Source organism: Lutjanus erythropterus, chromosome 15, assembly GCF_056507025.1.
Source record: "Lutjanus erythropterus isolate fLutEry1 chromosome 15, fLutEry1.hap2, whole genome shotgun sequence".
Classification (NCBI taxonomy): domain Eukaryota; kingdom Metazoa; phylum Chordata; class Actinopteri; order Lutjaniformes; family Lutjanidae; genus Lutjanus; species Lutjanus erythropterus.
In genome coordinates, this window is record NC_139331.1 from 35,246,931 (window position 1) to 35,391,109 (window position 144,179).

General features: G+C 39.4%; 2 protein-coding genes across 2 annotated transcripts; one reads left to right on the forward strand and one right to left on the reverse strand.

The window, feature by feature from the left end:
• Positions 1-29,302: 29,302 nt before the first annotated feature.
• Positions 29,303-100,828, reverse strand: mei4 (meiosis-specific, MEI4 homolog (S. cerevisiae)). Its single transcript, XM_084738178.1, has 5 exons — positions 100,662-100,828; positions 99,290-99,538; positions 93,174-93,694; positions 72,040-72,171; positions 29,303-29,572 (listed from the first exon to the last, which is right to left on the reverse strand). Exons 1-5 carry the CDS (start codon positions 100,687-100,689, stop codon positions 29,321-29,323), a joined length of 1,182 nt encoding a protein of 393 aa, XP_084594304.1. The 5' UTR covers positions 100,690-100,828; the 3' UTR covers positions 29,303-29,320.
• Positions 100,829-109,989: 9,161 nt separating this feature from the next.
• On the forward strand, positions 109,990-111,706 carry LOC146314838 (5-hydroxytryptamine receptor 1B-like). The gene has a single exon (XM_084737315.1). The coding sequence runs from the start codon at positions 110,305-110,307 to the stop codon at positions 111,457-111,459; it is 1,155 nt and encodes a 384-aa protein (XP_084593441.1). The 5' UTR covers positions 109,990-110,304; the 3' UTR covers positions 111,460-111,706.
• The last annotated feature ends 32,473 nt before the right edge of the window (positions 111,707-144,179 follow it).

Genomic DNA, 144,179 nt, shown 5'->3' on the forward strand with positions numbered 1-144,179 from the left:
GTTTAAAATAACTTTATGTAAGAATAGGCCACATCTCAAATTCATAATATGAACAAATGGTAAGCTAGTTAGCTCAGTTAGCTGAGAAACTAGCAATCCCATTGGCTGACTCTTCTCAGACTGGGACCTCAACTTGGAGCATCAGAGGAGTGTTGGCGTTCACACCACTACCACACGAGCTGGGAGGAGGAGGTTTGCAGGCCAGGGGAAGGGAGAGACCAAGCAGGAAATGATTGCGGGGATCAATACCACAATGGGCACCAGCATTGGAGCTGGGCAAACAGGCAATGGAACCAGCAACCACACAGCCAGAAAGGGACTGAGCACAGCCTCAGACACGGACAAGAGGCCAGTTTGACAAACGCTGCAAGAAAACCACCTTGGTGACTGACTAAAGGGTGGATTTTAACACACGTTGTGTTGAAATTGACACATTCTTAACAAGAGTGCAGAGTAACTGCTAACTGTAGCTGCCATTGGCATGTTAGCTCAGGTAGCCATGCAGCTAGCATTCCAGAGTACCAGGGGAGAGTTTAGAGTTTCAGACTGCCACGAGGAGGAGGTTTTCAGGCCTGGGATGGGTCGGACCAAACAGTAAATGCTGGTGGGGATCAATGTCAGAATGGGCACCAGAACTGTAGCTGGGAAAGCAGGCAACAGAAGCAGCAGCCTCACAGAGAAAACAAGCCAAAAAGGGACTGACCACAGCCTCAGAGACAGACAAGAGGCCAGTTTGACAAATGCTGCATGAAAACAACATTTGTGTTGTTGGCCTGAGAGCAAATTTTAACACAGGTTGTGTTGATATTGACACATTCATAGCAAGAGTGCAGAGTAACTGCTAACTGTAGCTGCCATTAACAAGTTAGCTCAGGTATCCATGCAGCTAGCATTCCAGACTACCAGGGGAGAGTTTAGAGCTTTGTTAAGGAAAATACAATATAAACGCTAAAGCATATTTGTTAATATTTTGGAGGTTTTTGCTACAGTTTTTTGATGAACATTTGAAGAGTCAGAACTGTTCTTTGTTTTTCTTGTAATACAGAAGTCAGTTATATTAAATCATTAATTTTTGCTAACAACACCAGAGCCTTTCTTACCATCAGGTGTTCAAAAACCAATTATAGTATTGGCTGAAAAAAATCTATATCGTGCAGCACTTAAATAAATAAAAGAAATTTTGAATACATGAAGGCCTGTGCTCGTCTGCTGTCCCCCGATTACTGATGGTACAGAAAACTGGTACGAGGCAGAAGCTAACTGTGCAAAAACTGGTCATTTTAAAGCGGAGTTGAGTTGAGCAGAGATCGTGTACAACATCTCTTGGTCTTCACTCGTGAAAGTACAATTATCACTTGAGTCACTTGAGGCCAAACGCTTCAGCTCCATTTTAAAATGTCAAAAGACAAAAACAAGCCAAACTGTAGCAGCTGCATTTGAAATCTGTGAGGCGGGACGTCTGCAAACACTAACCATGTGATGATAGAGATCGCCTATTGTCTCTAAAATTACAGATTCATCTCACAATTGTTATCTGACAAACCACTGATGTCGTCTTGTTAAAGAAAATCGGAGCTGCAGAAAATCGTGGAGCATAAATTTCCAACCAGTACATTAAGTTTGGACAAGGTGGTTGGTCTTAGTCAAAGAAGGATTGAAGGACAGTTGTAAGTTTCTATTAAGAGTAATAACATTGGTTCATTGTTGTTTCTGCATGTTTCCCTTCACCTGCACTGAATGTTTAAATTGTCCTCCACCTGTGGGATACAAAACTTGACCACTGGGTCCTTTAAACTTAATGAAAAGACCAATTATAAACTCAACGTTCATGTCAAAAACATTCCTCTGTGCTGATAACGGGCCATTTTGCAGATGTGCACCTCTGCTTCTCTGATTTTCTGCTTCACTTCCTGCCTTTCATCTTTTGTTGCTCGGGCTCTTTCTTTTTTCTTTTGGAGGCGAAGGTACGAATGAGTTCTCTATCCCTCATTAGTCATGTTATACACATGAAACAGCCCTGCCATAATGAGCTGCTGAATGAATGAAGACCAGCACCTCGCAGCCAAGAGAGCGCACATTATGATTCAGAGGAAGAGGAGATCCCAGGCCTCAGCAGACGTGGAACAATTGCAACGATCCGTCATGGTTTTACTGTGGCTCTGGAGCTCTGGAGATTGGTGCTGTCGGAGGAAATCTGCAGCTAATAATTTACTAATAATAAGTCTCCTGGTGTGAGATGAGAACAGAGATACTTCAGTCTGCTCTCTGTCAGAGAGATTCATTTGAAAGTGCAATAAGTAAGATTTGTACGACCAAGAGACGTGAGATGGACCATAAATATGGTTAGATCATTTAATGAGAATGTGGACATTTAACCCTTTCAAACAAAAGTTTCTTTGCTCTGATTTTCACTGTATTTTTTTAGAGAATTATGGCATAATCACTACATTAACAACACATTACAACACATGACACACAATAAATTTGGACTGCATTTCACTTTTTTTTTTAAATAGTCGATTAATTGGTTGATTGTTTTCTCAATTAATAGTTGTTAATAGCGTTTGCCAAAGCCTAAGATGACGTCCTCAAATGGCTTGTTTTATTCCCAACCCAAAGATAATAAGTTTACTGTCACAGAGGAGTAAAGAAACCAGAAAATATTCACATTTAAGGAGCTGAAATCAAAGAATTTGGACTTTTTCTCTTAAAACCGATTACCAAAATTGTTGCCAATTAACTTAATGATTAATTTATTATTCAATTAATCCTTTCAAGCTCTGCAGTAAATAGCCATGTTTTCACATTAGAAAGTGATGAGAGATAAGCTAACTCGGCTTAGACCTGAGACATCGAGACGGAGTTTTATCCATTCACCACACGTGTGCTCTTGTGTTCACGTCTTTGAGAGACAACAGAAAAGACGCCACCATCCAGATTCATGAAACGCTCTTTTCAGGGTCTCCTGCACACCTTCAACATGGAGAGACATGGAAGGTTTGACAGCCCTAGTTATGGTTGCTAAGCTATGATTGGACAGCTACTGTTTGGAGGTAATCACAGAACTGCTTACCACAATGTTCCAAAAAAACGTGCAGCTGTTTACTGCGTACTAAAGTGCGATTGTGATTCTTCAACAGAAGAACCGGACTGATTGACACCGATATGGACTATCCAAGGAGTTACATGGTACATCAATCAATTTCAATTAAAAACTGACTTTGAGCAAGTAGATTTCTGACCCACTTACTTGACCGGGCAAGAGGAAAAACCATGAACGCTGAACCCTGCACTCTTACCTAAGAAGACAATCTAACATTAGACTTACAGACATTATCTAAAGGGGTCACAAGCCAAAACACTTGAACCTGAGGGTTAAACTCCTCCACAACTTACCCGCCAGCTCAGATTATAAACTACTAAATACAAAACGTCCCCATCTGGTGCTGCACCCTTGTTTATAACCTTTTTGGTGATTTACCTGCTGCTGCCAACACACACCAACTCTAAACACGGCGGAGCAGCTTCGGCAGACCGCTTCAGTGAATGATGTTCACCGCTTCAGTCGTGACCAACTCCGGGCACTGAGGGAGCGCTGCTACGGCGACCACTTTTCACTGGATTTGTTGGAGGACTGCAGGAGAGTCTGATTGCTGTGAGGCACATGATGAATTTCCAAAAGGACAAATAAATATATCGATCTAAAAAAGACTTGAGTAGGAGTAAAACACTGTACTTCAAGTCTTACTGGTGCTAACAGAGTCAAACACAGGTGATAAGTTATATAAACTGTATTCACAAAGAAAAGCAGTTTGTTGTCTTTGGTTACAGGCTCTTAACACTTCAGCCAAAAAAAATGGCGTGTGATCAGTCAGTAATGTGTGTATTATAAGCCTGGCCTGCGTGGTTTCATCCTGATGAACTGCTGCTCTAACAAAAAAAAAAAAAAAAAAAAAAACACAGTTGGATTTAAAGTTGCCATGGTTTTAAAAGTGAACAAAACCAAAAACTAAATTGAGAAGTGCTGCTGTCACAACTTGACATGTGCATCAAACACAGATCACAGAGACAGAGCTGGTCCAGAGGTTAGAGGAGTGGGCTGGTGATTGACGCAACATTTTCTCCCTTTTTAGATAGGAAACCAATAAGGTTTATAATTGGTTCATAATTAGATAGTTACCTGATTATTAAAAGTCCAAACCCAAGGCTGTCTAGATGAAGGCAGCAGGGGTTGACACAATGATCAAAAACCTTCAAATTGGCGTCGGAGGAAAACTTTAGTCTGCGGCGGCACGTTGAGTTGAAGTGTGGAGGCGGTGGGCGAGATCCTGAATCAATAGAGCCAAACATAGAGACCTCTGTCAGGCTTAAAAATATCAAAACTGTAATCAGTGTACGTGCTTTCTTCCCTCCTGATGAGATACAGACGGGAAGGATTTTTTAGATGCAGCCCACATGTGCAAGCAGAGGTTGTGCAACGACAGAAGTGGTCGCCGTTTCGGTGCCGAAAGTAGACTGAATGAGATTTATGTTGGCAGATATTATTCAGCTGGTGTTTGGTTATGCAATGTTTTCTCGTAAGCAAAGCTGAAACATGTACCTGTATAAGTAATTAAGATCTGTCTTCATAAAAACAACTGATTTTAAAACAAAGATGATTACAGTAGATTTTTCCCAATTCTCCAGACTGGGTGATAAACTATGTAAAGTCTGTATCTACCTTGCCTTTAATTTATGACTTGTCTGTTAATTAGAGTTGTCTGTTTGGGTTCAGACCTACTTTAAATTCAGTGTTCCTCTCAAAAACACATTCACGTGTACCTTCAAGGTCTGAGAAATATGTTCATCTTCACCAGATGCATGACCCTGCATTGTTTACATCCATGTTTTTGTCTTTTTTCTTCCACATTTCTGGAGCATCACCACCGACTGTTGCTCTATTAAATATCATGAAACCACCTGCAGGAATGTGCACTGTGCCGCCCACTTGCACCGGCACAAACATGCACCGTACGTCCTCGTAGGCATGTGAAGATACAAAACTAAACAGAGACCCACCCAGAGGGACCACCAGAGGTCAGAGACACCAGACAGTACCATGTGTCACATACAGTATATTATATAATAACAAAAGTGAACATGGAAATTACATGGTGTCTTGGGATGACTTTTAAAACTAGAAAGGCTCTCTGAGAACGCAGACCTCCACCGTGGTCTTCTTTATGGTCTGCAAATGATGCTAGCTCACAATAACCTTTAAATAGGCTTATTTTGGTTCAATCGATTTAGAAAAAAACATTAAGGATCATTTATTGTTTATTTCTTACAATCCTGCTGTAATTGTTTCTACAGTGATGTTTACGGTGGTTGTTCAGTTTTGTCTTATGTTTACTTAGTACTTTAAAGCTACTATGCAGAACTTAAATACTGTGTTGATTTTGGAGCCCCCTGTGGGCAACAGTGGTAGTGTTCCCAACATAATAACCACAAAATACATCAAAAATAAAATTATATAGATAGAAATCTCCTGCTTCTTTTTAACCAGCTAACATGCCAATTGCTGTAACTTTTGTCTATCTTTTACCACAGGTTTATACAATTTAAAACTAATATTTGTAGGGATTGAAATCCACTGTTTTGTTGATGTGAAGTGCTGGAAAAAGTCTTCTGAGCAAATTTTGTTGAGCAAAAAGTCTCCTCTTGCTGATTATCTTTGTCTCATTTCACCATGAGCTGTTATAAATTGAATAAAATGAATACATTGTTTAAGGGGTGTAGGAGGTAAAACAAGCAGTATTGTATGAAAAACACAATGGGTATAAACAATAATAAAATATAAAATATAAACAAAAAAGTCAGAATTCAATAAGTTTCATTTTCAGTAATATTTCAAGCTATGTGAAATCTAGAGCTCTTTCTTTGGGCTTGAACTTTGTGTGGAAAATGATGCTTTAAATTTTGTATGTGTCGATAAATTATTATTTTTTTTAAAGCTATTTAAACTCTAAAATTCCACTCCTTGGCAACGGCAGCTTGTCAATGTTTGCTGGAAAAACAAGCAGGCTTGATTGCGTCCTCAGTCCAGTCAACACCTTCAATAGTGTGCAACCATAGATATCGCCTGTTGCTCTGAAACGGTCGTGATCCTTTTGGAATCCTTTACAACTTAAGACTCTGACGTATCGTATACGCAACAGCCAGACATTTTGGTGATTTTGGTGCTGGTAAAACATTTATTTCAACATTTGTAACTTGATATATTGTCTGGATGACTCTGGGAGCCTCCAGGTCTCAGCAGAGTCCTCAACCACCACCAGCGTCTGGACTGCATGGGGGAATTTATCTCTGCTGCTGCGCCGGGCAGACACCCCTCGACTACAAATCTCCCTGTAGACTCCAAGCGCCAAAGACTTTCTTTCAAGACTTTATTATCAGACATCATCTGTCATAATAAACATCATCTTTGTTTCATTTACTCGTCTCTCCTGATTGAAATACATATTAATGCAAGGTGTAAATGCTGCATGATCAGAATGGGATCACATCTGCCTGACCATATTTTAATAGCAGGTGTAAATGGGGTGAAAGAGACCAGACCAGTTTTACTTCCTGTGAAGCTAAAAAACAAACACAGAAGGTGAGTTGGCTGCTCAATCTCCCCTTTAAAAGCCTGTTAAGTCAGATTTTTACCACCATTACAACATGAGCATCATGATCAATGATTTGAGGGAAAGGAGCCGATACCCCCTCACCTCTGACAGGGTTTGACACTCATAAATCAAGTCATGTTTGCATGCATACGGAAATAAATTGGGTTGAGAGAACAAACCTGAGACGATTTGTTTGTTTCAGACAAACGCTGACACGCGGGAGGTGTTGACCAATTCTCAGAGAAGACTTGTTGTACAAAAGTCTCAATTAGCTGACAGCTTGTAAGCTGAGAAATGTCAAAGTATGATGGATTCAGTAATGAGCCCAAAGACCTGAAGTGAGAGGACAGATTTATCATAATTGAGGAGGTGATTTCCACAATGTTCCAGAAACTATCTGGAGGTTGGCTGAGGATTTTTATTTATGTCTTTGTGAGAGCTTTGGCAGCTGCTTGTGTTACTACAGGCTGTTGGAGGAACAAACTGATGGAGCAGAACTGCTGAAAGAAGATGCAGCTGGAAACAGTAGAATTTACCTCAGGCTGCAATAGAGACTTTATTCATTTCAGTCCAACCCAAAATCAAAAATACATATTTTTGAAACTACTTTAGAATCCTGCATAAAACTGCTCACACCAAAGTCTGTAGATTATCTTGAGTAACCGGGTCACGACTTTTTGAAAGAGATGCTGGGTTTGAATTTTTGAAATATATTTTTTCCGTGTTTTCAGCACCACAAGCCAAGTGCCATTTAGTCTGATTATATTGGAGAGAAGACAGACATCTCTACAGCTGATATCTCCAAAACTCTGCAGCTCACACCAGAACCATCTAGACGGATAAACAGCACTACAGGCCAGAGGAAAAAATATGCATTTTTGATACTGGGGTGCATCACTCTTTTTAGAGTCGGACAGAAGTTCAGCTTTATCAGACGTTGTTGGCTGTGCAAAGAAAACGGGGAGGCGAGAATCGATCAACTTCTCCTGAAAATCTACTGGACATTCGGATGAATTTCTGACATATCAGAAATATCAGCTGACAGTTGAAGCTGAGCCACATGTCGACTCCCAGAAGTCAGAGGTTTTTTCCTCAGTGCATCAGTTTGAAGTTGCAAACAGAACTTCTGAAAGTGCCGTGGACACGATACATCATGTAGATGGGAAATGTGGACAGTGAAACGTAGCTTAACCCATCATCATACAGTCCATGTCTTCCTCGCCACCTGCGAGTCCACATGCGCCACTGCAGATGATCAAAGCGGCACATTTCTGCCCTGTTAGCATTACTGATAGCAAGAAAACTTGTACCAGGATCTAAGCTTTCAAACACTTATGCTTTAACAATTTCCAACAGTCTGAACAGTCCACAGGGGTCACAGGGCCATTTTATTTTCTATTTTACACACACAGTGTGAGCGCCCAGGTCATGGAAAACAACAACAACATTTCTAAAATCAGTAGTCAACCAGTAATTTACATTGATGGACCTTGAGGCTCGGTAAGTCCTCGAGGGCTTAGGGATGTCCCACTGCCAAATCATGAAGTGCACCAGTGCTGTCTTACAGACATCTTGAGCCCTTTACGAACACTTTCTGTAAGTTTGCATCTCTGCAGATTTGCCTGAAGGAATAACCTGCAGCAGTTCATAGTGCTGTGAGGTTAAATCTGAGGTTACCAGGGGAAGTCTGGAAGCATGAAAACTTTTTTAAAAAGGTAAACAAACATGGCAGGAGCAACTACAAGAAAATAAGAAGTTTACTTGTAAGTGTATGATGCTGTTTTAACAAATACAATAGTTCAATTAGATAATTACAATGACCTCTTGTCCCATTTCTATTATACCAAGTTCATGAAGGCTCAGGACTTTAGGATGGACATCAGATCAGGCTCAATATATAAAATCCAGACTAAATGCATGAAATATCACTGAGTCGATCATCTGTTGAAACTTCTGATCTTCATCACCCTGAAAGTGTCAGGAGTCAGTGACTCAGTGTGACGCCTGCAGTGACTTTCATGGTTCCTGTCAGAGAAGTGATTAACGGCCGCACGTATCCGTCATTCATGTTTTCACCTCTGTCGTCTTTAACGCTACGATGAGTTTTACTGATACTGTGATGATGGTTTTATTACCTTAAAGTTGCAATGATGTTCTCATCTGCTGCTCCTGAACGGAACAACAAACTGTGATTTACTGCCAGCTGCTCGGTCGCTTCACCGGAGCAGGTAGGGGGACGGACATGTCACCCCTAAGGACATATTCAAGTAAAAGTACTAATATTTTATGATAATAAGTACTCAAATACTGCACAAGTAAAAGTAAAATAATCACCTGAGAGTAAGAGTAAGTATCTACTGAAAAACTACTTCTGCTGCTGATTTGTTCCCACATTTCTACCACCTCAGCTTCCTCAGGTACAGAGCTGAATATATTTCTGTATCTATAGTCATTTTTCTGTTAGATATTTGATGAATTATATATCAGGTGTCCAGTCAAAGGAGGACAAGAAAAGCATCTTTGTGTGGACAAACACGAGTGGTCAAATCAACCTGTACTGCAGGCCCACTTCACATGTTACAGCAGCCTGTAAGACCGAGTCCAACTAGTGAAACACACTTAGATTTAACAAAATATCTGTTTTGTAGTAAAAGGTTCACATTCTTTCTTTTAACAACCCACCAGAGGAGGCTTATACACTCTCATCTTTACCAGAAGAATAATAATTATTCATAATCACAGAGCTGCGAGGTCACACAGGTGAGTGTTTGAATGAGGACAAAAATATCTTTTTAGATAGAATATGTAAATAAAGGAAGATGTAGTTTTACAGGCTTTTGAATAAATTGTGATTTTAGTTAACGTGTGCTAAATCTCATTTTGACAATCTCAGATCTGTGAAATATTTCTTATGCAAATAAAACAAATAAGGTCAAGACTTATTTCAGCTAATCAGCAGCTCCTCTCTGCCTCGGCTTCAGTATTTCAGATTTATTAATCTGGATCAGAATGATCCAAACATAGGATCACATTGACTTCAAATATCAACTGGTAATTCTCATTTATGCTTCCAAGCCCCAACAACTCTGACAGCAATGTCATCATGCACAAACTGATGCCAGGTCATGTGGGAAGAGCTTGGAAAAATAGCATTTTGACGCTAAAGCATTTGTACTTTAACCAAAATTTTAATGATCAGATTTGAATAGATGGTATAACAATATGACGGTACTGAGAAGCTACAGACTGATATAAAAACTTCAAAATAAACCTGCCCTTTAAAGTGTTTCATTTGACACCTTTTCTAACTTTAAGGATGCACACACAGTGTGGAGTTTTACTGCACGTCCACTGACAGCGAAACAACTTTTCTCCTGCAGACCACACTTTATTTATCTTTTTTATGTTCTTGGCTTCCTCGCCTTCATCAGAGTGGTGCCTGTTATTATGGTGCAATTCACTGCAAGTCTGAAGTCGATAGTTCAGAGTCGGTATTCCTGACTTCCAGTCTAGGTGCGTCCAAGTGCTTCTGCTCAGGAGGACACAGACGCCTGAAGCAAACTGATGTTTGTGTGGCAAAGTCTTTGAACTTCACAAGCATCTACAGCGGCTGATCAGAACACTTAAAATGAGGCAGGAGGAGGAGGAGGAGGAGGATGAGGAGGAGGCTGGTATCAGACTTCTAACAAGCACAAATCAACTGAATGAAAACAGAAACTACAAAGTTCTTACAACATTTCACAACATTAACACTACACACAGTAAAAACTGATGAAACAATCATTAAGCCAAATTCCTGTGACGTCAGGGGAAAACCTGTGCTGTATGGATCTTGCCCAACTTGGAATTCTGACTTTCAGATTTTTTTTTCTGCATTCAGAGGACGGGTAGTATGGATCTCAGCATTCAGCCACTGCTAGTCAAAGATGTCCATCAACATCAAAGTGCTTTGGAAATGCGAGGGCGAGAGCCTCATCTATCACTGAAAGATAAATTTCCTGGCCGTCCAGAAAGCTTCTTTATTTCTGTTATTTTCTGCCTCACTCTTGCTTGAGCACCATAGTTAGACTGTAAGAGGAAAAGAAAATATATGAACCATTATAAACTTAAACGAAATACCTAAAGGTTCAATGAAGCCTGGGCGACACAGCTGCAACACCTGTCACGATAATAAAGTTTCATATCGGTCAGTATCAATAATAATTGATCATGTAGGCTGCAACTGCTGATAATTTTCATTGTTGATTAATTAGTCAATTATTTTCTTGACTCATCAATTAACTGTTGTACCTTTTACAATGTCAGAAAGTCGTGCGTCCAAAGTCCAAGATGACGTCCTCAGATGTCTTGTTTTGTCCACAACGCAAACATATTCAGTTTACTGTCAGAGACGAGTAAAGAACCCAGAAAATATTCACATTTAAGAAGCTCTAATTTGTACTTTTTTCTTAAAATGTATTAATCAATAATTAATTTAATGATCGATTAATTGTTGCAGCTCTAGTGTTCTCCAAGAGGTGGAAGTGGCCAAATATCCTAATATTGTGACAATATTGCAGGGATAACTTTGACAAAATATTAACCCAAAGAGATTTTTTGATAAACAATCGTTACTAAAGTGGATATAATGACAGAGAGGGTAAAGACAGATAACAGAACAACCTGACAATCTGATAAGTTCAGAAAATGCAGCCTTCAAAACCAGGAAAAGACAACACTTGCACCGTATCACGATACGGCGTATCACAAAGTCCATCATGTCTCATATCACGATACGATACAATATTGATTTAATGCCCTGCCCTTAGTTCAATGTAAAAATGTAAGATGAATGAAAGGTTAAAAATTAAGCATTTAAAACACACAGAAATGGTCTGAAAGCTTCGTCTGTTGTCCTCAGTTCTTTAAATCTGACAAACAAAGAATAATAGAATAAAGATATGTTTTTGTCCCTTGTATTTCCAAACTAAACAAATGAGCTCTGGCGCAGCTGCCCACCTCATTTAGTGATTTCATGACCTCTGACCTCCACCCCCCAGGAGGAACAGTTGGTGTCACACAGCTCTCACACACACTCTCCCAAGCAGCTGTTTTCCTTCTCAAAGTCTAATTTATGTATCTGTGAACATTGTTGTTGCTCCGTCAGCCTCCAGGGTCACTGCCGACAATGTCAAGGAATACTAATAGCATGCAAATCCTTTTAATTATACATTGTTTATTCCTCTTTCCCTCCAGCTACAGTTTGATTGCAGAGTCCGTGTCCTCCTTTAGTTTGTCTGAGGAGCAGCCTGAGAGGTGCAGCACCGTGGAGCCGCGGTCAGGCCGGAGAGGACCGCCGCTCACACCGAGTTGAAACCGGCTTCATGTGACTTTGAGTTCAGCGCTGCAGGTGGTTTATGTGGAACAGATGTTATGAAAAAACAAAGCAGGTTAACAAAAGCTTTCCTAGGCCTGGGCGATATTATTGTTATATTGGTCAGTAACTGTAATTATTGGTCATGTAGTTTTTGACTGATGACATCACTGGATGATTTAGATAAAAATCAAATATCACAGTATTGGGGCATCCTCAATCTGCATCACAACCTCCGAGCTGCAGCCCACACGCTAAAAACGACAAATTAGCGCCTGGGACACTAACGGTACAAACGTAAACAAGCTAACAGCTGTTAGTTTTTTCTTTTGCAGTGATGTAGTCATTTTACAGCCAGAGCTCACCTCCCGACGGGCAAAAGTTCCACCAAAACAAGTTCCCCCTCGACACTATTTCACAGCAGCACCAGCCCTGCATCCCGGACACAGCGCCATCCAAAATTGTTTCTGATTGGTTTAAGAAAATGCAAACAAGGCAGGTTTTTTTCCCCCATATAGCAGAATGTGTATATGTGGAGCCAGACATTTCTCCAGGGCTGAGTGCTGTAGAGAGACGTCTGGCTATGCAAGACTATTACAGAAATGACTATTTGTGCCTTGACAAAATATAAACACTTAGGTTGCAAACCTTTTTTCTTTTTCCCCCTCACTTTAAACTGAAGTTCCCTTATTCAACAAATATCTCAGCCAGACAAAAACAATGTCAACTTAGGTGCAATTACTGACATTTCTAGACTTCTGATTAATTATAGTCACATTTTAATTGGTTACACTCTTCACAGCCGATATATCGATACGTATTGCCCAGCACTACCCAAACCACAATCTTTTACTGCAACCATCATTTGAAATGTTTCCCTGAATGCTTTATTCGCTAAATCCAACCAGTCACTGCACATTTATTATCGATAATTTGACGGCAGAATGAGAATGACGGAGGATAAGAAGTCAGTTTGGACGTCGTGTTCAGAGTCACAAAAACAAAAAGATTTAAAGGTTAAACTAGAAAATATTAGAATTAGAAAATGTACGAGGAAACAGGAACACAGTTGACCACTCTGGCTCTGTTACCACAAAAGCGACAGAAGATTAATCACAGAGAAATGAGCAGCCATGGATCTACAGAGAACCATCAAATGAGAGGAAGGGACCAAAACAACACCACAGATATCACAATCTTTAGAAAGGCTGCTGCTTAGTACTGCAGCAAGAAAGAAGAAAATTATAAGAAATAAACTGAAAGAAATAAGAGCTCAGTATTTCTGAGGAATTAACATCAACCCCGTGGACACTGTGGACGAGGTGTCTCACTGAGTCTTGACCTGAGCGACCGACTGTCCAGCAGTGTGTTGGGACTGTGTTTGTCCATGTGATGCTCAGAGGAGATAAGAAGCCCGCTCAGCAGATCTCCTCTGTGAAAATAAAGGTTAAAAAAGCAGCCGGAGACAAAAACGGCGCAGGCATCGTCTGTCTGCTGACTCAGACTATCTGTGTTACTGCTGACCTGTGTCCCTGCAGGGGGACAGACCGTCTCACAGACGTCACCTGGAGACAGGAGTTAACATGCCAGAACTCCCAGTCAGAGTCTACCAGCAGCCTTCATCCAACGTGTCTTTTTAACACGTGTGTGTGGAAGTGTTAAGGTTATGTATAGAGGATTTTAATTCTGAATAAAACTATCCTCCATACTGTGTGTCTGCATACTGAGGAACACTGTCTGTACTGAGAGAAAAACACTGTAAATCTCATTAATGCTGCCATGCAAACTCTCGTTAATTCTGACTTTAAACTGCCATTATTGCTGTAAACTGAATAAACTTTTTACCTGCAGCATGTTCCTCAAATTACTTTTCATGTTAAAACTGCAGTTTACAGCTCAGCTTTAATTTTATTTTAATTAACTTAATTTTAATTATATTAACCAGCCCTTTAAGATTTAATGCTCCCATTTAACCACTTAAAAATAAAATTGCTAAGAAAGCATGCTTAAAACAAAGGATCACATGATAATAAACACAATTTTATGATAAACTGTCCAGGATTGCTTTTTTAAAATAGGTGCTTTTTATAATAAATATGAGGATCTGATGTTTTTCTCTCTTTTATATTATTCTAAAGTGAATAATTTGGGATTCTGGTCTGTTGGTGAGACACAACGAGCATTTTGGAGACGCCACCTTCTGCTCTGGGACAACTGTACTGAACCTGATATCCTGGATTGACTAGATTGGATACATTCTGGTCAACAAAGGATGTTTTATAAAGCTGATTTGTGAAATTGTGAGTAGTAATAATGTGGTCATTTTTGTTGTTTGGTTTGCTTGTGCTTGAGCTGTAGAGTCCGGCGTGTAGGAATTAATCAAAGATGCATTCTCAACATTATTCTGTATATAAAAATATAGCAATTTCTTGCAGCTTTGGCTCGTTTTTGCCATTTCCATCCTAAGTAGCATCTGTTGAGCAGCGACGAAGAGCCACAAAAACCTCATGACTGTGATCTGAATGCTAACAGTGCTGCGACTGACAGAGCAACAGCGGCAACACTCTCCACGAGACAGGAGCGAGCTGCAAGTCACTAAATATTAATCTTCTGTTTGTGCCTACTGAGCAGAAAACTTCGACAAGCTCACATGTTAACATCATTTACAAGGAAAAACAAACAAGCTCCTGGTGTTGAGTCATTCTGCAGTGCAGCTACACATAATTTAAAACTGCGAGACAGATTCAGTCTGGCAGGGATTTCCTCATTTATTAGTAATCCAAATAGAGTGATTAGCTGAGCTCTACAGAAGGTCTCTGCTTCACAATTATTTTGTTTCACTTCTCAGAAAACTGAAGGCGCTGGAGGATCTTGATGTGCACACGACTAGAAAATTGAGCTCCACAGAATCAGTTTTAGCAATTATTGCCAATCAAACATAAACCTACACAAAAGTGTTAAAAATATCAGCTCAGCGTGTAGAGACTCATTTATTTTACCAGCAGGCTGCAGGATGACTGGAATAATAATAATGTACATTTGATATTAATATAAAGCAGATATCAGGTGAAACCCTTGAAGAGGCAGACTGATTTTGCCACTGGTCCTGTAAGTTATAAGTTTGTGAAATAAAATTATGGATTTGATTTGTTGTCACGGACCAAATATTAATGAGAAAATCAAAGTTTGTTTTGTGGTGTTTAGTGAATTTTACAGCTTCAATGGGCTGATAGTTTTGTCACTTTACTTTCTTTCACTTCCTGTAATGTTTGCCTAAACTATCAGACACATAATCTAGAACAGAGATTCAATCTGTTATGATTTTTGGAAAGTTTGGTGGCAGCAAACTCAACGGGGTGTGTGATTGATCTGTTCATTTTCTAACACTTATGAGGAGCAGCAGGTTAAGCAAGGTGGTCCCTCTCCTCTCCTCCTCATCTTCTGTTCCCAAGCAAGATAAGTAGGGTTGGATGATTGGAAGAATATCTCTCTTATTGATAAAGGGCTGACATATATTTGTCATTTTATTGTGCTAATGTAATGGTGTGCAGAGTGACAGTCGCTGCTCCACAATGCACTCTCATTAGGCAAGTGAGTTGCTATTTACTAGCCTGACATCACGTTTTTCTTGCCCTGGTCAAGAGGACGACCCTCATTGTTGAGCCCTATGAGTGTGAACAGACAAATGTCTGTGTGTGATTAGTTGACTATACAATCGCCATCCTCGCTAGATGGCAACTAACTGTTGCCTCTAAGGTGTCAGCCGCCACTAGTTGAGGCTGCAGCCCCATCAGGCAGCAGCCCCTCTCACCCGGTGCACATGTTCCGATGGTCCAACTAACCAGAGACGTCATCAGCAAAGTCAGGCAGATGACAGCTCGTAAAACCAGCGTGGTTTTGCAGTGTTTTAATCTAGAAAATGGAAATAACGTTGACTGTAGGCTCTGTCAGAATAAACTGGTATATAATCACTCAGCTGGAGCGACATGTGACCACATTCAGCACAGACGAGCAGAGCAGCTGCTGCTAGCACTGCTAACATTAGCCACACTGTGTGTCAGCCAACGCCAGCTCCTTTTTGATCTAAAAAGTTGAAGTATTTAGTGAGTTGTTGTCATGTTTTGTAGATTATTGTGTAATGTTTGTATTACTGTTAAGAAAGCGTATTTTTTCGGACAGTGTTTAACATTATCAATTACTAAACTGCGCTTAATTTTAACTGTTTTCTGAATGATTTCTTACTGTTAGACTAGTTGACTAATCTAAATTAAAATTCATGTTTAGTTACCTTAAGCTTCTTTTACCCGTCAGGTAAAGTCAGGTAGAAAATGTATATACTCAGCCTAATTTTGACCACAAATTGGTGAGTAGCCCCACACCAATTTTAGAATTACGCCAGATTTCATGTCAAATACTCAAATGTATGGATTCTGTTTCAATATCTCTTTTTTTATCACTTTAAATTGAATATTCTGACATATGGACTACTTATCGGGCAAAAAAAATTAATTTAAGATGTCATCTTTGTTCACATCTGTAGAAATTAAGTCTAAATATGTTCAACATCAGCTCAGAAACTGACCCAACAAACACACTGAAACACATTTCTGCAACAGCTCAATACAACAAGAAGGAAAAGAGCTGATGACTGGGTCACTAACTTTAATGAGACCACTTAAATGACATTTGACAGAAATAAAAATCGCTCTTGCATATTTTAAGGCTCTGTGACTGTTTGACACACGATTGTTCAAAATGTCACAAGGACTCCTTGAACTACGTTTTAAATTCTGCTCTGTTTATGAGCTGTGTGTGGTCAGATGACTGCGGCTGAGGCCTGATGACTATATTTAGTGGGATTTAGACATTCAAACACAAGAATAGCTCATCAACATGCATCAGCCCTCCGCAAAATGTTGTGATGACAGTTCTGAGCAGATAATTAGCAATTTGTTATGCTGCAATGGAAACAGAGAGGAGGGAAGTTAATTAAAAAAGGCTGTAATGTTTATTTACTGTGCCAATGCACTAATACACTGGTACCCAACCTCAAGATCCTGGCCCCCTTGGGGTCGTCAAAGCTTTATAATAGCTAATAGTGGACTAAACCATTTGTCGTTGAGGGGAGACTTAGTTGACCATGTTTTCATTGGTAAAGCCAGAGAGACCAATGGAGGCCAGTTTGATAACCAGAAAACAGATCTGTGAAGGTTCTCAGTCACCCAGGTCACAGTACTCGCTAAGGATTATCGTAGGTGACTGGACTCGCTGGCCATTACAAAGAATCCAGGTCTGAGGCACCTCTGCGTTGGTTTGACTTTTCAGACTCAGAAGCTCCGTCTACTATTTAAAATACAGTCTAGGACTCACATATCAGGCAGCTAATTATATTCTTACTCACATCCAAGCGTGAATTTTCTGCAATAAACTCCAGAGATATTAAGGACTAATTTGAACTTTATACTTTACAAACGAGAGCAAGCAATAACACTGACCTTAAAGTTTGAGCATGCACATTTGCATATCATAGAAGAGTGGACTACCAGCCTCGGTGGAGGTCTGTGCGCTCTGAGTGCCCTTCTAGTCATCTTGTATTTCGAGCACTGTTACAGGTGAATGCAAACCAAGTGGAGAATGAGACCTGCATTAATGAGACGAGAGAGGCTGCTGCCTGACACACCTGACTGAGGATGAAAACATTTACATTTATTCATTTGTCAGATGCTTTTGTCCAACATCTCATACAAATGAGGGACATCTGAGCCACCAGATCAAGGAGACTCCATCGCTGGGTGACTGTTAGACCGTCACCTGTGGAAAATTGAAGAGATTGTTGAATGACGCCGTACAATTTTCCAACATAGTAAAGGGTTGGTGGAGAGGGGTTCAGGTTAGAGATGATAACAATTCATCGATGATCAATTAAGATCTTATTCATCAAGAACTTCTTCATCAAGGATTTGTCAAGGGTACTTTGGGCCATTATATAAAACAGTTCTCAGTAGAACCCCCTGGGTGTGTTCTAGATAAAACCCTTAGAATATAAAAAGGTTCTCGGTGGAACCTCTTCAGCGAGTTTTAGATTCTAGAGTACCCTTGGAATATTAAATGGTTTTTGGTAGAACCTCCTGGGTGTGTTCTGGATAAAACCCTTGGACTATAAAAAGATTCTTGGTATAATCCCCTAGGTGGATTCTTGTCAGCAGCCTTAGAGAGGTTCTGGATAGAACCTCCAAATAGGGTTCCAGGCAGAACCATTGCACCATAAAAGTGTTCTCTAAAGAACCTCTCAGGTTTTAGGTGATACTTTTCCAAAAACCCTAAATGGTTCTAGTCAGCAGCTTTATTTTTAAGGGTCTCAGAGAACATGCAATACCTTGGTGTGGAAATAAACCTTTGATTGAAATGCATTTTGTTTTGTTTGGTATATTAAATTTTTTTAAGATTTTGTCAGTATGATCAATCGATTAATTGATAGTTAATTTTACCAATGATCGATTAAGGAAAGATCTCACAATTTGCAGCCCTAGTTCATATGTTGTTCGATGGTCCGACACGTCAAAAGTCATCAGATATTTGATGTGAAAAAATATAAATGTCTTAAATGAATGCACCAATAAAACTGAAGGTGGGGAGGAGCTAAAAGTTCTTTGGTCGTCATTTGCAGCAATGGAACGGTTCATTTTGTTCATTCATATTTTAAACAGTTTTTTCACAGAGAATAATAAAGCAGCAAGGATTCTCTGTAGAACATATTTTGACAGATATTGATTGATTGCTGTGATGGTCAAGAAATTTCATCACATTCTATTTTCTACAATAACTGAACCCCAGCCTGCTGTAATTTAGTCAACAAGTCACTGAATTCACAGCTCGTGCTGCTCTCTGTTTGGTTGCCCGTCCTGTCAGGTGAAAAGCGACCAATAAAGAAAACATATAAAGACAATCTTTTCCCAGTGACTGTGTGGAGGCATGCATGCTCAGCTGGACTCCTGACGAAGACAATCAGAGAAAATCTGAAGAGACCACAGCTTCCATCACAGCCGAGTTTAGCTTACGATTTGTTGAATATTTTAGAGGCCTGCACGGCGAGAGGGAAGTAATGAAAATTTCACTCTCGAGTGAATTAAGAGGAGTCTGACAGAAGTTAGATCAAACCAACCAGTAACACGAGAAAATGAGAGTCCTCACCGTTCACTTCCCTCCCACGGCTTATTAAGGAATTCCCACGGGGGTCGACACGCAAAGCAAAGGCCAAAATCTGCCCCGGATAAATTGAAACAGAACTTTAGCATTACCTGACATGCCATCAAATCATGGTCATTCTGGGTTGAGGTGATTTATTGACACATCTGGAGCTGCTGAAAGTCATTTTGCATCAGAAGAAATTATTTTATATTTTTCAACCATGCACAAATTAATAATAATGTACAGTCATCAAATTATGAAAGTTTAGTTAGATCTTCTTTGCATTTGAAAATGAACAATTAGACATGCAGTCAAATATATTGTATTTTTGAAACTGAGTTAAAACAACCCTACAATGATATGAGGAAAAACATTTACAATTATGGTAACACTTTATATTAAGGTGCCTGTAATAAGCATTAGTTAATAGGTAATAAGTCCCTTATAAGCTGATAACTAGCAAAATTAACATGTTAAGACTATATAAGTATTAATAATAGCATAATTAACATAATTATTTTAAGATTATGAGACATTTACAAGCACTTCTAAGAACGGTAACAATCTTTTAAGTTTTGTTATAATTGTGTTACAAACACATTTATTGAGTTTAACTAACTTACCTATTATGTCTTCACTTTATTATGATTTCTACATACTTTACTATGCATTTATTATCAGTTCACTATGAACTTATTAAAAGCTAACTACACTATTGGGGGGTGCCGTATCTTATGCACTTATTAACAGTTTGCATGATTCTATCATCATTAAATGCATAATAAAGAATTAATTAACTTCAATGGTGTTGTGAGCCAGTATCAGATAAATAAACAGACAGGGTGTGGACAGACATGTGTCTTCTCCCATTCACCTCTTAATTAGCAGTTGAAAAAAGGAAATAATTCACAGTAAATTGCAACATACACTACCTGGCCAAATTTTTTTTTTTTTTAAAGTCCATACTAATATTTCGTTGGACCGCCTTTAGCTTTGATTACAGCACTCATTCACCATGATGTTGTTTTGACCCATCAATTAACTGTATAATTTAGATACGTTGGTTGTAGATCTAGTTTTTTCATTTGATTCCTCTGCTTTTTCCAAAAATGACAGAAGTGGAGCTCAGGTCTGTTCATCTGGTTATAAATTAGGTTCAGCTGCATGGTAGAATCAAAACATTGATGGAAATTTCACTTGCAAGTCTCACTTGAAAACGTCCGGATTGGTGATGAGGTGACTGTGGGGAGGAAGCTTTTTAACAAACATGAAGCTCTGCCTCTGCAGTGGGACCGGCATTCAAAATGTTCATTCCCTGCTGGTCGTGTTATTGACAATGTGCATCCATTACTGCTCGTGTTCATGACAAATGAAAGTCATTAATGAGTAGTACAGAGCACCTGGTACCGATGGTCACAATCAGCCTCTGGAAAGCCCGAACTGAAGAGGCGGCCAACGGGACGCCCGAGAGGACAGACGCTGGCTGTCAAATTAGTCAGAATTAAAGATAAAATCATCCGTTTACCAGACTGTCTAACCAGGCAGAATGGATTCACACATAAATATGAGTCAGTGGCACCAAAGCTTTAGTCAGTCAACCTGTGCTCTCTTGCCTGTTTTGGCACCAACATTTCCAACTGGACAAAAAAACCCACACATCAGGTTTTTGTCTTTGGGAAAGGGTACACTCATTATTCAAATGAATGGGTCAAATGAATATGCAGTATTCACGGGTATTTATCAGCTACCTCTTCGAATGGCAGTGATGGAAACATGACACATTTTTGCCACTTTTTTCAGTGGAAGCAATGCAGGCTGGACGCCTCCATCGGTAACTGCTGCCAAGCTTGACTTGGTTTGGCTTGTGAGGCAAGCACGGTGGAGTTTACACCCTCCTGACAGTGTGTGTTTGACTGATGACGCACTTGTCATGAGTGGAGCGGCTTTAGTAAATAAATAAACATCCTCACAATATCAGCCCCTTCATATCAGCTGAAAGCGAAGATGAAACAGTAAAATAAAGCACCTGAAAGTACAAACAGCGACGCAGAACAAAAACTAAACTTCAAACCACAGAGATTCAGTTAGAAGGTACAAAAGTAAACTAAGTTAAAAGTCACTTTCAAAAAACTGTAGAGTGTAGTATATATATATATATATATATATATATATATATATATATATATATATATATATATATATACACACACATATACATTTACACATCCTAATTTTGATTTAAAAACAGTGTAGGTCACATAATGATGAACGAGAGAAATCAGAAACGTGTGCTGTGTCTCCAATTTTCATCCTGACACCACTCTGATATCGCTCAGCAGAGTGTACTGAAAGAAACTCTCATTTTCTATATTGAGATTGATAGATGCTGTCTCGTCCTCCTCTGTGAATCTCCACTGATACACTGAGAAATCATGCGTCAACCGAACGTGGCTGAAGTGAAAATAATGCTGTCATCTCCCAGTGATGCAAAAACTTGTAAAATTAAGATGAATGAGCAGAAGTCGTCCCTAATTTACAGCTTGCTAAACCAGATTACATTCATCAGGCTGAGTGCGTGCTCACTGAGCGACCGAGCGGATGAGACGGGCCAGTGATTGGCTGCTTGTACTCAAACTATATGACAGCAGCTTATTTGGAGAAGAACAAACAGAAGGAACAAGAAAGTAACTGGAAGAACACCAACAGCTCTATAGTGAGTTGGTTTTAACATCAAAATCTACTGGTCCTCCTGGGACAGAAAAAAGATTTATTTCCAACTATTTCAAACACTGCAGGAAAAAAACTGAAATAACAATCAAACAACAGATGTCTCCAGCTGTTAATCTAAAGCACCATGTCTCCAATTTGTTCTTGGCACCTACAATCTTTACAGATAGCACATAACTGTGTCACATGGGGTCTAGGGTTGAGGTGTGATTGCATTTAATTTAATTCAAATCCAGTAGAGAATCTGCTTATTGAATCAGAGTCCCGTTCGAATTGCTAATCGAATCTTTAACTGGGTTTAAACATTTGCATGCAACTCCGCAAGATGTGCGTTTAGCTTTTTGTTGGCTCTGAAGGTGTGTATACGTTTGAGCAGCAGCCCAACAAATGTTCACAACCTGCAGCTACAACCTGAGCAGAAGAAGAGAAATTATTCAATATATCACTTTAAAGGAATTAATTAAAGGCGCTCTATGTAAAACACTTAAAGTGTTCAAAAAATCTAAAATTATCAACAGAATGTGAAGAAGTAACATTTATGATGTTATGTCACAAACATCTATATCCAGGGCACAAATATAAGGATTGCCTGATTACCTGGGGTAAGTAAAATACCATGTTGGGCTAATCTAGCATGGAAGTAGCTAGGGAGAGAGCCATCTTGCTTCTTTCTCATCTCTGTTTAGAGTTCCACATGTGCAGTACTGGTCAGACACTCTAAAGGTAAAAAAAAAAAAAAGTTTATAAGCTGAAGCACAATCGAGCATCTCAATTATCCTGGAAACAGGAGCTTAGTTGGGTGGTGTTAGAGGATGTGGGCGAAACCTTTGGGGTCTTTTTCAAAGGCACGGCAAGTTTTAGAGTTCTGCAACAAGAGTCAACAGCATCTCGCTTGCATTGCAGCTGCAAGGGCTGCCGATAACCTGTCCTCCAGGGCCTTGTGATGCTCGTACAAAACTACTCAATGTGCAAACTTAGTGAGGGTGCAGTTGAGAGAGACTGCATGTGTGACAGTGAATATGAAGTTAGTGATGTTATAGCTGTGCAAGTAGCAGTGCAGTGTGAGCACAGTTTAGGATGTTTGTCAGTATAAAATAAATGTTAAATAAATGCTACAACTGTTCAAGACCACGCCATGTTCCTGTGTCTTGCCGCATGCCGCCTGTTGATTAAAGTGAAGTAGGTTAGCTCTGCAGTTGGGAGATAACTTAGGCCCAGAATCACACTCTGTATTATACATAAGGTGGCCTGACCTTTAAGGTGGACCAGCTATTAGACATGTACCGATCAGAATGCTCTTCTGGTATTGATAAACTGTTGATAAACTATCATGTAAAAGTTGAACTAAATTTTGAGCAACATGCTGTAAAAAAAGATGTCACAAGTAACACAGATGAGCTGCATGTTCATGTGAACAGCAGCTGGAACAGGAGTGAGACCTGTCAAAATGCTGCTAGAAGTTCTGTGTGTCAAACAGTTTAAATAAAAAGAACCATAACTGATAAAATCATAAAAGGACAGTATTTGTTTCACAGGCTGATGTTTTTTGGACAGTTACTTTAAGCAAAGTGCATTCACATAAATATATTTTAACAACTTAGTTGTTTATTAAAGAGAAAAAGACAGTATTGTATCTGTATCAGCAGAGACTCCAGGTTGGGGTTTCTGTGTTGGACATGAATCAGTGGTACTGATCTCTACCAGCTATTCTCATTTTAGTGACAAGCTGCTCCTCTGTATTTTCACCCTCCCTCCAAAGAACAGACACTTGTCTGTCAAAATTAACCACTTTTCTTGCAAAAACAATTGAAGTTGTTAGATGACGATGAGAAAGTCGAGCTGGGTGTCACCGTTTCTGTGTTCTCTAGGATTCAACTCACTTTAGGATTTCATACAGAAAAAGCCCAAGATATCATTCTACAATATAACGTCTGTCTATCTTTTGTCCAAACAGAGATTGTTTCCATGAATGCTCACATTAAGTTTTTCCCAGACCAGTTATGAATATCTTTTGGAGACGGTCTAATTTGGTGTGCTAATTGCTCTCTGGTAATAAAATCATTAGCGGCTGTTATACTTGATTTCTGAAACAGCTGTCAACTAAAGGCCAGTGATCTCAAACATCAGACGCTAAGCATCTGGAGGAGCATCAAAGTTCAATTAGTCTGCAAATCAATCAAGGTCAAAAAGCCTCAAAAAGTCAGCTTTATCAGCTCAAACGGCCAAAAAAAACACCCACTGCTTATAGATAAAAAGGGAACTCTTCATATCTCCTTTTCAACTTTAAACCTTCTTTGAATTCAAAATACACGGACGGGTTTAATCCTCTCCTCTTGCTCAAAGGATTGTGACAAATATTTCTTTAAATCAATTCTCCCAAGAGTTCAGAATACAAATCTCTTTCCATCTTTTTTCAGTGAATATATCATATCAGCTTCAATGTAGTCCATTTTGTTGTCTTACTTTTATACTCTTTTGTTAAATATGGCAGACAAATGATCCACCAGGCAGCATTTACTCCAGTAAAAGCTCTCCTGCTAAACTCTTTTTATGTCTGCTATAAAAACACACAAGAGGGCGAAGCACATACTGAATTTATTAAACAATCTTTTTCTATTCCTGTATTACATCAAAAAGATCCAACTTTAAAATGGACCGCGTTGACCTTAACAAAACTGGACAACTTTCAGGCCCAGCCATCAAAAAATTTCTCTGATCTACAACAGCAGCGAGCGAACATATGGAAAATTAATTTTCATATCAATCAAGGTCGTGCAGATTTAAGGAGTCAGAGAGCTCATAAATCATCCGCTCCTGATGGGAGAGTGTGGATATGCCTTAGTGAAGCATTATTTACACAATCTGCTCACGCTGTCTGCAGCTCTGCACACTAAGTCACTTTACAGCCTCACTGATTTATGTCCTCTTACCTTATTTCAAGCTTTTTAATATGGATACAGTATTTCATGGTTGAGCAGTTCGATGCACTGCTGGTCACTCATTTGATCTCTTCTAAAACTGCTTACTGCTGAATAAATGTGCATACAGTGGAGTGCATTTTATTCAGATTTCTCGGTGTTTTGGTTTTATTTGTTAACTTCCAAATACCATTAAATGATAACAAATCTCAAGAAAAGACCAAAACCAACCACGTGTCTGTGGCTCTCAGCCCCAATCCCACCGATTCTTTCAGAGGACGTAAATCTTCACTTCATATATTTTTAGTTTCATTTTCAGCTGTGACAAACAGTTCTATGGGTCGCTGTGTTGGTCGGTTCCTCAGTCGACAGAAATATCTCATAGTTTTCGCTGTTCAAAGAAATTCAAGAATGAGTGGTTGTGGAGCCAGACCCAGCTCCAGCGCTACAGAGAGGTCTGGCTATGTGAGACTAACGATTGGCTGTTCACGTGTCACTCATAGATCACTTCATTATCAAGGGATGTGACTGGCTGGTTATCCATTTAATGCATGTATGTGAAACTCTGAACCACTTTATCAAATAATCACACTTTATTTTACAGTATACGAATAAGACGCAACAAGCAGTATTTTGTACCTAATTAGACCAAAACTAGAAATAATAGGGGTTTTTGTTTTTGACACTAAACACAACAAGCTGAGGTCTTATCAGACCTTAGCTGGATCTTATCAGAGTACTGATACACAGCCTTAGTGTTCCTGCTGCCCCGTCTTCCTGTGCATTGTGGGGTAAATGCACACATGCACTCAGCTCAGGGAGTGCTTGGTTTGTTACATCAGACCTCCCCTGCTACTGCAGACACAAAGGAATGTTGTAACAGAAAAATGAGATTACACAGACGCATGAATCCAGATCATGATCTTAATACTATTGAGTGTGCCGCCCTCAGTGGCTCAGAGGAGAAAACTTTGGATACACACACAACACTTGTTAGTTGGATTTTGGTCCTTACATTATATTTATTGACGGTATAAAAAAAATCATGTCTTTCAGCAGCAGCCTCTCTTTATTGGCAGGCATTGTTTTTCAAATAAAACTACAGGTGTTTTCATTTTCACAGTGTTAATCTGCTCCCCTGATGAAACATCTTACACACATGTACTGAGCCTCTCTCTGGGGTTCTCTGCTGATGACGAAACCCTCCATGTCTGCGCCTGTCAGTCCCCCACATGATGAGACAGATCCACTTCGCCACTGAGGCGCATTAAGCATCAGTGCACGTACTATGAGCAGTCCATTTTTATTTTTTAAAGCGCGGCCTATCCCTGCTTTGCTCTCAACAGGATATGAAAGATGAGGAGATCACAGACGGAGACGGGCACAAACCCAAAGCAGACACAATAGCAGCGATGGCTATCAGCACAGCCGGGGCCCGTGAGCCTTCGGTAATTCGTGACGTACCAGGAAACTTATTTAGCTGCGCTCATGCCTGGGCCATTATTGCAGACACCAAATAAGCAGCAGGGAGGAGGACATCGCTGCAGACAGAGGCACTCGGGTTCTTGAGGAGAGGGTGAAGAACAGACCAGGGAATGATGAAAAGCTAATGAGCTCCGAGCATCAAGAAACAGAAGCAGACACAGAGTCCATTAGCAGAGGGCTGCTGCAGTTTCAACACTAGAACAAACCAGGACATCGTCTCCACTGGAGATGGAAGGAAAATGTCCACTTCACTTTCTTTATATCCTTTTTTTTGTCCCCTCTTCTTGTTTTATTTAGTCCCTCAAACGGTGTCCTCTAGAGCTGCAACTAACAATTATTTTCAGTCGATTATTTTTTCGATTAATCGATTAGTTGTCATGTCTTGTTTTGTCCACAACCCAAAGATATTCAGTTTACTGTCATGTAGGAGTAAAAAAACATGAACATATTCACATTTAAGAGGCTGGAGCAGCATGCTGGTTTTAACACAGTGTAGATATTATAAATTTTAATTTGGCATTACTGTTAACAACAAGTATGATGTGTAGGTATAATAAGCTTCAGTGTGTAGAAAGTCTGAATGTTGTATTATTTGGTTGTGTGTTTTCAACTGCACTGCTTTGTTGGGATTATGATTATTATCTGTTGTTTCTATTTATTATTGCGTTGTTTTTCTATTTATTTTTAGAAATTACTTACAGATCAGAACAAATTTTAAAAGATTTAGTTTTCACTTTACTGACTCAACTAAAAGGACAATAGGTGTAGAAAAACACATACTGTGTTTTAAATGAATCAAAACTGTTTCATCACCTCATCTCCAAAGTTTTAACACTTTCCCCCAACCGTTAACAAGCTGGACGTGATCCAGATGCTTTTAGTCACACTTCTGTAGTATTTTAAGACCTGCACTGAAGCCCTGCAGGAAACACAAAACAGACCTCATCAGAACAAGAAGAACAGGAAAAACCTCAGTTCCTCACAGAAATAAAATAAGTCTTTGTAAGCACTCCTCATGGATCCATTACAGAAACTATCAGTACTTAACAAGAATTGTTGGTCATTTTGTGGCTTTCAGTGACAGTTTCAGCACCATTACTTAATTAACAACACCACTTCAAAGTCAAATAACACCACAGGGATCATATTTTTGGGATGTTTCGTCAGTTGTGAAACGATTTTGCAATGCAAACTAACATTAAACATAACAAACCATTTGTCATTACTCAATTACATCCACATTTAATGGTGGAATGAATATCTGGATTTATTTTTTAACACTCAGTTGTGCGGTTATGCATTTCATCCCACTTAGCAGAAAGAACTAATTAAAACCGAATAGGCCTGAAGTACAAACACCCCGATAATGTTTTCCTCCTGACATGGTAGCTACTGGAAACATGCATTAATATGAATTCCACTAAGGCTGTAAAAAGATTAAAAACCTCATTAAATATGTTTTGTGCTGCCTTGTTATTTACAGAGTACCTCTATGTCGACAATCATTTCTTGAGAGCAAACAACCTCAGTGTCCAACTTTTAACAGAATGCAGTTTGTGTTACTTTTCCAACCTGAAATGATCAACTTACAGCAGAGAACTCGTCACTTGTCATTTTAAATTTACAATGTTATGCACAGCTTCTGCTCCTGCTGCCTGCTTGACTCTGTTGTTTATGGGGAGGGAGGGGAGCAACTCACATAATAAACAGGATTACAACCTATTTCATATACAGTCTATTAGGGCTGCACTGATCGACTGGCCAGAGTCTGGAACCAGTCGGTTTTCAGTGTGACCGGCTCTAACAGGTGACCGGCAGGTCAGCATCACCGGTCAAATTCAGACACAGGTTCTGCACAGTATGCACGCAGTGACACAGACAGTAACATCACACCCACCACAGCGCTGATCACAGCCAAACACACGCTTGCATGAAGTCAGTGTTAGCGATAGATTCCAAGAACCAGATAAAGAGAAGGCAGGTCATCTATGAGGAGACACAGCAGCTGACAGTGTCGCTGAACAACAGTAAACTTTCAGCTCTTCAGGCTAATGTTAGCTAGCAGCAGACTGCTGTTCACAGACCAACAGTTAAAATCTCACTTCCTGTTCTGGCTGAAGCATAAGAAACCTGCTTCTGTTTTTCTCTCTGCAAAGTTTCACCACATCAAACTGTTGCAACGCGTCAGTCTCTGTTTCTGTTCCACATGAGATCATGTGAAATCGTGTCCTGAGAAATCTCACAAGATCATGTTCCTTCTGATATAATAATACAGTGCCTGGCTGTGACGTAGAAACTTCTGTGTAAAATGGTATTTGATAAATAATTAATAATCAGTGTGTTATCATGAACAGCTGCAAAAATGTTTGTGAATGTTGTCAAAAAATTGAAATCGGCAGGTCAGACCCTTAAAAAATCGGAATCGGACAAGAAAATTGGAATTGGTGCATCTCGACAGTCTATTCCTCTAACTCACTATTTGGACTGCAGTACTCATTTTTGCGTGCACTATGGCTACATACTGCTCCTTTAATTTTAAAAAGGCTCAGTCATTTCCTGTTGTTTTCATAAAACAAAAAGGAGGAAATAGTGTTTTAATTTAGGACTATTTGTGTGGGACTGAGCTAAAAAAAAACTACATTGTGTGTGTGTTCATGGTATTGAAGGAACATGTCAGTCAGTGCAACAGTGTGTCTCATTGATGTGTTTTTAATCGTTTTTAGACAACAACAGATACACAATATTTGTTAGTTGATACAGTCAGTGTTGGTTTTGGTCTTTAGAATTAAAAATAAAGTAAGAGCAGTCTTATTGTTTAACTCACTTTGAAGAATATAGTCTTTTGTCAGTAGGATGTAGTCTGTGTATTAATTTTTATAACACCCAACCACAGCACATGGCTCTGTAGATGCTGGTCTGTTGTTCTAAGCAACTTTGGTCATACTGAGAAGTGGAAATCAAACCTCTGACCGTATCCTGCCCTTTGCTTCTGGAGTGTCTTATCTGTCCGAGGAGGTGAGAAGGCCACCTATCTTCCACATGTAGATGGAAAACAAGGGAAACTCATTTGACAACAGAAAGACGCGCTGTTCCAAGTGACCCAGGAAGCCCGTCTGCTCCGACCCCACCTCCACCTCCACCCTGCACGGTACCTTTGACTTCCGCAGGAGCTCCTCCACGATCCAGAACAGGTGGAACGAGTTTTGATACTCGTCCATGGGAAACTTGTCAAGCGCTGAGTTCTCCTGCCCCTGGAAAGGAACATCAGTGTTAGGATTGTGTAGTCCATCGATAACCAACTTAAACACACAACACTGTTACATGATGCAGTTCATTGTTGAATGATGACAAGCAGGGAAGGTCAAACTGTGCACTTTTGACAATCAGTTGGGATGGATTAAAGATTTGATGTCTCTCCAACCTCCAAAAGTCTTTTAAACTATAAAGCAAGTCACAGTTGATATAAAATAAAGCATTATTGATCAAGCTCAGATATCCCATGAAGGAAACTGATTCAGACACAGCTCTCACTGTGGGTTTAGAAAGACTGAACGGCTTGCCTTGTACCAATGACCTTGGCACTACATGTTACCCTGGAGGAAAGTCGCAGTTGTTTAAGGCATGATGGCAATAAAACAGACAATCATTGAGTGGCTTCTTTGCTAAAGTGAGAGTTTGTTTGGTTGCACTGTAAACAGATACATCGGCTGCAGTGTCCTGACCTCTTTTGCTTCTCAACCATCTCACGTTTTATATCCACTCCACTGACATCTTCCCACTGCATCCATCCATCCAACTTCTTCCACCTATCTACCGTCCCTCTCCCCAACAATGTCTTCCAGCACCACCTAGTGGGTCCCAAGGCATTCTGGGATACTCTACTCACTCTGGCTGCACCTTGAGATCCTGTCCATGAAGATCTCAAGCAGGACGGGAGACAAGGGGCAACCTTAGCGGAGTCCACTGAAAATGTGCCAGGATGCAACTCATTGTCCTCTGACAGATGTGGGCAAGGTTGTCCTGGACTCTTCTTTCTCCACGGAGGAGATGTCAGTTGAGTTCAGGAATCGATCAAAGTGTTCCTTCCTCTGCCTGACTTCAGGATCGAGGTCAGAAGCTGTCGACCTTCATGACGTATCTGCAGGTTTACCCGAAGTGCCTTGGGACCAAAGATAAGTCCTTTTTCATGCCCTCCTCAAACTCCTCACAAACCTTAAGTTTTATTTCTGCAACAAACGTTGAGGACCTTACTGCCTGCTTATAGTTTAAACCCCTGTCATACGTATTTCAAAGGCATTTACAGGCTATTTTTAAATTCAAATTAATTTCTGAACAAATCATTAAGTGATATTATTTGGAAGCCTCATGGGCTGAAGACGTTGGGTACTAATTAAGTCCAGGCTAGACTTTTGACATATTTTGACAAATTAAACAACAAAAACATTAGAAATTGGTATAAATGAATTATTGACAATTCAAATGAGAGCTTGCACTTTAATTTTAACTAAAAAAAAATAATTAAAAACTTAAATTGGGGCAGCATATATTAAAAATGTCTGAAAAGCAGATTCAGTGGTGGCTCCCTCAATAGGCACTTTGACCCTCTTGTTGAAGTTTCTTGTTCGAGTGGCTGACAACAGCATAACCCAGACAAGGCGTCGTCACTGTCTGTGACAGAATATAACTTTTTTCTAATGTCATTATTTTCTACATGTGAGCACAGGATCTCCTGGGCAGATTTCTGGCACAAGAACTTGAAAGGTGAAACCCTTTACATCTACTTTCATTTACAACGTAGTCCCCTGGAATAACCAAACCTAAAAGGAGGGAGACCTCATCTTGACAGCTTCTTTCATCTTCCGTGTTGACTAACGGTATCTTGGCTTACTGCCATTAGCCTACAGCCTCCTGGCCACATCTCTGAGCAGCAGCAGCCTCCACAATGGCAGCTTTTAACTCTAAAATGTTGGATTTGTCAAAACTTCCTACCACATCCTGGGGTTCAATCAACACAGATACCTTCACTACTTGTGGATATAATGCTGCCAAGATGTGGACAGAAGAAGTCCTTTAAATTACATGAATTCCTAGTTATTTCTTATTTCTTTGCCAAAGCAGAAAAAAGTGAAGACGCATCATTACTCAAACAAACCAACACAGAGTAATCCGTCAATGCTGATAGATTAATAGATGACGCTGTGACATCCTGAAAATACTTGAACACACTATTTAACAACAGATGACAGCACAGAAATATGAGGCACAAGGTGTGATTGTTTTCAGAACACACACCAAGTCAAGTTCAAGGCATACAATACACAAAACACTGCAAACCAAATGTTAATTATTCAAACAAACAGAAGCTGCTGGATTCCTTCCAGGCTATAATCTCAGAGTGCCTTTGTAAAAGTGTGTGTGTGTGTGTGTGTGTGTGTGTGTGTGTGCTGGGTTTTTAGCGTTTGAAAGTTTCTGTGTGTGTACACCTTTGTGTGTGTGAGAGATGCCACAGAGAAAAACAACCGCCAGATGGCTGTCAGGTATTCCTCCAGGCTTAAGCTTTCAGAGAGCTGACAAAATGTGACAACAACACCCTTTAACCCCTTACAAACACACACACACAAACACACCAATTAGACCCCATCAGGATCGGGTCACTCAGCACTTTGCTCCAGAGAGATAAAACACCATTTTTCTTGATATCTCACAATAATTTTTTTTCTATTTCGCCTGCTGTTAGATAACAGGTTATTTAAGACAGAACTCTCCTGCTGACACAACAATGATTAAAGACTAGAAAATGTTCAAAATCAATATATCATTTTACTCGCTCTTTGCACAAAATTAGTGCAGTGATTCCCAAACTGAAGGATGCGGAGTCACTGCAAGGGGGGCGCTGAAGACCAGGAAAGACAAAGAATGAAACAAAGTTGAATGAATATGACCTATGTAGGGGAAATAAACAAGTTGAGTTTGCTAATTGACTGAATGTAGTCAATATGGTGCTTTTCATCTACTAGAACACCTAAAGAAGGGTGACAGCTACACAGTCAATATTTACCGTTGCTTTATCTCTACAGTAACAATTGGAAATTCAGTTATGCTTGGTGGTGATGGCTCCGCTCTTAGGATGCAATGCTAAGCATGCAGCATGCAAAGCCAAAATAGGGAGTGCAATGCAACCAATTTGCAGCCGTTGACATCTCAGAATTAACTGATTTAATCAAAATGAAATTTCATGAGACTGAAACACACTGGTATCATCTGCAAATAAGATGACAAATACAGGTTTAGGGAAACAAAGGCTAAAATCATTTATATACACCTGGAGAAAGAAGTGTGGGGGTTGGATTACAGAGCAGTGGACAGTGAGACGATCAAGAATGCTCACAGCATCTTTCAGCAGTCAGATCAGCTGAACGCACTGCTGCAGACCACCCCAGGAGAGGAGGAGAGCAGCTGAGACTAAAGGCTGCTCCTGGCTTATATTCAAATATTTTATCAAGAGTGGAGTCCAGTGTGCACACTTCATGAGTAGATTTTCAAATACTGGGATTAAATATATAATACAAATGTAATATTTCCTAAAGATAATCAGTAAAAATATACAAAATTAATATAGATACCATTTTCTTTAAGGACTGCTCCTGGCTAATGTCCACTCAGGAAAATGAAACAGACAGAAGGGGACGGACGGACAGACAGCTGACAGGATGCAGCAGGTAAGACTCTGATAGGACAAGGGAGGAAGACTGTGTTTACATCGATGCTGCTTCATGCACAAACAGAATTAAAAACCTTTTTCACAGGACATCGGTTTGGTTTAGGTGAGCAGTGGCAGCTGCAGTATGCATGGAGGAGAACTCATCCGTAATTATAAATGTTCTGCATTAATATCAATATAATCCAAGTCTCAAAATTAACAAACTGTGATGGAAAACAGAAAAGGGAAATAGACGCAGAGATCAGACTCTCAGTGTGCTGCTTGCAGGATGCACATTTTTACTTTTCTGACTGTAATTTTCAGATCACAGATGACAAAAAATATATTTTTTTACTTCCAGTAAGAGCTGTGTGGCAACTGGGCAGATATTCCCAATATTTATATGTGTATGTCTGCACAGCTGATGGTACTGAAAAGCAGAAAGCTTGCTATAAGATAAACTGTCTGCTGCGTCATCCATCTTTGAATATTAGTTTATTGATTGAAAGACCCGCTCTGTAGGACCTCATAAATTTGAGTCATACTGACATACTGTATATTCAGTCATTGAAAAGTGACTTAGATCCTCTTCTCTGTTGGGCCTATTTTAAAAACATTTAAAACCAACAAAACGGACCAAAACATAAAATGAAGTGAAACTGAAAATATGGTTTGATACATTTGATAATATCAGCTGATATATTGGGAGAAATGACTCAACAGCAATGAACAGATAAACTGTGTGCGTCTCGGACTGATGGACAACCAGTAGAAAATTCAGACATTATCAAAACCTCTCTATCTTGTGATTTTTGAAAACATGCAGAATGATAGTGAACAGAAAACCCTCCATTCTCAATCAAGGACACACATAATTTTAACAGCTGTGCAGGACAAACACTGAGGCAAAAAAAAGAGAAATATGAGGAGGCACAGAACCTCCTCAGACACTGTGCTTCAAAATACAGCCTGACCACAGGAAATGAGAAAGTCCCACAAAACGCTCTCAACACCTTTTACCACAGCCCCAGAAATGAGGAGCTCATTTTAACCTGAAATTGTCTGGTTCGACTCTGACGCGACAAACTACACAGCTAATTATTCTGATTTGTTTTGTATGAAGCAATATCTGGTGCAATGATGCAGAAAGCCAGAGGGACAATTATTTACTTTTATATGTGATCTTTGTGGCTGCAAACCATCACCTCTCCAAACAGCGCTGTGCCATCACTTTCATTTGACACTAACGTGCAACAGCATTCAGCAGAGGTGGTTTATTCCAGTTAGACTGGTAAGAAGGAGCCCGAAATATTCTCACTTTCATCTCCAGCCTGTCACACACTCACATGGCCAGAGAATTTATGAATCCATGAGAGTGAGAGTCGATGGAGCAAAAATCAATAACTGGAATGAAAATCTAGTGGGAGCTGTGATGGAGCATCTGTGAAGAACATAGACCAACAGAACAAGCGCTCGTCCAGCCGAGGGAGGGAGCTGACAGGAACGCTCCCCCGAGATAAAAAAGCTCAACACAACAGCGGAGCTGCTGGAACCCGCTTTAGAGATCCTCGTCACATTACATGAGGTCTCACTGCCTGAACATGGAGCACAAAACCAAGCTCAGAGAACAGATGAACACAACTGTACATCTATTGATTCAGCAGCCCTCTGATACACTATCAACACTGTGACACAATGGCTGTTTACTGCATTGCACTTTTATGGGATTGTAAGTAATAAAAGTGACTAAATCACAATCTGATAAACGAAAATGTCCATCGGAGATTTAATTTTATACCAAGATGAAACAAAGAAATTAATAAAACAAGGATTGTGACTGATGACGCCATTTCTTTTGGCACAGGAATCAACACAAAAACATTCATTGTGAAATCTTTCTGTGCACATTTCACTCTCACTCTGTATTTTTTGATAAAAGACAAGTCAAGACTGATGAAGGAACAGCGCTTTCAAATATGACGAGTGAACAGCTACCAACCAGTGGGTCAAAAATGCTTCCAATTTAAAAAATAAATAAACTAATACAATGAAATCTCATTATTTTGATTAGTTCCTCTAAGGCTGAATGATTCTTATTTTGCAATTGTGACATGATTTGTGATATTAGAAGTAATTATAATTGTTACATAATTTTTCTTATTGAGACTGAAAAGTTTTTTTTGACACATTCTGTCTTTAATAAATATTGCGATTTTGATAAAATTAATTTAAGATTAATTGTGCAGCCCTAAGTCTCTCGATTAATCGATTAAGAGTTGTTTGTCTATTAAATGTCAGAAAATGGTGAGAAATGTTGATCAGTGTTTCTCAAAGTCCAAGAAAACGTCCTCAAACGTCTTTCAATACACCAATATGGTAAAGTCTGCACAAAAGTACTGGTGTTAAAAAGTCTTTACTTTTTTGTTGAAATTTTCAACAGAGGTTGCAGCCAATAATAAGAGTCGGCACAAACCACATATCTGACAAAACATCCAGTCAAACAACAAAGTGAAAAGACATCCATTTCTTCCACACAGAATAAATAAAATTGCAGTTTCTTTATCAGATTTGCTTCTTTTAGCAAATCTGATAAAGAAACTGCAATTTTATTTATTCTGTGCGGAAGAAATTTATTTATCTGGTCTGATGGCAAAAATATACCGTCACATTCCTGTCTGCACGTCCAACAAAAACAATTTGAAATCAATGGTTAAAAAATGGAGTTCAGATGAGCTTTTGATAAGTAGTGTAATACCTACTGTGTCTGTCTATTCTGTTTCCATGCCATTGGAAATCAATGTTGCTTGTATGAAGGAAAAAAGAAACAATGCAGATTGACAGACTCATCAAGAGAGCGGAGCAAAAATCAAAAGGTCTCAGACTGCTTCTTGATAAAAAAAAAAAGATGTTACAGGTGCCACATTTTATTGAATTGTCTCTCTATCAGTGGATGGTCGTGTTTCCCACAGAGGGTCAGACATTAAAATCACCTCAGGAGAAATCCCTCTTTAACAATCCACCAGGATGTTTGATGAGGAAAGCATCCAGCCTGACTAAATCTAAATAAATCACCATGTGGGTCAAACTGCACAACCGGCCATGTTTGGAGCAAAGTGAGAAATAATTATGCTGAGTAGACAAAGCAGATACAAAACAGAAACAGCAGTTTTCACAAACGTTCATTCAGCACAAGAAATATAATGACTAAGAGTACATTTTTTGGAGAAAAACATCAAGTTTCTTGCAACATCAAACAAATAGATATGGAATGAAAATGGGATAAAGTCTGGGATACAACTACTTTTCCAGAGAGGTGACACATGTCTAAACTGGTAAATAAAAAAACAAAAACAGCTGGACAGTGGCGTATCATGATGTGTAAAATATACACATTTTTTCTACTGTTTTTAATTTAGACAAAGATAAGCCAGACTTCTCAATTGTTACATATATTTTTAAGCACAAGACGCTGCACAAGAACTTTATCCAAATAAAATGATCTTTTAAACTTTCTCTAGTTGAGAGAACCCAAAAAAAAGACTACAGTAATCCACAGGCAGGCAGCCGAGGTGTTGGAAGTACATCAAGACTCACAACCACACAACAAAACACACACAAAACAGTTCACTGGACTTGAGAAGCTGTGTTTGTACTGCATGCTAACATGCTCATCATGAAAATGTTAACATCCTGATGTTTAGTATGTTGAAGGTTTACCATGTCCAACAATTTTATTTAGGCTGTTACAAATGCAAACGTCTGTCTATGTAATCTGTGTGAATTAAATATGTTTATAATTAATTGTAACTTGAGCAGCAACTGTAAACTGTTTATGACAGCAAAGTCGCTATATAAACTCAATATCTCACTGGAATCAAATCTAAAATTTGAATTTAAAAAAGTCTGATGCATGACACTTCTTTCCTGCGTTTAAAGAAAAAACATAATCCTGCCATCAAAAAAGCTGAGTGAAGTTTATAAAGATTGAAGAAGAGAGACATCAGTCAGTACCTTCATCCTGTCCTCTGATGCTCAGGTGATTCACTGCAGTAAGTTTTAAATAATTAAACAAACTAAACTTAAAGCTAAGTTTGACAACATACAGACAGCTTATGTTTTGGCTTGTTTCAATTCTCTGCCATACACTTCGCTCCGTGTGTGTGTGTGTGTGTGTGTGTGTGTGTGTGTGTGTGTGTGAGTGCGGGCTGTGCTGCCACCGCATGATAACACTCTCTTTGGGGGGTGTTTTCATTTTCATCCCTGGCTTCCCACTTGTGATGAAAAAGAGGAGCAGAAGAAATCCAAGGCACGTTGGTTTCCAATGATCGATTTATCTGCGTGTCTCTTTGGAAGGCATGAAACGGACGAGGAAATAGTGCAATTTGACTGAGGAAAAAAACTTTGTCAATCTCTGTGTAACGGAAGATCGCAGACACATTCTAATCCTTCACAATCTGATATTGTCATGTCACACACCCCTAATCAAGATTATCTTGATTTTCAGCATCAAAACCAGGGCTGAACGATTTTCAAAAAATATCTAATTCCAATTATTTTTGACTGATATTGCAATTTCAATAGAATTTGAGACATCAGAAGTAAAGATGAATTGTTAAAATGAATTCTGTGTGATTTTTTTTTTTTTTTTTTTTTTTTTGCATGAATCTGTACCAAATGAAGATTTTTTTTTTAAGTCTGCAGAATCTGATTTGTAGGACAGGACATCTCTGCCTCACCACAGTCATTCATTTAAAAGTTTTTTGGCGCACACTTTGCCTTTAGCAAAAAGAAAGCCATACTGGGATTTTCATAAAATTTCGATTAACTGTGTAGCCTTTATGAAAACTAACCTGATCTGCACATTGGGAGTTTTTAAATTCCCCAAATCAACATTTGATCTGGGTAGGATTGGATTATCAAATCCAAAGTTTGTACGATCAGGATCACAATGTCCTGGTTTTGAAATATCCAATTTGAGATTAAATCCTACTGGGAAAATTCTGATCAAGATTAAAAGTTTTGAAATTCAGGTCCCTGATGATTATAAACTAATGAAAATGTACTGATGAATATTATGTTCTATTTCTCCTTCCTCCTAAAAGTTACACCTTTAATATGTAAATTTATTTGTAGAGTTTAACTTTCAATGAAAACCTGTCTGCAGTGTCATTGCTGAGTGGGATGCATGTATGAAAGCTTTTATATTCTGGCAGTAATGGTGGCCAAAGAACAACAGATCTGAACATGAGGAACAGAAGATAAACAGAACACAATGAAATGGACAGACAGATCTGGAGATGAGAACATTAGAAGAAGTGATAGATGGCCCATCTGGATGTATCCCTACCAGACTCCTGTTCTAAGCGAGAGGATGAAAACAGCAGGACAGACTGATTGAGCTGTCTGTTGGCTCGTTAGCGCTCCTCGGGGATCAGACGGGCCGCAGGCTGACACCGACAGGATTTGCTGCTGCCTTTTAATAATTCTGATAAACTACCCTCTCCCTCCACGCCAGTTACAGGACAGCTCCTCACTTCCTGGCCAAACCGCAAAGTCAAAATGAACTCTATCCTCCTCGCAGTGATTGACGTGAGCTCGGGATGTGAGGGTTCAGGTGAGGCTGAAGGTGGACGGGAATGTTATCGACTTTCCAGGTGAGCGGGACGGTGAGTTCTGACATTGAAGCTTATATCAACAGGATACTGTCGGTGAATATCTGCAGGAGGTTACACCTGTAACACAGAGGCTCGCGCCCTTCAACTGTGACCTCAAAAGGTGATAATTAGCTACCCCGAGAATCAGTTCGTTAGAAACAAACACAATAATCTCTGTTTGTGAGGTGTAACATGATCACAGCTGCTGTTTTAAGCACCCAGTTTGGATTTTAAGTTTTTAGTTTTTTGCCATTTTACAAACATGACCTTGACTGTTATTGTTGCATGCCTCGTATACTTCAGCCCAAATATGACAATAAATTAATCCTTTACAACTGTCAAAACAAGAAAAAAGAGAGTGACTGTTGAACTAACACAACTCCATCCCTCCATCCATCTTCAACCGCTTCAACCAGGTCGTGACTGGCTTCATTAACCAGCTCTGACTGGGGGGATATAATCCCTCCACTCAGTCCTCGATCTGTCCTGTGACCTCCTCCCAGCTGGACACGCCTGGAACACCTCCTTAGGGAGGCAACCTGGTGGCATCCTTGCACCTCAGCTGGCTCCTTCCTACGCAAAGGAGCAGTGGCTCTACTCTGAGCCCCTCATGGGTGACTGAGCTTCTCATCCGATCCCTAAAGGAGATGCCAGCCGCCCTCCTGAGAAAACCCATTTCAGCCACTTGCATCCGCGATCTCATGTTTTCCATCGTGACCCACCCGTCAAGACCACAGGTGAGAGTAGGAACGAAGATCGACTGGTAGATCAAGAGCTTTGCCTTTTGGCTCAGCTCTCTTTTCGTCACAATGACCATAATACCGCTCCTGCTGCTCCAATTCTCCAGTCCATCTCACGCTCCATTTTCCCATTACTTGAGAACAAAACCCGGGGATACTTAAAGCTCCTCTCACTCAGCACGTATGCCGCGATGGCCCACCCAGAGCTGCTGCTGCTAGCACTGCTAACGTTAGCCTCACTGTGTAGGCTCCAGATAAAGGATGTCGTTTACCCCCCTAGACTCTGTGATCCTTTTCAGTCTGAAAAGTTGAAGCATTTAATGAGTTGTTGTCATGTTTTGTAGGTTGATGTGCAGTGTTGGTATTGCACAGCGCAGAGTGTCTCACAGTTCAGCAGCATTTAAAATACGATTTGGTGACTGTAGACTGTGATTAATGGCTTCAAATGACTCTTAATACACACAGAATTCTTTTGGATGAGGTTTAACATAATCATTTTATAAATTGTGCTCAATTTTACCTGCTTTCTGTTTTTCCCCCACCATTAGACTAGTCGACTAGTCTAAATTAAAATTTGCATTTAGCCGTCCTTTGTTTAGTTGTTGAGTCGGGGGTTATAACCATTTTCTCAACAATAAGTGAGGTCAGATTGTGAAAGTTTTCTCCATCTCTACACAGTCCTCCAGATTTAACTGTCATTACTCTCATTACTGTGGATTTAAGGCAGAAATGAGATGTGATGCAACAGTTTCGAGACAGTGTAGAAATAATAAGCAGCTGAACATTTTATAGTTTGGGGGCTCCTTGTAGAAAAAAAACTGTCTCACAAAGAATACCTGCATGAGAACCCTGTTAATGACCACTGGTGGGATTTGGAAATGTGAAAGGGCTTTTTTTTTTTGCACTGAGGAAGACGAGGACCTGGACTGTGGTGAGGAGACTACTGTGGGATCTGTATGCAGCGAGGGAGCCTGAAGCACCATGACCCAGATAACATCAGCTGCACTGAGATTATAAAGCTGTGCCCTGAATGGGATTTAATCGTCCATTTGATTGGACCCACAGCTCGTTACTGTTCTGACTGGGTCACAGGCAGCAGGCGGGAGGACGACAGACGGACAGGACTGAAAGTTTCTCGAGTGGAGGAAAATACAAAGAATGAAGACAGATTAGAAGACAAGTGTTTGACAAAATACTCCAAGAAGAGGATTTTAGCTTCAACTAACTAAATCACTGTTGAAAACAAGGCTGCAATTAACAAGGATTTTCATTTTGTTATTCTGCAGACTATTTTATGTTTCCTGTGTTTTGCTGAAGATTTTGTGACGTATGTTTGCCTGTCATCTGTCTGAGGGCTGCAACTAACAATTATTTTTATTATCGATTAATCCGTTGATCACTTTCTCCCTTAATAAATTAGTTGTTTGGTCCACACATCGGTGAAAAATATTGATCAGTGTTTCCCAAATACCAGGATGACATCCACAAACGTCTTGTTTTATCCACAACCCAAGGACATCCAATTGTTTGGCATTTTTCAGCACTTTCTGACATTTTATAGACCAGTCAGTGTTTCCTAAAGCCCAAGGTGACGTCCTCAAATGTCTTGTTTGGCTCACAGCCTGAAGATATTCAGTTTACTGGCATAAGAGGGTAAAGAAACCAAAAAATAATCATGTTTAAGACGCTGAAATCAGAGATCCTTGACTTTTTTCCTTTAAAAAATGACTCGAAATGACAATGACAATAGTTGCCAATTAATTTAATGATCAATTGATCAATATAAAGCAAACACCTTTCTTTATAATTGCAATGTAAGACCAAAACTGACTGGATCAAATGTATCAAATCAAATATATATTTTCTATTCTTGAAGGCTCCTTCAAGAGGAGCACCTGTAATGTCTGCAATTTCCCCATGGGGATCAATAAAGTATTTCTGATTCTGATTTCTGATTCTGAAAAGGTCCTAAATCAACTCTACCAACAAACTGTCTGTGACTATATTTTTATATTAGGGATGCATAAAAATCAAACTTTTATAAAAATTGTACTATGGCTTTAGGAAATTTTCAAATCGCAAGAGGTGCAATAAGGCAAAATGTATCAAAAAACTTTTAAATAAATGAATGTCGTCTACAAATCTGCAGACTCTACAGACTTTAAAAAAACATCTTCATCTGGTACAGATTCTTGCAAAAAAAAAAAGTCCACAATGTTGTCATTTTAACATGTTTTTCAATTCAAATTTCCAAATCATATTCCAATTGCAAAATCAGTCAAAATAATCACATTTACATATTTTTTCAAAATCGTCAAGCCCTACTTTATAGTGTTGCTGAACTCTGATTAGTGCTTGGAAATAAATGACATCACCTGTCACCTGTGTGCTTGGTGGGGGGTCCGATCTTTGCGTAATTGTCACATAGTGCCCAGTGAATATTGAGTAGTATTTTGGTTTGAAATTCTCATCCCTACTTCAAACCAGCAAGAAAAGAAAGGACAAAAACACAAACACAACAGTTAAAAGAAAAGTGTTCCATCAGTCATAAAAAGAAACTGACTGACAAAATCTCTTTTGAGGGTCTTTACATTTATCGATAATCTCATCAGCAGCCAGTGTGTGCTGTTAAGTTTTGTGTTTTTGTCATGATCTGTCGGCCTGTTCCCCTTCACATAACAAACACATTTTGGACATTTTTCTCTGTTTATGGACTGGGTACAGATGATTTGACCTCTTCGGCTCTCTGAGCTGCTTTGTGCAGCTGTGAAAAAAGTCTCATATCAAAGTGCTAATTGCCAGAACTCTTTTACAGCTGATAAATGCTGCTAATTAGCTTTCAACCTTCTGTGACTCACCGCTTTACCGCCGTTTGTAATTCTGATGAAGTCACTCTAGAGTGAAAGTCAATAGGTTACTTTTTTCAAAGGACTGTTGCTTTATTTTATCTATATTATATATCTGATTTGAAGAGGAAAAGGCCGAACAGAAATGGAGGGTGACAAATTGTCAGGGGAATAAGATGGGTATAGAAAATATATAGAACATGAGAGACTTCAAGGTAAATGGAAGGAAGATGGTTGTGAAAGAAAAGAGCAAAAGAGCCTCATAGAGAGGGAGAGAAAAGAAAAAAATCTGACAGTAAGAGATTGATAAAATAAAAAAGAGAGAAAGAACAGAGAGACAAACGGAGAGTGGAGAGAGCGACGGAGAAGCTGACAAAGAGTAATAATGAAGCTGTGCTCGGCTGGGAGTGTGAAGGGCAGTAATTTACTGATCAAGGACAGAGATTGATTTGTCACCAGAGTGGAAAAGAAAGCCCACAGCGTGAGTGAGAAGCTTCAGCCTTCCCTCTACAGCCGCTCTGTCAGCTGGTCGACACCGTGTTACCGTGTGAACGCACCGAGGCTCAGCCCGTACTGACCCCGAACACAACTCCACTCAGAGGCTGCCCACAACAACTGGCAGCTCCAGTTTGATGTCCCAACACGGCCACTTCTCCAGTCTAAGTCAACAGGGACACTCCTATCTTCTAGTAGTTTTAATTCTCTGTTGCTTATTATTGCTGTTGCATTTTCAGAAATGCTTTGCTTTGGTGCAGAAACCAGTTTGAAAGCTGTGATTGTTTCTCGAGCCAATAATGAAGATCACCATGAACTATTTCAAGGTTAATCTGTGAAATGTAAATATATGAAGCAAATAAATGATTGACATAAGTGATTTAACTACTCACTGAAAGGCGTCGCTACATCTGTGTCTCACAGGAAGGCCGGGTCCTGCCTAACCGAGCACAGGAATCAGATTTTATGATCCACATATTTGATTTGGCATACTGTAGGATTTTTACCCTGGATGTCCTTCCTGACAGAAGCCACCTCATTTATCTGGGCTCTGGCCCAGCAAGTATGAATTCATGGTCCGTCCTCAGTGGCCCGACTCAGGGTTCAGTGTCTTGAAGGAACCTGCGATCAGTACACGACCTGCTCTTCCTCCTGAGCCACACGAGGAAAGACTGTTGGCTCAACAATAAGGTTTACCCACCTGTCCTGGGTGTGTAAAATGCCACGTCAGGCAAGTAGTAAAAAAGAATGAAAAGAATGAAAAGAATGAAAATGGCAGAAAATGTTTTCAGCCTCTCAAATAGGGAGATTTCCTTATTTTTTTTTTTGGACGAATAGGACACGCCTTGTGCTTCTTCTTTGTTTTATATAAATATAATTATGGAAAATTCCTGATTTTATTATAATATCAGTCTCTGCGCCCTTTTGTTATTTTTCTCTCCAGTTTCTTGTCCGCCCTCAAGTTGCTAAACAAAAAGTGAAATTGTGTTTTTTTTTATATACAGGTGTCTTCTTCCAGCCGGCCTCAGCTTGTACAAGAAGATTCTACAAGACTGTTTCCCTGCAAAACTCCAGCATTTTTGGGTGAACTACCCCCCCCCCCCCCCCTCCTCCAGCACCATACTTGTATTGATGACAGAGAGAGTTTGGCCCTGTGGCCTCCTCATACAGGCCTGTTACACACAGCAGTGGTACCACTCTCCTGGTGTGGATCTCCTTTGAAGTGCAGCGTACAGATAATTCCTGGTGGTCCTTCACTGAAGTGAGTACAGCCACAGTGTGCTGCAGGCTCACATTCAACATGACCACACACACACCACCTTCTCCACCCGTTAGCCCTGAGCAGACAACAACTCCCAGGAATTGATTTTTTCCTCTTTTTTTTCCTTGCCTCTGTCTTGTAGACATGTCCTCTCTCAGTGTTTTATTTTTTTCCCCTGGGCGTCTCTTTGAAGGCGGTCCGCTGACAATCCACTGATTCGACCGACAGAAAATCGATCCAATCTCATCCAAGTCGGCGTTCTCTGAGCTCATATCTTGACATCTTGACTGCCCGAGGTGGTGGAGGAACACAGGTCTGTCTGCTTCACACACACACGCTGCAGGAAAAGTAGTGCATCTCCGTGTTTTCTGCAAGTTTATCTCAGCCTCAGCAACCCATGAAAGGTACAACAGGTCAGCTGATTATTTTCCTCTTTGTGAAATGGTTTTATGAAGCGGTGATGGTTTCAGAGACAAGGTCAGTTCTGTCACTGCTGATATGACAGAAGAGTTTCCCCAAAGACCAAACCACAATATTTAGTGTTCCAGCATCTGGAGAGAGCAGAAAGTTGACAAAAGAGCTTCAACTCTGACCCGACAACTCATAGTCCGTCTCCTCTGTTCTGTCCCCAAGCTATCATTGGTTCTCCTGCCCCCACCCGCCTCCAGGGGCCAGTTTCACAAAGACGTTCTGACTATGGCTGTGATCAAACCAGGTGGGTGTCCAGAATACCATCAGTGGGAATCCACAGCAAATAATCAAAGTTTTGGCCGGGGCATGTCAACATTCAACAAGCAGTTCTGCACCTCTGCTCTGTTCTTGGGTATTTATATTCTTATTTGTTATTAGGGCTGCAACCAAGGGTTACTTTCATTGTTGATTAATTGGTTGATTATTTTCATGATTAATCAATTTATAGTTGTTTGCCAAGGTGACGTCCTCAATGTCTTGTTTTGTGCAGTCAGAGGATGAAAAAAAACAGAAAATATTCACATTTAAGAGGCTGAAATCTTTGACTTTTCTTAACAAATTACTCAAACCAATGAATAGATTATTAAAGTAATTGTGGATTAACTTAATGACTGATGAATCGTTACAGCTCTATTTGATATTGAACAAACTTTCCAAAAGATTTAGCGTGTTGTATGCATGTTTGTAAGTAGGGCTGTAACGATTATTTTCATAGTCGATTAATTGATCAAACCTTTTCTCGGTTAATCGATTGATAGATGTTTGGTCTATAAAATGTCAGAAAATGATGGAAAAATGTCAATCAGAGTTTCCCAAAGCCTAAAATGATTACAGCAAATGTCTCGTTTTGTCCACAACCCAAAGATATTCAGTTTACTGTCAGAGAGGAGTAAAGCACCCAGAAAAGAGCTGAAATCAGAGATTTTCTCACTCTTTTCTTTTCAAAATATTCAAAACAATTAATAGATTATCAAAATAGTTGGCAATTAATTTAATAATTGATTAATCATTGCAGCTCTGTTTGTCCTTGAATTAAAAGTTCCAAAAGGTTTAGTGTGCTTTGTAAGTAGGGCTGCAACTAATGATTATTTTCAGAATTTTTCATACAAATTGGGTCAACTGTTTTTTGTTGCAGAAATCTCATGTGCTACACAGTTGACTTTTATTACATGTACAAAATTGTTCTTTTTCCAGTTCTGCTTTGTTACACCTGTTCTGAGCTGAGAGCAGCTCTTCTTTTCTGCTCCGTATTATTATTGATATAAAGTATATAAAATGCACCAGATAGTTTTCTTTGGAATTAAGACTGAACATTATATACCATCATCTATCAGCCATGCTATTGTTACCTGGAATAACAACAGACAGAAAAGATATTTTCTTTATAAACAGGAAAAAGAAATAATATGAAATTACAGGCAGTGCTGACACAGAAATGGAGGGAGATTCAAAGATTCCCAACATTATCGTCTACATGTGCAGCTTAAACTCATTTGTTTTACAGATAAAATCAGATTTAGGAAATACTTGATTACAGATTCAGGTAGTGACTGTTCATTCACCTGAATGAATGCAGATGGTGTTTAAAACCTATTTTGTATGTCTGCAGTGTGTTTGTGCATTTATGCATGACTTGAAGCATGTGAGTTTTGACAGCAGATCCACAGAGGCTCCAGGTTTGCGTTCATAAAGGGACTTTGATCAAACAGTCTCGTTTTCCGTCCCAGTTAGGCCGTTAATGAGAGCCGCGCGCTTTGAGGATAGAGGACGGCTTTGATCCTCAGCTAATTGTCTATCAGTTTCTCTGCATTTTCCCTTAATCTGATCGTTCTTCAAATCCGTCACACGTGTGGCAGCGGCGGACGGGGACGGAGCCGAGCTCACCTCACAGAGAGCTGGTCACCCATCGAGAATACATCTGTCATCAAGCAAGAAACCTGGTCTCATTGCTCATCTACGAACTCAAAACTACTGATTTTTAAAAGCCAATGTAGCCATGTCATGAATGCCAAACATGTCAAGAAAACCACCTTGGTACTGTATTCCCTGACGTAAAACTGGCCTCTATCCGTCAGGTGAAAATAAAAAGCGAAAAATAAATGTGGCATTTGGAAATAACAAGTCTGACTAACCAGATGCACACTGCAGGTATAAGTCCTGCCACTGGTCGCTGGCTCCAAGCGGCATTGCATCATCTGCGTCCCCGGGAAACAACAAAATACCTCCGAGCTGCAACCTACACGCTGAAAACGGCAAATTAGCATTTGGGACGCTAATGGTACAAATGTAAACAAGCTAACAGCTGTTACCAGTGATGCAGTCATTTTAATACCAAAGCTCACCTCCAGACTTGCAAATGTTCCGCCAAACCAAGTTCCTCCTCAACACTATTTTGCAGCAGCGCCGTCGCTGCATCCAGGGCTTTGTGACATTTGTGATGGGTTTAAAGAAATGCGAACATTTGCATGTGTGTAGTCAGACATTTCTCTAGTCTATGAAATAAGCAGTAGTCCTTTTATTTAGAGCTACAACAAAGAACTTTCATATTTTGTTGATCTTGGAAGACCCTGTGGACAAAAACTGTAGCATTTCTACTGTAAAACCACAAAATATTATGTCAAAATTAAAAATATCAGAATAACTAAACATTCTCCTCCTGCTTCTTCTTAACTATTACTCTGGATCTCTGGCTCTAAAATGTAATGTAAATTCAAGGACAAACCCACCCAGAGGCAGCCATTAAGAATAACTTAAAAGAAAGCCAATCATGTAGGAGTTTGTTGTGTTAACTTAAGTAGGTAATACAGAGGCATCAGTAATTAATTGAGACTGTTACATAACCAGTTAAAATTTCCTTGTAGTAGCTTTAAATAAATACAAAGTTATTTATTTATTGAACCATGTTGAAGTGGTGTGAAGATGAGTCAAACTCAAGTCACAAATTTGATGACTTTAGACTTGACTAAATCAAAAAAGACTTGCATCTTGACTTGGGCTTTAACACAAAGTTAAGTGTGAATCCATAAAAATCAATTTGTTTCCCTTCATTTGCTGAATCAACTCACATTAACATGATTCATTCTCAGCAGGTCAACACTTAATTCATCAGATCCACCTTGTTTGAACCTATCAGACAGAACCATGAAGAACTAACGTTACATTACTGACCTCCAGCTGGAAAAAATGTGACCAAATATCATTTTGGTTGCATAGAAAAAGTACAAGGTGGTCGACAGAAAATGAACTGCAGTATGAAAATTGATAGCAGACTGAAAATTAGAGACAGAAGCAAAAACTTTCCTTAATATTTGAAGTTGAAGAAGCACAAAGAACGGGAAGATGAGGCTCTGTTGTTAAAATGGCATTACATTTGGTGAAGAGCAAATCATGACTTGTTTAGGACTCAAAACTCAAAGTTTAGGACTTGGGACTTGGTTTTTCTGACTTGCATATCTTGAGTGAAAATACTTGAGGTGTTAGTTACTTTAAGATTTAACTCAATAACACTGATATGTAATAAAAGTAAGTAAGAATAAACAAAAAGTAAGCCAAACACATTTAATTCTCCTTTGCTGATATGATGTGTATTTAAAGTTGTTAAAGTACACCAGTGGACTGTGGGAATAAACTGAGAGAGAGTCTCTGTCTCTGCACAGTCATAGTTTGGATTCTAGTGCAGCTTTCTGCCAAAATTAATTTTGTTCTGGGCCAAACTCCTGCTCTTTAAATGTACTTGGCAATGATGCAGATTGGTCTAAATATTGGCTCAATTAATTCCACATTTTCTCCAGCAATGACGGCCAAAGTTTAGCCACTTTTCAGACTTAACACAGCTGACAAACACAGCGTGCACGTCTCCACACAGCGCTCAGGATGAGATAAGTTAGCTCTGAGCGGATTTGTAGGCCAGTCAGATAGTAGCTCAACCTAAAATGCCAAAGCCATTATGACTACGACTGTGAAGCGCTGGTAGCCATTACTCATGTTGCCTGAGAACGCTATGGCTTGCATTTAACTGACATTAAATTATGCTTCTGTCCATTAAAAAAGTCAGTCAAGAGAGAAAAAAAGTCTAGTCTCACCGCCTGAGGTCTCGTCTGCAGAAATGAACCTTCGTCGCATGATAGAAAGGTCATGATTATATTTTATTTTCCACACATTCCTGCTCTCTAATTCAATAAAGTTCTACCATATATTTATCCTTCCTAATACAAAGCATGCATGCGATACCAAAGATAAAGACGAGTAGAGGATTATTTTAATGAAAGCTGAGACAGGCGAGCACAGTGGGAGGAAGACAATGACAGATAGAGACGAAGACAACAGGCAACTAGAGAGCCAAAGAATGCTAATTAATTAAGCCATCACCACAGATGCCACCAGAGCTTCCTGCTCACAAAAGATGTAAAAAGAAAAGTTCCCCAGAAAATGCCTGAAAAATACTAACATGACATGTAAGGAGATAATAACAAAGCTTTATATTTCCAATCCAATCCAATCCAACTTTATTTGTAAAGCACTTTATAAGCAACCGCAGTGGACCAAAGTGCTGTACAGAAATAAAATACAAGAAGAGATTAAATGACATAAAACAACTATACAATTTAAAGCAATAGAAAAATAAAATTAAAACAAATATATATATATATACATATACATACACACATACATATGCACATACATACAATACATTCAACATCTCACATGATGTTAAAAGCCAGGGAGAAGAGATGGGTTTTAAGATGTGATTTAAAAACAGGCAGCGAGGAGGCCTGTCTGATGTGGAGAGGCAGATCATTCCACAGTTTAGGAGCTGCTACAGCAAAGGCACGGTCACCTCTGAGCTTTCGCTTAGTTTTAGGTACACTCAGGAGCAGCTGATCAGCTGACCTGAGAGAGCGGAGGGGTGTATAAGGCTGCAGCAGTTCGGAGAGGTAGGGCGGGGCGAGACCATTTAGGGATTTAAAAGTAAATAAAAGAATTTTAAAATTGATCCTAAAATGGATGGGCAACCAGTGAAGTGAGGCTTTCAGTTTTCTACTCGCTGAGGTTTAATAATACACCTGCTGCTAACTGCTGAGAGGACTGATGTGCAGAGAGACAAACAGTCAGTCGGGATTTTAAAGGGCAGCTTGATTTGCAAACCTCAGCTATAGCCAAGTACAGCGCTGTTCATCTTCCATAGTACCCCACAGAGGTCAGCACATCAAGGGAAATGACACATGCACTACTCACACACTCATTATGTGTTTAAGAATAGGTAAGAACATTTATTTTTTATGTTGAGAGAAGGTAGCTCCTACATGAAACTGCTCACAACGAGATCTGTGGATATCTTGAGTAACCAGGTCATGCTTTCTGGTTTTGAGTATTTTTTGGTGCTTTGAGCTCCACAAGCCGAGTGCCATCTAGTTCCATTACATTGGAGAGAAGGCAGACATCTCTGCAGCTGATATCTCCAAAACTCTGCAACTCACACCAAAACTTTCTAGACAGACGAACAGCACTACAGACGAGAGGGAAAATACCTGCTTATTCTTCTTGTGAAGGGCTTCTTCAAAAACAATCCAAGGCACACTGTAAATTTGGTATAAAATTAAAATGCCTTTATTCTACATGTCGAAAAGAGTTAAAAATAGGAGGACAGTTCCCTGTCAAGGTGCAAGCCTATTTGTCAAACATCAAAGAAATTATATGTCATTTCTTATTTGATTCATTTTTATCTCTTTTTGCCATGTAACATAATGCATCTTAATTTTGTACAAACTTTACAGTGTGTCCTGAATTCTTTTTGAAGGAAACATGCAATGAGCCGTTCCCTAGAAGAATAAGCACAAAATACCTGAAGCATCCAAACGGCACCTGAATGTGACCAACAGAAAGACCTGGCAGCTCTTCCATTCTATTTCTCTTCAGGAGAAATATGTATTTTTGATTTTGGGCTACTGGGCAGTGCCTGGATTCTAGGGATGTCTGGAGAACTGACACTTTGTTACCAAGTTGATGCGAAAACATGAGGGTACTCTTTTGGTTTTTTTTATCGTACCAAAGGTACCAGAGGTGCAGTTCTTCCTGATTTTGTCTGACTCACCACAGCATCCACTATCTACATTTTCAAAGTCCCGTGGAAATAAACAACCACCGAGCTGTAACCTACACTCTGAAAAGTTCAAATTAGCGCCTGAGACACTAACAGTACGAACATAAACAAGCTAACAGCTGTTATCTTTTCTTTTTCAGTGATGTAGTCGCCTCCTGACGTGCAAATGTTCCACCAAAACAAGTTCCACCCCAACACTATTTTGCAGCAGCACCGTCGCTGCATCCTGGGCTTAGCTCCGCCTAAGATTTTTGCGATTAGTTTAAAGAACTGCAAACAGAGCAGGGTTTTTTTTTCCCCTTATAGTAGAATGCATATGTGTGGAGCCAGACCTTTCTCCAGAGTGCTGTGGAGAGACGTCTGGCTATGTGAGACGATCCTGATCTGACAGACACAGCATATACTGTACGCCTACAAGTGCTGTAGTCTGTTGTTAAATGCCCAATGAAGAAGAAAACGTGGTGGAACAATAACACCTACACATGTAAGACAGCGACACGTGCAGCTGCAGCCACAGCTCCGCCTCAACTGATCAAAAACAAAAGCAATAAATAGAGCTGTCAGTGGGAGAATATGTGTTTGAGGTGAATCATCAGGGATCAATATTAAATTCATACTAACCAGGATGAAAACGTGCCATCAAACCTCTAAGATGAACGGAGGAAACACTAACTGAGCAGCTCACAGACAGACATTCAGAGAATGAGTGAGTGAGTTTCACTTCATGTTAGCGTGACATTAATGTATGCAAACTGTCTACTTGTTATCCTGAAAAATTGGTTATCATTCATTTCTTCTGAGACAGCAGCACTGCTGGGTTGCCAGTTATGTTCCATGATGTTAGCAATAGCTAAACTCAAAAGGCTAACGTGACATAAACACAGTTTGTAGGCTACTGTCCTGTCACCAAAACTACAAAGTAAAATGTTTGCTTTTCATCATGTCAGTAATTTAAAGTACTGCTGCACTCTGAGTTGAACTTTCAGCAGCAGAAATCGCTGCACTTTTGCATCAATTTCCAGACATGGCAACGTGCTCCCCTGACAGTGTGTCAGGCACTGACACAAAAGCTAGAAGCTCAGAAGAGTTTCATCTCAAAGAAAAAGAAGAACGGCTGAATTTTATTCTTGTTTTGTTTTTTACCGTGGTGCTGAATTGGGTATTGAGAATTGTGGAAATTCACTGGTACTGATATTGAACACAACGTTTCTGGTATCATGACATCCTTCCTGGTTACCAAACTTAGATACCGACCGATTTGCTTCGATCCTGTGTATTGAAAAATGACTTGCTTGCACCAAGATCTAATAACGCTGGTAATTTGTCAACTAAAATCTCTGCAACACACTTGAGCCACACACACAATAGCGAATCAAAATGCTGATAATGTGTCAGACAATTATGTCAAAATACCACTGATGCAGTATCATTCCAACCAATTTCAACGGCTTATCACCAAAATGATCAGAGTTAAAAAAAGAAAAACAGAAGATGGTCTTTTGGATGCTTGAGAAGGAGATTATCCTCAAAGACTTCCTGCAGGATTGGTAATGCTGTCAACTGCTGCCATGAAGTAAAGTATCCAGCCAGTGCCAGAAGAAAAAGAGACGCAACACGGCCAAATTCAAGGGACAGTTCAACCAAAAATCCAAAATACATATTTTCTCCCTGGCCTGTAGTGCTATTTATCCATGTAGATTTTTGGAGATATCAGCTGCCTTCTAATAATAGAATGGAACTAGATGACATTCAGCTTGTGGCGCTCAAAGTACCGACAACCTCTTTGCAGAAATCAAGATCTGGTTATGATAATCCACAGACTTTGTTGTGAGCAGTTTCATGTAGAATCTACTTTCTTTGTAGTGGAGAAGAAAGTAGTTCCAGTACACTGAACTGCAGAAAGAAAGTAGTTCTGACAAATAAACATATCGCACAAGATTTTGACTGTTTTTGTACTGCTTCATGTAACTGCCAAGTCGCATGGGAATTATGTTTTGTACAATTTGCAACCTGAAACTAGTTGCATGAAAGTTTTACTGTGTAAAAACAGCCTAATGTTACACGTTGTAGAGGCAAGCAGGAAAAACAGTAGAGAGTGATCATTTGTTAATCCAATCCAATGACTTTGGCCAGAGCTGGATCAGACCATTACTTGGACCATGGACTGTATTTCTAAAGCATTATTCTACCTTAATGGACAAATCACTTTTTGCCTCTCGTTCACACTCCGATGGCGGTGGAGCTGCCAAGCAGTGTCTTGCTCAAGGACACTTCGACTTGTGGACAGGCGATCGAACAGCCAACCCTGTGATTAATGAACAACCTCCTGAGCCACAGCCACCGCAGGATGGACAGGAAAACACTCAACACAAGAATACTAATAAAACCATCACACAGAGACACACTGTGTTAAACATATACAAAGTACCATACAGAAATGCTTTTCAATTCATTCAGTATCTCAAAGAAGTTTTCATACTCGAGGTGAGAAAGTGGGTGTATTGTTTAAAAAAGGTGAAATAAAACACTGATGAAGGAGAAACTTCAAACACACAACACCACTGCTGTACCTCCTCCTGCTGTGGACATCAGCTGTCTACCTGCAGTGTCAGATAACTCAGGGTGAGGAGTGTATAGAAACATCTGAATGCAAAGCAAACTAAAAAACATCTACAGTTTTAGTTGAGACAGGGCCTCGTCTTGCTGGCACCTTCCCTTTTTTTGTCCCCATCTCCACTCCAAAAAAAAAAAAAAAAAAAAAACTAATAGAAAAGAAGAGGCAAATCCATTCATTAAAATAACAAATGCTGCTTTAGGTGGGAAGCAGTGATGAAATGTCAGGAAGGACCAGAGTTGGTGCTCGATTAATTCCGTTATCTTGTCACATCTTTCGAGTATATTAGCATAACAGTGGAGAATAACACCCTCTGACTCACATCTTTATTTTTCCAACTTTTCAGAAATCCACTTAAAACTTACTCAACATTTTAATGGAAACAGAACTACTGAGATAAGCAACACGATAAAAGGATCCAAATGACATATTACACAATACTGTAAAATTATACGACCACTTTAGGGCTGTCAAACAAGTAATTTGTTTGAACTGATTTGAACACAACCCGCGTAGGCAGCGTTAATGTTTGTGAGGAACAGGCAGAGGTGTTTTTTAACTTCACTCAGAGTTCATGGCTGAACTGGACGCTGCTCAGCTGTGGCGAGCACAAGGACATCCCACCTGACTACAAGGCACAAGACACCTACTGTGCTTATGAAATTACTTTTATTTTTTTTAATCCGAACAGATGATTACAGATTGAATATCTCCCACATTCAAACTGGAGTTCAGTCCAGCGGACAGCTCTAACTAAAATGGAACCAAACCAGAAAAAATCCATTCTGCTGCAAATGAAACCTGCCTGTTTATCTGCCAGTGTCACATATTTTTATTGGTTACATCTGGCTGAAATTAATGCCGTCTAATACAACAGTACTGCAATAAATTGTTCCTTAGTTTTTGTTGAAATTCAGACGTGCTGATTCAACTGTAGGACTTTTTGGACATTTTTGCAGAAGTTAGTTTCTGTCAGCGGTGGTGAAAGGACACATATTCTTCACTCACAGAGAAGTACAGAGAGTTGTGTTAAAAGGACTGATTCGACTTCCTTACTCCAGTAAATGTGAAAAATTGAGTTTAAAAGTAAAAAGTTGTCCCCCGAAGGACATTTCTACTGGCTGTTCCTGTGCAAACCTAACTGAACCTCAGCTGCAGTCGACTCTCCCACTCTGTCCGTTTCGTCTTTTGTCATTTTCGTCCTCTTACATGTTGTTACGTCGTATCCTCTTGTTACATACTTCTCTTTTACAATGTTTTTGTCTTGTCTTTTTTTGTCTTGTTACATCATTTTTCATCTTGTTGCGCAGTTTTCATCTCATGTCAGACCTCGGAGCAGATATGGCAGCAGAAGACAACAGATGTCACTTCTGTCAGCAAGAGTACAAGAAAACTGAGGCAACAACTGGCACAGACTCACCAAAATTGGACAACAGAAAATCTGAAAAATGTTCTGATGAGTCTCAGTTCTTGCTGAGGCAGAATTTGGTGTAAACATCATGAAAGCAACCCCCCAACTTTTTTGAAAAAACAAAGTGTGCATTTGTTTTGGTCTGAGATGCTGGTGCTCGACAGCGACCTCTAGGGTAAACATCGTACATAGCACCTTTAAAGTAGTTCTGAAAGCAAAGGCACGTTCCAACCCAGTGCTGGCAAGGTGTACCTAAGAAGGTGGCTGGTGAGTAAATATTAATTGATTATAAAATAAATAGGCAACTATTCTGATAATCAAGTAATCATTTTAGTCATTTCTTAATTTTAAAAAATGTCCAAATTCTTTGATTTCAGCATCTCAAATGTGAATATTTTCTGGTTTCATTTCTCCTCTATGACAGTAAACTGAATATTTTTGTGTTTTGGGCAAAACAAGAAATTTGTGGACATTAATGTGGAAAAGAGTGATCAACATTTTTCACCATTTTGTGACATTTTTCGGACTAAATCACCAATCAAATCATAATTGGCAGTTTAACTGATGGAAACAATGGTTAGTTGCAGCTCTATAGCTCAGTAAAAATGTTGTTCAGCTGGGTTGAATCGTAAAGAGGCGAGGTGCAGATGAACATCAGAGTTTTAGTGCCTGTTCGTCTCTCTGACAGGTAACCACTCTGTGTTCAGTGGTTGTTTTCAGCACCAGAAACGGTGAAGAGATTAAATGTTTAATTTGGATACTACTGCCACTGCACCAGGCGCAAAAAGAAGTTGGATTCTGACTCTGCAGCTTTATCAGCACCTGGATGCCGCACTGATTGTTACTGCACAATGGTTCCCCCCTGCTGGTCTTCCTGTATCAGGACCGACTATCTCCACTTCTCAACTTACTGCTGACTCAACTCCACACACCAGCATCCTCCCCACCTGCAGCCCTGAGCTTCATACAAAGCTGTACAGCGGGAAGAAAACTATCACGATGTCGTCATTTGTTTTCCCTGCGAAGGTGTGTTATTGGTTTTCTTTCTCCCTGAGGAGCGGAGCAGAGCTGGTGAGTAAGTGTAAAAAGAAGCAGAGATGTACTGACGAAGCTCTTTATGGCAACTCGAGCAGAGAGGAGGCCTGTTTGTCACAGTAGGTCTGTGTGAACATTAAAGACCTCCACGAACTGAAACTGACAAATTAAGTGGGCAGTAAAAGGCACAATTTTGCTTTATATACACATTAAATATTGATGTTGCCTTACAGATTTCATATGAAGCAGTTCAGCTCTATAGAAAACATGCAGAATAATAGAGCTTCACTGATAAATGAGGTAAATTAGCTCAGATATTCTAGTACTGATGTAAATGTCAGGCAGCACATAAACGCTGTGGATAAGTTCATCATCATCCATCTGAGCACTATTTCTTCATCATATGCTGAAATAAATCAACCTTTTACACAGCATTTTCACCTGTCAAACACAGATGTAATGACTAACGCTGATAACTGCTGAAATGCATCATTAATGTTATTAGTTCCATCTGTGTTTTTACTGCTGTGAAGAGCTGCTTTACTGCTGTGTGACAAGTCAAGGATCCAGGTTAGCACGACTTTCTCACCAAGCAAAATGACGACTTATTTTGCAACAGGGAAGAAAAGGAAAACATTCAAGATGCTCATCAAGCAAACATGAGCGTGAGCACCTGCAGAGGCAGCCCCTGGATTAAAAGCTAACATATGGAAGGCTTTTTGGCTTTTGTGAAGTTGAAGGGACCTGGACAAGAGCCATGCTGTCTGCCAAGCTGTGTCGCACTGAACAAACTGGCATGTAAGCACTCGAGCCTCATGTTTTGAAGGATAATGTGCAGTGTTTGCAGTTCACAGTCCAAAGTGACACGCGTTTAAGTGGCATTTAAAAAACAACTTGGCTGTTGTAGAACATGATTAACAGCTTCAAATGGCTCTTAATACACACAGCAGAACTCAATTTTAACTGCTTTGAACTGAGTGCTTTCGACTATTAGACTAGTCGACTTGTCAGAGAAAATAGTCACCAGGAACATCTCTACTCAGAACCAGTACCAATGTCATTGCAGCGACCATTTGTTTGCTAAACAGCTGTTTTTTTGGGCACGTGGAAAAATCACAACCTTTTCAAATGTAGTTCATGTGACAAGAATTAACTAATCAGCTCCACAGGACGAGCTTCATCTTTTCCTTCCTAGGACGTCAAATAATGTGGTTGAAAGATCAGCCAAACTGAAGACGGACAAGTGGCTGATTATCATTTATTTACTGTCATTCAGTGACACCAAGAGCAGTAAGATCGGTCAAGTTCTTACTATGTTTTGACACCAGCAGAGGAAACGATGTCTGGAAATAAATCAGCTCGGAACTTTGGGTGACTAGTGAGCACAATGACACGCTGTTGCTATAGTTAGCTAGCTAGTGTACCATCATGTATGTGTTTTTTTTGTCTGAAGTGAGTTTTACTGAGTTTACCAGGCAATTAAAGCTCGTGTTTCAAAGAGAGAAACTTGAATTCAGAAGGTGATCAGTGTAGTTTTCTGGGCGTGAGAATATTTCCTCTCTTGTCATTTTGTGAGTCCCTTTTGTTTTTTTGCTTTCTCCTAGCTTCATTTGTATCAGGTTTAACCACAGTAGTCTTTGTTTTTCTCGACTGGCAGTGGCAGCTGGTATGCGATAAATTCAGTTTCACTTTTGAACCATTTCTACTTCAATTCTGGCACTCAACAACACAGTAAGATGACATTTTAGCTTCATTATGCGGCCTACAAGTCTGACTTTGTGTTTGACTCCAGAGTGTCCTTTGTTTCACCTCCAGCTAACACCATGCAGTAACCATGACGTTGGGCCAAAATGGTCTATAATCAGCCATCTTCCGTGTCCTGTGGAGCCGACTGCTTAGTAACGGCAGGCATGAGAGTAGCGCAACCTCCCAAGCATCTTGGATAAAAAGGTGAAAGTGACATGACTGATGTTTTCAACACGTTTTTAGATGCAACATCTGAACAGCCCTTTGCCGTATCAAAACAGTAAATCTAAGGATTGTTGGCTCAACTGAGACTGTGAAGGCACCACAAACAAGCAGAACTACATTTCATCAACATAAGTTAGGATCATATACTGTATAATATTTATTCCATCAGGTTTTCTCATTGAGATAAAGAATAAAGAAAAAAACATTTTAGACAAAATGAAAGAACAAATACATAACAGGACAAACGACATCATAGAACATTAATAGAACAAACAACAAAAGCACATACAGCATCAGAGATGACCACAGGGGTCGAATTCATTCAAACTAATTGTGGGTTTATTCTATCTTGATTTTCTTTTTTTTATTTTGAAGTGGACAGCTGGATTAAGCACATCCCCACTCTGCTGGATGGATCACCTGCTGTGGCTCAGCAGGTTCACTCCACTAATCACAAGGTTGGCGGTCAATCACCTGACCACAAGTCAAAGTGTCCTTGAGCAGGACTCATTATCTCACATTGTTCCTGATGGTCAGTCAGCGCAAAGCAACGTCACTGCCATCAACATGTCAGAAAGGGTGAATCTAATTTAGGGCTGAAAAAAAATATAATTGCAATTATGTGACTGACTTTACAATGTGATATGATTTAACATATTAGAGGTAATGATCGTTTTTACATTATTATTCTCATTTTGATTGAAAAACATGTGAAAATGACTCTGGTGTGATGTTTTTGCAGTAATCTGTACTAAATGAAGATGTTATTTTATTTTTAAGTCTGTAGACGCTGATGTGTAGGACAGGACATCCCTGCCTCACAACTTTCATTCATTTAAAAGTTTTTTGACACATTACACCGTCAACAAATAGTTCACCTCCTGTGATCTGAACATTCGTTAAGATTTCAATTAACTGTGCAGCCCTGTTCTGATTAAAAAGTTTCAAATTACTTTGGATATAAGAGCTACATAAGTGTAGTCCAATTACCATTTAATTTCCATATTAATATGATACGGTTTATTTTCAGGAAAATCAAGACAGAGACAAAACTAATCAGACAGAATGTCTTATTTGGCAGTAATAGTAATTCATCAGTGTGGTATTTCATCATACTGAAGCAAAAATTATAGAAAAATCCAGTAAGACCCCAGAAAATTGAAGCTCAATGATTTGCACTATTTTAGAAGATATGATTATTATTTTATCAGTGAGAATAAATGTAGTACTCCATCATGCATTGAGTGGTACACATCCAGCTGAAGTACAGACTGTTCGTCCTTATTCAGTCTGCCAGTTCAAATTTTTGGGTTTGATTTTTTTGGGCATATCACGATCCACACTGATTTTTAGGAAGTCTGGACAGTAAAAAGAAAAAAAACAACAAAAAAAACAACATGAGATACGATTTTTGACAAATCGGATCCAAGCCACATTTGAAGGTGTTCAAAATGTGATTCCAATCAGATTCCAATCAGATTCCTACAGATGTGTCTGGATGCTCTGGCCACTCAAAACGCATCTGAAGTGTCTTTGCGTCACAACGCAACATGCAATGACAAAGTCAAATTCAGGGCAGAATCCATGCTGCTACTAAGAAAGTAGCAGTATGGAGGGCGACAGAACAACAGTGCATGGACAGACTGATGAAATAAACCGTTTGTTGGCAGTTTGGGAGGAGGGCTTTTGTACCGACTCTCTACATTTCTTATGGGTCCGTTTTGCAAAGCTCCAGTTGTGTATCAGTACTTTTAAGGTATCAACAGAAATAATGCAGCACAAAAGAAGCGGAACGCATTGACAGAAATGTAATTTTGAAATCCTATTGTGGCAATGATTTTGTTTTTGTTTTTTTTATTAGCTTTACGTTTTATTTATTTATCTGCATTCACTTGGAGATATCTGTTTATAGAGATTAGGCTTCAACTCCAGTCTCATGTCTCAAGAAGTTGCTAATTGTACTGTAACAGCAACTGGCACAAAGAAGAGGAAGTCTTGGCCCAGACATCCACTGGCTAAATCGAAAGCCCTGAAACACTGGCTGTTACCACAAGAGGCTAAATCGCTGCCAGACAGCAGATAGCCGATGGGTTCTGATATTGGATGTCCATAAACTCCAGTGTGCCTGCTCTGCACCACACAAAGACATTTTGTGGAAAAAGTTACCTGACACTTCATACTGCAGTGAAACACACCGTATTCCCCACTGCTGTTTGTAATTATGGTCTTCAAAAAGCAGTTTCACAAAGGGTCAAATTCTCAGCAATTACCACGCCTGAAATACTTCGATTTCTCCCTCCGCGCCTTGGAAACGGTGAACTTGAGGCCTGCGGCGGCTGAACTTTCTGCGGTCATGCTGACACACGTGAGAGCCAAAACAAATGAGCTTTAAGGCACATGAAGCCAGTTACTTGGAAATGCCATCTGTGTGCATCGCAGCTCGTCTCACATCTCCCGAAGACTTCCTCCCTCCAAATACCGCTGCCACTCACGCAGACAAAGCACTTCCATTAAACTCGCAACTTTGAGAATGAATTCGCCTTATCTGAGTCACAGATTACTATCAAGCATCTGACGACCCGGCTCTCAAGAAAAATGTAGGACTAGGAGTATTTTAAACTTGTGAGTCAGCCGCCTCCTGATATTTAAAGATGAAATTTGATGTGCGCAGCAGTCCCGGAGCAAAAATATTCCCCGAGCATTCACTGAGGGCTGTGGAGCCAAAGGGTGCAAATTGAACTGGCACTGGCCTTTAGAGGCATCAGCTGTGCTGCTCATTTCCTGTGGCTTTGCCACCGCAGCTGAACCAGACATGTCTGAAAACTCATTCATCACCCCAAAGCCAAATTTAATATCCCCGAGCCAAACTTAATATCATTAAGGGCAATCAGCCCAGACGCCGGCTGGCTGTGAAACTCATCGAATCATCCTAATGAGACAATAACACGGAGAAGTTTCATGGGGATCTCACGCCAAATGAAGCTACAATGGAAGGTTAACCAGGAGGGCCACCTCAGCCCAACTCTCTACATTTATATGAGTTTAATTCTTCAACGGAAATACAATCTCAGCCCACAACCAATGATGATGCTGATTATTTTTTGATGAAACATTTATTTTTAACATTTTAAAAGGAAAATAGCAAGATTTTGGCCAGTTGTCAAATTCACACTCCAAACAAATAGGGGGCAGCATATCACCGGAATAACAAGTAACTGCCGCTAACTGTAGCCACCAGTAGCTAGTCATCTTAGTTACCTGGGAGGTTGGAGCACGGGGGGGTTGTTGATGTTTACATGAGGAATGGTACCAGATTGGGCACCAGAACTGGAGCCAAGCGAGCAGGAAACGGACTAACGTAGCCTGTGAGACCAACAGAGGTCAGTCTGATGACAGGGAATACAGAAGGGAGGTGAATTACAGTCGCTCCGACCAGGACTCTGACTCCAGGGACAATGAAGATGTGGTGGGTTTAGGAGAAGAGTCAAGTTGGAGAGAAGCAAGAGGCAGTTGGGGCTTTAGAGAGGCAGTGGGGAATCAAGCTTTTATATTGAGGGTTTTTGTGAGTTACATTTTGTTTCTATCACATGTGAATGCTGATTTTAACAGATAAATTGAGATTAGATTAAAAATGGGTTTTTTTAGCCCTTGAGATCATATCCAGAGTTATCTTGTGCAACTATTTAACATTAAATGCCCAGAAAATCAATTTCCTTGTATTTTTATATCAAAATCATGGAAAACTAAAAAACTTTTGTTTATTTATTAGACTAAAAAAGCTAAGAGAACTTATGAAAGACATCTCCCAGCTGAAATGATGGGAAAAGGCCTGAGCTACACTATCGGGCTGTTGCCTCTTGAGTTAGAAAGTTAGAAGGTGAAATTACGAGACAGGAAAGGCTGGAGCTATCTGGTTAGCATGCTAACTCCAGTAGATATCTCTGCACATCAAAACATAGATGTCACTGACATAACGTCAAGACGTTAAGTCTTCTTCTGTTGATAACTGCAGTTAATTCTTGAATGTTTTCAAATAATATTCTTACATATTGTTCCTTTATATGTTTGAAAATGAGGCCCATTATGTCACTTTTAATTAAGTTGATAAAATTTTTAAAACGGTTCAGAGACTGTTTGTGCAGGTGCAGCAATTTTTCAATTTGAAGAAAGTGTTTGTCATTTATTAAGTACAATATTACAATATTCTTACTTTTGAACTGTTTTTAACATTAACATTTTACAGACTAAACAATCAGCCAAAGAAACAGACTACAGCAATCAATAATTAAAATAATGACTAGTTTCAGCCAAACACAATAAATGTTATTGTTTGATCCATTGCCAGGTTCACACCAAGTTCTGCTGTAAATAATTCAAGTGATTAATCAGTTTTCTTCTTGTTGTTTTCTCCTTGTTGAACAGCATCCAACAGAGATTTTGTTTCTGATCTCCATACACCTACAATCCTCTCCAGCGATTCAGTGCGACAGGTAGCCACAGACCACCTACAGTTTGCATAAAGTACAGACGCTGGGACAGTGACAACTGAGGGTGCATAGTAATGTTGTCAGGGTGGCATTTGCACTGCCCACTGGTTTAGTGTTATTGCTGGGTATTCATGGTGGCTCTGTCCTGAGGGGCTGTGGCTGTTTGGAGTTTGCCACTGACTGTCACGCCCTCTGACAGAACAACGCAGCGCCCAGATGGCACGGCTTATCTGTATGCCGCGCTGCTCCAAGGACAGTGGCACCAGGCTGCAGCCTCTCTGAGGATGTATGTCAGACAGGAACAGTGGCCTCCTCCTCCACCCTGCTCATGACTTTTATGCCTCTGCTCACTGCAACACCCATGTCCTTGAAATACTGCAGCCAAAACACTCATTCTTTGGGTGCCTCCTCTGACAGCTTTGAAACTTCAGTGATCCATCATCCATCTTCATCATGTGTAAAATTACATTAAAATTTATATTTTATGTCTTCACTGCAATGTCTGCTTCACTGTACTGGAATCATACTGCAGATCTACCAAGAGCTGAGACAATTATTCAATTAATCTAAGCTGATTAACAGAAAATTAACTGTCAGTTACTTTGGCAATGATGAATCATTGAGTAGAGCTACAGCACTTGATTAATCGGCAACTTTTTTTTTTTTTAAGAAAAAAGTAAAAAGCTTAAAATTTAGCATCGATCAGGCTATACAATAGAAAATAAAACTAACCAATGAGGAAAAAAATGGAAACATTTCACCACTAAAACAATCGTGAAATATGTAGTCGTATAATTATTCATTTAAATGCTGAAAATTAACAGTTTTGAGAAGTTTTCTGAATTGCAGCCAAATGTATAAGAACAATCCTGATACTCTACGATTTGAAAAAAAACAATACGTGTGATTTCAAACACTTATCTCTATGTAAAATTTTGAATTTATGATTTTAATAATTCTCCACTTAATTTTTAAAGGACATGAAACCCTCCTGACTCGTTTCCTCATCAGCTCGTTGTCGTCTCACATGTCTGTTTCTACACAATCACCTGTAGGGGCTGTTACCGTCTCCCCGACTATGATGTGAACAATAACAGGGAAATAAGGTTGATGATGTGAGAACATGACACAGAGCCCTTCAACCATCATCACCTGTCCTCTCCACCTCTGGAACAGAAAGGTCTGAGTCAGCACAGAGTCCCAGGACAGATGGGGACGATCTGCTCTCTTAACAACCAGCTGGAGGAGGTGAAGACCTGCCTGGAATCACTACAGTGACAGGTGGTACGCTGATGAACTGAGAATTTTATATTTCAATAATAATAATAACAATATAACTACCATTTAGAAATGTAATTCTAATGATAGAGACAGCTTACAGTTTGCAGCAACACAAGGTTTCATGGTTCATAATATTTTTAACAAAGCTGTAATTAAAATTAATTTACCTTATTGCCCCTTAGATATAAAATGTGAAAGTTTAAAATCTCTGCTTTTGTTCTTTCTGAAATAGTTTTGATCATATGTTTCAGAGTAAAATGCTGATGACTTTAATCCACTGTGAAAATTAGCAATGTGCCAAAAAGAAATAAAACTAGGTGCACAAAAGACTTTCTTTCCATTAAATCAGTTTGGCCTCTCTGCAGCCACAGTCTTGTTTGTGAGGTCAGCTACAAAGTGTAAAAAACACCTGTGACAGGTCAGTCTACACGCCCACACAAGTCACGTACAGACACAAGAAATAAAGTGCACAGCACCCGGTGGGTTGATGAGATGATGGTCCAGGCAGACTGACACGGGGAAAGACACAGCGAGTATAAACTTAGAGAGTTTGGCTTTGGATTCAACTGAAGTTGTGGTAAGTCTTAATGTTTTTTTTAACGTTCTTGGAGAAGAAGGTCGGAGTGTGTGGATTTGAAGAAAAAAATCGACCTGTCCAGGGTGCACCCCACCTCTCACCCAGTGTCAGCTGGGATAGGCTCCACCCCCCCATGACCCTTCAAGAATAAGCAGTTACAGACAATGAATGAATAAATGAATGCATATCTCTCTATATTGTAGCTTTTCTTGTTAGTTTGCACACTACATTCAAATCGCGGTCTGTTTCACCTTTAACTCAGTAAAGCTTTAAACATAAACTGTATAAAAAACAGTGGGACAAGCTTCCAGGCCTTGAACCTGCATTCTGTCTAATGACCAGCAGGGGGCGACTCCAGCGGTTGCAAAAATAAGTCCAAGTGTATGTAACCATATGGCAAAATGAGGCTACTTCTCCCTTGATTTGTAACCTCAGTGAACAGTTTCTGAATGAGTTCATGGTCTCAATCACTAGTTTCAAGTTTTCTTCAATGCATCATGATTTTCATTTTGTAAATTATGGTCCTATTTAAGGTATGATAGACCATAAAGCAAGGTATGATTATGGGAGGGCTAAATGCCCATCTATCGTCTATCATCTATCTGCCATCAATGGCACAGTCCATATACATTTAAACAGCCAGCAATTTATTTTTGTTCTCCGTGTTTTTGTTTTAGAGCTTTCACAGGATGTTTTCTAGGGCTGAAACTAACCATTATTTTTTATTATCAATTAATTTAGTTGTTTGGTGAAAAACGTTGATCAGTGCTTGACAGAGCCCAAGATGACGTCCTCAAATGTCTTGTTTTGTCCTTAACCCAAATATATTCAGTTTACTGTCAGAGAAGAGTAAAGAAACCAGAAAATATTCACATTTAAGAAGCTGAAATCAGAGAATTTAATTTTTTTTTTTTTATTTAAAAAAAAAAAGATGCAAAACAATTAACTGGTTATCAAAATAGCTGCCTATTACTTTAATAGTTGATTAATTGTTGCAACTCTTGTGTTTTCAGTTCATAAATGTTAATTGTAACATTTTTGTCGCTGAAAAGTGTGCGTTTTGTTTTAAGCATGCCACCATGAAGGATCACGGTGGCTCCATCCACTTCTTTCATACAATCTATGGCTTTAAATGACAAATCCTTATGTAGGCACAGTGTGTCATTATCAATCAGGAAAATACAGCCAGAGTAGTAGAATGAATCACTCCTGAGACACAGAGAAAAGGCCTGAGTGAGCGCTCTTATTTGTGAAATCAACCCATACAAAGTTTCAGTCCAAGGCTTCTCCTCACTCCAACTCCTGAAGGATCCCTGTACTCTTTTAGCTTGCAGCTTGTATGACTAATGCTTTTTGTTGAAAGGTGTAATCTAAGTTTTTCCACCGGGGACAGGTGGTAATGCATAGCCACTCTGCATTTGATGGATACCAGATGACGCACGCAGCTCACATTACCAACATCACAAAATTAGATCTGAGTACCAAACTGAAAAAAATCCAATATGTTTTATTTATTCAGAATGAAGTCTTTTCAACAGCTGAGATATTTCATCCTGAGCTCTCAGCAGGGCAGCTGCAGACATGTTTGTCCATGATGTTTAACTAAATTGATCTGCATAAGAACACTGAGCCTTATGCAAGAACATGTTCATGTTCTTATCTTAAATTTCTCTTACTTTTGTTCGTATGAAGGGCTCGTACGAACATGTCACGTCAAATTCAACAAACACTCAGAACTTCAGAAAACTGTAAAGGATCCACCTGTATGTATCTGAGTGCACGTGCATGCGACTTATGAATTAGCATTTACCGTCCCAATAATACCACATAAGGCTGTGCTTCCTGCTCCATATGTCAGGAAATGTTCATTCATGAAAACGGCAAAGAAGAGAAAAAAGAAGAATTCTGCGAGTTTGTAATTTGACGTCCTGCTTTCAGAGATCCATAAAAGAAAATCTGTCATTTTAACAGTGTCAGCAGTGGAATTTGAAGAAAAAAGGATAGTTTTTATAGTGATATTGTTTTGGGTTGTATATAGATTTGGGAAAATTGATTATATTTTTACTGTATTGGGTTTACATACAATTGGAAAAGCTGAATGGATGAATAGTTGAAAAATGGGGGCAGGAAGTGTCCTTACACCTTTTTGAACATGTAGGATTTAATTTGTGTTGCTGCAGTATTTGCCTGTTGACTTTGCTGTTTGTTTATTGAACTTTGTTTATTTATTTTGTTTTATTTACTTTTCTTTTAATTTTTTATTAGTTTTTCTTCAGTATTTTAATTAGTTTATTCATTAATTGCAGTATGAAATTTTCATACCGTTTCACCTCTAGATGCATCTGAGATAATGTATGAGATACAATCAATACATAATACAATGTACATATGATAAACAGGTAAGCAGGTAAAGTTTTCATCATGGGGACAGAGGACAGAGGAAGGATGCTGTATAAGGATGAACAGCAACTTCATAAATCCACATGTGAAGATTTATGGCCAAAACACCTGACAGTAGGTAATAACACATCATTGAAGGAATGATGAGAGGCTTTATAAATAAATTTACAATTATTATAACTTGATATGCAATCAAACAGGATAATGACATCATAATTATTAAGTACAATTTATTTTTCAAAGGCAAAATATCTTCAACTAATTAAATATGCAGCATTAGTGAAAAACTTTGGTTCGGATAACAGCAGACTGACTGCACATGACTTTACGACAGGTTTAGAGTTCGTAAATTGTGTTTGTATCACTCGTACGCGCCACTTAAGAGCAAATCTGTTCGTAAGAGTGGTTCATGCATGAGGCCCAATGTTCACGCCTGCAGTTTGGTTCATTTGATATTGTTGATATGATGTTGTTGCCTTTAAATTCATGTCTGGTTCGTGGTCAAGAGGAGCAAACATTAAAACTAAACTTTGCATGTGGATGTCCAGTCAGTGTTGATGGTGACTTCAGTCAATTAAAGCAATAAATTCCTCAGCTGTAGTAGTCAAACCACTAGTATTTTATTTTGAAATCATATGTAATTTCCTCAATGAAAAACAATTCAACATGTCACCATATGATGTGCAGTTCTGAAGAAATGAACTTGCGACAATAGACATGTTTGACACAGTAAATGTCAAAATTCAAAAGACTGAAGAATCTTAACTAAAGGGAAACAGAAGCCACGATCCACTCGGCTTTTATATGTCACTGCCATGACAGTTTCCCCACATACAAAGAAAATCCTCCATGCTGAGAAAGTATCAGCACCATCTACTGCCGCTGACAAAGGGCTGAGGCAGGGGTCTGTTCACGGCAGCCAGCCAGCCTGGGAGTCTATGAAAGCTCACAGCCCTCAAAGGAACTCCCACAGGGTCTTTGTAGAGTCCCAGTAGGTCGTCAGCAGAGTGACATATGGTTTAATGTCGCAATAAGTTCCCTCTTAAAGTCCCATGAAATCAAAATAGACGCTTTAAGTGTTTTATTATATTATATATTATATATATATATATATATATATATATATATATATATATATATATATATATATATATATATGTATATGTATATATCGGTTAGCCATGTAACTAGCGGTCCTATTAGCCAACTTAAGTCAGCTTCACGGTGCCAAAAGCCAAACCCAGCAAAGAAAACCACCTCAGCACTGTATTCCCTGTTGTCAAACTGGAAACTTCCAGTCCAGGCAGAATCAGGTAATCTGATGCATCCGAGGGTGTAAGGCCAATTCAGTGCTATTGGTCACTGTAAGTGCCAATCAATATCCAAGACAAGCGCTTCCACAGTTTTGTATTTTTTCAGGAAACATGTAAATATGCGAAATGAAATAGCACTCGATACAGAAACACATGATACCAGAGAGTTTCTCCGATTTTACTCCTGTGTAGTGCTGAAACAGTCAATCTATGACTCAAATACTAATTCAGTAAGAAAAAAGATTTATTACTTTACTTATTGAAAAATACGTCTAGAAAGTCACTTTAATTTCTTATGTGATTACTGAAAACGCAGCAGAGACTAACAAGACTGTACACTGCCAGATTCTTTGTAACACTATAGTTTTTTTATGCGTTGAATAAATTACTTACTTATAACAACACATTATGGAGTATTATTTTCAAATCTCCAATCAGCTTAAAGAACCGACTCTGTGTCGGTTCCCATGAAATCTGGGCTGTAGCTGTGTTTTTAAATTCTCAGTTCTGTTGATGAGTGTGTTGTTGGCAACCGGCCCCTGTCAAAAGATACTCGCCAGAGGACCTGACAACTTTGCTGGGGGAAACACTGCATTGTCATCGGACAGATTGTTGTTATAAAAACATCAATTACAGTCACTTTAAGTTAGAAACTCTTTCCCTCTCTATTTTTGCCTTACTCACTACATTTCTATCCTACGTCCTCGGGTCCAAAGACTGTTGTGTTTGATATATCTTCTGGGCTCCGTGACCACAAAACTCTTAACAACAAAATGAACAGTTTGCTTGTGACGGTCGTGATTCAGGCATCGAAGTTTCAACAGTTGCGCTCATTATCATTCGCTTTGGATAACAGCGTGAGCTAAGTGCGTAAAATGTTAATGGAAATATAGATGTAGTTCCCTCTATAGTTTTTAACATAATGGGAGGCACAAAGCTCTTCCCCTGGGACCTGTTAGCCTGAGAGAGTGAGCCGCAGAGAGCTGCAAGCGTGGAGCTACAAGCAAATAAGACAAGTGCAGCAGCTCAGGCTTCAAACACAGCGAGTCTTCAAAAGCAATCTCGTTGTCCCTTCTTCAGCCTTGAAAGAATAAAGACAAGTGGTGAGGGTGGTGGTGGTGGTGGTGGGGTGGACTGACACATTTCCATGGCCACACTAATGGCTGCAAGGGCGAAAATCCTCAGCTACTGGGGGAACCAACCAGTTAGATAGAACCCTTAATATGATATATGACTGTTAAATTATTAAAATAATAGAGAAATAATGGTTGCTACACTGGGAAATGAAATATTCTGCAGGTATCATCAGCCTGGTGCAATCTGGAAATAACCAACCACCTTCAATCATCAATCAATGGTTACTCAGGCTGCTGTTTGTATCCAGATGCGCTCACAGCTGGCACAAAGCCCGTATATAAGCTTGTTTTATGAAAGCAACCCAACACTTGGAAATTCTCTGTATTTTCAGTATGAACTCTGTCAAAAGTAGCGACACAATGGATGCTTAATAAAACAGAAGACACAGAGGACACAGAGCAAGTTTCCGTTGTGAGATGTGTGTGATTGGTGAGTTGCTACGTTCCACAGGCTCTCTTTGCCTTTGTAGTGAATTGATTAATCAATGCATTGCAGTTCTCTCTTTCTGAAAGATTATGAATTGATGCAGGAAAGTCAACAACAGATGTAAACGTGCAACATGCTCTAAAGTAGGTTAAAATAGGTTTCTAAAGTAGTTTTTGTGAGGATGAACGCGAGCGACTGCAGAGGCAGCCCCAGGACTAAAGGCTCACATATGGAAGCATTCTGGTTTCTGAAAAGGGACCTGGACAAGAGCCACACTGTGTGCAAGCTGCATCTAACTGAACACATTATGGATCATTACAAATACACTGTGTCTTAAAAGTAAAAAGTAGTCACAAAGTCAGAAAAAAATAAATCATGTATAAAAATGTTGATGCATTGATAATCGTTTTAGAATCACATCGTAGCCGTGGGGTCAGAATCAAATTGAGATTCCCACTCCTACTTTCTGGTCTAATAAATAAACAAAACAAACTCATAAAATGTCAACAAAAGAAATTTTCTTCCTATTTTCCTTATTAAATAGAAAAATACAACTTTACACTTTCTGAATTCAAAACTCTCTCTCTGGAAACAAAATAAAACTCACCAAAACTGTCTTTGTTAGTCTTGCCACTGTTCCAGTAATCACCAACTCTGGTTTTGTCAAAAATTAACCTGTAATTCACAGTTCGATGTTAAAATATTCTGGCGCTGTCACGCTGTTTTTTTCTGCCACTTCACTAGGTTGAATGAGTTTCTGAACAGCGGCTCTCACTTGTTCTTCTGAGGCAGACAATTAAATTAGCACAACAAAATGACAAAAATCAACTAAAAAAAAAAAAAAAAAAAAAACAACCAGGGATGGACTCAGCCAATCCCTGATAGCAGATATTTTCATACAATTACCCAACCCTAATATAGTGCGATGAGGATAAACACAGAGCCAGAACAGCCACCTGCGACACAATTATAACGTGGTGAGTTCACAGTGACAGTAACACACCCTGCTGTCAAAACGCAAGTAACTCAACAAAACTCTGATCATCGTCCAGCCTGTAACACTGAAAAACACCTGGCCAGATGTGTTAACAAGAGCAGGAACTCACTGGTTCATATTGAACATTGTTAACAGTGACGCTGCGAGTTAAACCTGCAGTGCACTGAACACAACTTTTACATGATTTTTTTTTTCTTTTATAAAATGTAAAGCACTTTGAGCTGCATGTCTTGAACGAAAGGCTACATAAAATAAGTTTATTATTATTGTCATTATTATTACCTTACAGGGCTTTGAGAGTTATGTAATATTTAAATAGTGCTCACATGTAGGCGTATGTCATGCGCACACTTGAACCGTGTTTGTGTAATAACTCTCACTGCTAGAAGGGGGAGACAAAAGGTTTGCAATGTAAGTTTAAGACTGTGCTTTACCTGCGTAAATGTGTGAGTCATCAATTTATTTAGATTAGAGATCTGTGGGCGGGACTAGGAGAACAGGTGCTCCAGAACCTCACACAGCTGCTGTGTTCACTGTTACTGGTTGACACAAACACTAACATGAAGCAGTCTGGTCAATTACAGATATTCAGGTGGACATGTTCCATATTTCATATATTAGGGAGGACTTGCACCCCCACCCCCCGCAGCGATTACACGCCTGGATGGCTTTCTGTGTGCTTCCAAATGTCAAACCACCACATTAACGCAGGTGTACGCCTACATGTTGGTTCATTTAAGGTCGGGACTTCAGGTCTTCCTGTATGCAGCGGGGACGATGACGGTGCTCCACTTCAATCTGACAGCTTGAGCCTTCACATTCCTGCTTACAAAAACCCATTACTGCCGTTTTTTTGGAGAGAATGGCTCCATGGCAGCACAAGGCTGTTTTGCATTGTCAATATCTCCAGCGAACAGTGGGTTCAGCTATTTTTTTTTTTCCTCTTCGACTTGGCCCTCAAAAATGCAGTGTTGATAAAATTCTCTTTTTGGCATCGCCCGCCTCGAGAAGCTCTCTGGAGGAGGAGGAGGAGAAAAACAGGCGCAAGTGAGCATGACCGACCCTGCTGAGTGGGAGGAGAGCTCAGCAGGAGGGGTGAAGGGGGGAAAATCATCTGTATCCTTTTCCTTTTTAACACATTTCCATTTCGAAAGGACCCCCGGTGGCTTGACACTCAGCTCTGCCTTTCACAGGAAGCACGCCGACCAAGTGCAGCTCTCGCCTGGCCTGTGACTCAGGCGGTCTCCAGAGCTGCTGAGAGACGTTTGAATACATGGCAGACAGGAAACTGGTGGGACGCAGTATCGATCATGGCGGTGCAGAAGCGACCGCGGCAACAAGTGTACAGGGCACATTGTTCGTATGTGAAGCCTCGCACAAAGGCCGGCTCGCTGAGAGCAAACAGGTGAAATAAAACAGTGTATGAGAGACAGAAAGGGCGACTGTGGGGGAGAAAAACAGAGAGAAATAACCAAAGAGCGTAAACAAGAGAGAGATTCATGATCTGAATATGGTTTGAATGCAAAATGGCTGTTTATATGAACCATAAAATGTTCGTACTGCTTCATGCCGCAATACTGCTGATAAACAGCAATGTCATAAAGCAAGGGAGGTGAGCAACAAAGACACAAACAGCTTATCATGAGGCAGTGGAGGGAAACAGAAATGGATCAACGCTGTCTGTGAGCCAGAAGGGAAAGAATGGGAAGAAGACGAAGAAGAGAAGAATGATGGGAATAAGGAGGAGGACGAGGAGGAGGAGGAGGAGGTGGTGTGGTGGTGGAACAGTGGGGGGTGTTTACCTGGAAGGCCTGCCAGAGCTGATCAGCCAGCCCGCTGATCTGAGCGAGGATGTGACGAATGAGAAAGGACTTTGACATGCTGCTGCTCCCCAGCGTGATCAGGTACTCCATCAGCTTCTCTGCAGCCTGGAGCTGAGGTTTAAAGAAAAATAAAAAAAAAAGATGTCACTGATGGAGAGTCTTTAAAACTTTCTTTTTACCAACTATTAGAACTAAATAACATCAAGGATACAAAATCTGTAAATTGATTTACTCTAATTCCAACAATCACAAACCGGTCACTAAATATATATGTATTCTTTTATTACTTTATTGCAGGTTTTCCCTTTCCAAGTTATAAAATTCATCACTTATTTCATTACACATTTATACAGTTTTTGTTTTTACAGACAGAATGAGGTGAATAAAGTAAAAAAGAGGAAGAAAAAGAGCGAAAGAAACAAGGAAAAAAAGGCCAGATCCTTCTGTCTTTTCTTATAGTTTATTCATTTAAATTTTACTATTCCACTCCATCCGTTTCCTTGATCCATTTAATCCAGTTTCTTATGAATCCCTCCTCTCTGTTAAATTGTTCTTTCCATGTCTTTAATCTCTTCAACTGTTAGACGATTCATGTTATTAAAGTTAAATTCAGGATTGATTTTAAGATTATTTTAATTACTTTTAAAGCCAAACATGTCCAGGCCCCAGTTAAACTACAGAGCTTCTGTCGTACCATCGCTGGTTGTCCCAAGGTCTGTGCTGGTAAATAAACACGACCAAGGTTTTGCCATGAAGATTTGGAAATCTCTGCCCTCTTTCTAAATCTTTGCTCAAAACACATTTTTACAGATAAGCCATTTCTGATGCATGCATTTCATTTGCAATGAATGTTTGTTGTTTTGTCTTTTATTACTTTATTTTCTTCTGTTTAATATTTCATTCTGTATTTAGTTTTTGTTTGTTTGATTCTCATGTATTTTTGTTATATACAAATAAAGTTTTCAGCCTGGCAAATCATCAAATCCAATATTAAACATTTTCACAACTACCAGAATTGGGGTTGGGTTTTTATATCGGACTCAATGTCCCGCCCACAATATTATCTATATTATATTATATTATATTATATATCTATATTATCAATATTATTTGATTGGTTACACACACCCTGATCATACCCAATTAAACAGATGCTTGAAGGCACTTTAACAAACAAAATCATAGCTGTCAATCCCTAATCCAGCTGTTTCATGATAGATTAATTTACCAGTGATTTTCAGGCCCCAAGGTAACATCTTCAAACGTCTCAAATTATGCAGCTGAAAAGTATTTGTTTCTCAGGTTTGAGATCTTAGAACGAAAGAATCTTTGAAATTTTTCCTTCAAATACAAACCGAAAGGATGAATTATTTATCAGAATAATCTAAGAATCAAATTGATTAACTGAATTATAATTTCAACTCTAGACTTTTGGAAAAATCTTAAAACAGAAGCAGCAAACTGCAGACTGAGAACTAGAAGAAACTAATATTCCACTGAATGATATTAATAATGAATCATTATTTGCTGCTCGTTAATCCAAACCCCACGTTTCACTTCTCAATGCCTTCTTGTGTATCTCTGTCATAGGTGATGCTTGTTTTAGTGATAGAGCTGAAAAAATAACAGTTTAAAAGAGAAAAGTATTGAAGGTTGAAGGAGCTCCTTGTGCTCAGTATTGGAACTGGGCCTATAAATAAATAAATAAATACAAATTCAAAACCTTGACAATCATTCATTGTTTGTTGTAACACTGAATGATTCACGACATGAAATCCCACCTCCAAAACTTTGCCATATTTGCTGCTATTTTTCTGTGAGCCACAAAGAAACTCCTCCACACGTAAACACAAACTGTCCCTCGAGCCTCCAGACGCCTCACACTCTGAACAAACACAAAATACTCTCTGATGCTCAGTATGTACGAAGAAAATTAATTCTGCTGCTGATTATTCCCTTTATAATAACACATATAATCACAATTGAAACAAAGGCTCACAGGTAATATCTTATTTCATTACCAGCCACAACAGTCTGTGGCACACAGTCCTTAGAAGGTACATTCAGTCTTCTTCTAGGTATGTGGGATTCGTCAGCGGTGGCAAAAGTACAAACATTCTTTAGTCAAGTAGAAGTACAGATACTTATGTAAAAAAAAAGACTCTGGGTAAAGTAGAAGTACCGATTCAACTTATTTACTGTAGCAATAGTGAAAAAGTTCAGGCTCTGAAATGTCCTCAAAGTGTAAAAGTAAAAAGTCGTCCTCTGAAGGACATTTCCAGTGACTGTTTCAGTGCAAAGCTAAGTGGACCTCAGCTCTTCTCTGCAGTCGAGTCTCCCTCTCAGTCTGTTCTGTCAGTTATACAGCTTGTTAACGTTGTTTTCATCTTGTTATGTCTTAATGTGTTGTTACATCTTTTTCATCTGGTTAAGTTTTCTAAATCATTTTCTGGTCTTCTTACATTATTTGTATCTTATGTCTTCTACATTGTGTTCATCTTGTTACATGTTTTTGTCTTTTAAGTCTTTTAAATCTTTTTTGTCCTGTTATGTCTTTTACATTGTTTTCATCTAGTTACATCTTTTATGTCAAGTTTTCATCTTGTTAGGCCTTTTTTGTCTAGCTTCCTCTTTTACCTTTAATTTTTTACGTTTTTCACATCATTTTTGTCATCATGTGGTTTACATATTTTTCGTATGGTCACGTCTTTCACGTTGTTTTCATCTCGTCATTTTCATGTCATCTTTTTCATCTGAGTACATCATTTTTATCTTGTTATGTTGTTTACATCTTTTTTGTTTGGTTACGTCTTTTCCATCATATTTGTCTTGTTACGTCGTTTTCGTCTCATGTCTTGTTGCGTCATTTCAGTCTTATCCTTCACATTATTTTCTTCTTACATGTTTTAAGTTGTTATCATTTTGTTACATCTTCATACATCGATTTCATGTCATGTCTTTTAAAGTGCTTCCATCTTCTTATGTCCTTCACATAATCTTTGTCTTGCTACGTCTGTTGTGTGATATGCATTGATGGATACACCAAGTAAATACAAAAAATAAATAATCGAGTAAAGTACAGATACCTAAAAACTCTACTTAGGTGTAGTAATAAAGTATCTGTACTCTGGGATTTGTTGACAATAAGATAAATCCATTTATCTTGTCCTGTTAGCTTCTACATCCTGATGCTGAACACATGCAGCACACAGTCAGCTGCTGCTGCAGGTTTGAATTTCTCTGGTCCTGCAGGGGGCATGTTTAGCATGCACGCTCACATTCAGCAACAGCCTAATTCATATTCGCTCAGTTTTTCATATTTTCAACTGGGAGCAGCCCAACACATCCAAACTGTCCTCTGTTGTTGTGCCAGTAGGCAGCTCCTCGGCAGCAGCTGGAGATAAATTGTTTGGCTCAAGGCCGCCATGACCATTGTTGCTTTTCGATCTTGTCTGGGGAATTCAACTAGTAACCTTGCACACATGTGGAGTGCAGAGCTAAAACAGATGCTTAAAGCTGATCGGACAGGCGTGTTCTTCAGACAGAGAGGGAGCGACTGGAAAAAAAAAGAACCTAAAATTTAATTTGCTTTGTATTGCTTCCGCCGTTGATTACAGCCGAGCGCTGAATGATACGAGGACATCATGTGAAATTGTCTGCATGATTATCCTATCAAGAGATTAATTCATAATTTGAGACAACTGAAGGGAGGAGATTGTTGTTCATCTTTTCCTAACCAGATTTTCTCAGGCTGTAGATTGAGGCCCTCCTCCTCTGCACTGCATCAAAAGAGAAAGAGGTCAACACTTTGATGCACAAGCCTGACCAGACCAGACAGTTCAGTTGTTTACTTGAATACACAGACACCAACAAGACAACTATATGAAGTAAGTGAAGAGTTGCTGTGTTTAAAGTGCTTCGATCTTTTGATTGAGGTGAACTGATTCACCACGTCTTTAATCTTAAACTACACTTTGAGCCTGTACTGTTTAAAGTCCCTCCGCAAGTGTCTCTTCTACTCAACACTTTTCTCAACATTTGACCATATTTGGTAACCCTGGTAACTGCAGTATCGTTGTTATGCTCCAGAAAGTGACATCAAATCTCTTATGATGTGCACCTATGCCTCAACACAGCAATGAAAAAATGCAGAGGAAAATACGTCTGCAGCTAACATTTATTATCAAAAGTGATTCACTTGTTGATCATATGGATTAACTGTTTGGAAACTAAATGTATAAAAACTACAGGCCGGGCTGTGACATGAAGAGCATTAGTGCAAAGTCAATACAAATTTTATTTTGAAGAGTCAATCTCATATTAAGATCAACACATTGCTCTAGCTGTCACACACAAGTCAGGAACACAGCCTCTGACTGGTTGACAGACTCAACCCAAGGCATCTTGACATTGCCAGTAAGCAGCTAACAACATGTTAACAACAACTGTATTCAAGATGGAAAATTGGATAAGTAACTACAGAGGACATTCAGTGTTGGATTTATCATCATGGGTTTATTTTATTACGTCTTCAAAAGGACGCTGCAGTTCAAGGCTGGATTACAAAGCCTCTCAAAAGGATACGATCACACCTGAGCCAACACTGCTAACATTAGCATTAGCATAACATTATCCTTTCTTTCTCAGCTTACTTCAGGGCTAACCCTGTCACTTTTCCAGCAATTGGGAAACAACAGATGAGACTTTTCCAGGTGATTAGAAGCTGCAGCATTTATTAACTGACACACTGCAACCTGAACTGTACATTTACTGCCACACTGCTAAATTTAAGTTTGTGCTCCACTAGCGACACCAGCAGTCTGCCATTCGCATTTTTTCTCTTGCCCACTGCACATACTTACGCACTGTCCTATTCCTTAAAAGGGTGTATGGAACTCTCATGACTTATGTGTGCCTCAAAAAATCAATTTTCAAGCTTAAAAAAACAAATAAACAATCAATAATAATGAAATAATAATAATTCATTTTTTGACCGTACTGCAAAGACGTACTACAACTCAAACAAAGCAAGATATAATGAAGAAAGGCCATCATAATTTTAAGACCACATGATCTCTTCAAATGTCTCGTTTGGTCAAAATAAAAATGTACAATGATATAAAACTGTTCAGTCTTATTTCCACCTGTCCTGGTTCGATATGGCGACTGACAGGTCTCGAGCGCAATGCCTACACCAGGACAAAACATAGCTGCACTGGTGTCTACAAGTTGAAATGTTTAAGTCGCTTAAAACTCACATCACAGCTTGGTCAAAGTTTTCTAACTTAACTTATAAGATCCCGATCTGCTGAGGAAGGTTTCAGTTGATGTCAGTCACAGATCTGTCCATGGTCAACATCACGGTCCTTGAGTGGGTGGATGGTAAGGGTTTTCTTTCTTCTATGGTTACTGCATTTTCTTGTACTTCATTCCTTCTATTCTTCTGTACCTCTTATTGTCATATGGCCTTTAAAGAATGTATTTTCTATTTGTTGGACAGAAATATGAGACTGAAAAGGACAAATGGATGTCAGTATATAACAATGTTTTCACGTTCTGTAATATCTGAAGCATGCAGTTGGAGAAACTGACGACTATGCTCTCTTCACTCAGGGGTTAACGTCCAGAAGCTGTTCAAAACACATCTGTCAATGTTCTATAACTTATAGTCCCATTCTTTATGTTAACAGACACATGCTGTAGCCATAAAAGTGAAAGGCAGCATTGTCTGAAAAATAATAGTGATAAAAAGTGTACTTGAGTGCTATGTTTGGGGTTGAAACACATGAGGCGAGGCGGACGCAATATATGAGAAGGCAATAAAAGTTCTTCGAGTAGACAAAAGGATGACACGGTAAGATGAGGCGGCTGTGGGGCGATATGAGGCCAGCCAGACACTAAACTGTTCTCCTCTCTGAAAGGTTATTACATGAAATATGTCTGCAGTCGAACACAGTGGGGGAGTGACATTTGAATGACGCCACTTGGGATTCAGGATCTGCAGTTTCATCGTCTGGGCTCTTCATCTTGTCCAATCTCCTTCCTCGTAGACCGTAACGACTCCTCCAGGTGTGTCTGAGAAACGGAGGCAGAAATAAGGGCTCTCCTTGCGGACATGAGCCACTCTGGAGGCAGAACCTGCCGCTGGGTAAATTACAGTTTCTTGCAGCATTGCCCCTCATGATGGACCACAGTTTGATTGTCGGCACTTTACTGACAACTCTTTTTCAGACGTTTTCATTGTTTGACTACCAAGCTGAGGTCTCAGAGGAGCAACAGTGGGTTCCCTACAGAACCAAAATGTCTAGAAGACCAATTCTCCAACTATAACCACTTAATAAATACTGAGCAGCTTTTGCCTGGTGGTTTCCCATCATGCTATTCCAAGACATAACAGGCTATGAGCAAGTTTAAAATCTCTGCTCCATGACCTTGTTAATATAAAGCAGACTGAAGCTGAAACAATGTGAGAATTGTTTTCCTCCTAAAGTCAAATGTAAATTGCATGATGCTACTCTTTAGTTTAGTAGCAGTATTAGCACTACGCTGTACCACATTATAATTCCCAGGAAACAGCTAAGCTGCTTCCTGTAAAACAGGCAGTTAGGGAGGGATTTGTACGATGTACGATGTACAATGTACCTCAACCTGAAGTACGTTATGTTATGGAGAGCTACTGTGACTAAACACTTTGAAAAACAGTTAGGTCATGTCCAGAAGGGAACCCAAGATTTGCGAATCTCTTGTATGTGGTGCCATCTTCAGACTTCATGTTTTGTCAGTCCAAAACCCAAAGATAATCAGTTTATTATCAAAAAGGACAAGAAACAATTGAGAAACCGAAGCTGCAAATGAATGATGTTTCAGAGGTCGAGTCTCCAGCAAACTTTCATTAAGAAAAATGGAGGTTAAAAAGATAAAGCCCCTCTGACAGGGCTTGTATGTACAGTAAGATGGATTACACCCTTCACTGCAGGACAGTGAAGCAGAACTACAGGAGCCTGTGGAAGACATATCTTAAAATCAAACTGAGGGCACTGCACCTCGCCCTCCTGTCACCACAACCTAATTTCCTGGGCCTGTGATTCATGTGTACACAGACTATCATGGACTGACTGGCTCTCCTCTTCCTTTCCAGGAAAAATGGCATGTCACATAAAAGAGAGTTACAGTGTAATTGTATGGACACACTCCCCTCTGATCAGTACACCCAGGCCTTTAACACAACAGTTCACTTCAAATGTTATTTAGAGTTACTTCACCTGACTGACAGCTAAGACAGGTTGGAAAATAAACCCAAGAAGCCAGTCTGTTTAGGTCCAGTTTGCCCTAAATGTCATCTCCTGAAATTATATCACAATTTAAAAAATTCTGATCTATCACAGTTTGGTAATTATGTCAAACTAGTAATACATATCATGATATATTAGAATATTTTCTGGAATTTCAATTGAGAAAGTTGCTTATTTGTGCATCCAGCTAACAAAGAGATTCATTTTGAGTCATGTTTGTCTTCACCTGATAAATGTTAGACTGATATTTGAATGTCAACTGTAGCCTCTCAGACCTGATCCTCGTACACAAGCTCTTGCCCAAGTGGCGCAACACGAGATCTCCCGATACATTCACACCTGTGTTTACATGCTACCTGGAAGCAACTCAGACAACAGAGAGAGATCTGCTCAGAAATAGTGACTTGTTACGCTCAGAGTCCACTTCGCAAACTTTCGACAAAGAAGAAAATGTCTCAAGACTTCGACATAGAAGAGGAACATCATTTCTTTGCTGCAGCCTCGCCGCTTGGGTGAGAGCTTGTGTACCCGCTTCAGGCGTGTGGACGAGGATCAGGTCTGAGAGGCTACAGCTGACATTCAGGCTAAAAGCATGGTGTAAATTGCGTCTTTTAACGTCAAATTTTAATGTTGTGGCTTACGGACACTTGGATTACACCACACGAACAGTATGGAGACATTTTGTGTTTTTTTGTGATCTTTTGTGTTCTTTTTTTACATTTTAAAACTGGTCACCACCTAGATTTGCAACGCTGTTTTCTGCTGAAGCTCCGGAAGTGTTTTGTGAACTGGAGATCTTCACCCATCCTCACATCAGCACAGGGGTGAGGAGATATTGAGTGAAATTTCATTTTGGGGTGAACTATCGCTTTAAGAGGCTAAATACAGCCAAGTTGTGCTTTTGGCCTTTGTTTGGGCCCAGATGATGCACTGTTTTGCTAGAAAAAGCGCTATTAGGGTGTATCCACCTTAAATGCACTTGTTCCATGCGCTATAGATCATTTAAACAGGGCCTCTTGTCTCTAACTGTGTCCGTCTGCTGTTTGGTGCTGAGGATGTTGTGTACCGTCAGTTTATCAGAGCTTGTTTGCTTGAAACAAGGCTGTTCAGAGTGGTGAGAGAACCAAAGCAGTAAAGTTGCAGTAAAATCAAAATAATGAGCTGAAACACTCCGAAGAGCTCAGTGGATCTGTGGAGCTGGGTGATAATTGTTTGGGCACCACTACAAGCAACCCTTTTCACATACATACAGTCATGTTATCTATTGTGAAATGATTTTTCTACTCAAAGAAAAAGGAGGTCAGAATATATTTGGCACCATGAAGAAAGGTTAACTTGATTGTTTGTAGTAACCTGATATACTGGATCAGTCTGGGTGGCAGACAGTCTTATCAAATAAATCAGGTACTGGCCAGATGTGACAGAGCCAACATTAAATTCACTGTCATAAACAAATCTTCTAAAAGGTGCAGTTACTGTAACTACTGACTAATTAATGACCTAACAGTAGAAATTATACAATCATGTGCTTAGTCATGCCCTCATAATGTCAGACGAAAGAAAAAACACTGGAAATCTATTCAGTGGTTCATAAAGACACCAGACAATCTTATCCCACTCCAAATATGAAATTGTTTTTGAGCGGCGTGTTTGACAGATTAGTCCGGTGTCTGAATGTTTTAGATTCGTGTCCCAGCGGTCGTCCTCGTCCGTTGGCTCTCTCTGATCTTGTCAGGAATCTTTCCAGTATTATAATTACCCCTGCCCTTCATCTCTGACCTCCCCTCCATATCTGAATTGTCTTGAGCAATCAGTTTGACTGGCAGAGCGACAGAGTGTTCACTGGACGTCAAAAATACTTCATTAATGGGAATCCTCAAAGTCAATTGCAACGTCCTTATTGAGGAAGTTTAAGAGAATACAAATTTCTGAGAATAATTCTTTGAAGAGAAATTGTGAGAAGGTTATCGACTTCACATAGAAAATGCTGAGTGTGGTGCACAAACAGTAAAGCTCCGGGCTGATGTTCTATCCAGAACCATTTGCTTCTGATGGACCCTTGTCAAGGGTCTTTATAAGACTAAAGATTCCATTAAAGAACACTTTTCCTTTTCGTTTTGGAAGAAACAGTTAATCAAGGATTGTTGAAGAACTCTTTCATCAAGGGTTCTTTGTACCATAATATAAAAGGGTTCTGTGTTGAACCCACCGGGTGTGTTCTAGACAAAACCCTTGTAATATAAAGAGGTTCCTGATTGAACCCACTGGGCAGGCCCTAGATAAAATCCTTGGGATACAAAAAGTTCTTGTAGAAACCCCTGGGTTTTTTTTTAAGAAATAAAATGAAATATGAAATATGAAAAGGTTCCTGGTAGAACTCCCCTAAAAGCCTACTGAACTTTGTGGGTTTGCAACAACTGAAGGAAATAACTACATTTTTTGACTCCAACACAAAAATGAAAAAATAAGAAAGAGAATTTAAGGAAGGAAACGTTTCAAAAAGCTTTAACTTTCCTACTTCTAAACTACAATACAACTAAAAACAGGAGTTTATTAGTTATTTGCCTGTTTTGTCCAACTGACTACAAACTCAAGAACTTTACATTGACAGTCACTTTCCTCGATGCTCTGTAAGTATTTAAATAGATTTCCTCTCATCCAGGCAGCTGTTTGCTTCTGATTATTTCAGTAAACAGATAAAATCAACTTGCAGAGACTTATAATAAAATTTATAGTCCTTTAATGATATGGAGACTATCAGTATCATATTACAAGTACTGTAAAAGCATATTTTCCTGGCTTCACTTCAGTCTGTGTACACTGTCCAGAGACTGTCCAGAGAGACTGTCCTCACAATTATGAGACAAACATCTACGGAGGTGAATCATGACTCTTATCTGTCGGGAGCAAAGATGCAGGTGTCTCTGCTCTGCTTTTATTGATCTGTGTCTCTGATTTTTGGCTGCCAACTTTACATCTGACCAGAGATTATGGATGAAAACTAGCCTTTATACCTAATTCTGGTATATTTCCAATAATGTTGATTAATAAATACTGCCAAAAACTACACTAAACTTGAAGCTGTTGTTGGTGCAGGAAACTGCTGTTCGTTTCTCATTCTTTATCGACAGTCGACACTGCCCTGTCTTAAAGGATTCAGACCTCAATAAATATCACATCATCAAGATTTTGATGCAGAAATTCTAAAATTGCAAAACTGATCATTTCCACTAATCATATAGCATACCACCATTTCAGTCAAAATAATTGCAATATGACTCTTTAACCACATTGTGCCGGTCTACTAACTAATATGAAGCCTCATATTAAAATAAAGATTTGAATGCCTTGTTGCAAACAACGCAGACTGTGAATTTTGTAACAGTCATCTGAATAACATCTTGAGTGGTTCTTTTAATGATGTCTACAAACAGGGGGAATCATTACAGCAAGCAAGACCAGGGCTCACAATCGTTTTAAGACAAACTGTGAACCTATCCTTTAACCTTTTAACTATGATTTTTTTTCTGCCTAAATCTGACCAAAATTAATCCAAAATGACTAATAAAGGTATAGTTAAAAAGATCTGTTCATCTAGAGGCTCTCGAAAAAATAGGAAAGAGATCTAATTGCTGGTTTTCTGTCAAACTGGCAGAAAATTAATTAACAATTTGCAACTGAATGGAATTTCAAAAACATGCATCTGTCAAAAGAAGACATGGACATTGTTTGACTATGTTCAGGTATTTTACCGACTAAATGTTTACACTATAAGATTATGTCAAACGATTTATTGTCGCAGCTTTACAATGCACTCATCAAATTTAAAAAGAATATTCGTGCCACACAACATGTGGTGGCACAAAACTACAATACCAAGAGACTCTCTTACTGTAAATGAAAACATTGCACTGATTGCACCAGTGCACCACAAAAGTGTACATCTTTTCACAAAAAGACCATTAGCAGAATAGAGTTCCTTGAGTTCTTTGCCATACTGGTATTTTTTGTGGCAATGGAAAACTAATGTCAAACACAGACAAAGTGATACCACAGCAGCAGCAGTTTTGTACAAAAATGTTTAAGCGTTCAGTTTTAACACCAGGTTTGGGTGCCAGCTCCTCAGGAACAATGTGCAAAGGCTTCTTTCCAAAGTTGCCATTTTGGACTGTTATTCACCCACCAGAGAAGGGTGCATCCATAATAGAAAAGGCTGAGAAACCAATTTCGCCAGGCGCGACGGTGTCAATAGACCAAAATGTGATGCAGCCACGAGGTGTTGCATTTTGAGCAACAGGCACAGCTGAGATCAGTGACCCGTATCACCCACAGTTGAATGATCACATTTTAAAAGCTATTTCTCCGCCTGTACAGGCCCACATTTGACTCGGTGTAACAAGTTCACACCCTCCACTGAGGACTTGTTAAAATATACTCGGTAAAACGAGAAGATGAGGCAGGCTGAAGGACAGTAACCGCATCAAAAACTTTAATTACACATGCACCGGTGATATCAAACAGTCGTGGTATCAAAGAGAGGATTTTTACTTTAAACAGCGTAATCTCGCTCCAGATACAGAGCTCACTCTATAAGGTGCTCTGATTAAAGGCAAGACTCTGCATAAATTTACTGCCAAATCTTGTGGGCGTCTCACAGTTTGTCACAAAAAGGACAACGGAGATGATTACAGATAAAACTTGTCTGTTGTCTGAATGGCATTTAAAAAGTAATCAAGACTAAAGGTGTTTGCTCTGTCAGTAACCAGGTAGTTTTTATGGGATGGAAGGGATCGATGGGAAAGATTCCTGTTCAAGACTGAAAGTCTTTCAGCGACAGCTCTCCCAAAAATGAAAATTCAGTCATTATCTGTTCACGGTCATACTGATTGAAGGTCGGGTTTAGTTTTTTAGTCCACAAAACACTGCTGGAGTTTCAGTGTTGCAGATTCTCCCAAACAATTTAATTGGTGACCAGTTTCCAAACAAAAAAAACACAACCAAAAAAAAAAAAAAAAGCGCCCACACTGCTCATCTGGTGTAATCCAAGTCTTCAAAAGCCCCAACATGCTGTTCACTTGTGCGTGGCTCCAAGCTGAGGATCTACAGTGAAAATTTAGGCTAAAAGCATGGTGTAAATGACGTCTTTCAAGTCAACTTGGACGGTGTTCCTGCACAGTTCACACACAACAAGTGTTCTGACAGTTACCCATCTGTCCATTTGTCCATCCGTCCATTTTCTTCTATTTATCCTGGAGCCAAGACACGATGGCAGCAGACTCAGCAGACATCCAACTGGACATCTGTGCCGAATTTGAAGAAATTCCATCCAGGTGTACCAGAGATGTGGTGCTGACAAGAATAGGACGGCCGTAAGGTCACAGAGACCTTGGACTTTGAAGACGGACCTACAAATTCTTATCAGTCATCCTCAAGTCTGAGTGGACATTTGTGCCAAATTTGAAGAAATTAAGCCACAGCACCACATATAAAGACAGAACTGGAAACTGAGATGGACATTCAAGGATTAATCAATTCACCAAGAAAATGCAGGAAAACCATTTGCTGATGCCCACAATTAAAGCCATCGGTTTTCAAAAAATGACATCTGACTTGAATGATGATGAGAACAGACTTTGAACTTATGCATTTAATGAATACACCAGAAAAGCTGGATTCATACATGACAGCTGGGGTTAACAGGAGTAGATAACTGTGGCGTAGGTTTTAATTTATGGCTCATCATCAAGTTTCACTTATTGATGGCATGACCAGAACACTAGGAAGGATGTTCTATAAGTGACGAGACTGTATCGTGTTTTATTTATATTACCCCCAACTGTGTTTACATCCTTTCATGTCCTTTACAACACAGATCAAACGGTGGAATGTATCACTAACGAAAAGACTCCTGCTGAGAAGTAACTTCTTCCACTCGGTGATACTGGTAATCATAGTGATGACGCTTTGCTTATTTAGCTTTTCATTAACTTCTTTGATGTCACCTATAATAAGAAAAAAAAACTACTAAGTATCATAAGCACGGAGGAGAAAAGGCAAGCAGCCCCAGCCGACCAATCACACATCTTGATATGAAAAAAATTATATGTCCGAAGCCACTGAAGGAATCTGTGAGCTGGCCGAGCTAAGTGCTTGATCAAATTTTATTTTTAATTACGACTTTGGCTTCCAACTAGGGCTGCAACTAATCGTTTTCATCATCGGTTAATTGGACGATTATTTCCTCAATTAATCAATGAGTTGTTTGGTTGATAAAATGTCCAAATATGGTGAAAAATGTCCATCAGACATCTTGTTTTGTCCACAACCCAAAGATATTGAGTTTACTGTCAGAGAGCAGTCAAAAAAAACCAGAAAATATTAACATGTAAGAAGCTAAATGCTGAGAATTTTGGCATTTTTTCTTAAAAAATGACTCAAACCAATCCATTAATAATCACTTGACTAATCAATTAATTGTTGCAGCTCTACTTCCAATAGTGAAAAAAAGATAGGTCTGGGTGATATAGTTGAAAACCCTATCATGATAATGAAGTTTCTTATCAGTCGATATTGATAATTACTGATCATGTAGGTTGTGACTGACTACATGTTGTGTATTCCAAAGTGTGGAAGCAACTCAGGTGATAAATATATTTTTGAACAAATACCTCAATATTACAACAATACTATACAGAGGTGCTTTCACAAAATATTTACCCAATGAGCAGCAATGTGGAGATAATGAATGTGGGTAAAAGCAAATAAACAAAGTTCAGCACGTCACTTTACTGTGTGCAGCTTTTCAAACCAGAAACAAACAATACTTATGCCCTATCACCATATACCGATATGCAAAATGTATCACAATACCTCATCTCTTATCACAATACAATATAGTATCGATAATAGATAATCAAGACAAACAATTGTTCTGTTTTGAAGCAACAGTTTTGTCTTGTGTTACAAATCCAGCACACTCCTTCCCTTTACAGCGGTGTGGTTTCTCTCCTCCCTAAAAGCCCAAACTCGCTGTCAGCCAGGCTGTGGCATGTTTAGTTCAGCTCAGGCCAAGATGATGAAAAGAGAGCCTTTGGTCAACAAGAAAGGTAAAACCAATTTGGTTATGAAGCTATAACACGGCAAGCGGGTACATGCGGCAAGCGCACGCGCAGACACACACTTACAAACTGAACTTCAGCTGGGAGAGCAGGCAGGGATTGTTATTACACACTGTGGAAATCCCAAAACCCACGGCCTAAGCATATGACAGCTGGCAGGGCATTTATCAGCTCAGTTCATCTACAGTGATGACTGGAAACGTGACGTGCTCAGAGCTGACAGTGTATTGTTGGTCTCAAAGTACATTCAGTATCGGAGAGGAAAGTCCAGACACAGAGGAAGGAAAACCATGCACCATTACAGCAGGTTTTTTTGATGGCGCTGTATAAATATCATCTGTTCTTCTATGAGTTTGGTTTGGTACATCCGGACAAAAATATTCAGGTGCAAGACAAAAGACTGGAGGGTAGAAAGGAGAGAAGTCTGCACGCTGTTAGGCAAATAAATATTTTAATTTTCTTTTAGCACAATCTCTTTAAAAGCAACGTTTTGAATCTACAAGATCTACCTCTTTTTGCCTGAGGAGGATCTTGTAAATCTAAAACTTTGCCTTTAAAGAGAATGTCCTAAAAGAGAATTAAAATATTTATTTGGAGCCTAACAGTGTGCAGACTGTTCTCCTTTGTATGCTTTAGTGCTCATTTCCTGACATGGTGAGGAGAAGCAAATTTTCCACCTCAGTGAAACACTTTCTTCTTTTATATCCAAATATTACCAAATATTTCAGCAAGTCAGAGAAGCCTTGAAGCGACCTCCCACCCCTACAAATTAAGGGTTGGTTTTAAGACTATCTTCCTGCGCAACATTAGGTAAAATGTGTTTTTTATTTTTAGAATAACTTCAACAATTCAAATGTTGAATTCATCACATCTGAATCTAAGTAAATCAAGTAATCATCATAGATAATAACACATAATAATCAAGTACTGTTCTAGCAAACAGAATAAGAAAAGCACACAGTATTGAGAGGCTATCAGCACAAATATCTTTGTATCTGACTGGACCAAAAAAATAATATTTCACATCAGCATAGTTGTTAGTAAGCTATGAGAAATCTTTAGCAGAAAATTGATTATTGAGGCAGTCTGTCATGTCTGTCCTAGAGTACAGTGACATCATCTATAGACACACTTTGCCTCCAGTCTCAAGCCATGAGACTCAGTTCATCACTGGTCATCTTTAACAATTAAACACACCAGTCATTGGTTTCTACTCATTGATAAAGCTGTAAATAGAAACTCACCTTCACACATCTCCTCCTCATTAAACTGGTCCAATAGTCATTATTCAACACACTGAACTGACTGGCTAATACTCAATGTCCCCTGTGCAAATATTCATCTTGGAAAAACTGCTATCAGTTTTTGTGCTGCACACACCTTGAACACTAAACAACACACATTAAAACCCTTTTAAAATCATTATAAAATATTCTGTTCTTGAATGTACCTGTTTTTAACTGAGTTCTGTTGTCTGTTTGTGATGTCTGTTAATTGTATTTATTATATATATATTTTTTTTATTTCTGAAACATGATAAATTTTGGACATATGTCTGAAACCTTAGTATTAAATCAATATTTGTGAAATGCAGACTATCAACGGAGGTAACGATGACTAGGAACGCAACTAACGATTATTTTCATGGTCAGTTAATCGGTCGATTAATTAATAGTGATTTGCATATAAACTATCAGAAAATGGTGAAAAATGTTAATCAGTGTTCCCTAAAGCCCAAGATGACATCCTTAAATGTCCTGTTTTGTCCACAAACCAAAGATATTCATATTATTGTTTAAGACAGTAGAAAATATTCACATTTAAGAAGCTGGGATCAGAGTTTTTACTTAAAAATGACTGAAAACGATTATTCAGTTATCAAAATAGCTGCTGATTAAATTAATTGGCAACATCATAACAGGAGGAAAAACATGTTTTTTTTAAGCAAAACAAACACCAGTGTTTCGTTGCCCTGGTGACTGACTGACAGGCTGCAGGTTGTAGAGGTGTTTTGAGAGGGGAGAAAGGACTGATTTTATTTTGTGTGATGTACAAAATACTCTAAATAAATAACAACATATTCTAGAAATTATATTTTTCTTATAGCAGAGAGAGTACAGTACCAAAACAGGTAATGCTGGGTACCAGTACTGAATTCCTGGCACCAGTATCGATTAAAATGTACGCAACCCGACTGTCCTTCCATAATATTCACATAGAGTGCAGCTAATAACATCCCTGCTCTTTTAATTTATTGTGATTGGATGTCTGACTCTACATAACGTGTCTCATAAAGCTGTAAGACAACTCGTCTCTGTGGGTGAATTAAAGTTTCTCAGAGACAGACTGATGCTGTGTTAATGGAAACCCTCATTAAATTTAAATTATTCTACACCCTCCTCACCGCCATCATCAGTTTCATTGACAACCGCTAAACATCACTGTGCCGCTTCGGAAGAAAAACTCAACTTTCTTCACCATTCGTCATGACAAACGGAAAGAGGGAATTTGCTGAACAGAGGAAAATGCCTGCAGCCATCTTGGTTGGGTAAACCATTCTCTGAGCGTTCAGTAAGAGCCAGATGGGATAATTTCATCCTTGTCAACTCGGGCTCACTTTCATCTCCATTTCCCAGCTGCTGGGCCCTGTCATGACAGTAACATGTGCGAGGCGGTAAGTGACTTTTACAATCCGCTGAGAAGGCAATTTTACCCTTTAAGGACTCAGCGAGCTCTGAATGAAGCCCAACAAAACACGACACTGATCTCCATCTGCATTGTAATGGAAATACTCTCAATTTCATTTCAAGGGAAATATACCATAAAGATGACAGATTATGAAGGTGGAAAACATGCTGTTGAATGTGGTGTCTCACAGCTGCTGTTCTTTAAAAATACAATTTACAGGTAAGATTTTCAGTAATTTATTTATGGAGAATATCTAATATGAGATATCAGGGAAATCAACTGAAATCAACTCTGAACTGAGGGGACAAGAAATATCTTGTCCTGTTTACTGAAGGGGTGAACAACATTTAAAGTGCAAAAAAACCTTATAGGATGGTCATGATTGTTTCAGGTATTAGCTCATTTAGCTCAAAGCATCGTCTGTAAGCACGGCCTCACAGAGCTGTTAGCATGGCTGTTTAGGACGGGTGAAAAAAAGAGACAACCCTCTTCGCTCTTTAGACGCCGTGTATCACAGTATCTGAAGTTTTGTGCACATTACTTCAGCTTGTCGAGAACCACAAAGCTTGACAGACCTGCTGGGAAAAAATATTCTCTGGCTGCAGCTTCTCTAATGTGACGATTTGCTGCTTTTGTCTGCTTTATGATGTTGTAAACTGAGCTTTGTGGGTGCCAAGACTGAACAAGCAATTTAAAGTTATTATGAAGTGTGTATTTCACTGTATTCTGTCATGAATAGAATAAACTATTAATCAAGAAAAATTGATTGAAAATAATTACTAGTTGCAGCCCTGGCAGTGTTTTCACTATTCACAGCTGCTTTTGAATCAAACATCACAAATGCAGAAAATGTTTTTGGCCCATTTTGCTCTAATCAAACTCTATTAGCTTTTAAGCAGATAATTGATCAATTTTTACATTTTGCCTACGAGCTGTGAGTTGCAGCTGCTGACTACATTAAGCTGAGTCAACACTTTTTTATATACAAACACCAATAATCCTGTGTTGCCTTGATAAAAAAATATTATCAAACTTTAATGATGCTCATGGGAAATGGTGTAGTATTAAAACTTTGTTTGGGTAAAGTTAATATAGCACTTCAACTACTGTAACCGTCACGTAAGCCCCTTAAGCCCCATTTTCAGAGGATTAATATTACCCAGGGGATGTTCGGTGGTAAGAACAACTTGTGACCGATATGTTTATTTAATAGAAATCTGCCATGTCTTTAATCTATAGAGTAAAACTTGGAGAATACAGAGGTTCCCTAATAATGCAAATGCAGCCACTGCAGCCAGAATCTGAGGTGCATTATGATTTTGTGTTTCTACTCATTTCAGGTTTATTTATCACTTTATGTCCCTGCACCTGCAACAGGAAGCTCAGGAGGATCATTCTGACTCCACCTGCCTGTGGTTTCTTTGTTTTTTTTTCCTTACTGCAAATCCTGCAGAAGTTCTATCTTATGTACAACTTAATTTTCTTGTATATTATATTTTAGACCTGCTATTTTCACCTGCTGTGCCAGAAAAGAGAAAGCAAGTAGAAAAAGTTGTTTTTTTGATACATGGTGTCTTCTTTTATCTGGAGTTGTCATGAATTCATGCTGACCACAGCCACTGTTGTCTGCGTGACAGATAAAACTTTTAATAGTCGTCTTTGAAGTTAACAGTAGGAGGTCTGAGATGTTTGATACCAAAAAATACATTTTGAGTTTTTATTACTTTGACAAAAATACATATACAATAAGTTTGCACAATAATAGCAAAACTTTTAGGTTGGTGGAGGGACATGATGAAAAAAATTAAGAAATGCCTGAACTCTTTTTGTGCAGTAGGTTCTCTGTCCCATGGAAAGTGGAGAAAGCAGTGTGATAAGGTTGAAAATACATATTAATACTAGGGATGCTACATAAGCAAATCTTCAAAACAGTTAATAAAATAGTAACAACAACAGTGTCACCAACAATGCATTTTGCAATCATGTGCGCAGCCTTCTAAAGTCTGCTGATATGTGCTTCAGATCGGCACCAACATGAACAGAACCTGACGGTGCTCCGTCACTGTTTCTTCTCAAATTCTACCAAATGTTTGTCATCAATCCATTCAGAAATCAACACAGTTTTCTTAGTGTTGTCATGATACCAAAATTACGATTTTGATATGACACCTGCTTAAAATATCTCAATAATGAAACGATACCACGACAAAAACATAAAACACCAGGAAAAATAAAGGAATAATAATATAAAATTCCAGTCCTCACATGACAGAAATAAATAGCTTTAAAAATGAACAACAGACGATAGGGGTGAGAACCTACGCGTACCTCACGATTTGATTAGAGGGCTACAATTCAATGATAAAACGATTCTGATGCTTCTCAATGCATCAAAATGTATTAAGCCAGGGTGTTTGAATTGTATTGATCTGCAGCTGCTCACGTTCATCCATCCTCACCAAAACTCAAGAAGCTGCATAATTTCTATGTAAACATGAGGCATATGTTACATTTAGGGGAGGAATCTTTTCGTCTGGTTTGATTCAGAATCTATTTTTGGCTGAATTAATAGAAAAGGGGCAAAACTTTCAGCCTCTTGCTCTAGTTTCCCTGAAATACAATATGAAACAATAATGAGTTAATCAAGAATCCTACAGTCCCCTGCCTGGATGACAATAACAAAATGAGCATGTGGCGTTATTAACGTTGTGTCTGCAGCAGTGGACAGCAGCCTCTCTGCTGCACCGTTACCTCTGAGGAAAGACCTCGCTGTCCAGTGTGCAGAGCTGAGAACTGAGCAGAGTTATTTTCTTCATCACAGAGTTGACTGAACTTGTTTAATGCCACAGTGTGTGTCGCTCAGCTGTTTGTCACAGCTGATCGCTGCTCTGCTCCGTTCACGTCTTAACGTCTCTGGGTGATGGTAAAATGTTTTCACTACACATTTCATGATCATCTCGCAAACCCCAGTTATTTAAACACTAAATCAAAACATGTTGCTGCCTTCTGAGAAGATGAAGTTAACTGTAGATAACTCACAGCGTGTGCACGCTGTAGACCGTCTGGGCGCTGAGTTACGCCTTTTTTGCTCCATCAACATCACGTTGATTGACATTTAGAAAATTGATTTTTGACATTTATGAATCGATTCATAGTCTTCCACATGCATCTCAGACTCAAGTATTTCCCCCACCCCTAACAGAGGACAGGTACTTACTCAAGTCTGAGCTGTTTTATTGTTAATTTATTAAGATAATTATCGTAGAAATTTTGTTGATCAGGACTCTGGGATTTAGCCGTGACTTCCGTCTTGCCTTGAATATGAACTTTAATATTTCAGTTTGATATCCCAGGCACAAAAAAAAATTCTGTTCCTTTATTATGCTAAGAAAAAAAACTGTATGGCTTATTTTAAAATATTTTTAATGTCTAAAAGTATGAAATCATAATACACTGCAACCTTCAAGCTGAACATCCAGCTGGCTTCTAGCTGGGATCTTGCACTTTCCTCCCCCTTCATAGAAACTGCAGGCACTACAGTGCAATCTCGACTAACTGCATGTTTTGTTTTTTTAACTTGAACTACTGTATGTTTCATCACCAACTGAGCCAAAGTGATTACAACTAATTTCATTATCTATGCTGATGTTTCAGAGGTTCAAGGGTGCTTCACTGTTTCCAGTACGTTCACACATTGATGTTACATACATGCAAATGTGGCTGTGGGCCAGTTATGTTAATCAGTACAGTAATAAAGCAACATGAGCACAATATGTAGAATTTGCATCTCTTTGATCATCTAAACATATAGGTATGATTTTAGTTTGTGCGAGAAAGATCAGAGGGAGTTGGATGTGATTTGTATCTGATCAAACAGACCCGATCAGTTTCTCTGTTTAATTGAACTGCTCTAACTGAGGCGGTTAATTTCACAGCTGTGGATCCACCGCAGCCATATTAACATGGAAATATTGTTTGTATGTTTGTTTGTATCCCCACAGATCCCATTACTCACCCCGCTGAGCTGATTGCAGTGCAGCAGCATCCCTGTCAGCTCCTTCAGCGACTCCTCCACCCGTCTCATGAACTCCGCAGACGGCAGCCTCTGAGAGCAGAACAGGTCCATCGCTCGCGCTGCGACCCGGCAGGCCTGCAGGACGAGGTCACGAGGTCCCAGCGGAGGGGGATCCCTGCACGCCACCACCACCGAGTCCAGGAGCTGGCACACAGAGTCCACAAACACAGAGCCTGCGTCCCAGTCAGGGCGGAGCCACAGAGACATCAGGCCTCTGGTGTTCCCTTCTACCCGGTGGAGGGAACACAGCGACTGGAGAAACTGCACGTGAGGAAGCATCGCTCTCGCACGAGGACTTCTGTGAAGACTGGATGGATCTGGAGGCTGAGGAGTGACGGCAGGTTGGAGGTCCAGGAGTTCAGGAGTCTCTGAGTCAAAATCAGGTTGAAGGTCTGTACTGTTCCTGACACTTTCCGGACCAAACAGATCCTGAGAAGTAGTGTTTATTGTGTAGTCAGGACCTAAAAGATTTGACACAGAAACACAGAAAAATTAAATGCTCATACTTTTTCAGTACTGTAGGTACCAGAGATGCAATTCCTCTGGACATCAATGCTTACAACTGTCATAGTCTGCTGCTAAATGAAAGAGGAAGGAGAAAAACTACATGTGCCAATATGTGCAGCTGCAGCAATAGCTACAAAATAAAAAGTAGTGATGCGTGGATCACCCCAGTTAACCCACGGGTCAGGTGGGTTCGGACTGACTTTCTAGAAAATACCGCAGGTCACAACAGTCAGGTCAGCTGACAACAGCGGAGTATTAATCAGTCCCTCCGCGATTTCACGGAACGGCTTTTAGGATTGTTGTGGCCTAAAATGCCTGATTTCACGGCAGCTTTTCTCAAAATTTGCAATGCATGCTGCAGTGTTTTGTGGCAACTCGTTCCAGGGAGAACAATACCGCGCTCTATTCTGAGTGTTCTAAGTAACCTCATCATAAAGGCTCACAAGTACAAAAACTTTAACAAAATGTGCTTTATTTGAAGACAAAGAAGTGCACAGTGTTGATAAATGTCAGTAACAATGACAAACTTTCTGTTCTTTTCAGTGCTTGGTAAAATGGGCAACAAAACCTAGTGAATTATGAAACAAAATACTGAGAGTTTGGCTAAAATTGTAAGGCCATGCAGAGTTCACAGGGACTGGTTGCATTTGCATGAATTGATGTCATCGCAGCTTCCTGAAGGGACTGATTAATGACTTCCACAAACATTGTGTGCAGTTGTCCTCGTTCTGCCTCCCGGTGCTCAAAGTACCGATCAGCTGATCAGCAGGTTAAATCTTGAAAGTGTGGACTCTATTCTTTCTCTACATTGTGCAGCCGAACACCAGGCTAAAGAATACAGTAGAGACTTACAGTGACATAGTTTTCTGTTAAAATGAACTGTTATAAATAAGAAGGGAAAAGGAGGGAGAAAAAAGCAACAGACTTAATATCTGAGCAGAAATCACTTTTTCATTTCTTAGTAAATCAGTAAATCTCAGTAAATCTCCCTCTCAGTCTTGCGTTCTACTGTCCTAGTGCCCACTTAAACCGATATGAATTTTTTTAGTCATCTAAAATAGGTTTTGCTGCTGACCCTGTCCACAGCAGTACATTGCTTAGCCTCCTACACCGGTGCTCCTGCTGCTTCTCCAAACTGGAGGTGTGGGTAATACAAGTATCTAATACAACCACACTTCAAATGATCTGAACTGTCCCTTTAGAGAATCAATAAAATTACTGAGCATGTCACAGTTAAGAGGCACAGAAGGACAATAATCATAAAGCGACTTTGAGACTCACTGAAAACTCTTCTAATATTGAAAAAAAAAACTAAATTGAATTATTATATAAATGATAAATTCATGACGATGATCACATAATTATACGATGATTATTAAAGTTTTTCCAACATGATCCCTATGGTCGCTGCTGTCTCATAAACCACAGTGTTTATATTTGCGTGTCTGCTTCAGTCTTGTTATGGCTCTCCTCTAAAATATAATATTTTTCTCTTCACACATCATCATAAACATCAAAACATTAGGGCCGCGCTTCTTATTTGGGGGGAAAATTGTACTAAATTATACTTTCACATTTTCTCTGTGAGTAAATTGTATTTGCTGCGGTGCCAAATCACTGCTGGAGAAATAATAAGGAGAACATGAAGGCAAAATCCAGGGTTGAGATTAAACTGATACCATTTTCCTATATTTTCACACAAGTATGCATTTTAGCGAGTCAGAAATGCTTTTCAGACAAGCATCTGTGAATATAAAGAAGTATTTTCCCCTTTTTAAGGTCGACTATGATCCTTTGTTGTGTTTTACGCCTCTAAACCCACACCACAGGGCATCTAAAATCAAAATTATAGTGGTTGCAACTCATAACTCTATGAGCAGGTGGACCTTGGTTATCAGTTTCGGCGGCTGCGGTCCTAAATGTCTCCCCTCAGCCCTTGAGGTGTTAGATTTAGGAGGACGAGTGTTTTCCTTGAAACAAATGCTGTCATAAAGGCTACACTATTTATAACTGTGTGTGTGTTTTATACGGAGTGCAGTGTTGTTTTAAAATGACATATTCTCAACTGGAGAACACTTCAACCTTTTCCTTAGAAATATAATATAACATCATTTAAAGCAGCCATGATATATCTGGCAACATCTGCAGCTTCTTCACTGGCAGAGGAAAAGATAAACTATCTGTGAGAGGAACCTTTAAGTAGAGATATGGAGAGCTGCAAGTATAAATACATACTGTGCATATTTACTTTTCAAAGTCAACTTCTTTATATTATGTGTACTGAGTATTCTGCAAGTAAACAGGGCTTCTGCAGAGCTCACAAAGCTAGTTTTTATACCAAACCCAATGCAATTAAATGCATTTTTCATGGTCACACCAACCAAAGTATGAAAGATATCAATGAAAACCAGCCAGGACAACATGGCCGGGAGTTATTTTTATTAAGTGCATGAATTTATTCACATTTAAATCACATTTTTGTCAGGACTTTGCAGCTGTATATAACAATAATTCCGATAATATCATTAATTAATCAAGAGACACACTCTGGAGCTGGATAAAGCAGCAGGAAATGGATGGATGAACCAATTAAACAAACTTATAATTAATTTAAGGTCCCCATGTAAATTTTAAATTAGGTCTGAAACAATAATACTGGAGACTTTTCAGGCTTTTTTTTTCATCCCAGAGAGGTGCTGATGCAACCGAATGTTTTGCAGGCTGCCGTTTGTGGTGCTGTTGAGTTGTTTTGTATTTTAGTTCGTTAATTATATTTCGTCCACCCTGTTTTTATATCAGTGAGGGTCAGATAAATAAGAGAAACATCGTCCATTTTTATGTAGGGAGGATTTATTACAGGCAGCGATGTTGACAGGTTTCTGATGTAGTGAGACCTCAGGACCCACAGGTGGTTATCTGAGCGGGTCCCCAATAAAATGTCATGTCAATGAATCAAAACAATAAATTGATTAACTAGCTGGTGATTAATCTAGCAGCTAAATAATAATCAATCTCTCAAATATGATGGAATTAAATGTCACTCTTGTGAAGCTTAAAGCACCAAAAATACATTTGAAAAATTCAAAATCCAAAAATCCTGACCTGGTTACTGAAGATAACCCACAGACCTTGATGTGAGCATTTCCACATAGGAACTATTTTATTTCTAATAGAAAGAAAGTAGAGTCTTAAGCAGTTCCGGAAGATTCTACTCCAGAAAGAAAGTAGGTCCTACATAAAACTGCTCACAACAAGGACTGTGGATTATTTTGAGTAACCGGGTCATGAATGTCAAATGTATTTTTGGCACTTTGAACACCACAGGACAGGTGCCACTTTGTCCCATTATACTGGAGAGAAGGCAGACATCTTTATAACTGATATTTTCAAAACTCTGAATCTCACACCAAAATATTACATGATGCATTTCAAACCAAAACCTCACTCTGGCTTCTCAGAGTGAGACTTTATCAGCCTGGCATCACCAGACTAATTCGCAAATATGATCTGCCAGAGCAAATGAAAACATAAGCTCTGCAGATCTGTCTGGTTCCCAGGCGACCGGTTTTTGTAAGTGTAAATGGATTATCTTTGGGTTTGGACTGCTGGGCCAAAGTAAAAAGTCATCTGAAGACATGAGCGTGGGCTCTGAGAAATCATGATGGGAATTTTTCATTATTTTCAGACATTTAATAGATGCGATCAATCAATTAATCAGAAAAATAATGCAGCTGGTTCGGTGAGGAGACTCTTGGAGTGAGAAACAACACGATTTATAAAAGGCTCTGCTGCCACTCTGCTCTCATTTGTTTGACAGACTTTACATTATGTGAATATTGCTGTGTTTTTGTTTATTGAAAAATGAAAAATGGTGTCATAAAATATCATTACACCCCGACACCGTCTTCTCCCAGTCTGATGGGAAGAAATACTGAGCCTCCTGTTTGTACAATCCACACTGAGCAGGTTAAAAGAAGCGACAAGCAGCTATAAACCTGACAATTCATGAGCATTATCTATGGGATCATCAGCAGCTTCATGCGATAAACTCAAGAGTTCCTCTGAGGACTCGTGTCAGGACGGACCCGTCCTTGAGACGTCCTCTCGTCAGACTAAAAACATCCACACAGACACTCTTTTCTATTGTATCTTTACAAACTGTCAGCTCTTTTCCTGACACCAGCTCACCTCTCCGCGGACGCTCTCGTCTGTTAAAACAAACTGCAGGTCACTGAATGAATTATTCTTAAACTTTGACTTTAGACGAGTGAAACTTTGTGCAAACAACAACCTGTTTATGATAAATACAACAGTGGTGTCAGAAACAGAAATGCTCTTCTTGTGTGAAAAACTTGAGGTACTTTTCTTGAGTATTTTCTTTTCCTGCCACTTATACTTCTACTCCACTTCAGTGGGAAATATTGTACTTTTTACTTCACAACATTTATCTGACAGCTTTAGTAATGAGTTACTTTGCAAGTTAAGATTTTTTTAAACATAAAAAATATGTTTTGTTATACATTGAACTATCCAACAGTTAATACAACTACAGCTGAAACTGATTAGTCGATTCATAAGTTTGTCACTTGACAGAAAATTAACTGGCAACTATTGACAATAATATACATAATTTTCCCCATAAAAATATTTCATGGCTCCAGCTCCAGATAATGTTGTGGTGGTCTTCTCCATTATCCATTTCTGGCTGTTGTCACAACCAACATCTAACTACTGTTTATAATTTGAAGAAAATTATTATCGCCATCCTAAAAGGAAACTTTGTCAGTTACTGAGGGACGCTATTTAATGTCATCAATCCAATTATCCATGTTGTCACTGTCAGCAGACACAGTGTCAAACCAAAGCCAAACCCACAAGATCCCGCAAGAGTGACCGAAACCATGTAACTGTGGTTCCCTTCTAGTCACAACCAGAAGACACTGAGGGTGATGGACATGATGCACCACTGCAGCAATGGTGGCGCTGCAAGGTGCTGGAATACACAAAGCGATCACTGGATTTGTCTATAGCACACCTACTTTAATTGCAATTTGTTTTTCTGATTTTTTCTGGGGCTTTTATGCATTTAATGAAAGAGTGGCAGGGCGCAAGCTCCACCAACTGAGCTCTCAGGCCACCTGCTAATTTTAATTTTAAGAACAGAAGTTGCTGGTCTGCTGCTGCTGCTTTTATTAGTTAGTTTGTGTTTTTATGTGACTTCAGTGCTCTGTGAGATAAAATTACTGTTTTTGACACAGGTTTACTTGATGAGAAAGTCTGTCTGGCAGTAAGGTAAAGTGGAGAAAAAATTCTAAACATAGCACACACCTAAAATGATATTGATTTTTTTAAGTGTCTAAAATACCTTTTGCTGCTGACCCTGTCCACAGCAGCACACTGCTTACCTTCCTACACTGATACTCCTGCTGCTTCTCAACCGTCATCTACTACAGGTAACACACTGACTATGGATTAGCACCCCCAGAGTACTTTCACAGTGTGGTATTAGTACTTTTACTGAGGTAAATGCTCTGAAAACTTGCTCTTACCTGCTGCCCCTGTGCTGCTCTTTATGTTTGACGTCACTCTGCTGATCAGCATCTCCTGTCGCAGCCTCAGCACCTCCTGCTGCAGCTCCTGGGCTTTTTTCTTCCAGCTTTCATCCCGACTCTTCATCTTACAGGCCAAAGCCTCAGCGTACTGTCTGCCACTCAGACCCGGGGGCTTGCTCTTTATTATTGCCACTGCCAGGGCGACTCGGGCTTTCATGAAAAACCATTCCTCCGCTTGACTCGCTCCTGAAACAGGGTGAGGAGGCAGATTTTTAGTAGAAGTCAACCAAAAAAGATGCACAGAGGCCAGTGAACCTCGGAATTCAGACACTTTTATAATTTCATCAGAAAATACAGATTTTAGAGAAAGAGTAAGCCCTTAAAATAATGGTTTGTTTTACTGAGATCATTCCCTCTAATATCGCAACTCATACATCACAATTCCTGTATCAGCCAATACAATCAATACACAAAATCATTTAAGCCCATAAACTGTGTTGTTGGCATATTAGTTGGATAAGAAGAGAGGAGAATAATTGAGAAATGTGGCGATGTAAATTAGAAAGACATAATCATAAGTATGGGAACATTTCCTCATGATAACAACTAATGATGTATAAAAAAAATAATAGGCTAATTTAATGAATATCACTCTCCTGATTGAAATGTCACATAAATATCAACCATGAATTTTAAAAACATGAACCCACAGTCGCACTCAGACTAAACTACATCAAAAAGGTACATTAATGTTTCATACCAGCAATAATGTCAATATTTTACCTTTGGGTTTTGCAGTCTGAATTATTTTACTGAAACATATTGCACAATAACATCTATGTTTAATGCAGCAATTGTTAACAGAAATATACAGACTTAATAACAGCAGGCTTCTTGGACTTTTATTGCACACATGAGACTAAAACTATTAATATCAGTGAGCTGTGGTGGGGGAGACTGCTTAGTTTTATGAGCAACCAGATGTCACTGTGTCTGCTGAGATCAGTGCCCCAAAGTTAGCATTATATTAAAATAAACTTGTCATGCCTTCATCCTCCCAGATTAGCTTATTTGCTCTGTTTACCTAAACACAGGTGCATCCAGTTAAGCTAGTTAGCACTGTAACTAAAATCAACTTGTGGTGTCTGTTTTTTTAGTGTTCAATGTGGCAGCCTGAATCCTTATATGTGCCCAGACAGTTTGTATAAACTCAACAACAACTTTCTGAGAAGTAAAGATTAAACTCTTGGCTAACAGCAGCTAGCTAAACAAAACGTTGCGTAGCTAACGAGCTAATGAACGTCACAGCAATCAAACGAGTTACTGCCATTTCAAATACGCCACGTAAACTGTTAGACACATTGATTACCTTTTAAATGTCCATCCCGACTTTCCATCCCTCGACGTCTGTCCTCAACGTCTCCATTAAAAGTTTAAAATCGTCAAGATTTCGAGGCTTCACCGGCTGAAGAACAACAGGTGTTGCAGAGAAATCTGAGACCCGTCACATTCTGTGACCCGGTCCGTTCAGCGATGAGTCCGTCATGATACAACAGGGACCTTACAATACATCCTTATTAAATGTTTAAAAAAAAACAGCATTTGTGTTTATTTTATTAATATATACGTCAAATAAAGAATAGTCTAAAAAATGTATGGAAGTGAGCAATGTTATTTTCAAAAAAAGAAAACAAAGATTTCATAAGTAGTTTCCAAGCTTAAAAAAAAGTGACTGCAGTAGTTTAACATGATTGTTGTTGGCCATTTTACTTGGGCTGTGATTTTATAATTATTGCTGCATGTAGTATCGTGGCTTTTGTAATCTCAATAAGGCTTTTTTAAATGGAATATAATAATGATACTACTACTACTACTACTAATAATAATAATAATAATAATAATAATAATAATAATGATAATAATAATAATAATAATAATAATAATAATAATAATAATAATAATAATAATAATAACAATAATAATAATACAGTTTATATAGGCCTATTTGGTACTTTTTTAACCATGCCACAAACTTTCTCACAGAGAGGAGAAGAAGAAAAAATAGCCTACAATAAAATATGAATAATTTTAACATTTTTAAAGTAACCCTCCCAACTCTGGTCATGAATCCTTGAATATAAGACTGGCACCAAAATTTTATTGAAAAATATAAATGTTTTAGAGCTTCTCATCCAGAAAAAAATGGCAGCTCCCCTGTTTAAATGTTTGTTCACAGGTCAGTACTCCAGACCAATATGGCGGTGACGCTGGTGTATCAGATCGAAGCTGTTAATAAGGCGTCTATGTACTTATGTCTGTTGTTAATATACAAACAAAGGCAATGGCTAAACAGGTGAAATAATTAGTTGAAAGTCATGAATAAATTGTTGAAACTGTTGACATACATAAAGATGGAGGACACAACAGCTTCATAAAACTGAAGCCAAAACATCTGGATCGCCCCCTGGTGGCTGGCTGCAGTATAGATTATAAACCTCATCAAAACCTGAACATGACAGGTGGTGTTGATGAAGGAGGAAAAAAATAACTGCTGCAGTGGAGGAGAAACATCAGCTCACAGTAAAAAGTGGTTCACTGTAGGAGCATCATATTATAAGAATATCATAATGATTTTTCCTCAGGCAGGTTTGTAGCTGACAGGCAGAAGAAAAAAGTCACTTCTGATTCTCTCCCTGGGTTAAACTAATGGTAGTCTAATTCACTGCAAATTGTCAGAATTTGCATACAGTGATTGTTAACCTTTTGAAAGTTTCCTGAAATGACATTTTCAGGAGTGCTCGATGGGTAAGAGCGTTGTTGTCGAAACATGTCCAACTGTTTCAACGAGCCAGAGAGAATCACCGGCTCATTATCTGCAGCAACAGGCGGCCTCTTCTCGATCTGATCTCTGGCAGCTCGCTGAGCTTCAGTTTGTTGTCACTTATTTATTTATTTATTTATTTATTAACGCAGCGATCACTTTAAACTGCAGGCCAAATTCTCGGGTTATTTTCCTTAATTTAAATCCCAAATGTGGGTGTGGGGGCCCCTCAGGGTCAGTTAAAGGTGGTTTTAGACAGACAGTGATACATTTTCTCAGGTTCTCTCATTAAGTACAATACTGAGGTACTTTTACTCAACTATTTCTATTTTATGCTCCTTTTTACTTCTACTCCTCTACATTTATTTGACAACTTGTCAGTTTACAGGTTCAGATTTTATAACAAAATATATAATTCACTTCTAAAATATGATACTTAATTCAATGTTTAACAGGTCTTTAGCCTTTAGCCATCCTTGTGGTCATATTTTCTTTTTTAAGTGAAAAAATCAGCCAGTAGAAACAATATTCCAACCTGTTTTGCAACTTTGGTTCAGTATTTTCTAAAGTCAAGTTGAAGTTTTCATAATTGAAGTGGAGCAATGTCTCTTGTTCTTTCTTGTTTGAGGTTCTATGTTTTATTTCAAAATTATTAAAGGAGGTTATGGTCACAGGAAGTATTACTTATTTATTTTATTACTTACTTGTTACAGAGGATGCCAGATTTATTCTACGATCCAAAATGGCTGTTTAAACCAGAAGGTTCCATATTTTAACTGCCGCTGAACCGATTTTGATGAACTTTTAGTCAATTTAAAGGTTTAAGGAAGGAAGAGACCAAATAGATTGTAGGATGTGCTGGAACACAATTATTCAAATGATGCAGAACATGAACATTTTAATTCACAACCTTTTACTTTGGAAGTAACAAACTAGAATGATATGACTGCGGCCAAATAAGATCCTCAATAAAGAGAGAAGGGAGTACAATACAAGTAAAAACTGTTGAACAAATAGAACACATGAGTCCTGGAACAGGTTTTAAAACACAGGTAGAACCAAAATGATCAAGTGATGCTCACTGCAGAGTCAGATGATTGGTAATCAATCAATTAATGTAGAAAAAATCAGCAGATGAGACAGATCTCTGCTGTCGGAGCTACTTTATATCTACAAATGAAATGTTTTATGATATAATACATAGTTTCTTTTAATGTGTTATTGCAGCTTTCTTTATTTTTTCTTGCACTATGTTTATAGTTATGCACCGATACACCAAGGTGAACTCCTTGCATGTGACAACTTGGCACAACCTGATTCTGACTCTGACTGCATTGAGGCTTTTGTCAGGAGAAACCTCTTTGTGTCGAGCTCAGTATTTGCAGGTTTGGGCTTGAAACGGGTCGAGCGGCTCTTCTTCATTTGGAGCCGGCAGAAGCAGCAGCTCGATACAGGGGTCCTGCTGGATCACCGAGCCCCTGACCCCCTCACGCAGAGCGAGGCTGCCACCTTCACAACGTTTCTCATTTCAGCCGACAGCGTCCATGATGTGATTCCCTCAGTCAGCGCGGAGCCTGCGGGCAGGCGGGGTGAAGGTCAGCAGGAGCTCAACTGGAGAATGGGGGAGCTTTGCTTTGTGACTCAGCTCTCGGCTCACCTCAACAATCGATACAGAGCCCGCTGGAGCTGCACAATATGGATGAAGTGTGCAGTCAGTGAGGATGAAATGGAGTGTGGTGAATGATTTATGCATAAAATCTCACCTTGATTGCACTTGCTGTGAGTTTAGACCCTGAAAATGAATATTGTTTGCTGAAAGAAAAAAATGATTTTTCAAGCAGCTCTTCATTGCAAATAATAAGCTGCTGAAAGTTGTTCAGTTTTAAAGGGACAGTTCAAACCAAAATCAAAATTATATAGCTTTCCTCTTACCTTTCGTATTTATCCATCTATTTCTTTGGTGTTTCTAGTAGAAAAGAAAGTAGATCTGGTAGATTCTACTCCAGAAAGAAAGTTGCTGTTGCTGAGTTATTGTATTTTTTTGTGCTTTGAGCACCACAAGCTGAGTGTCCTTCAGTCCTATTATATTTGAGAGGCGGCAGACACTTCTATGGCTGAAATCTCCAAAACTCTGCAACTCACACTCAGAGCAGTATGATTTGGGGCGAACTGTTCCTTTAAATAAACGGAACAATCTAGTGCTGCTCCTTCACACAGGATGACAGTTTTACTTGATTAATCAATGAGTTGTTTGGGTCATAAAATGTGTGAAACAAATTGATCAGTGTTTCCAAAAGGAGCCAAAACCAGAAACCAGAAAATATCACATTTCAGAATCTGAAAGTGCTTTTTTTTCTTTAAAAATGTCTCAAAACAATTCATCCTTTATCAAAATAGTTGGTAATTAATTTAATAGTTATATTGATCAATCGACTACTACAGTGTTTTTGTTAAGGGTAAATATAAGAATTTTAGTTTAAAATACGCAAAAAATAACTTAAAATGTTGCCACAAGCTGCAATGACACGGTCCAAGCAGATTTTCGGCTGTATTTCCCAGGCTGAGCTGTGACTCAACAATAGCTCACTAATTTTTCAGGCAGATTTCTGGAAGTAATGACACCAATTTCATGACACATGGTCCTGATTATAGGGATATGAAAACACTCTGGCAGGAAAAACAATAGTGAGTGATTAATTTGTGTTTTTACAAAAGAATTAAACTCATAAACTCCAGTAAAACTCCACCATCTGTGGAGGTGAAATACATCAGTCCTCAGTTCTTTCTTAAAAAGTGTAGTTTAGTCATAATTAGTACCACATTTTGTACTAATTTCCAGCAACTTACAGGCAAATACTAAAAAATTAATATAACATCACTAATGTTTTCTTTTTTTCCCTGAGGCTTATAAGTTGAGATACTCGTGTCTCTTCCGAGTCTCTATGGGAACCTGGAATCCTTTTGTGTTCTTAGCAATGTTAATATTTGAGGTAAAATAACCGTCTGCCAAGTAAATATTTGTTGTGCATTTAGGAGGATGCGATGCACAAAGTCGGCGAGTGTTCTCAAAGCGTTCACAGCTGAAAGCTGCCGAGCATCCAGAGAGAAGAAAGTGTCGGTGAACTCGGTGACCAAAATTCATCACAGCGACGACGGCAAACACCTGCGCCGCTTCAGCTCATCGCGTGTTTATTCAGACACAAACTGAGACTCACAGGAAGTGTAACAGCCAACATCTTCACTGACATCCAGTATTTATGTAACAGCTTTCACAGAGAGGTTAAAACGAGCAGCACACAGCGAAAACAAACACTACAAGGAAAAGAGTAAGTATGAGTAAGACATTAGATAACATGGGCACCGATAGAAACACAGAGCAAGAAGGCTTCAAAATAAGAGAAAACACACATGAAGCAGATCCTCTAAAGCTTTATTAATGTTACACTGTGTTTGTACGAACAAGATTCACAGTCTGAGCAGTGAAATGCAGGACAACAGGTGCAATATGTCGACGACCACTGGACAGAATGACATCATGTTTTTCACAGACAGTCGAGGCCTATAGAGGATGAATCCTGATGACTTCCTGTGACTCATGAGGAAAGTATCTTTGCAACTATTTCACCGATTGCTGTGAAACAGTGAAGTCTCAGATTGCAAACACCTCAATTCACGTACTTCTGTGCTTACACTAGCACATAAGTGCATTCATGTGGGTTTTTTGGGGGTAAGTAACCATGTTATTAGCTGCTTGTATGTATTCCTATAGAAGTTGCTCTACTGAAAACACTTCACAGACAAATTCTCAAAAACCATCATGTTATCACCACTGTAACATCTTTCTAAGGCATCATCTCCTGACCTTTGACAGCTTTGTGTGTCTTGCTGATGTTAGTCTTGTGTACAAAGTGATTAATGATCTGGCTGCTCCTCCATTAAAAGAGTTCATATAACTGCGCTCAGACACTGGGAGGACACTGGGACACGCTGTGCAGGACAGCACAGATCCACTGAGTTTGACAGATCAGTCTTCTCTGTTAAAGCTACAAACTATTGGAAATTTTTTTTTTTTTTTAGCCCTGGTGTCTTGTTGTTGTGTTTGTGCTGTTATTCCTGAAGCCGTTGTATCATGAATATATTCTGTTTTGTAATTATGTTTTATATAATCGTGCCTTTTCCTGCCCAGGGGCTACAGATGAAAATTAGCTTTTAGCTAACTCTGGTGCAGATAAGCAGCTGTGTGTTGTGTGATGGAAATTCCATGCGTCTGACTCTTGTGTAAGCTTTTGTCTGTTTACCTGTCTGACGATTTATGCAAAGCACAGGTTTGCATCCTGACCTAAAGGCAACCTTTATCTTTTTTATCTGTTTCCAACCGTTCATGCAAAGTGCAGTCTGGCACACTGATCTGCATGTCATCATTTGACTGTCTATCTGTGCCTACTGGTTTGATCTGGCCTGATGTGGCCTTAGTTCTCCTTTTCAGACTGCTTACACAAAGAATAAACTACAAGAAAATCAATCTATTTCTAAAGTCTCTTATTTCAAGATCTATCCAGTTAAAATTCCCACAAATGTCCCTGTTAAATAAATAAAATAAGGAAATATATAAGTAGGATCATTCAAGACACATAAAACCATACAATCTTTTTAATCAGATGATCTTTTTTTGCAAGTAGCTGTGTAATACATGGGATCATGTTCACTGAGCAGATCATTATTGTGAATTAAAGCCCTGCATCATCCTGTCGGGATTTATTTCACAATAATGACCTGCTCACTGTACGTTATCGCTGACATAACAGGTACCTTTAATAGCTGCTATACTCACATGTATTTATATGATTAACACTCTCAATGCAGGAACTTGTACTTGTAACAGAGTATTTTGTACAGTGTAGCATTAGTATTTTTAGTGAAGTAAAGGGTCTGAATGCTCCTTCCCTGTGTGTCTCTCCTCCGGTCCTTCAGGAGGAGAGTCTGATGATCAGAAACATGTGGGAGTCTCTGGAGGAGTTTGGGTTCTTCTGCGTGGGGCTCTGGGGGAGCTGAAGCTGCTCCGCTCACCAGGCGTCACTCATTAGTCTGTGTCACAGAGTGATGGAGCCTGTTAGCCTGTCAGCCCTCTCTGCTGAGGAAACCCTCGGGTTTTATGACCCTGCAGTGAGCCTTTATGAACACACTTCACAGACACAGAGAGACAGAGACGAGAGACAGAGATGTTCGGTGGATATTTTGACATCATTTTGATTCACAGCAGTGGGAAGTAACTAAGTACATTTACCCAAGCACAGTACTTAAGTACAACTTTGAGGTACATGTTCATTAAATATGCTTCTTTACTTGTACTTCATTACATTTCAGTGGGAAATATTGTACTTTTTACTCCACTACATTTTTTGACACTTATACTTACTTGTTTAACTTAAAGGGACATGGATGCTTATGAACGATAAATGAATATCTTTAATTCATCATACCTCTTTAGGCTTAAGGAAATTAAAACAGTCATTTTCTGACATTCATATGTTAATAAACCATAATCTGCAGCAAAACTGAGAGACAGAAATTAGCTTTAATCCAAACAGAGTGAGAAAGTGACGCACAAAGGGAGATCTGGTGTTAAAGAGCTCTTTATTGGACACATGTGAAGGACACACAGTTACAAAAGAGATGATCCACCTCTGAGTAGAAACGTGACTGATAATATCTGCTGATTTTATCTCATCACAGATGAGAGACCACCGAGGACAGCTGAGGTCACGTCCTCTGTGTTCTCTGCTGGGAATTCAGGGGTGTTGGACACCTGCAGGGGGCAGTTTATATTCTCAGTATAGAACCAGAATCTGGTTTATTGCAGAGCAGGTTTTCACATACGAGGACTTTGCCTGCATAACAATAAATACAGAAGGTAGATGAATATACAGAAGAATATAAGGAGATGAAAGGCAAGTACTCAGAGTCAACTACAAATAAATGTTGACAATAAAATATGGATATGGAAAAGATTATTTGTAGATGGCATCAGATGATCTCTTCCTACACTAAGGCTTTGACAGCAGTGTTTACCATGACATTTTCAACATGCACTGTTTTAAACTTCACGATGAGGCTCCCTTTTACCACTTATAAATGTTAGTAACTCACTATGATGAAGTAGTAGGGGAGACAGGGGGCAATTGTAACATTAATTATATATATATTAGAACTTTAATCAGATCTTTAATCCAAAAGGGGGGCAGGACAGTTTTGTCCTATGCATTTGCCATTTGTGTGATGCTGGCATCCAAGAAAAAACGTATGGGGAAAAAAAGATGTCACAGTGTCACAGTTGCCCCAAGATCTGGCTGCCATGATACAATCTTGTAAACAAGCTAGCAACACCTACACTATATTAGCATCGTTTGTTCATGTTAATTTGTAACCAATAACTTGTAGATGAAATTGAAGTCAGTTTAAACTCAGAGTCGTCTAAACTTCTAAACGACAGCAGAAGAAAAATATCGAACATCTGAAAACCAATTTTCACCTCAAAATCTTTTTGATTTTTCTGGTAGAAAAGCTCTCCTGAGGCAGAGAGAGAATCTACTGAGCATGTGCAGAGTAAATGTCATCACTTTAGCTTGTTTCTGATCAGAGTAACTGTGCGTGTTACAACTGCCCCCAAGCACAAAACTTAAGGACAACTTACTTCAATAGTTTTTTGTGTTTTGAGCCAACCTTAGTCTTACATAGCCAGACATCTCTCCACAGTGCTCAGTCCTGGAGAAAGTGCTGGATCCAAACCTGCACACTCTGCCATAGAGGAAAAAATGCTTTGCCATGTTTGAATTTCTTTAAACCAATCACAAGCATTCCTGGGTGGAGCTAAGCCCATGATGCAGTGATGGTGCTGCGAGAAAATAGTGTCATGGGGGAAGTTGTTTTGGTGGAACATTTGCATGTCAGGAGGCAAGGTCACAAAAGAAAAGCTAACAGCTGTTAGCTTGTTTACGTTCATACCATTAGCTTCCCAGGCGCTAATTTGATGTTTTCAGTGTGCAGGTTGCAGCCCGGAGGCTGTTCTTGTTTCCTGCAGTGTGCAGACCAACCTAAAAACTTTCTGGAATGTTTTGAAAAAGTTTTACCAACTGATAATGTGTCAGGTTCATGGATCACTTTTTGAATTATAGATTTTTGTGGGTTTAGAAAATGCAAAGATTCAAGTTTATAGAAGAAAGAAGAGAAGAAGAAAAAGTAAATTATCTCAACAAAAGATTCTAAGTCTAAGAGTTTGAGTTTGATTCAGAACTCAAAAATTTAGTGAAAATTTCAACTTTTTTTTTTTTTACAGCGTAAGCAGTAACTGAATCTTACCAGATACTGAGCTCACAATGATGTGTTTTGTAGTGTTTACAACTTAATTAATAACACAATTATAAACCTTTATAAATTATTTATTAGGGTAATCTTATTGTAAAGTGTTGTCCATTATATAATTGTATTCTTGAAAAAGAAAAACTGGTCAATATATCTACAAATATCAACATCAGGATCTGTTTTGGCTTAAAAAAAAAGGGAAAACAGATAATAGAAATAAAAAAAAGTCCTTTAACCATCTGAGAGAGAGACAGAGAGGAGGGAGGTGTGTGTGTGTGTGTGTGTGTGTGTGTGTGTGTGTGTGTGTGTGTGTGTGTGTGTGTGTGTGAGTGAGTGAGTGAGTGAGAGAGAGAGAAAGAGAGAGGGAGAGAGAGCAGCAGTATAAAAGCAGCAGTCAGACCTGAGCAGCTCTGAACTTGTGAAGAGACTCTGAGAGGATTAAAATTCATCTGACAGAAACAACAAAGAGTTTTTATATTTTCTCTCTGGATTCTGATTTTATGATTTTATTTTTTTTTTAATGATTCTGATGTGTGAGACGAGGCTCTGTGGATGATGGAGGAGCCGCTCTGTGCGTCATTTGATTTTTGTTTCTTGGATTTTTAAGTTGCTGAAATGTTGTAAAATTCGATGAAGATGAAGAGGAGGAGGCAGAAATGTGTCTGTGAGGCTTTGACACCTGTCTTCTGAGTGTTGGACAGCTGGACACGGACATGGAGACGCTGGTGTTCTGGGTGGAGGAGACGCGCACGGTGGATGAACGTTTGCGTGCTTTCAGAGTGGTCTCCTTTCAGCTCGATGACAGGGGGATCTGACGGAGGAAGGTGGAGGCATGGAGAATGCCAGTCAGCTCAGACCTACGCCTGTCACCTACGGAGAGCTGTTCAACGTCTCCACCAACTACACTCATGCCAACTCCACGTCCGGAGCGGAGGAGAAGGACGCTAACGTGGCGTTCCAGGCGGGTCTGGCGGTGACCTTAGCGCTCATCACCTTCGCCACGACGCTGTCCAACGCGTTCGTCATCGCCACCATCTACCAGTCCCGGAAGCTCCACACCCCCGCCAACTTCCTGATCGCGTCCCTGGCGGTCACCGACCTGCTGGTGTCCATCCTGGTGATGCCCATCAGCGCGCTCTACACCGTCAGCCAGACCTGGACACTGGGGCAGGTGGTGTGCGACATCTGGCTGTCCTCGGATATCACATGCTGCACCGCCTCCATCCTCCACTTGTGCGTAATTGCGCTGGACCGATACTGGGCCATCACGGACGCTGTGGAGTACTCCAAGAAGCGCACTCCGGCGCGCGCAGCGGGCATGATCGCCACCGCCTGGGTGATCGCCATCTCCATCTCCCTGCCGCCCTTCTTCTGGCGCCAGGTGAAGGCGGAGGAGGTGACGAGCTGTAACGTGAACACGGACCACATCTTCTACACCATCTACTCCACCTTCGGCGCGTTCTACATCCCCACGCTGCTGCTCATCGCGCTCTACGGGAGGATCTACGTGGAGGCGCGGAAGCGCATCTTGAAGCAGTCGCACAACAAGCCGGGAAAGAGGCTCACCTCCGCGCACCTGATCACCAACTCCCCCGGCTCGGTGGCGTCCACCACCTCCCTGAACTACGGGACGAACGACACCTCCTCCTGTGACACTACCTCGTCCTCCGCCAACGTGAGCCAAGTCAAAGTCACTGTGTCCGACGCGCTGCTGGAGAAGAAGCGCATCTCCGCGGCGCGCGAGAGGAAGGCGACCAAAACTTTGGGAATAATCCTGGGAGCCTACATCATCTGCTGGCTGCCCTTCTTCATCTACACCCTCCTAGTGCCTGTCTGCGAGTCCTGCTTCCATCCGGAGCTGTTCGACATCTTCACCTGGCTGGGTTACCTCAACTCCCTCATCAACCCCATCATCTACACCATGTCCAACGAGGACTTCAAACAGGCCTTCCACAAACTCATACGCTTCAAATGCTGCAGGGCATGAACCACCATCACCAGCCATAATAGATACACCACATACACCCCGTCCACCCACCTCTAACCCTGCAAAACAGGGCCGTTTCTAGCTTTTTGGGGGGCATAGGGCTGATACTACATCAACATCATATGAGACGAGACATCGTCTTAGATTTTCTGTATTGGTATTAGAGCTTGACTGATACTGGATTTGTTGGATATTAGGGAGTAAAAAACTGAAGATATCGATATATCAGCTGATAATCTTTATATAGAATATATAATATATACATAAACACACATTTTTGCAGTGATCCCTCACATGTGGTGTGATAATGTACAGTGAGCAGGTCATTGTTTTGAAATAAACCCTGACAGGATAATGCAGAGGTTTATTTCATAATAATGACCTGCTCAGTGCACATGATCCCGCTTATTACATGGCTACTTACAAAAAATGATAATTTGTGGATTGGCAGTATTAATTTTAAAATGATTCTACTGCTTAATAATGATTTTATTGCTCTTCCAGTATCTATGATCAAATGGAAGCAGAATATTTCACAGTTTAATAAACTTCATTGTTATCGGGGCACTGAAACAGTGATATAAATAACTGTAAATTAAAAAACAAACAAACGTACAAATAGAACATTATATACATACAACAATTAAACTTAATGAAATCAAACTAACAAAAGTGATCCAATATATATAAAGTGCTGCAAGTTAAATAAAAAATGAAAACAACCTGCATTATTGTCATTAGAAAAGAAAATGTTCATATTGGTGCAAACCGAACTGAACATATATGCTGATACTGATACAGACAGATAGAGCTGTGAGAGGCCAATATTGGGCCGATAATAGTGGTCGGCCAATATATCGGTCAGACTCTAATCAATATATCGTGACATGTCTTTAATGTTGTCTTTTTTTGGTTTCTGAACTTACCTGACTGTTCTAGCTGTTCTATTATTTGCTGTTAGTCATGATGTCCACTAGAGCTGCAACGATTTATCGATTAGTTGTCAACTATTAAATTAGTCACCAATAATATTGGTAATCAATTAGAGTCTCTGATTTCAGCTTCATAAATGTGATTATTTTTATATATTTGGGTTGTGGACAAAATGAGACATTCGAGAAACACTCATCGACATTTTTTCACAATTTTCCACAACTAAACAGTGTTTAACATTTAAATGCATCAATCTGATGCACTTAAAATGGAAAGCGTGAAAAACATTTAAAAAAAGACACACAGGAATTCAGCGGAAAAAACAAATCTTAAATAAATATACATGTAAATATACAAGATTTATTTATGAAAGCAAATGAACCTTAAAATTCTTCATATTTATTTTCAGAGCTATAAACACGAATTATTCTAACTTGATTTTAAATGAGTTGAATGAATGTACTGTTAAGAGTTCGATGAACTTTTAAAATTAAGTTTCTAAAGAAACTTAATCAGAACAGTGGTTTGTTCAACTTAATACCTTGAACATGTTTCCATGAGTACAACTGAATTAATTTCAAGTTTATTTGTAGAAATGTGTATTTATTTTAAATCATTACAAATTTACCTCAATTTGTCTTTTCGAATTAAGTCAACTTAAAAATTTGAGGCAGCCAGGATACTAACTGTTAATAGTTTAATTTATAGTTTATTTTTACAGTGTACTAAAATTAATGTTTTCTCTCAAATTCAAATCAAACATCTCAAGCTGACAACCACAATTTAAATCTATAGAAAATAATAATAAATGGGAAACACTGCAGCTTCCCTACATCAAGAAAATCATGAAAACTTTTAGGTTTTACAGAATCTGCATCATAACATCTGCAAATAAATGTTTATCTTAAATGTTAGGAACACATTTTTAATAAAAATAAAATAAAATAATAATTTATAAAAAAAATAAATATATATAAAAAATATCCCAGCTAGCTGCTAGCATTCTTGCTAGTCAGCAAGTGTGTGACAGAGTAAAGGCTCATTTATGTCTTTTGAACAATGTAATTGTCACTTTCCACACATTTCCATGTGTCTATTACATTTTGCATGGATGTTAAGCAATACATCCACTAGAGGGCGCCACTCAGAGTCAAAGGTTACCCTGAAGAAGAGGAGGAAGAGTCTTGCAAATTGAATTTAAAATACTTTAGGATTTTTAAAACTTCTTCATCGTGTTATGTGGTCGTGTCTCACCTGAACTATTGGCTACTTTTCATCTGTATCCGTGAGCTTTCAGAAAATATGCACAAATATGACAAAATAAATGCAGACTATGGACAGGAGGCTCTGTCTACATCTGTATTTAATGTTTAGCATAAATGAGCCTTAACTTTGCACACCAATGGGGATACACTGCACGGGGGGCCCACTGTGGCTTTGGGTTCCCTCTGCAACAGCATACAGCGAGAAACGGCCCTGCTTCAAACCCATCTGTAAAATGCCAGAATCAAATCAAACCCACCATCACACAAAAATACGCCACTGCCCAGGTCTCCCTGAAGGCAACAACATCCAGATTGTTTATGATAATGAGGCTGCAGAATGAGCTTCCACCTGATACTGACCTGCCGTCCAGTCTGCGGCGTGTTATCTGACGGCTCCGCCTAATGAATGGCTGTCATTTCCAAACCATCGGAATCTAAAAAAACATAAGGAAAAATACGTGGCAGCTGCTGTTGGTGCAGAGGAGGAATATCCGTGGATGATGATGATGATGATGATGATGATGATGTGGAAACTCTGTGACTGTAGTGTTCTTACAGTGACTTGGAGAAAGCCCATAGCCCCCCCAGAGTGCAGGGGCCCCGCCTGTACGTGCTGCACTGGACTGTAGCCTACAGACTCACTTTGCCATATGAGTTTGACAGTCAACGTTCAGTTGGCTTGTAAGCACAAACAGCTTAAGACTAAGCTATCACGAGCCCCACGGGCAAAAAATAAGATTTGTGTTTCATTTTCCTGACTCAATAAGGGGAAATACTGGTGCCTCAACAAGTTTAAGTTTAGTTCCTCAGACGTGCCTGGCCCGGACGGAGGTAAAAGCATGATTTTAGTTTGAGAAAAAGACACAGATATGGTTAAATCTCGTGGCCAGTGTCTGTATTTTATTTTATTTTCATTGCTGTGACTGCTGTTCACTTTAAACAAGGCTCCAACATGAGTGTAAATGTACGAATCTGTATGCATCAGTGTGGTTTTTACATTAATTTCCCTTCAGAGTCTGGATTTTTGCTCAGTCGACACTGTAAAATAGTGCAAGGTGACCGACTCTGAGGGAATGAAGAGCTGATTCTATCTACCAGACCTCCTGTTGAAGATGCATTCTTGATTGTTAATATTAGCTTTGATGTTCCATTTCATGTCAGGCTAAACAAACACGACTCCAGATCCAGTCGAGCAGGGCTGATAACAAACAGGACGGCTCCTACAGTCGCCTCCACCCAGAAAAAGTTGTGGAAGATGATGATTTTTTTTTTTTTAATGCTGGAAAATGTCACGGTATTCTGATCAAAATCAGCCTTTTCCTAAATGTCAGGCTTTAGCTGCTGCTGATCCCTTAAAAGAAAGTTTTTGAAAATCTGTTTGCTCGCAGGATGTCAGAAAAAAAAAAAAAAGATGAAAAAACTGTAACAACAACGACTAAATACTGCTGATGGAAATCATGTTTCATGTGTGCAGGACTGTAGATACCACTGAGGATTTTGGAAATTTGGGGATTTGAACAACCTGAGGACCAGAGAAATTCAATTCAATTAAATTTAACATGGTAAGTGTAAAGGTCCATTCTGCAATTTATTAGAGTCAAAATTCTTAAACTAGACTGTTTTTAGGCCAAAAAGGATTTTCAGTAGTAGCCTATTGCTCTACTAGAATTAAATTCTTGGCATTGTGGAAAAGGCGTTTAAGACATTGTTTATGGAGATAAAATAGTATAAAACAGTATTTAAAGATCCAGTGTGTAAGATTTAAGGGTATTCATCACCTGGAAATAAGAAGACTCAGAGGGAGCAGCTTCTCTTCTATGGAGGCGGCCATGTTGAACCGTCATGTTTCTACAGTAGCCCAGAAAGTACAAAACCTAACATTAGCTCTTCTATTTTTGTGAGTTTTGTGGCCACTGTAGGTTCTACTACACAATTGGAAGGGGAGGGTGAGGCAAGTGTTGTTCAGTTGATTGCACACTAAAGCCTCACCACCAGATGCCACTAAATCCTACACGCTGGTCCTTTAAAAGTTCGATAAATGCATGAGGTAAGGGATAATGTACAGTCAGCAGGTCATTATAGGAAAATAAACCACAATGTCGAGGTCTTTAATCACTCTGTAAGGGTTTATTCCATAGTAATGACCTGCTCACTGTACATTATCTTTCTTATTATCCGGCTACTTGCTTAAAAAGTCAATATCTGACACAAATATTAATCTAAACAATGATTGTATTGATTTAATAATAGTTTTATTGCTCTTTCAGTTATTATTATCAGGACGGTGTCCATAGCAGCGTTCTATTATTCAGAAATGACTGACTAGTCAGAATTGAGTATTTAAAAAGCAGTGAAATAAACTTAGATTTTAAAAAAGCAGGTAGGTATTGGACAGTGTTGGGGACATTACCCTCAGTATTTCTAAAATCCTGGCTACAGTCCTGCACATGTCTAAAAATAATTTAAGAAATCTCATAATGTGATCTAAAAATGTGTAGAACCCTGTTCTCTTCATTTTAAGGAGCGGTTTTGGGAAATGGGCTTATCATTACTCTCTTGGTGAGACTTACATGGAACAACTGATACCACTCTCATGTCTCTGTGTTAAAAGACTTTCTACAACACTGTCAGGCTCTTGATGGACAAAAAGAATCTAAATCGATGCAGCAGAACCAGAGATATCACCGGGTTTTTTGGCAAAGACTGAAGAGATTCAGGTGCATTAAATTGACTGAGTATAAAGATGGACCAAAAACATCACAGTCGCCCTCTGGCGGCTGGCTGCAGTATAGGTCATAAGCCCCGCCTCCTCCATTTAGACCCCTGTCCCTGCAGATGGGACAGGGGTCTAAAAAAAACAAAACAAAGTATGTTATGCTAGGTGTGTTATGCTAGTAGCAGCTAACGTAGCCTGGAGCCTCCAGCCTGCAGCAGAGATGAATGGTTTTAATTTTCAAACTTATAGACGTCTGAGCTGATACTGACTCAGTCGAGTCAACATCACTTCCCAAGACCTGGAAACTGACTTTGATGTGTGAAAACAGTTAAAAACAGGGCTAGCGCCAGGAGAATATTATGCTAACCTAGCATAAAGATTAGAAACAAAAACTTTGGACAAAGCCAGGTGAGCTGCTTCCCCTCGTTTCCAGTCTTTATGCTAAGCTAAGCTAACAGCTTGGTGGCTTTGGCTTCATATTTAAAGGGAAAATTTTGGACTGTACTAACTGTACTACTAATGTACCAGTATCTACACCAGTACCGGTGTAGGAAGCTAAGCAGGGTTAGCAGCAAAATGTATTTTAGTGTCAGTTTACACTATATTTAAGATATTTTCATCGCCTTACGTTGCCACCAGACAACCTTTTTTGAAGGGATACTGCTGTTACATAAACCAAATATCGCTCTCTCCAAACCAACCAACCTCCATTGGCAAAATCAGTGATTTTACTTCACAGAAAACAGGAGTTGCAGGTCTACTGCTGCCTTGGTCAGTTGTTAGTTTGTGTTAGTCTGTGACTTTGGTAAAATTAAATTAACATTTTAAAACACTAAAGTCACGAAACAACAGAAACAAACTAAGAGATTGAGGTAGCAGTAGACCAGCAACTCCTGTGTTCTGTGAGGTAAAATGACTATTCTTGTCAATGGAGTTTGGCTGGTTTGGAGAGAGTGATGTTTGCATTATATAACCTTGGTTTCCCACCAGAAAAGTCTGTCTGACAGCAAGTTAAAGCAGTGAAAATATACTAAATATAGCATACATTTAAACTGATACTGAATTTTTAGGTGTCATAATTTGTGTTGCTGCTGACCCTGTGCTTAGCTTCCTATACTGGTACTCCTGCTGCTTCTCCAAACTGGGGGTGTGTCGACTGCCATCTACTGTAGGTAATACACTGACCGTGGATACAAAACGACATTAAATAATCCAGGCTTGACAGGCATGAGAGTGGTATCAATCTGTTTATCTAACTCTTGGCAGGAGAGTTAAAGAACTTCAAACTATTCCTTTAATAAAATATGTTCTCCAGAGCTGTAAAAAGCAAAAACATGCATTTGTTTAAAGAGTAAAACTATTTGTTCCCAAAGAATCCAGCAATCTGTAAAAACAAAACATAGAAACAGGCAGTTGGTGCACCAGAAAAAAAAGACAGAATTACATGTGACAGACTCCTGCTGAATCACATCAAAGATGGCTGCCAAAGAGTCGCGACCATGCTGGCTCACACCTCGTCCTGTAACCGAGCTCCTTTTTTTTCCCCCTTGCAGCCATGTTGGATGTCTGAGCCGAATGAAGGCGTGGACGCACTGTAGCCGTCCTGCTCTGTCGCAGCTCTGTGGTGAAAAGCCTCTTTGTGTACAGTATCGATCAGCTCAGTGTGAAACTCATCTGGTGGCTCTGTCAATCCAAATGGAAGTTGCGTTTCATCCGGGTTAGCTTCTGCTGTACAACGCTTCTGCACACATAGGCGATGCACTGTAACTGCTCTGCTCTGGACGATGAAATACAACCAACACTTGGAGCACAAAAAAGCACTGCTGCTGTTGTGAAAACTGAAAAAAAAATATATCAATAAAAAGGTCTATGGCATCATGAGGTTATGATAGTTTGCACATATTCTCATTTTTTTTCTCATGAAACGTGTGTTTTAATGTGATTCTGAGGCTGTAAAGTGCTGTAAAGATTTATGACAAAGAGAGCGTTGACATTTCTTTTATCATGGTGAGAATCTGCTGTGGTATTTGGTCTGCTCGCTGATGATAAAACAGCCACAGATGTGAGCTGATGGATATGCTGTGTGACGGCATTAACGGTTTGTAACTTAATTAACCATTGGGGAAATAATCTTTCTATGAGGGAAATGTCAGTGGTGAATTCCAAATGAAACTCACGCCTGCTTCCTTTCTTTTCTTGCATTTTTCTGCAGCAGATCTGAGTGTTTGCATCCTTTCTCTCAATGAGGGGGATTACATATTAATGTGCACAGCTCAGTGTACAGACTGGATAATGAGGCTTTCTTCACTCTTTTGCTTTGTGTTACAGTGTGTAGGTTTAGTGCAGTCTTTACATTTGGGACCTTGTGTGATGTTAAACGCTAAAAAATTAATGTGAAATTAATCACCTAAAGTTTATCCCAATTCAACACATTTATCATTTAAAAGAGGCAAACTACAAGAAGTTCATTGTGAGATTGTTTTTAGGACTACTTTTGCATTCCCTCCCAGTGTGATTTGCATTCTCTTGTGATAAAATTTGCATGACCTTGTGATACTTTCCTTCTTCCATTTGTTCTGAGCCACATGTTTGTTTCCACTCAGCTGCTCCCAGTGCAAAACCCCAGTATGGATCTGCTGGAAATAATAAAACTGACAGGTTTCTGCAGATTACCATGGCCTACAGCTTTCTTATGCTTCATCTAATGCTGAGGTCGGACTGCAAGATATTTTTGTGTGTTAAAATGGTCACTATGTCAGATTAGGCGATTATGGAGTCATAAAAAAAAAGACACAACAGACTACACGTTGCTTCAAGACCAATTATTGTGACGTCACCAGAAAAGCGCTTGTGATGGATTTCTGGGAGTAAGAATGTAAACAAACATGGCGTCTGAAGCGCCGTGGCTACCTTGTGATTGAAAAAGCCTAAAGACATTCACAGCTCGACAAACCTTTCCTCTTGCTGGTCAGTGTCACAGTTCTGGGCGGTAAAAAAAAATCAAACATGTTAGTCTTTCTGTTAGGATGCTGTGTGTTGTCCTAGCTGCAGCATTGGTTGTCGTCCATTATGACACATGACTTAGGATGACACGATTTCTGAACCCAACCGACGCCCTAATCTCGAACCACAAAAATTGCCTTAAAACATCACAGTGTGTGTCGCAGCTTTTTTTTTTTTTTTTTTTTAGAAAAGCTGCTGTTAAATCAGGCATTTTAGGTTGCAAAAATTCCACAAACAGCCTGTGAAATCCTGGAGAGGCTGACTGAGTAAGGAGCAATATATCACTTAATGCCCAGCAGTTCAAGTCCCAGCAGCTGGTTCATACTGGAGGGCTGCACTGGGAGCAGCTGAGTGGAAACGGATATATGCCTCAGAACAAAAAGGAAAAAAAAAAAAAACAATTTTGAGGTAAATTCAAATCTTTGTGTGAGAGAACACAAAACATATTATAAGAGAATGCAAAAGAACTCCTAAAAAAATCTTTTTGAAGTAAAATATCTTTTTCTTCTCTCAAAGTTGTGTTAAAATCTGTGTTAGTGAGCACTTCTCCTTTGCCAAGATCATCCATCAACCTGACAGGTGTGACACACAGAGCTGCTGATTAAACAGCAGGATTATTGCACAGCTGTGTTTGGACTGGTCACGATAAACGGACACTCGAAAAGCTACACTTTAATCTTGAAAAAAGGCATTTATTAGGTGTTGAACGTTGATTGTTTCACGCAGGGCTACAGCACAGAAAATGTCTGAGATCTTCAAAAATAGGAGCAAAACAAGTGTTGCTTTTATATGTTTGCTGAGTGGAGATCTGAACAGTATGCCGACGACAAAACTCTTGATTTTTGAGTGTGTCGTCGCTCCAAATTGAGCTGTACAAAGGAACTGAAGAGGCCGCTCACAGCTGGAAAAAATACATAAATTGCAGATGGTTAAAAGCTTCAAAAGGATCCTGAAAAACTAAAACGCCTTTGGTTTCTCTTTGCCATGTTTAATTGTAAGTGATGTTGTCACACTGACATCTGACAAGTCACATTTGATTTGTGACCTGTCTGAAATGTTCCTCACCTCTCCCACAGTGCACACAGGGAGAGACTGCAGCTCCTGTGATCAATGACAGGTTCAGAAAATGGATGGATGTAATAATTACCTCCTCTAAGAAGGTTATTCAGGCCTGTTTATTGGTTTGTTTGCAGGAATCAACTTTGTCTCTTAGAAATCTTTAAACTCCTCTAATTTCTGGATTATTTTCACTCGTACATGAACTACAACTTTCTTGTACTTGTTAGTTGTCTGGAAGATAAATAATAATAATAATTAAGATAAAGTGCAGGATTTTGCCACCAGAGACCAGAGTTCACTTCCTGATCGTGGTCAGATTTAGATTAGTTTTGTTTAAAGGTTCTTTGTACCATATTCACTGCCAACAGATGTCGCACTACAGCACCGATATTATTATAATATATAATATTCTGACATCATTATGGAAAGGATCCCTGCAGAGATAAACATTTATTATCATTTGCAGTTCTGTCCAACATCAAACACTATCTTTACGTTTGTTATCTGGTGCAATGTAACTTATCTTACTTACAGGCACTGTTTCTTTGCATTTAGTCCTTATACACTTCATATTTTCTATTTATGTCTCACTTACAGTATTTGCTCTATTGTTGTTATTATTGTGTTACTGTAACGTTTGAGCAATCTGGCACAATAATTTCCTTCATTTAATCTGGAAAAAATGGCAGATTTTGTCCCTATCACTTTTTAAAAGCATAATTAGTTAAACATGTTCTAAAAATAGCACCAAGAAACGTTAACTAACAAATGAGAGCAATTTGAGGATTGTTTTTATGCACAGTAAGAAAAGTTACGATGAGTCATGACTGGTTTACTTGACTCGTGAATTCTTGTTAACTTCCTGCGTCTCTTAAAAGTATCGAAACAACAAGGCGGTTTAACTTAACATCTAAAGGTCAGCTTGATTTATTATCTTTACCAAACACTGTTAACTTTATTCCTGCAGTTGTATTTTGTCATATTTTAGGGCAGAGATGTTTGATGTTATCATCAGTGGGCAGACTGACTGATGCACCGCTGCTTTCTACAGTAGATGTGACATTTGCATTGATCGATTGATTGACATGTTGCTGCAGCTTTGGATGTGATGGATTAAGCTACTTGTGCTGTCCGTGTTGTTTTGCCTTTTATGCTCAGTATTTTTGTCACCGATAGTGGCTTTTGCCCTTTTGATGTGCTGTTGTGCAGGTTTTTTTCCCCGACCTCGCTGTAAAATTGCTTAAAATCACATTTGAAGATCGTTAAAAAATTGATTTTTCCATCCGAGCCTCTATCTCTCCACCACTTCTCAACACAAAGTGACACGGTTGCCATTTTGTCAAAGACTAATATAATTCCCTTGAACACACAAGTGGCTTTCTTGCTACTTGTTTATTTGGTGCTTTCTCCCCAAACACACCGAAAAAACTAAACATATCATCAAGAAAAAGTTATTACAATGTTAAATGTAGTAAAAAATAACATTCTGCAAAGTAAAATACAGACTAATAAAACAAAATACCTCGTTCTCTGCATGTAACAAAAACACATCCACTTATCAGGAGCTCAACCTTACAGCCCCGCTCACACCAGAGCAGCCCAATGAGAGTAACTTAACTGAGATTTCAAAATAAAAGCACTGGTACTTCTAAATAAAATCATTAATTAATTAACCTCAATTAATTTAAATGAAAACATTTACTTAAATTAACTCTCAAAATTACACATCATAAAAAGTAAACAAATTATACAAATGATATACAATATAATGTCGACAATTACAAGTAAGATGCTTATTTGTGATTTATTGCTCTGTTTTCAGTAACTAGACTCCATTTACAGAACAAGTTATTTTATCATCGTAAAACACATTTCATTCAAATGCAACAGAAACAAAATAAAACTCAGAGTAATAAGGGACACTGAGCTGATTTCTGGTTGGTCTCTGGGATTTTAGGCAAAATATAATCATGATATCAGGTTTATTCTTCTACCTGTTTTGTTTTATTGGGTCCTCAGATCCTCCTTTGCCCCAGTTAATACAGTCCTTCTTTTAAAAAGTCAAAACAATAGATTTTGTGTGATTGAGTATTTTGCATCTTTTTAATATTTCCTATTTTTTCAACATCGACTTTATGTCCCATGTTTTTGTGTCTAAGTGACTAATACGGACAGCAATTTTTTGTTTATTGTCTATTGTATTGTTTGTACTCATTAAGAACATAATGTACGCATGTTTTCACATATATGCATACATGAACGTGATGATGGTTAATACATGTTGCTGGTGGACCTGCAAAAGAGAGATATGTTCGAAGCATTAGTTAGCTAATGCTAGCAAACTAGCTAGTTAATCTACATCAATCATTAGCTAACTGAAGATGTGACTAAATGTCATTTTACAGGGAAAGCAGAAAGTTTAGGAGGCACCAAGTTTGCTTAAATGTTATTGGAGCGCAGAGCAAAAAGGGGTGGGACTTAACAAAGGTCTAATAAATAAAATGTCTAATCCATCTTAAAATCTATATTTTTTCTTTTTGCTTGGATCATCTGACCTGCGACTGTTGCCAGTAAACACTGCAGGGTCAATTCTTAATGTAAGCATTAATATTTTTTAAATAAAAGACCTGTTTAGTTGGTTTGTATTATAACTGAAAAATATTTCTAAAAGAATCTGTGTTGTCCAGCGTGGCTCACTGATGTGATTTTAAAAGTTCTTTGGACAACAATGCAGCTCAGAGGAAGAAGATATATCACATATGTACTCGTTAGTTGATATATTCACTGTTAGTCTTTTTATGGCATTTGTTGACAGTTAGACAAATTCAGAATATCAGCGAACTTGTCCTTTAAAATAACAAAGGCGTGTGAGGCCTTGGCAGCAGTAAAAGCTCTCAGAGTGCCTTTTCATCCACCTGCTATCCAACCAAAATACTGCGCCGCTGCTCTGAAGTAAACATGTCACTTTTTAAAAATGGTAGATATCTTCATTTTCAGCCAAACTGTTTAAACCTGGCAGCCCGCTGAAGCCGCCCAGCTCAGACCGGCCTGGAAGAAACATCCCTCACATCTTCATCCCGTTAGAAAAGAGCTCTCCTCAGAGACAAACAACAAACCCTGAGCCAACGTCATTCTTTCCTTTTGTCAGAAATTAATATTGTTGGCTCCCTTTGAAATCGATCAGACCGCTGTGGCCCCCTGATTACTGTTTCCATGGTTTGATGCTCGGCTAAACCATGGCAACACAGGCGCTGCTGGAAATGTGTCATGCTGCCGGAGCCAAATAAACACATCGACTGGAATATAGATGAAGCCAGAGAGGCGATGTCACATCGTTCTCGTACCTGCTTCTCAAATAATCAGCAGATTTATTTTAAAACTAGATGCCGCGTGTTGTTTCCTTTCAGAAAATAGATTATTTAAAAGCAAACGGGGGCTGACTGTGAATATTCATCCTGCTGTTGAGGAAAAAAAAAAACCTGGAAACACAATCTACAAATCACATTTGTGATACGGAAACTTCTAATTTTCCAGTCTGCTCTGTAGAAAAACGAATGAGAAACTGATTTAAAGTGCAAACAGGACGCCTGTTGTCTGAGTTCCCACACGGAGATGAGCTTTGTTTTGTGGGAATGTCAGTTCTGAAGTTGAAAATGTCCTCTGATGTTAAAAACAGCCTCCGTCTCTCAGCTTTACGTCGCTCACAGCTCATTGTCTGCAGAGCAGCGACACATTTTTTCCTCTCGATGGAATCACACGTTTCGGTTTTTGCTCTCTGGTGTTTTGGTCTTGAAGGCGGCTGCGACTTCCCAGTCCTCAACTGAATGTGACGATTGTTGAAGTGGCTCCATTCACATTTCCCACTATTGTTTTAACTGACAAAAATGTCTTCTTGTCTGTTATTGAAGATTTGATTTTTGTGTGTTTTTTTTTTTGACAGAATAATCTCCACTCAAGGTCTGCGGCTTTCAGTGTTTTCTCCAGCACGTTTCAGAGTTTCACACTTTTTGGGGGGATTTATCCTCTTGTTGGCAGAAAAGTCGACCATGTATGTTCATTTACTCCACAGAAGACAACAGAAAGACCCGTCAGGGTCACTTTTTGCCTCGGGGAGTTGTCAGAAGTATAATGACAGGAGCAAATGAAAAACATATTACAGTATGAAGAGCTAGAAAGTCATATATGTATGTGTACATAAAGCAACTACAAGATCTTTCTTCATATTTTGTTGACTTTGGAGCCCCCTGTGGACAAAAGCAGTAATGTTTCCACCAAATATAACATTATTATCTAAATAAAAATCTCCTTCTTTTTAACAGGCTAATGTTTGACTCACTGTAACTTTATCGGGGAAAATGTAAATTTTGGGAAAACATTTTTTTCACATGGAGAAAAGCCTTCTTTGTTGTTCTTTGCTCTTCTGTCAGTGAAGAAATTCTCTCCAGTTTTGATATAACTGATGCTATCACAGTATCTATGCTAACCTCTTCAGGAGTTGCTGTTGTTTGTTCAAGACGAATTGCTGCCATGGACACTTCTCGCTGTTGTCACATCTAAACCACCGCCGTAGCCTTGAGCATTTTTTTTTTCTGACCACTTTTCACCTTTACTCCCTACATTTGAACACAAATCTGTACTTTATACTCACATTCTCAAATAAGTTTGTTACTTTAGATTTAATTTATTTCAGGTGAATTTCAGATTATTTTTTTATTCTGGTGCTCCAAGCATCAAGACTGAGTTCAACCTAAATGGATGAGACAATAACACAAAGACAAGATGATCCCTTGGACTAGACAGAAAAGACATAACAAGACGTGATACAAGATGTGACAAGACCAAAATAATGTGACAAAAGAACAAGAAAGAAAATACTGTACAAGTTGTAACAAAGCAAAACATAACAAAACTAAAATGATGTAACAAGAGGAAAACAATGTGAAAGATAACAAGACAAAAACCAGGCAACAAGACAAAACAAGACAAAAACAACATGAAATATGTAACAAGTCGACACAGAAGGAGAGGGAGAAAAACTGAGGTTGAGTTATCTTTTTGTGCAGAAACAGTCAGTAAAAATGTCCTTCAGAGGATGACTTTTTACTTTTATACTTTGATGTCAGAACCTGTACTTTTTCACTTTTACTCGAGTACAGAAGTCGAATCAGTACTTCTTCTTTTGCCAGTCTTGTGTAAAGAATGTCCACACTTTATCCACCTCAGCTTCATGATACAGGGGAGGCAAAATGTGAGATGATCACATTATCCTCCGGTGCCAGAGTAAACACACAAATGTTTTGACACTACTGTGTCTTCATCAAAGTCAAAATGGACAAAGACACAAGGTAAATACATGTAGTCAGCAGAGAATAGACCACTGTAATTGGATAGTTGAACAGGATTTAAAATCTATTGGATAAAAGATCCCAGAGTTGCTGTGTGGGGACCTGTGCTCAACGTGGATCAATGGGTCTGTTACAGGCTTTGGTGTTACAGGATGAAGAGGAACTACTTAATATACAGTTAGCTAGTTTAGCCCAGTGGTTGCCAACCTAGGGGTCAAGCCCCTCTATAGGGTCACCAGATAAATATGAGGGATGCTGAGATGATTAATGGGAGCGGAAAGAAGAAAAAACACAGCCTGTTCTCATGTTTTTGGACTTTTCTCTTGTTTGCTTTTCTGCCTGATGCACCTGATGCTGCAGGATCATCAGCTGGGAGCCACCCGTCACCGATGTTCCTCTCCTTTAATCCCAGAACATCTCGAGGTGGTGGAGCAGCAGCGGCAGGGACGTCTCTCTACCGCTCCCTGCAGCCAGCCTCAGGGTCCTTGTTTTCCCCACACCTCGTCCTTTCTTCAGAGCCAGAGGGTCCCTTGTTCTGCCTCCTCCACCAGGTCTTCGAGGGCCTTCCTCAGTTTGGAACCTGTGATCCCAAGAGTCTTAAGGAGCCCCTGGGTGGACGTTCCAGTGTAGCCTCTGAAGCCATTCTCCACTGGGGAGGCACTGCTCTGAGCCTCACCCCCTTGTCTGACAAACTGGATCAGCCGCCGTGATGTTGTGGGTCTGGCCCTGTGGGCCTCCAGCCTGCATGTGTCCAGGATTTCAGCTAACTTGTGCAGGACTCGGCCGTGGTGCCATCTGCGTCAGACCTGCGTCAGCGTTGTCTTGCACCTGGACAGGACTTTGGGAGTTGCAGAGTTGGCAGTTCTCCTCTGAGCCAGAGGTGGGACTGGGAAGGGCCATGATCAGGAAACCCACGTAATTCAATAAGTAGACGTGAAATATGTATCGAAAACAATCACCTTATCATTTCAGTGGTAGTTTGATTTATAATAAAGCACATTTTATACATTTCTTTAGTGTTTGCATGTTAAAATCTGTAAAGTAATTAGTGACTAAAGCTTTCAGTTAATGAAGTAAAAAGTAAAATATTTCCCTCTGTATGTATGAAGTACGAACATACATTCCACTGCTGCTTTTTGCCGCAGTAAGAGATCTGAGTAGTTCTTCCATCACAGTTGATAGATGGATAAAAGCTAAATGACAGCAGCACAGGAAGAAGAGGAGAAAAGAAACATGCGATGATGTGTAGGCGAGTAAAGCTCAGAGAAACATCCCACTCCCAAACAAACAAAAACACACGAGAGAAAAAAATATCTACAGAATCTCCTCGACACGACGACCCAGCACAAGAAATAACAACGGCACGACAACAATGAAGACATTAATGAATCCACACACAGATGCTGATGGGGAGGAGTGTGTGACAGTGTGTGGGAGTGTGTGTGTGTGTTCAGTCGGAAACACACTTCAGCTCCTCCAAACCCTCCTGTACATCAGTCAGTCAGTGTTCCCTCATCAACACTGTGACTTATGTTAAGTCCTGGATTCACATTTATACTAAAGAAGGTAACAGCAGTGAAATGTGTTCAAACGTCCAAAGTCAGTGGTGGAAAGTAACTGAGTACATTTACTCAGGTATTGTACGAAAGTGAAAGTGGGGAAGGGGAGAGCAGGGAAGAACAACAGGGATGGTTGCAACATGGGACGTTTTTTTCTTGTAACATGGAAGTCATAAACATGACATTAAGTCTACAGGAACGTCACCCTGCCATTGAGTCTGCAGCTGTTTAAGGCTGTAAATGTATATAAGGTGTTAAACCTTTCTGTAGGCTAAGTATCAAGTTTAATTTATCATATGTCTCTGGTGTTAGCCAGGTTAAAGTTGACGGAGACAGGGGAGGGACAAAGGTATTGCCCAGTACTGTCTAGTTTTGCCTAGTAATGTCCAGTATTGCCTGGTATTGTCTACTACTGTCTAGTATTTCCGGGTATTGCCCAGTAATGTCTATTATTGCAGAGTATAGTCTACTGCTGTCTAGTACTGTCTGGTATTGCCTAATATTGTCTAGTATTGTATAGTGGAGTCTCATATTATCTATTAGAGTCTAGACCAGTTTAGTACTGTAAAACTGAAGTTCATTAGAGTTATTATTGGCCAGTCCCAACCTGTTTTTGACTTGGGACTTCAGTGCAAAAACTTGTGACTTACTTGTGACTAAACAAAGACTTGGTCCCACCTCTGCTTTAAAGCAAAGGGCCAAGCTGTGTGTGTTAGCAGTGAGACCGTTTTGTTTCTTCTCTCTTTGTTAGCTTGAATGCTAATGGAGGAAAAACACCCTCAGTCTAGAACTGAAAAATGTTGACACATTTTCAAATAGCAAAAACTATGAAGACCTTTGACTTCCTGTAACTGTGTCCCCTTTTTCAGACTGCAGGGTCACAGTGTCCCCAAACTGCCATCCCTCCTCCTCCTCCTCCTCCTCCTCCTCCTCCTCCTCCTCTTCCTCTTCCCCCTGCAATTGTGAATATTTATCCCAAAGTTTTAGAGATGTCACAGGTGCAAAGAGAGGTAAATTGTCTGCTAAAAACAGCAGCAGCAGCAGCGCCAGAATAATAAATGGCTTTAATAGTACCTCTCATTGTAGGTCATTACTTAAGATGACAGCAGACACATTATAAAAGCGAGCCCAGCAATGATTAAAATGATAATTCAGATTGTGGACAAGGCAGGAAGTCTGAGCTCCCTGTGCAGGAGGCTCAGCGTGGAGAAACATCCAGACTTTATTGAGATGAACTTTGTGCTTTGTGTCTTCAGAGACACCAAATCGAATCATGTTACAGGAAATCAGATCACAATCAGAGCTACGAGGACTCTCTGTGTGTGAGCTCACTTATCTGGAAATGAGCTAAAAAACCCAACATCTTCCAAACATAAAAGTATTAACAAAATCAAATATTCACTCAAATCAATCCCTGTTAGTTGGTAGAGTTGTATATAAATTAAATATTCAGATAAACATCTCAAACATCAGGAACGAGACGTAAAACCTTCAGAGGGAGAAAAAAAGAGGAGGATGGTGACTGAAGAAGTACTGATACATATTTAATGTGAGTTTTGTCTGGACAGCACTCAGAGAACATGATAAATGCATTACTGTGATAAATTCTTTACAGTGTACAAACTGGACTCAAACACAGAGATGATCAATCAGGACTCGAGTCATCTGGTCAGCAGGAAATGATTTTATATACTCAAGGATTTATGTAATATTTCAGTGCCCTTTGCATAAAACATGATTGTAGGTGAGCATGCATGGGTGTAGTAAAATTGTTTTTAATGTTATTTCAACTTGACTTGAGAGAAGGTCGCATCAACCAATCAGCTGTTAAGACATCACTGGTTTTGATGAAACTGGATTAGTGTAAAAACAAAAGAAAACAAAACAAAGTTTAATGTTTCAAAATGTGTGCGATGAGAAAATGTTGATCAGTTTATTGTCACACAGGAAGAAAGAAACCAGAAAATATTCATGTGAGAAACTGAAATCAGACTTTAAAAAAAAAATACTCAAACTGATGATGAATCAGTTATCAGAATAGTTGGTAATTAGTGTTATAATTATAATTTCAAGAAGTTTCAAGCATTTCCAGGATTTCCAGCACCTGTATGAACCCTGAACAGACAATATCTCTTTAAAAATCCTAAAATGTCTCATTTATACCATAATCTTTACTCATACTCCTTATATTTACCTGAATGTATTAGATTATTTGACATATCAGTTAACTAAACAAAGAATGTTATTAAAACTCTTCATCTCTAATGTGAGAAGAGGAGCAACATTCTGTTAAACATAAAATTTTGATTCTCCCTTAAAGTTTAATAAAGCGCATTTCACTTTAATCTTACTGTGAAATATATAATGGTCTTTAAAGGCGCACGGTTATTTTTTTTCCTTGTGAGAACATAAAGAAAATGTGTAAAAAAGACTTTTAGACTGTGTTGAATAAAACTCCAAACTTTTCTGTTATTTTTTCAGTTTTGGAGGCACAGCGGCGATGTGTAATGTCATGTTTATTTTGGAAAATAGGGACTATCAGGCCTTCAGCCGTTGATGATTCAGAGGCAAACAAGCACCAAACCTGTTTGCATAACAGTCTCTGCTGTATTGCTTCGTGGCAGCGAGTGTGGGGCTGGACGGGAGAAGAGGAGCGTTATGCTGATGAGTGAGAGGAGGCGATGTGCGAGACAGACCGCTGGCTTGGCGGGGCGGCGACTGGGTGAGTGGGTGTAATGATACCCTCATCTCTGGAAAAACATGTCAGTCCTCCTGGCAGGCCGAGCTGAAGTTGTTGTCAGCGACAGCCTGCAGCTCAGAGAGGAGAGAGCCGGGAGTCACTCAGAGGTTGCCAGATCAAATTTAGGACCAGCTGGGGAAGATCCGGGCTCGGAGATTGAACCAGAAACAGGACTAAAACCTGAAATCTGGTTGGTTTAGACTCGTGTTTGTGATTAGTGACAACCTGTGGTGACGAGAGTCCAGAGAGTGGTTGTTCTTTTCACTTTAAGCTTTTCAATTAAAGCTAAGCTTCGTCTTTCTCTTGTCCTGCTGCACTTCTCAGCAGCTGACTGTCAAGTCTAAGATGTTCTCAAGCACTTAATATAATAACCACTGAGATAATAATACAAAAAACAATATATCTGCAAAAAAAAAAAAAAAAAGGGAAAACATCATCACACACTAACAGACCTCTGAGGTTTTTTTTTTAAATAATAAAAGTCAAAATTCTCTAATTTCAGCTTCTTAAATTTGAATATTTTCTAGTTTCTTTATTCCTCTGACAGTAATCTGAATGTCTTTGGTCTCTGAGTAAAACCAGACATTTGAGGACGTCATCTTGGAGTTTTGGGAAACACAGACTGACATCTTCTATCTTGACATTTTAAAACAAACAATTAATCACAGATTAATCAAGGAAATAACTGACTGATTAATCGACTATAAAATTTAACTATTGTTTTTATGATAATAATCGCAGTCCTTATTACCTACAGTGGATTGCAGTCAGCACACCCGCCGAGAAGCAGCAGGAGTACAGGTGTAGGAAGATTGTGTGGACAGTGTCAGCAGCAACACGTATTTTAGACAACGGAAAAATATCAGTTTAAGTGTACGCTATATTTAGAATATTTTCACCACTTAACTTTGTTGTCAGACAGACTTTTCTGACAGGAAAACAACCAAACTCCATTGACAGGAGTTGTTGGTCTACCACTGCCTCGATCATTAAGTTTGTTCGTGTTATTATGTGACTTTGCTAGATCCAAACTAAGCCTGTAAAACACAGAAATGTGTTCGATATAACATTACACGCTGCTTATAAACGGTAAATTCAAGTTTTACCACTTTTGTTTTATTTTATTTGTCAGTGTACACAGAGCCAGGCACCTGCTACCAGTCTCCATGCTAAGCTAGGCCTGCTCCCAGTTCTGTATTTAACAATCAGTGGTGGGTAGAGTAGCCAACTGTAAATTTATACTCAAGTAAAGGTATGATCCACTGCCTACCTACAGCCGTGAGTCCCTTTTCACTGCCAAAATATTTAATATACAGATCAAGCAAGTTGTTAAGACTTTCAGAGGTAAAGGGACATTATTTTGTAATTTATTCCCATGAATGCTGTAATCTTAGTCAGCAGTCCACTGGCAGCAGCAGCACAGTGTCTCTTCGTCTCCCCTCACACTGTGTGCTTCAGGCAGGACAGTGAGCTTCTACTATGCTTATGGGGACGCTCTGTCTCTGTTTCTGCCGCTCTGAAACTTTGCAGCAGCAAGCAACAGAAGAACAGGCAGAAAACAACAGAAGGAGAACCAGTTTGTTTAGTTCACACGTCAGCAGAGAACCGACTTATGAACCCCACCCCCTCGCTGCAGCTCCACCTGGGACATGTTTATCATCGTCGCCAAATGTGGCATGAAATATTTGCCAGATTCTCCCATTGCAGGCCTGAAAACAGAGCCAAGAAGAGCAGGACTCTAGTTCTCTCGTGAACCATTTGGAAAGGTTACCTTTGCCCAAAGACGCCAAAACAAACTGCCTACCCCAGCTTTAATCCATGAATTAAAATAATCATTATTTGCAGCCCTCTGTGTAAATTTATTGACTTAAATCAAATCCAGTGACAGTCCTCTGCTGGGGAGGTTTCCATCCCCGGCACAGTCTCCACCCAGCTGTCATGTCTCCACCTTTAAACGAGCGCACCCCGCCTCACATCTTCCATCCACAGCTGTCGAGAGTTTGAGAGGCTCACAGGCCTTATTAAGAATTCATGCAACAGTCTTAATATCGTGTGTGAAAATCCTGCTGAGTCTGTGTCTTCTGAGCATCTCTCTGGGTGAATCCTGGTTGGAAACATCAGACGGCGGCTCTCTCAACCTTTTCTGGATCTCATGGATCAGTTTTCAGAAGCAGCAGAGTCCCCCCAGCACGCCCACTCAGGTCCAAACACACCTCATTCCTCACAATTACACGGAGGCCTGCTTTAAAGCACAGTATTGATGCGAGGGGTCTGCTGCGGAGCCATCGAAGGCTTTCCCAAGTGTAAAGGCTTAATCGAGTCTGTGTCTGCACTGCATCGACAAAACAACATCAGACCAGTACAAAGGAGGCCGTTCTGCTTCTCTAACTGTTCATTTACCAGACTAATTAGTTTGTTTTTATTCACAGCTGTAGCTGAATATTTTTAATTCTGCAAAATATATCCACCAAGAACAAGGCGTATTTCTCTTGATAAAACCACTTCAGAGATAAACTGTGTTTCTGCTGCAGCCATTATTTATTTATTCACAAGTTGCTGAGCATCTCTTTTTCCCATTAGGACTTTTAGTTGCTCTTACATACTATATTCCCACACTGTAATCGATGAAAAACTCAATTTTTAGTTTTAAACACCACGTTTCTGAATTATTGCAGACAATTTAACACAAGGGACGTACAGAATTAGATTTACTCTCATTACTGAAACTCAACAGCTATGGACATGAACTTGAAGAGGCTTCCAAAGTCATAAAAAACAAGAAATTACAGAATATGTGAGTACAAATACATATGTAGGGTTTTCAGGTATATACTTTACTTGAGTATTTCCTTTTTTTCACGTTTTAATTTCACTGCCTGCATTTTAACACAAATATCTGTACTTTCTACTCCTGACATTTTAAAAACAGACTCTTTATTCTGCGTCATTGTTTGCCACCTACACAAACATCAAAATCAATCAACTCATACAGGACCATAACCCACAGAAACACGATTTCTTGGTGTGTCCATTAGTACATATCACACACAGACTAAACAGATGAAAACATGGTATGGAAACTCATTTCTGCCTGTGAAAGAAACAAATATCTCCATGATAAGTCATAATTACTGAAGACTGATAATTATTAATAAAAAAGGAGAAATTATGAGATGAAAAATTGAGAATTTGAAAAGGTCAAAATTTTAAGATGAAATTCTCAATTAAAAAGTCAAAATTGAGATTACAAAGTAAAACCTGTGAGCGAATAAAGCATAATTATTAGATTTAAAAAGTCAATTATGATAATTATGAGTTGAAATTTGAAATTATCAGTTAAAAAATGAAAATTCTGAAATAAAAAGTCAATTATTAGATAAAAACTTAACAAGATGAAATAAAAAAGTCAAAATTATAGCAGAGAGTCACAATTATGAGTTAAAACGTCAGCCATTAAAAAAAGTTATAATTGTGTGGTAGAAATGTGAGATTATGAGATAAAAAATCAAAACCGAGACTAAAAAGTAAAATCTGTAAAAGAATAAGTTGTAATTATTTATTTTGTGGGATAAAAAACTCAATTATGAGGTTGAAAGATGAAATTATGAGTTAAAAAGTCAAAATGATGAGTTCTTGTTACAACAGTCAAATTTATGACCACATACTGTTGCAGCGTCACCTGTAAGAGAAATACTGCCACATTTTCCAGTCTCACACATTAAATTTGCACAATATGTTAAGTAGACAAAGAAATGTGACAAAGTGTGTCACTAAAGACCTGCACCAGACCCAACAGTCCATTCTTTAATGATCTGCAAATCTACAAGCTCAAACTTCACGGTCAATATTATTGCTTGTTCTACTGAAGCATAAAGTTCAAACATGTTTCCTGATTTTCTCTGCTGAAGTTTACTGCAGCAAAGTCACATTTGGATGTGAGTAAGAGGATTGTTACGAGCAACAGGGGAACCCAAAATGCTGGACGCAGACTCAGGGATGTATTGATTAAGAAAAGGGTTTTTTTGCCAGAACGATGAAGATGGTTGAGGAGGACTCCAGGTGACAGAGGCAGAGGGGAGTGAGGTGAGCTGATGGCCGAGGCAGTGAAGTGAAGCAGGGGGAATGTGGCTGAGAAAGAGGAGAAAAAAAAGTGAAGTTGAATGCACAATTAACCCTCGCTAAGCCCCACCTCCAACAGCTACTGTCCAATCATAGCTTAGCAACCGTAACTAAGGCTGACAAGCTTTTCCATTTCCAATAATGTTGCTGAGTAAATGACAAGCATGCAGATTGTTCTTGAAGACTGAATTGAATCAGAAAAGAGTCTTAGTGATGGTGTAACTCAAGTTTTTATTGTGAAAAAATAAGACTACACCATAAAACAGCTACATTTAGTTTGGTTCAACAGCACCAAAACTGCAAAAATAAAGTGTCTAAATGATACAAAAAATGATGTCGGAAATACCTCACCTGAAGATTCAATGGAAGAGATGGAAATGAGTGAATGTCTGATTTGTTGCTACCCTTTTTATAGAGATAACCTCCAAAAGGACGAGGTTTAAATGTATTATCCCGAGTTCATTTTGTCAGTCCAATTCTCCCTTTATCCCTTCCTAATGGTTATTGGTGGAGCCTTCACTAAACTATCTCTACATTTCTTTGGATTAAGCTCAGACTTAAAATGTCCCCTTTTCAGCGGTGGAGGATGGATCGGGGCGGCCATCCCGAAGTTTAAATTATACTTTTGGTCCTTATTGTTAAGACTTTTAATGAATTAGTTTAACCCGAAGGCTGTGGTGTCCTGGCTCTGCTCTAGAAGTGGAGTTAGTCTCCTCACCAACACAGTATCAGCTGAGGTCCGGCCCTCTTCTCACACATGTAATTGTAAAATTTGACACCAACCAACTACTAATAGGATGGAGACCTATAATTCTTTCCCACTGGGAGAAAAAAGGCGTTCGTCGGGGATATTTATAATGACACTGGTCTCTCGTTCCAGGACCTGAAAATCCATTATGACCTGCAGGCACATCTTTCTTTTTTATTTACAACTTAGGGTGTCTCTGGCAGACCTGGGCAAAATACAGCCCAGGGTCCGGATGTATTTTGCTTACCATTAAACCATTATCAGACCTTTATTTTGAAAGGGGTCATTGGTAATAATAATGAACTGCATCTTTCATATTAAACTTCCTCATATAGAACACTTCTGACCGTTCCATTATTAGAGATTTGACCATTATCAGGATCTTATATCATTTGTGTCTGGCCCACGGCAGTGTGAGCAATTTCTCATGAAAAATAATTGCCCACCCCTCACTTATAGGGTCCTGAGGGATCAGCCATTCCAACAACACCGCCTCTGCAAACTCATTACACACAGGGGAACTGTGATTGGATTCTCACATTTCTTGATATAATTAACTTCTCCTAGTTGTCCACTGCTGCTCATGTGATTGGAGTTGAAGAGTCCCAGACTGGTCTGTGGATGTCGGTGGCTGAAAAATTCAAGGAGCGCATCTCACCGTCTAACCTGGTTGTGTTCCAGTTTGCAGCCTTTGGTCCTGAGAGACCCTCGGGTGCTAGGAGGGAGGGAGGTTTTTTTTTTTAGTATACTTGGACAGTTTTTCACCCTTCATCTGCTAGAGTTTGCTCGCTCACTGTATGTTAGGAAACGAGACGTCAGTAGATCACCAAAGTCAGTCAGATTCATCCTCTGTGGGACGACGAATGTCTCTACAAACTTCCACATCAATCCATTCAGTCTTTGTTGAGATAATTCAGTTCGGACCAAAGCGGTGGACCAACCAACCAACCAACGATCTTTGACATGCGGTTGTGTATAAATGGCCACATGGTGGCGCTGCTGAGAACAGAACCTCCCTCTGAGGAGACAATAATTAAAGTCTGATGTGATTTAATTTCCTCTTGAAATGAAACAACTTGTCTGTACAAGACTTTTTGGATTTTGAATTGATGAGTCACTTCACACTCTGTCGAGTTATTGACCTGCTGTCTGCTCTTATCATTTTATCCCGAGTGTCCTTTTTATTGATCGATTTATGTGCTTTTCTCAGACGGGCGATGTGTTACCCTGCTCGCTGAGTGCAGTGAGACGTCTTCATGAACATCCAGGTCAGTGAACCAGAGAGACTTACATGCTAGAAACTTCTAAAAACAACACTTGAATTACCTTAATTTTTCATTTTCTTTGTGTTGCTGCCCTCTAATATTCTTTCAGGGCTCTGTAGAATCTGAATATCACCAGACTTTTTCACATTCGGCAGCACAAAGCGAGCTTTGGGCCGAAGGGAGAAACCGCAGCTTCAGCAGGGAAATTATGATCATGTTTAAGATGAACATCACAAAATTGTTTCTGACATTTCACTTCAGCGAGCCCTCACTGAGCTCACTGAGTAAAAACAAAGGCTGAGGTCCCACAGCTTGTTCCATTTTCATCTCCTACAGAGCTTATTACACTAGAATATATATCATTACAGTGTCAGAGCTGCTGCTTTAACCTTCATTTGTCCAGTAAAGTGAGATGTAGTGAGACAGAGCAGGGAAACAACAAACTCTATACAGATTCTGCATCATAATCCACACTGCAGTCTCTAAACTGTACAGACACATTTAAATGAAGTTCTCTGTTTCCACCAAACCACATATAAAAAATACAATATCTCACATCATATAATGATGTTTTGTTTTCACAGTTCTGTTTATTCCTAATTATTTCATGGAACAAACTGCGTCAAAACAATCGTATTGCAGATATTTGCATCTGTGCCCTGACTCTAGGTCATTTTCTCTAACACACGTTTGGAGTTGATTAATTGGAAGTGTACTAATTGACCATCGTCTCTTCTTTACTCATAATTAGTAAAAAGTTGCAAAGCACAATCCTGGAAATTAAAACGTTTTACTGCTTTATTTTACACCAACAATACTGCACTCTAAACCCACTAAAACTGCATATTGTAATATATTAAACACTATTTAATCTTTGTAGTGTTCTGTTTTGGCAGTTACTTAATGAGAACTTTAGCTTTTGTTCTTTATTAACACTAAATGATTCGAGTGTGCACAAATCGCTGTGTGCTGCCAAGATCAAATCACGAAAATTAAAGACAAAGGAAAACATTTGATGATGAAATACTTGGAGGCCAGTTTGACGACAGGGAGTACAGCACTGAGGTGGTTTTCTTGTCAGATTTGGTTCCTGGCACACTGGGACTGACCCCACTGTAAATCCCACACAGGCCTCTGGAAGTGAGAGCGATGACCGACCGACAAACTTCAAGGAAACATCCTCAAATGTCTTGTTTTGTCCACAGATATCTGGTCAGCTGTCAGAGAGGAGTTAAGAAAATACAGAAAATATTCACATTTAAGAAGCTTTCGTTCAGATGCTCATGCTCATAAACTGTCATATGCAACTTCAGACTGTGAAATTATTTGTGAACCTGCTTCACAAGCTTAAAATATTACTGACACTTATTTGCTTCCTTCCATCAACTCCTGCAATATTTCTGCATGTGTCCTCCCATCAATGCTGCAAATTAATAAGCGAGGCAGTTTTATAGGAACATCGGGTTTCCTGCATTTTAAATCATTTTTGAAGGTATTTAATTTGCTGGATAAGCCAGAAACCAACCTTTCCATCCTGTTTTTTTGTGTTTTTTTGAACTTCGAGGAAACCGACTGGATAAAATATTACTGATATGGTGATTTTATCCACATCGCCCACGCCTAATTCAGACCTACGTGATAAAATGCTCTCCAAAAGCTTCATCACTCGGCTGACAGTCAGTTTAAACCACCTGATGTAAAATTCACACACACTCCACCTCTGATCTCAACATCTGGTTGGAGTTTTGCCAACATACTGTGTGTAATATTCAGCGACAGTGTTTACTCAGCGCTGTTACTGAGATGAGAAAAACACTTGTTGTGGATTGGTGGCAGAACATCCTAAGTCCTCAGCGGTGCCACACGCTACCCCTGATTGTGTCTGAGTGCTTCAGCCTCACACGTCCACCCTGAAGCTCCGTCATCTCATGGAGGACGGAGGCAGAAAAAAAAAATCAATTGCATATTGGCTTTTTCCAACCATCACCCTTGAAATCGAGCATTTTTCTTACAGCTTCACAGAGCAATTTCCTCAGCTGTTTGAGGTTCAGATATCTCATGGGTGATTCAGCGCGGCTCCACAATGGCAGCAGCCCAGTCCTTCACAGCTCTTGGCCGCGGATAAAGACCCGCTCAGCCGATGCGTCTCCGCCGGCTTATCTGTCCGGCTCCACTCAGGAGCAGAGCTGCTGTGTGATTGCAGCGCGCCCGAGATTCTGGACAGTAAATGTCATGATATTGCAGGCAGCCTCTGTCTGAGAACATGCCTTGATCGAGTAACTTTTATCTGGGAGCGGGTGTCATTTGATGTGCTAAATGGGTGCTCACGGTGAGCTGTGGCTGAGCAAGAAAAGATAAAGAAAAGAAGCAGCGGCGTGAGAAAAAAAACAACATGCTAGCAGGATAAACACTCAAGATTCTCGTTAGCTTAAATCACCAAAACCCCGCATTTTTCAAGCCAGGGAACATCTCTTCGCCTTACTTGTGTGTTTTCCACTGCGTTTGACGAATGAGCTGGGATCCAATCACACCAGTGAAGATGTGAATGTGGCTCCAGAGGCAGGAAACACTAACTGCTCAACTTCTTCTGTCAACCCCCAGAGGAATATAGTGCAATTCATGATAATAATAAGGGAACACCTTCCAGAGATGAACACGTCACGGACATGAAAAACTAATGAAATCATTCAGTTAGTTTTGAATGGAACGCAGATTTTAGTTCAGCACTGACGCCACAAGTGTTTGACGCCATAAAAGTGACACTATTATCATGCTTTTAGGTAAAGATTAAAGGGGCAGTTCAGATTATTTTAAATGTGTTTGCATGAGGTACTTCTCCATAGTTTATTACCTAAAGAAGATGGCAGAAGACACACCCCCAGTTTGGATGGAAGCTAAGTTATGTACTTCTGTGGACAGAGTCAGCAGCAAATATGTGTTTTAGTCATGAACTGCAGCTGCGAGGATGAAATATCAAGTTGACTTCCTGTGATCTGTCACTGTCTGACTGAAGTGATATTTTAAAATTCTTCATATACTTAACTATAATAAAATGTGTGAAAGTGAGTCATTTTGTGTTTTCTAAGTCAGTTTATGTTCATTTCTTTTGGCTGTATGAGTATGAGAAACTTCCACATCGTGTGCAGCTGTATTGTTGTCCAGATGGAAACTTTTAGAGTCACATACATGACGTCCAGCACCAGAAACTTAATTGGGACAAATACGAGAGAACTGTGACTTTGGGAGCAGACTATGAAAACCGGGTGTCTTCCGGGAAAATCAGGAATGTTTGCAAGCATGAGCTAAAATACATTTTGCTGCCGACGCTGTCCACAGCAAGTGTATTCCTTAGCTTCGTACAAACTGGGGGCTCGTCGATCTCGTCATACACTGACTGTGGATAAGTACCTCAGACAACCTCACTGGACTGGACTACAATTTTTAGTTCATCTCAGTTCATATAAATGAGGTATTATTGTGGTAAAAGTAATAATTTTGTTGTCAAATTGTGAAAGGACAGAATAATTGTGCCACTGAGAAATTTCATGGCCCATGAGCCACTGTGTAGTCAACAGTCAATCATAACCTGGGTTAAAGCAGAATGACTCAGTAACTTTGGTTTGGTAATAAGACCATAAAACTCTGCATTTGGAATCGTATTAAAAGATTTGTTAAAGTAAGTTATTAATCTTCAGTCTGTCCTGGCCTTTTGTTCCAGGATAAAATATTGAAACATTAGATGGAATTACCATAAAACATTAGACATTTTTGGTCCAGAGACTTTAATGATTCACATAATTTTTGTGCTGCAAGCAGGTGAATATTTCCACTTACATCATGTCTGTTCTACTGGAGAGGACATTTAACATAATTACTGCTGACATGCTAAACGTCAGCATCTTATACTAACTTAAATTTATGATGTGCTCACACTCCAAAGACCTTCCATCCACCTTCGGGGTCGTGGTTGCAGCAGAATAGCATCCCAAGGTGTTCCCAGACCAGATGAGGTTCTTCAGCATGTTCTCAATGAGATCGTCTCTTCGACATGTTCTAGGTCTACCTGTCACGTCCCAGTTGGACTCACTTAGAAATCCTCCAAAGGAAGATGCATAATCAGATGCCAGAACCATCTCAACTGACCTGTGTTACTCAGGAAATGTAATAGATTACCTTTTACTTATTATTCCTTTGAAAAGAAATATTGCTTTCCAATCAAAAGTAATTAGTTACGTTACTTGTTGTATTATTATATTACTTTCATACCTTGTCGGCAGCCTTGTTGTGTTCCAAAGTTGAGCTGCTGTTCACACCCAGACAGGTTTTGTTGTTCGCTGTCCTGATGGAGGCTGTGGTGGAAACAAAGTCGACCCCTTAGTGATGCACAGTCTTCAGTTACAACTGCTGATGGGCTGGATCACAAAAATTAACCTTTGGATTAATAGCAGATGGATCGCAGGTGGGAAAGAGTGTTGTTCTCCCCAGAGAGAATAAGAGGCTATGTGCACTTTAACACATGAGGAGACAGTTTTTTCTGTCCTGTCACATTTATAACTGCACTGTGCTGCCTTTGAAGTTAATTCAGTGATTTAAATTTAGTTAAATGACTTAAAAAGTGAGCTGGTGAGCTAAAAGAGTTAAAACATTAAAAACATAAAAGCCTTTTCTCTTTGTTTCCTCCTGGTAAATCCACCAGCGGCGCTCCTATGAGGCTGCTTCTTAAAGGTGATGAGAGCTGACTTTCTGATTGGTTTATTACATGAAACTCATCCATGAATTAATCAGGGCGCTTGGGCACAGCTGATGGGTGTATGCTGCTGTGCGCTACTGGCACAAGGGGCGGGACAGGGCAGGACACCCATTCGCCCCTGGTACAAGATGGCAAAGGTGGATTTGGACACACCTTGAAAATATTAAATCCACTACGCCTTGTGCTTTCGATTTGATCAGTGTAAGACAGGGCCCTAAATGTGTCAACTTTAAGTCTCAGTTACACTTGAGACACAACCAGCAGTCTCTTGGGTCAAAGTCCCGTGTTCGACCCATCTATCCACCTTGACCTCCTCTCCATGTGCACTTCCTTGCTCTCTATACAACCTCATCTGAGTTCCTTCTTTGCTCCTGCATAATTACTAAAGTCACTAAAGATCAATGGCCAACAAAATATGGAAATATGGGTCGTAATAAGATGCTTAATACAGAGCCTATATGGTTGTCTTTCTGGTGAGGACAGGCTGTGTAATTCCTATCTGTACTTCATTTTCGAGCCTTCAAATCTGTCGAAGTAGAGGACTCAGAGACAGAAAAAAATAACACATTTCTAAAACTACAAAAGCAGATTGTTGAGACACAAAGTTAATGTGTGAAGTGTCTTGGTGCAGGAATGATGGTGTGTTTAACATTGTTCACCTGGGCTCCTTGTGTCATGAGTACACAAACGTGTCGTGACCATTTTTAAATCCTGAAAAAATTAACTTCACCAGAGAGGATTTGAGAATAGATGGAATCTGTGAGTGACAGTTTAAAGGAGCCACTCTCGGACAATGGGAGTGTAACATCTAGTGGACAAGTGGAGGCTTTTCTGCGAGACAGACCTGAAGACTGACGTCAAGAGCAACAGATGAGATTGAAGTTACATTCTGAGAAGAAGAAGAGGAAAAGGTCTTCGATGGTGGAGGATCTAGAGCTTAATGGGTACATCTCTTTGTCAAGTGAGGGACACAAAAACGAATTAACACTTCTTCCAGGCATTTCAAAGGTCTGTCTGAGGGCTTGTTCGTCTGAAATTCCGTTAAAACTGCACATAGAAGGATTTTTGTGGAAAAACAGTTTGTATCACAAGAGGCTGAAGAAGAGGACAGCATCCAATTTTCTGTAATTGAAAGGAAACGAGAAACCTGAGAGCAAAAAAAAAATCAACAGCAGTAACTACACTTCAGAATTTCAAATCAATGTGTAACTTTTAAAAAAAAACACCATTCACTTGCAAAATATCCTGGAAAACATCTTTTTTCCCCTTTAAATCTTTCACAGTAGCAGAAAACCTGAATATTCTGAGACCTTTAAGGTGAACAGATTGTTGTAGTCGTGCATTAGTTTCTCATAAAGAAGAACAAAACCACAGCTAGAGGACAAAAGACAAAGCTGCTGCCGTTACTGACAGAATTCAGAAGAGGTTTTGACAGCTGCTGCGAGGAGACAGAAAATGTAATTTCTTTCTTTGGTATTATTAGATGTGATGTCTGCCGTGACTTTTGTTTTTATGAAGTGAAGGATTAGACAGAAATCTGTCCATGTGTGAGCTAATATTTATTGTCAAATGTCTTTATTTTATTCATTCCTTCTGTTTCTTACATCTTATTTTTGTAGACTCTTGCTGATACTTAAAATGTCAAAATATACAGGACTAATATGAAGTGTGGTGAGGGGAGGCAGTGCCTCACCACAGCTAAAAAGAAATATTAGGATTGCATAGAAGGCTGGTTTTATCGATCAATTCTTTATATTTAAAATTAATTATTTTATTCATTTTATTTCTTTTAAATTCTCATTATTCATCATTTGTCTCGTGGTTTACACATACTCCAGTAAAAGTAGTCAGAATACTTGTTTTAGGACTATAGTCTGCACACCACCAGTGAGTTATCCGGAAGGGGGGCACTTCTTTTCACATGGTACGCATGCATACTTATGTAACACCCCACTGCAGGACTCACAGTGGGTCTGCAGGTTCACAGTTTGACCAAGCAGTTCAGTAGAGGCAACGACAACATGACATGAAAAAAGTTAGGAGCACAAGTTATCATTTATAAATATATTAAAATCAACTGAGCAATAATCTGATGATCGGAGGGGGCATGGGCGGTTCCTACTCTCCAAGGGGAGGGGGGAGAGCAGGTCGAGGTCAGCTGTGCCTCAGGTCGGTTGTTGGTTGCTGTTACGCTTAAACATTACTTGATGGCAGACTTCTGAGCTGTCGCCATAGACTAGGCTGGCATTACACTTCGGCCTTCAGGAAGCCCAACTTGGCCTTTAGCTGCTGCGGCGTGTGGCGTAGACCTTGGCCTGCAGACAGAGACACACACAAAAAATAAAGAGGATGAGAGGCCAACATTTACATAGTGAAATTTGCATGCACACAAATTTAGTGAGAGCCTATGATTGAATCATGCATAACATACCTGCTGGGGATGCATCGATACCAGTTTTTTTCAGACCGAGTACAAGTACAAGTACTTGCTTTTGGGTACTTGCTGATACAGAGTACCAATACGAGTACTTAATAATGCCATTAAAGTTCTTACAATAACTTTATTAGATGGTTATTTTCTAATCGTTGTTGCTATTTGCTGTTACAAATGTAACCACAGTTACTGTACACTTGACATTTTCAGGTTATCAACTAGTTTACGCCTGCCGGGACTTACTGGACAGCGGCTGGCTGCGGTCTACAGGTGCACTCTGCGTTTATTTCAGTTTTACATGATCTTACATGGAATTTTATGGACAGTTTCCAAAGTCGCTGCGGTCATTAGTGGATGATGTTGAGGACGGCGAGTCTCTCACTGATGATGATGATCAAAAAAAGAGGGTAAGCATCAGCAAACGTCTTGAACTCTGCGTCACATTGACACAAACAGAGGATGAGAGGCAGCAGTGTTGGCTGCATATGGCTTAAATAACCAGTCTCTCCAGGAAGTTGCAATGCGATTGCAACAATTCACGCAAATTCATTACTCCCTGTGAATTCTGCACAACCTTGCAACTTTGTCCAAACTCTGTAACTTTTTCGCAAATTGAACCGTCCCCGCTCTCCACTGAAATCCGACATTTTAGGCCACAACAACCCCAAACACAGCCCCTGAAATCCTGGAGGGACTGAATAACCTGGAGAGTGAGGCACACTCGACACGTGCCTTCAATCATCACCTGCATCACGGCCACTGGCTCACAGCAAAGTGAAGTACC

What these genes read in the sequence shown, in the direction of transcription:
- LOC146314838 (XM_084737315.1), top strand. Translation starts at nt 110,305, where the DNA reads ATGGAGAATGCCAGTCAGCTCAGACCTACGCCTGTCACCTACGGAGAG.
- mei4 (XM_084738178.1), bottom strand. Translation starts at nt 100,689, where the DNA reads ATGGAAAGTCGGGATGGACATTTAAAAG. An exon ending in GAGCAGCACAGGGGCAGCAG is followed by an intron (nt 93,695 to 99,289) that starts GTAAGAGCAAGT and finishes CAAATCTTTTAG; the next exon opens with GTCCTGACTACACAATAAAC. An exon ending in AGCTCTGGCAGGCCTTCCAG is followed by an intron (nt 29,573 to 72,039) that starts GTAAACACCCCC and finishes GTTCCTTTCCAG; the next exon opens with GGGCAGGAGAACTCAGCGCT.